Below are 134,418 nucleotides of genomic sequence, written 5' to 3'. Positions count from 1 at the left end.
CCTGGCTATTGTCATCTCATGTCTATGAGCACAGCAAAGTTACTGGGAAGATAATGGGTGGAAGATTTCCTCTCAGAGAGATAGCATACCAAGCTGTCCATTGCCTAAGGAAAATGTATGGGATGCCTGGCACATAGGAAGATGTCATTAAGCTTAAAATTGCAATGGAGATGTTTTCTTTTATGTGTTTGGGAGGACTTTATTCCTAATATGTCCACTATTGAACATTGAGTACAGCTGCTGACTGGTAAAGGTGTAAGGCAAGTAGGTGGTGCTGAGCTGAGTGCGGTGTTGGAGTGTTCCTGAGCAGGCCTGGCTTTTGCCCCAGGAAGGGAGTGCTGTGCAGCAAAGCTCCCTGCGCTGCCAGACTGAACTATTGATGCACCTGTAGCTTGGGTGGTTGGCTTGCCCTTGGATTTTGTGCTGTGAAACAGTAAAGAGGCAGGCTTTTTTGGTTCTTTGCAGGAGATCTCTCTCAAGTGAATCTTTTTTTGGTTTTGCTGAACGTTTGGAGTGACTGTTCTGTACCACCTATCAGGTGTGAGAAGCTCCTTGGCACATCTGTGTTCAAGAGCGCATAACTGCCATACAGTGGAGATGACGATGACGTCTCAAAAGGCTTGTTTGTATGAAGGAGCATTGAGCACATTAACTTACTGATGGTTTTTGCCTCTTAGAATCACTTTCATGTGGCTGACCTTCCACTTGCCAAGGAGCCTCAGGTAATTTATGGTCCGTAGCAGCTCGTGCACCAAGACTTCCTCTGGTACCTATGGGGATGAGGGTTTCTTACTGACTTCACTGCTTTGGCTACTTTCCAAATTCAAGAGGGAAATGAAGATGACCAGCTATGTAAGTTTAGCTGCAATATTGTGGCTTCCTGTCTGTAGGGTAAAAGCATTGTGGATTGTAGTAAAACCTTTAAATATAATAAATACCATCTAAATGACTGTACTTGAGGTAGATTTGCCCAGAGATACTACAGTCAGCCGGAATGAGCTGGCTTTAAAAATGTCAAACACAGCCATTATGCCTTGAACACAAAACTTAGGTAATTCTGTTGCAGGAATTGAACACCAATGTAATTTTCTCTACAGTTTTGGGTTTGTTTTACAGGTACAGAATAGACATAGACATACCATTGCACTTTATTTTCTGTTCTGTCTCCTGGTGTTGGTTAGCAAACCTGGAGGGAGAATATGTCTGCTTCTGTAAGGACACAATTTTAGAACAGTCAGAACAGAAATTTCTCAGCTGAAGAGAAGAACGGAAGAGGTGATGTGTTACCAGAAACTGATTCTTACTCCTCTAGTGGAATAGATTTATTTTGTGCTACCTTTTTGTGATTCTGGATTTTTAGTGTAGGTGAATTTCAATGGGAAAAGCAAAGCCAAATCCTTTCTGAGAGAAAAAGAGATAATTTGTGTATCTTGTATATTCCAAGATACTTTGAGCCTGCTGCATCTGCTCACTTTTGGAAGCTTTTCTTCTTAAAAAGATATGCTGCAGACTGCTAAATCCAACAATATGAAACCATGTCGGATTGTGTGGTTTGAGATGTGCGTGTTCACTTCAGTTTTTAGGAGAAGCTGTGACTTTGGTCTTCTGCTGAGTTAAAAGACAGTAACAGTTAAAATTATTTTCTTTCTGAGAAATTTTTTGCTATTAGCCTATAGCAAAAATGAAAACGCTCAAGTTGATTTTTTGTCCAATTTGTATTTTCAGAGTTTTCTTGAGATAGAATCTGAGATATTTCTGAAGAATCTAACAAGAAAAAAATGGAGTTTAAGTACTTACTTCTACTGTTATTCTTGTGGTTATGTCACAGCTATTTTATGTATGTCTTCCTCTTTTCTCTTTCTTTCTTGTGCCCTATAGGGTTGTTTGCCCATGTAAGGTAAATGTTTTCAGCTGTTATAGCTAAGTCAGGAGGTGAGGCCCTTACTACAATTCAGGTTTATAATTAAAGCAGTTACTAGTGCAGTGGGTGAAAATGAAATCTGTTTTTAGCAGAGTCTGTAGCTCTGAACAGTAGCAGGAACAGTGTCAGGTCCAGCTTTTCAAAATCTCATGAGGAGTTTATCTTCACAGTACTAGGCTGAGGTGTTGGATAGGCCTGCTCTTTGGGACAGATGTTGATTGGCACTGTGAAATAAGAGAGATGCAGGAGAAAATATTTATATCTACCTGATCTACTAAGAAACCTTAATTATTTAAAGAAAGTTGCTGATTGTATTTGCCCTGAAACATCCCATTCTTTCTTGTCTTTTATCTTGCCATCCACGTGCTCTGTACAACACCAAGCATCAGCCCTAGGACTCCCTTTATGATACTTGCAGAGTGTTAAATGTTAACAGTCACAAAGGTTTAGGTTTTGACATAAGTCAGTTGCTAAGCCTTTCATGAATGCATCATGTAAAATGTCATTGCTGTTTGGGGGTGTATTAAAGGGGAAAATCCGGGCTCTGACACAAATGGCACAGTGATGCTGTAATCACGTGACAGAGGTGGAACCGAAACTTCTTGGGAGAATGAGGGGAAGAGAAACTCAATTTGTAGTTTGTGATGGTGACTAAGAATTTCAATGCAAGAGCTGCTTAGAGAGTCCTTCTGTCACCCAGGCATATTTCCACCAGTCAGGTGATCTGGTTGGTGCTTATCTTCACCTTGTTTCTTTTAGAGGTGAGGTTTGTATGATCATACTTTTCTGTCATATATCTTCTTCTGTTCCCTCCCACTGTTCTTAAATTACCCAGTGATTTCAGCTATGTTTACTCTGAGGGGCCCTGGTACAAGCTCACAATTTATCTTTCTGTTTGGCTGGCTGCCTAATAAATAAAGGCTTTCCTTTTCCCACCTACCACTTTTGGGACTCAGAGAAAGGGTAGAGCATGCTGGGGGTGGGAGGAGGAAGGAAAGATGTCAGAGATAGTGATGGAATATTATGTGAGGGTCTGTCAGCATTGCTGGGGCTGACATGGGATGGTGTGTACATTCTTTAAGCGGGAAGGAACAGGTGACTTCAACAAGCGAAGTTCTCTACTAATCCTTGGTGTCACACACGTGACTGGGTTCTTCCATGGTGGCAGCAGGTAGCTGCCCCCTAGACACAGTGCCTGTGTAAGTATTCTTGTGCATAAGGTGTCTGCCTCCGCAGCAAGGGCAGCCTTTCTCTTCAGCTTCTTTTTCTCCTTGTCCCATTTGCGTTTTCCACCCCTCCACTGTCATTTCCCTTTTAGATGTGCTTGTGGCAACCATGTAGGCTGAGCAAGCGAAGCACTGCAGTCTGTACAGATGGTTGTCTGTCTTACTCCTCCTCCTGCTGACACTGCTGTCAGCACACACACCTTCCAGTGCACAGGCATACGGGAAGGGAAGCATCTATCTCTGTGTTAGACTTGTCTCTTTAAACTGTATGCACAGAAGGTTGCATGTCAAGAAGACCAGGGAGCAGAAAGATCTGTGAACACCACCACAAGCACCACTGAACTTCTCAGTGTCACTTCAGACTCCTTTATAACACCTCACAAATGAATGAACAGTTTTTATGCTATGTGATGGTTGTACCTAAGTTAGAAAAATTTTCCTTACAAAAAAAAGTTCCTGCTGAAGTATTTATAAAGAACAGTTTTTAAGCAAAACCTGCTAGGCAATTTTCCATTTCCAGTATTTGATGAAAACCCAAGTTATTCGGAGAAAGGATGAGCCTTTCCATATGAAAAACTTAATTTTAAAATATACTCCATCCTTTTGTTTCAAAAAAACCTTACTGGTCTGGCAACCAGTGCTGAAGTAAATCCTGTAACGCATCCAAGGGGCACGTTTTTTCAAGTGAGATGATGAAATTCTGCTGCACTGCTGCTGAAGGTCAAATGGAAAAGCTGGTTAAAATTACGACTTCCAGAGAAAGCCAGTGATGGAAGAGGTTGTGTTTGAATTGAAAAAGGCCTGAGAAGGCTGCATACTGAAGCCATGTCTTACAGGGATTCCCACTATACCTGGACCCTTTGATCATGTCACCTTCCTTCAGGCTGCACCTCACTGGCATTCTGAAGATGGGATTTTTATGTTGAGATGCAAAAAAAAATATTTTTTCTTATTTTTGGCACTCTACAGTGAGAAAAATGGTCATGTTTTCTCTCCCTTCCTGCTAAGAAAAAAAGGGGAGTCAAAAAGTCAAATAATGCATGCTTTCTTGCATTATCATTACTAGCCATGCAAAACAATGCCTCTGGCTGATCCTATCATTCTGCAGGATTTTTGAAGGAAGATAAAAAGTCAGATTTTCATATTTTGTTTTCAGTTTCTCAGGAAAATTAATTATCTATTGAATTAGGTTTTTTTTTTCCTTGTTAATGCTGTACTTGGTTGAAGACATACTCCCAGTGGCAGAAATGCTTTTTCATTAGTTTTTTTGCATGGACACCAATTAATCATCATAATAAGCTATATTCTTCTGTGGGCTTTTTTTTTCTCCTGAAATATTACTCAGCAATATCCTCTTCACTAGGTTTTTAAAAGTCAGTCAGCTCCTGAGATCAATTATTAAAAAATCCAAAATCAAGGCTCTGCAGCAGACCTGTTTGTTATTTCTGTGGCCATTGATGCTGTATCTGTCTGAAAAGGATATGTAGAAAATAACTGAAGAAAGTTATACCAAGTGCTGCAGAACACCAGTCTCCATCTAGTGAAAGGCAAGAAGCCTGGGTGATGTGTTCCATTTTTGGTGTAACTACCACCCAGAGGCTCAGCGAATGAGTAATTTTTTTTTCAAACAAAGCATTGAACAAAGCAGCTTCAAATCCATCTTTGTAATCCATCAAAATTTTCTGGTACTTTCAAGCTGTTTATAGAAGCCACCTTAGATTTGGAGGTGGTAAAAATGAAAACAGAGTCACAATCAAAACTTCAAAATTTAAAATGTTAGGTTCAAAATTGGATATCGCATTTTTGAAGCAGTCTTTGTGTTCAAAAAAAAAAAAATCTGGGAGCCCTCTCCTTGTCATAAACTGTTTAAATCATTAGAAGATTGTACAAACCTAAGAGAACCATGCATGTCTGGGTAGGAAATATGTCTTCACTCTTTCAAGTAGGCATGATCTGCATTTTGGGGTTGTGTGTTTTCATGCTTATTCTTTCTTCAGTGCTTATACTGGAACTAAGAGAATTTTTTGTTAAATGGCCTTTACTGCTATGCAAATTTGACTGATAACGTGGGGATAGCAACATGGGGAAATGAAAAAAGGAAATTTAATGTCAAATTTTTTGGTTCTTTTTAGACTTTTCCCTTGTCAGTCTTGAGCCAACAGAGTGGGCATTGTCTGACCTCTGGTTTGAAGTAACTTCCCAAATCAGAGAACCATAAATTAAAAGCATTGATTCCTGACTTGATTTTCTATACCAACTCCTCAGCTGCATCATCCAGCTTTTGATAGGGAGCAGATAGAAAAAGCAAACGCAATGAGTTTTTTCAAAGTTTGTTTGGCTTTTTACTGTTACTGTTATTGCCTAGCATGTCTCCATCCTGAAACAGGGCCAGAGGGAGAAGGGTTCAGAGGAGGGTTCACTGCTTAAAAAGCACAAGTAAGATCTATGCTTAGATCCACCTTTGATGGGAGTTCCCCATCTGCCCTTCTAAACAGCTTTATTTTTGATAAATTTACCCTAACAAATGCTTATCTTGGCAAGTGAGTGGTGAATAGTCATACTCTAATATATGTGCTTTTGCATCATAAATTAGTATGCAATAGTGCAAGCAATAATTTACAATTAAAAAAAACTGAGGACCAGGCTTGCAGGTGTATTATGGAGTTACTGAAAGAAATCCTTTGATGTCAAGCTGTCTGCTTTATCATGTAATTTTTTTTCAAGGTAATGTATTTCAGAGGCTTTCGTTTCATAGTTTCACCATGCCAATGCTAATTGCACAGTTCTGTCGCCTCTTGTATGAACAACAGCAGTGACAGTGGGACACGTGGCCTTAGCTTTTACCAATTAAAAATTAAAAAAATTAAAGAAGTTTTGCCAGGAAGCCAGCAGAGAATGATTCTGCTCAGAAGGTTCTGTCTTCTTGGAAAAAAAACAACATTTCTGTGTTAAAGTCCTTTCAGCTTTCTTGATTTCTGAGTACTTCAAAAAGCATCCAGATCTGATTAAGTGAATGTATTTTCTCATCAAGCCTGGGGTTTGCCTCTTGTCTTTGCTCCACCTGACAGGTGTCATCTTATCTTGGGCTTGAGCCGTTAGAGGCTGGCCCGGGAGCTGGGGCTGCGAGGTTGTTCTCCAGTGCTGTGGGTGGCTGTGAGCAGAGATACTGCTCCTTGGCTGCCTGTGTGCAGAGAACAGCCTCCTATCTGGGAAGCTGGAAAGCTCTTGATAGCATTGCATGAAAAATATTTGTGGGACAGTGCCAGTAGAACCTTATTCCCTTTATTTTAGAGCTCATGTTCAAAATCTTTTTTATTATTTATCTTTTCAAGTCGGTGGCCAGCCTCCTATCCCTCAGCCTTCGTAGTAGAAGGAGAAGCAATAACAATAAAATATAAAGTAAATACAAAGCAGACCAAAGACTGAAGATGAGAGGGAGGAAAAAGCCTCATGACTTCTCCTCTGAAGTCAACATTTTAACAAGAGAAAGAGCCTAGGGGTCCCTCCTCCCTCCTACTTTGGGTAGCAGGCATTTCTCAGCTTGCCCTGTCTGTGCGGCAGCCACAGGAATAGGCAAAATCTGTGACTGTAAACGCACCAGGAGTGCTGCCCTCCTAGATTCAGCCAGTCCCATGTGCCCTTGAATTTGACAATTGAATTTTCAGTCTGCTCATTCATAGTAGAACTGAATGACAGAAGAAAAAGCCTGCATGAACTACCTTGAACAGAGGAGCTCACCGGTCTCTGGTTTTCACATGCTGAGAGATGCGGTGCCATTCAGCCGGGCTAAAGTTGTATCCTGGGAGAAGCTTTTGAGCCCCATATTCATAGCTTTGAAGGTCATAAAAGCACAGCAACAGGAAGCTGTGACTGTTAACATTTAGCACTGCCATTCCATGCTACTTTAAAATGTGTTGTTTTAGTTCTGGGGTGTCATCTGGTCAGGTTATCGGTTCAGTTAGGGGAATGGGATGCTGATGGTTCACCATCCTTTAAAATAAGCTCTGTACCATAAATGCTTTCTTGTTATTCTCAAAATTGGTTTCCATGGTAACTCTGTCGCTGGAACAATCTTTCCGTTGATGAAAAGGAGGAAAATCATTTCCTTTTTAGGCATTCTCTGCTCAGTAAAATTCCCTTTTTGCTTGAACCCTGTTTGCCTCTGGGGAATCAGGATTCTTATCTCCATTCACCTCCACCAAGTGTGCTCAAGATTTCACCCCTACCATTTCCTTCTTCCACTCCTGTCTGCCTTTCGAGTTTAAATCATTACTTTTGCTTCAGAGATAAAAATGTGTGACGTTTGTGCTCCAGAATTCCTTGGCATGTGGCTTCTATCTTAACCTTCTGGCCAAAGCTTCTTGAATTGCACCTGATTTTTATGAAAACAGAATAACTTTGCTGGAGTGCTCTCCGCAGCAGGTCTGGAAGGCTGTGTAATGCAGGATGCTGCTGGATATCGAGCTTCTCACCTTTCCCATTTTATTGCTGACTTGTTTTTACAGCTTGGCCTCAGGATGCCTTTCAGCCAGAGCACTGGATGCCAAGGCAGAGCCCAGTGATCTGTGCTACAGTGTGGAGCTTCTCTTGAGGAAAACCAGTGATTGCTCAGAGATCAGTCACACAGAGACTGCAAACAAGTCTTGAACTCTGCATGTGTTGTAATCTCTTGCTGCAGAAACAGCTGTCGGTGTTGAAACAAGACACAAGAGACAGCTTTAGCTTTAGCTCGCTGTGGGGAAAAGTAGCCTCTCTGCAGCATCAGGTGGCTTTGAGACTGAACAACTTTTGTGGAAAATGTGCTTCAGTCAAATGCCAACTAAAGTATAGTTGCATTGCAGCCTGGCCTATGGAAGGGACCAGCCTGAACATATCTTTCCATGAACACCATAAACAAGTCTTGCTATTTTTTTTTCTTGAAACTAATTACATTTTATTTACACCTATATCTTAGCTGCAAACTTAGGTAAAGATCTTATCCCACAGTGCACTTTCTCAACTGAAGCTTTCCTGGCATGCTTTAAGCACAATACAGCATCTTTTGCTCCTGTCCCCCAGGCAGGTTATTGAGCATTTTTCAACGTCTGCCTGGACATCCCTGGGGGTTCAGAGTATAGCTGTGCTAAATGCCATGGGAGGCATTTGGACATCTGTGTCTCTTTACAGCTTTTCAGGAGAACAAGTTCTACTGAAATCACTGGGAGCCTAAAAATCTATGTAAGTTTGTCTCAGGTCTCTTCCCTACCAGATGGATTAAAATAGATAAGGGAGATTTTGTGAGGGGGTTTTTCCCATTTTTCTGTTGTTAAGGACAGCAGGATTGTAAATCATGCTTTTCTGCTGGAGCAATTGAGCCTGGTTCTGAATACAGCAGAAATAGGCAAACTAGATGAATTTTGATCATTTTGCTTACTACTGTTTCTAGGACCCAAAATGTATTGGACAGGATTTGACATCTCAACAGCAGTAGATTTTTTTTTTTCAGAATAACTGTTTTTGGAGCTGACAGTAGTGTTGTGTCCTTTTCCAGTTTGAGAATCAGTCTCATCCACATTTCATGCTCTTGAAAGATGGATGCATAATCTTCAGTTACTAAAAGCAGAAATTGAAATAAACCAGATTTCAAGTTTAATCCATTATGCTTTTCCCCATGTTTTCTTGATTGGAATGGGAGTGTTTCCTAGGAGACTTAGAGGTGAGTTTGCATTCTTTTCCTTGAGAAAGTTGCATGAAGCATCCTCTGTTTTCACATGCTTGTCATGCTAAGTATAATAAAGAAAATCTTTTGAATTTTTCCCAAATGGGTAGAATTGGATGCTTAGATAAAGCTAAGGATATATTTGGATAAAGGAAGATAGCCTAGCTCTCCAGCTGAAGACTGATGAGTTGGCATAAAAACTAGATGAGTCCTGTTGTGGGTTGAATTAGAGTATGTCCATGCAAACTCCTAACCTCTGGTCCTTTGGGCTGTGAATTGTGGGGAATATAAGATTCTAGCTTTTTACTTCATGTTTTTCTGGTTACTTGCACAAAAAAAATGGACCTTTCAGAAATATCAGCCTGTCCTCCTTGCTTGTATGTCAGAATAGAAATATATAAATAATTTCAGAACATTTTCTTCTATGACTTTTCTTTTTGTGTGTTTTTTTTTTCTGTTGGTAAGGTGATTACTTAGTGAATGCATTTAATTGATTTTGTCTGTGGCCGTACAATTATGGATGAACAAATCCAAGCAGTGAGGCACCAAATCAGAAGTTTGCATTGAGTAGTGATCTGTTTCTTGATATGCTCAATTAAGACCAAATAAAATATGCCAACAGACAATGTAATTCCTTTAAAGAGTATTTCTAGCTTGAGTGGTAACATGCTTTTACATCTATATGATTTACTGTCCCACTCTGTCTGTGTAATCCTCTAGTTCATGCTCTTTACACATGGCAGTTACCAGACCACAAATGTATTTTCAGGCTGAACCTTTCACCCTTTTTTTGCTGTAGGAAAAACAGTTGCATCCCTCCTTTTGGTGTTTCAGGGAATCATGATAGTGATTAAATTGCCTCTGGAGATTCCTATACTACCAGTTTCTAGCACATCTGTAAAAGAATATTCTTAGCATCAGTTCTACATAATTATTCCAGGTATTTAACCTAATTGTGAACCAGGGAAAAAAAAGTCAGTTGGTAAGGTTTTGGGGTTTTTATCATACTGCTGAGTATGTGCTCCTGGATATATTGTAAATGCCGGTTCACCGACAAGGGGAGAGAATGATGCATCTGATTCTATGTTTTTAGAAAGCTAAATTATTACTTTATTATACTATATTATATTAAAGAATACTATACTTTATTATACTAAAAAATACAGAAAAGGTACTTACTAAATGTTAAAAAGATAATCATAAAAACTCGTAACTCTTTCTAGAGTCCCAACACAGCTTGGCCCTAATTGGCCAATGAGTCAAAACAACTCACTCCAGAGTCTAGTCAAACAATCACCTCTGAGTAAACAATCTCTAAACACATTCCACACGAGCACAACACAAGAAAAATGAAATAAGAATTGTTTTCTTTTTCTCTGAATCTTCTTTTGCTGCCTTTCAGCTTCCCAGGAAAAAAACCCTGGGCGAAAGAATTTTTTTCAAAAAATGTGAATGCCACACCTGGACATTAAGAGCTTGGAGTCTGAGAATAAGGTACTAGGGTTACCCCCTGTGTTTGCAGTAGCTTGACCTGGGAATGGGGGTTGATGAACCACCCCTCCACAGCAGGAGGCACCCAAAGGGAGAACATCGGCAGGTGCTGGCACTGTGGGGTATTTGGGCTTCTCCTCATGTCAGATATGGGGCTCTGTGTGGTGGTGCAGGCTGCTGGAGTAGTGCTGGATAATGCCTGTGGGGAGTTAAACCATCCACTGGGATTCTCTCCTGGTTTCATTCTTCTGGCACTTAAATAAAACTGCTAAACCGAGCAATATTAGAGGTGGGCAAGGAAATTCCCTGTCCCACAGGCTCCAACACACAGCTCTAACAAGCCTGCACTGTATTTCTGGCTGTACTTATTTTGAATTTGCTGCTCAATTTTAATGACTGAATAGATTTCAAAGTTGGAACAAATCTGCAAGTGACAGGGCCCTCAAGGTGCCCCAGAGCTTCAGCAGCAGTGCTCATCCGTGCCCTCTCACTTGCCAGCTTGCTCCCAGGTGGCCCAGGGGCAGGGGAGAGGGGGGACATGGCACCCACCAGCAGGGACTTGAGACCCGCTGGGACCTGCAATGGGAGCGTGTGCCGTGCATTGGCAGGGCAGGAGTGCAGACAGCTGCAGGAGGCTGGCCCTTCACCAGGCAGCCTCCATATGTACATCTTTCTCACACTTCTCCAAAAATTAATACACTGAAAAGTAGTTTAGCTGCAGGGATGCACTGTAAATTTCCTTAGTTTAAATGAACTGGTGCAGGGACTATATCCCCAGCTGGGGTTAAACAAGGCATGTATTGTTGCCTGCCTTTTTACATCTGGGAATAAGCTAGTTGCTTGTTAACAGTACCTAGCAAGTGGGAGAAGAAAAAGTGGCCTTAAACCTGACTCTGGCAAGGAGAAAAATCAAATGGAAAATATGCATTTTTAATACGCCACTGGGTGAGTATATAATAGCAGAACAACATTCGTTGTAACCTGATATCCCTCAGGAATGAGGGAAAAGCTGACTGCTTGCTCCACTGAGCCAAAAAAATAAGAAAACATGTAAGTGCAAGTGTGCAGTCAGCAGCATAAGGAATAATGCTTCAGAAAGCTGAGAGCAAAGCTGGAGTTCTGAATGTTAAAAGGCTAACAGTTTTACATAGAAACACAACTTATTATTGGTAACTTCTTTGTAGGGCTGTCTTCAGTGACCTAAAGAAAGTCCATATCCTTGTGCATTTATCCAGCCACCAGACAGCTGTTACGGCAGAATCTAAGGAAATACTTCATGTTAGCCATCTTCTGATTTCTTGCTGGAAACTAAACAGATTTTGGATGTTAAAATGTAATTCATTACAATTGCCAAAACGTATTTCCTAGGGCAGATGTGGTGTTTTCAGAGGTCTGGTGTTTTATCAAGGCCTGTAGAGGAGCAGCATAGTTGCATTTCATTTGAATGTTACTCAGCATATGCAATAGGCTTGGAAAAGCAACCCTGCATGGCCTTCAGGCACCTGGCAGAGTACAGTTTTGGCACAGCAGGCAGAGGAGGAGGCATCCAGCTCCTGTGGCTGATGATGTGCACGGGTTCTCATCCAGACTGTGCTGGCGCTGTACTGCTTCCTGTCCAGCTGTGAGTGCCATGCCACTGGGAATAGCTGGTGAGCAAAGGGCCACGGCCCTTGGGATGTCAGCACAGCAGCTGAATGCTTACACATCCCTGGGGAAAGGGCAGAGCCGCTGTGAGGTGAAGACCTGTGCATTGAAAATATGCTCCCCTAATGAACAGAAAGTTCCTGCAGTTATCTGGAAGGAGGCTGTACAAGTGTCATTTTCGAAAGACAATGATAGAAATTACAGTTGCAGGGAATTGCAGATGTTCTGTGAAAAGAAACGAACAAGCCTAAAATTGCTCCCTGGGAAATAAAATAAGTCTTCAAAATGTCCAGATCTCCTGATTTTTCTGCAGCACTTTTCTAGGCAGCATTCAAAAGTGGATTAGAAAGTTGTAAATATCTAGGCTGATTCCTGGCTATAGGAATTAGAGAGAAAAATTATTCTTTCAGCTCTTCCCCGGACAGCCTGGGCCTCTCTTCTCTCCAAGGTGCTCTGGGGTCTGCCATGTGACAAGGGCTTCTGCAGAGGCTACTTCAGCAGCCAGACTATTTCAGGTGAGGGGAGTTATGTGGCTCCTGTCCCAGCATTGCCTCTCTACCCTTGCTGAGCTGTCTGTGGGTACCACTCAGGGTTCATGTCCATTTTGTGCCTTGGAGGAAAGCTTGTCTGTAACTGGGCACCCATGCCTGCTACCCCTTAAGAAGCATCCCACATTTACACATGATGTTTGACTTCAGTGGTGATGGAGCTGTGCTCCTGGAGAGGACTTCAGTACCCTGGGCAGAAGTGCCATGAGATGCTCCACTCCTGCCTAGGACTTTACTGCTCTGCGGTGTAGGTATCCAGAAAGGACTGTTCATGCTGTGGGTTGGGTATGGGAACCATCAGCTTTCTTCTCCTCATGTAGTTTGAGTTGTACTGCTCTAAGTACCCTGTCACCTATGCCACTGCTGCCCATGTAGCCTGGATGCAAGGCAGTGCTTCTCCTCATTCCACTTTAAAACCACCTCTGACATGAATGCTGTTAAATGCCAGCGCTTTGAGGGGGTCAGGAAGGCTTTGTAATAGCACCCCTTGTCCTCAGGGAGGGATTTTTTTTCTCCTTTGTTACACTGTGGCTTTTCTTTTCCCTAAAGGAGGAAAGAGCTAGGCGCTGGAGGAGAGCACTTAGTGACAAACTGGTGGCTGCAGCCACACAAGTTTTCAGCGGATAGGTAGGTGAGCAGAAAAGTCAGGCCATGCCCAGAGGTGATCCCTCCTCTTGGCAACTCTCATACAGCAGGCAGGGAACCTGGCTCCAGTTGGAGAGCCTGATCTGCATGTGCATCTTGATGCCCTGGCACTGAGCTGGGCAGCAACCAGATCCCTGGATTCTTTGGGCATGTTAAAAAAAAGGTGGCCTTATGTCTGTGGCATGAAAAATCCCTGGTACTTCACAGACTGTGCACATTACGTTGTTTTGGGTTACCTAAATTTCCCTCTCAGTTTTGGATGGAAGTGAAACTCTTACGTGCTGTCAAAACTAGCGGGGGGTGGTGGAGGGGGGAGGATAATTTTGCACGGCAACATCTTTTTTTCAAACAGATTATTCAATCAAGTAACTGCAACTCACAGGTTTCCAATTGCTCCCCTAACTGCCCTCTGGCCGGGACCATGAAAGAAATAAACACATTCAACTTCTTTTTGTGAAAGGAGAACATCTGTGACCCATTACCATTGAATCCTGGGCTGCACAGGCAGTCTTGGAAGCACAGCTCTGGCAAATTTGCCATTCACTTCTCCAGGAGTTTGGCATTGCTGTTCTCTTACATTTCATCAGCATGTTTATTTTTGTTATAGTAACACTTCAGGACTTCAAAAAAGAGCTACAGCAATATTTTACTGTGTTTTAGTAAGCTTCTAACAGTACTGTTTCCAATTTGGGTGTATTTTGAAACGTGCTTTACTTTTGGGCTATGTTTTCTCAATGTCATCAGTGCATCTTCCTCCCTCAAGAGCATCTGCACACATGTGCAAGTGCTGCATTCCTGACAGCTGTGCTTTTTTTCTGACATGCTGTGGTACTAAACTGATTCGGGTTGCTTTACACTTTATCCAGGCTTCACCCCTTTCAGCTCAAATTTCCCATGCCCATTATCTGCCTCCAACTAGTTTATGTTCATTATTTTCAATTGCAGTGAAAAATGGCTCCACTGGGCTGAGGACTGAGGTTAAATAAGACTACATTTTACCCCCATTAAAACCTTCTACAGCTATTGAAATTGAAAATTGGGCACATGGTCACTCTGCCATGGCTCATGCCATGTCCTTTTCCAGCCCATCGAGCTTTGCCTGCAGCTGTGCCCCAGTGAAGTACTGTGGTCTTAGGAATGAGATGCAGCCTGTGAGACACGACGTGGCTCTCCGAGTGCTGCTGAGGTGTGCCCAGCCATTACTGAACAGCATTTGTCATGCTGTGAAATCCTATTTTACTGTTTTATTTCTAAACCTGCTCAGGCACCATGGCTTTTTTACAAAGCTGGTATTTATTACACCTGTTTGCTACAGACTGTCCTTTCAATCTACTTATGGGCATCCTGTAGCTGACTTGATCCACAAGGTGCTGTTTTTACATGGATCATTGCTATTTTTGTGGGTGTCTCCCTCTCCTCGTCATTTTTCCTGATGATCAAGAGCACCTTTCCCAGCAGGCAGGGAAGCCAGACAAGGCAAGAATGGAGACTTCATGCCACTGCAGCCCAAGAATACCTGTAACCTTCACCACCTGAGTGAGGTGGCATGGGTAGGGTGGATGCTTATTTTTGGGATTCAAGAGCATCTTTTCCTCTCGCCTTGATATGTTACCAATGCAGTTTCTCACTGTGGTTATACAAACTGCATGCCCTTGCCTAGAAATGGTGACAAGCAGGGTTGTATAATGAAAAATGAATGCCTGTTGAGGAAACCACAGTTTTACTGATGCTTGTTTTACTGCTCTTTCCCTTAGCTTGTAGGTAGTGTGGTTCTGCATTAAACGCTGCCTTTTGAACAGTCCAGGGATGTGCAAACACCTAGACCAAAAGCTGGACATCTTGTGGAAGCATGGCTGCTGCATCCTGCCTTGTTTTTGTTGTGTGCACTCTGGCTGTTGTTTTCTTTTTATTTGTAACAGCTTAGAAACGCAAATATCAATGGCTTAGAAATCATTCCAGAATGAGAGAATAAATATGCACAGGTAAAAATCTCAAAGGCAGAAAAAAATTTAGAATGCTTTTCTTCCCTTTAGTCCAGGCGTGACCTTCAGTGGTAGAAACTCAATGTGCACCCCAGATTTTCTGTTCCCCCTCCTCTTTTGTGCCTAGGTACTGCCAGGCTCTCAGAGCAGCGTGTCATGTTTTCTACATGATGCCATCACTTCAAACCGTGCAGTGAACTCATGGGTTTAGGGAGTCCAGCGTCATTGTCTCTGAAGCTTTCAAAGCTTCGCTTTAGTTTTAAATGCCTCTTTAAGCACAGACAATGCTCCAGCAGGCTTGCTGAAACTAAATGAAGCTTATAAAGCTTTGAACGCTATTGTAACATGGTGGGTCCCGCAGGAGACTGCAAAATCCTGCTGTGTGCAAGGATCCACCACGCTTTCAAGTGGATGCAGTGTATGTGCTGAAAAATGTAGGCAGAGCAGGGCAAGGAAAGGACAGAGCACATCAGCATATTTTTTTAATTATCTAGCATTTGATTGATACCACAATGGTAGCATTGCTTTTTAAAATAAAAATATTTACTCTCCTTTCTTCTTCAGTACACAGAGGAGTTTGGAAGATATATATAAATAAAAAAATAAATAAATAGATATATGTAAACTTGAGATTACAGAGCAAGCTTTTTTTTTTTTAATAGATCACTTAATCATACTACTTTTCTTGTCAATATTTCAGAAGTTGCACCATTAAAATAACTTAATATTGTCCTATGTTGGCTTCTGTGTGATCATATAGATGCTTCTTTTACCATGCAGATTTTTTCAGTCAAAAATGCATGAGAAGAGGGAAAATGAAAAAAAGTAGGCCAGGTAAGCACCCTATTTTTCTGTCTGTGTTCAATCACAGCCTAGAAAGTCAAAGCGAGCTGGCAAAAATTCTGCTTAGAAACAAGATGTTTGTTATCCACAGTAATGAGTGCGGTGTCATTAACAGCTTATTGGGGCAGTGCCGCTGCCTGCTCGCTTTCCCGTCCTCAAAGAGGCGATGGATGGGCTGCTGACCCAGATCGGACGCGTAAGACGAGAGCGATTCCTCCCTGACAAGCCCCAGCAGAGACAACTGGTCATTAATTGTAAAAATTCTGCCAGCGTGTGGTTTTAGAAACAATTTGTACTTCTTTAATTACGCTGCCAGGGCAGGCTTTGTCCCAGACGCTCTTATCAGGCTGAATTAGTCTTTAAAAGAATTAGGCTCAGCCCAGCTCGAGCTGCACTCACAATCTTCGCGAAGAATCTTCGCTAGGAATGGGGGGCGGGGGGAGCGTGCAGCGGTGGAGCGCATGACAGTAATTGTCACCAGAAGGAAGAGAGAAACTCTTGTTCCCGTCCTGTTTTATTATTCTAATGATGCAGAGGGGCCCCGGCAGAGATCGCAGCCCCGCTCTGCTGGGAGTTACACAAACATTGAGATGGAGGGAGAGTGCCTGCTCCCAGAACGCCGGCTGGCTAAGCGAGGCGGCGGGGCCAATGCCAGGGAGCAAAGGGAGGGCTGCTTATCTTCAGCTGTCCTGCGGGCAACCGAGCAGACTTTTATGGCTGTACCCTGCCAGGTCCTCTCTCGCTAATTTTTTTTCCCCCTCCCTGTGCATTCACCCATGAGCTGGTCTTTGGGAAGCACATAGGTGTGTGCTCAGGTTTGAAGGACCTGGCTGTCCTTGCGCGGGACTGAGCCCTTGGTGGACGGTCTGGTCGCCCAGCAGCGGGTTTTTGGAGAAAGGCTGCCCTTCGGGGAGGAACGAGCTAGCTGGGCGAGGAGATGACCCGAGGCAAGGCATTATCACCTCTCAATCTCTCTTTGGGATTTGTAGCCTTATCAGGGGGAACTGCCCAGTGCTGCACTTGCTGATAGGGCTGGCCCCGGGGGTGGGGATGTGTAGCCACGGGGCTGATAAAGAGGAGCTTGGCACGGGAGGGAGGCCACTGGGGAGGAGGACAGGCCCTGAGCTCCACTGCAGCCTGATGCAGACCCCAGGATGGGTATATCAGCTCATGCCAGTGGGGCTTGTCCCTGCTAGTTTCCTTGCTGGGGATGGCAAGGTGAAGGAACACTCCAGAGTGAGCTGACCACTTTCTTGGGGCTTTTAAAAGAAAAATATACCACCTTCAGTGCATACTGTCTCTCAAACTGCACCTAATTGAAATACCTAAGTATGCTCAACTTATGTGGAGCATTGACTGCATATGGTGCAATACATGGCTGCAGATTATATGATTGCATACTATAAAGTCTTCTGCTGGGCTCAGTTCCCCCAGAAATTAATTTTACTTAGTGTTTCTGTAAAGTCTCACATCTTTTTTGAAAGGCAAGTAACTATTCCCATGCTGCAAGTAATGGGGATTTGTAATGGCATTTAGGGCTGGATTAATTTCTGTGTGCTTTATAATTTGCAGAAGTTTACAGCAGTATTTCCAGACTGCTGTAGGTAAAACTCATCTCCTTTTCCTTGTAGTTCAAGGGCAAGACAAACAGTAAAAATAAATATTTCAGCAGCATATCCTACTCCTGAAAAAATAAGTAAAAGGTTTTAAAGTATGACAGCGCAGGGATTTGTTTTGCATGAATACTAAGTATGTCTACAGCCTGAAAAAAAATCTTCTTTAGCTGGAAAACAGCATCATCAATAGGTCTGTGAGCTTTGAAGAGCACTGTCATGTTTGCAGATAGCAGGGGTGCTGCACCAGGTTCACAAGCTGGACCATGCCCCTCCAGTGCATCATCCAACAAGTTCCTCATCCAAATGTTTTAGCAGTTGTTTTCTTTGCCCAGTGAGTGGGGTGAATGCATTTGCTCCATATTAGTCAGTATTTTCTGAGGAATAGAAAAGTACCATGGTAGCCCATCAAAGAGGGCTGGCAGGGACTTGCCAGGCAGCCTTTGTTTCCCCTTTCACACCGAGCTCCTTCTCACCCATGGGTCTGCAGTCAGACTAGAGGAGTGAGGTTGCTCTAAATAAAATGGAGCATTTCCCTGTATATGGAATCAGGTACATCTCATCTCATCTCATCTCACACATGAGGAACAGTCTCGGGCATATTTTGCTGGTAAAGGGATGCACAGAGGCACAAAAGCAGCAATGTAATTAGGATGGCCTGCTCCCATCTGATGCCTGTTACACAATAAGTATCTCCCCATGTGATCGCAACATCTGCATCGCGGCCCTGATTTCCTCCCTGTCCTGCTCATTGCATCTGAGTGTCTAGGAGTTCCCCTTTAAACCCCTACCTATGTCCAGTCAGACCCCTTCCTGCAGGCACTGAAAATGGAGTTGACTTTCAGACAGGCAAAAAATCATCAGCTCGTGCTGGCACAACATTTTAAAAACTCATCAAGAAAAAGCTAGTAGGTTAAAATAATATTAGTCTACAGCTCTAATGGGTACTCCGACTGGAACCAGTTGCAGAAGTGGTGGGAAATGTTCCCTACTGAATGCACAGCATCTTCATGGTGCCAGGCAGCCCCTGGGAGGGGTTGTCATATAAGGTTTATGCCATTAGAACTCTCTTTTTCTCTAAAGCAGGTATTCAGGCACCTGTCCAAGCATAGACATGTTTGCCAACACAGAATCATCCAACCATTCCTATTTTGAAAGGCTGTGTTTCCCTGCAAGCCCTGAGGTGTTTTGGGGCACAGGTGGAGGGGTGCCGCAGTGTTCCTCTGCCCATATGTGGGAAAGCCCAGGCAATGAGATTAAAGACACAGGGGGACAGCATGGCAAACAAAAGAGCTGTCTAACCATTAGGGAGCAGGAAAAAGAGGAAGGAGAAGACAGAAAGAGGAGGATATGGGCAGGAGACAAGGCTGCATTGCTGGCTATACTTTGGTGGTTGTCCAACATCAAATGCCAAAGTCTTCTCCTTTAGGAAGGGAGTGGGCACTTCTTTTGCGGAGACCCACCTGCATCTCCAGTCAAACCTGAATAGCCTCTGGGTGGGAAAAGCTATTCCAAGCACTGAGCAGAAAGGGCATTGGGCAGGCAACCCACTGCCACTGGGGACCAAGGTCCCAAATGTCCTCATGTGTTGTCTCAGTGCAGGGCTAAAAATGGTTTTTGTCATTTCTTTGGCTTTATTTATGAGCTTTTGCTGACCGAGTCCCATGCTGCCAGTGTTTGTGTGAGTTACTATGTGTGATTGGTAAGGGGAGAACCAGATGCAATCTGGGCCCTGCGCAAACCTTGTTAGCAGAGTATTTATTTTTCTCCTTGAGGTTTGCAGAACTAGTTTAACAACCATTTTTTCCTGTAATTAAGGCATCTGAGGGGGCTTTTTTTTTTTCTTTTTTTTTTTTTAGCAGAAGGGACTATTTTAAGCATTTAAAAATGCAATTAGAGGGGTATGTTACAACTGTGTGACCCTCACAACTATCTCTGGGCTCTGTTCTACACTCTGCAAACACCGTGTAATTCCTTGAGAGATCCAACAGGCACCTGAAGAGTTGCTTAAGACCAAAATGCTGTTGCTTAAGAACAGCAGCAGCGACCCGCAACATACAGTGCTGCCAAGCAGCCAAGGAACACAGAGGCAGATTAACCGGATTGGTGGCACTGGAAGAGGCTGCCCTCTCTAGAGACCTTCAAAACCCATCTGGAGTAATTCCTGTGTCACCTGCTCCAGATGACCCTGCCTTGGCAGGGGGTCGACTCGATGATGTGCAGAGATTCCTTCCGGTCCTAACGATCCTGTGTGATGTGCAATAGGACCACCAGATCGGGGAGACTTTGATTGCCTTCCCCCCTACCACGCGCCCCCGCCTTCCTCGCTGCGCTCTCCCCTCCCCCTTCGCGCGGCCTCCTGGTTTCTTCCCTTCGCACTTTTCATGCTTTTTTTGTTTCTAAAAATCACCGGGGAGCCCCGGGCCCCGGCGCGGTGACATCCCACACGGGCGTAAGCGGGCGGGATGTAGGGCAGCTCGCGGTCCGACCGCACGGCCGAGCTACACAAAACCGATCCGGCTTTCCCACAACGCCTCCCTCCTGCTTTGCGGGGGACTCGGCTCGGGCGCCTGCGGGAGCGGCGCGGCCGCCGGGCCATGTGCGCGGCTGGGGCGGGGCGGGCGCAGCCGCGCTGCGGGCGGGGGCGGTGCCCGGTGCCCGCGGAGCCGCCCCCGCCGCCGCCCGCCCCGCCCCAGCCGCAGCTCGGCGCGGCGCGGCTCGGCATGGCGGGGCTGCGCTTCCCGCAGCACGGCGGCTACTGCCGCGCGGCCGCGGCCATGAACCTCCTGCTCGGCGTCTTCCACGTCCTCCTGCCCTGCTTTCGGCCCGGGGAGGCGCAGGGACAAGGTGAGAGCACCGGCGGGGCACAGCGGGGCGGGGATGCCGGCACTGCCCGCTCCGGGCTTGAGAGCGGAGCCGCCGCCCCCGTCGCCGTCCCTCGGGCGGCTGCCGCGGTGGCAGCCCGGGGACACAAAGGGAGCCGGGACGAGGCTCACCTCTTCCCCCGACTCCAGTTCCCTTCCTCCCGGCCCCGCGGCACCCGCCGGGCCACGCGTCTCTGCCGGCCCGCCGCGGCGCGGGGAGCCCCGGGCCGCCGCCTGCGGGCTCCGGCCGCCCGCCCCCTGCCCATCCGCGTTTTCTCTCTCTGCCCCCGCAGCCATCGAGCCCATCCCCGGCGTGGTGGAGCTGTGGCAAGCCGAGGAGGGGGAGCTCCTGCTGCCCGCCCAGGTGAGGGGGCGCGGGGGGTGGGGGCGGCGGAGGGCCCGGGGCCGTTGCGGGGGTGTGCGGGCGCGCTGGGCCCGGGGGGCGGGCGCGGGGCCGGCGGGGCGGGGGCGGCCTCGCCCGCTGCTGTCACGGCGCAGCCCCAGCCCCGCGGCCCCCCCAGCCTGCGCCAGCGGCGTGGTTGTTGGGCTTCGTTTATTTTCTGTTTGGGGTCTCTCCCCCCCGCCTCCCCCCCGTTTATTTATTTATTTATTTTAAACGAGTGCATGTGTGGTCGGAACGCACTAAACGTGCCTGTCGTGAATATGCATATATTTATATCTCAGGCCTGCTCAGGTGAAGCCATTTTTCCCCCCTCAAATGACACATCGTTTATGGTGCCGTTCCTCTCATTCTAGCGCATTTTTTTTTGTCTTGTTTAGCCGCTTTCGTTGGGCAGTAACAAGATGTGATAAATTCTGTGTTGGCGAGGGGAACCAATATGGTACAATGCCCGCGGCTGGTGAGCGAGGAGGGGCGCTGGAACCGAGGTCTGGAGTTTATGGCATTTGAGGCAGTTATTTAACTCACACTGATGGACTCTGCCATATGGTGAGCTCGGCCTTCTAGACTTCGAGGCACCAGGCTCATAAACGGGAAGAAGCAGTCCTTAGGGACATCATCTTATATGAGGGGCAAAAGCGGGTGATTTATTTGTCTTAAGCCCATATATCATTCTCTGTTTAGTGCTCAGCCACTGACACCCATTAATGTAAGGAAAAATAGCAAAAGTGCTGTTTCTTAGCTAGCTAACAATTGATGCTGCTTCCCAGGACCCAGCATTTTGTACTGTGGTGTTACAAAAGTGTTATCTATTGTATGTCCAAATAATTTTATAAGATACATTTGTTGTGTTGTTGAGATTTTGCCTGTTGCAGATGTGGTTGTAGCTAAGGGGAGGTGGGGAGGAGTAGAGTTGCTGTGCAGAGATGCTTGAGGAGCTCAGCCTTTTGCATCTGCGTTCTTTACAGTGAAGATATTAAGATGCATTAGATGTGGAACTGTGTAATGTAGTCATTTATAGTTGCTTCTCATAGCGAAGCTGCAATTGAGTGATGATGACGTGATGTTTACTTCCTGAGGAGATTAGGTCCTATTGGAAAACACTTTGTTTTTGAGCATCCTCATAAAAATATGCTTTAGCTTGGCTAAAGAAAAGCCAGGCATGAATGACCCATGAATTTGGCATAGTTGAGCATATGGTCTTGCTCAGTTCTTGCAGCAGTGGAGACAAAGCTGAGGCTGCTGTTTCTTCATCATTTCTGTAAAGGCTATGTTAGGTATGCAGGAAAGAAAGAAGTCTTCTGGCTTCAGTTCTGACAGAGTGAGAAGTAAATTGCAATAGGCTTGCTGATTTAAGAGGTTAAAAGTCAGATGAGCTGGTCTCTGAGTAGTAGTGGTGCATTGACTGGTTTGCATGGGTTTTCCCCTCTGAGCTTGAGGACTGCAGCAGCATCTGATGCATGAGTGACTACTCAAGCTGAACAAAACGACTGGCTTCCTCAAACAGGTTTTAAGACCAAAATTTGGTTACAGGCCTGACCTTGATGCTTGCTCTTTTGTTTCCATGTGGACTTGGGCTTTACCCAGCCCTTGTTGGGCTTTGGCCCTGTGGCCACATTTGAAACCACCTTTTCCATTTGTGGTGGTGAAGAGGAAAAGAGGCTTCTCTAAGTCCCTGCGGATATGGTGAGGGACCCTTTCAGCACCAGTTTTATGGAGTGGTGGCACTGATGTGCCGTGGCTGGTCATGGCTTTTCCCTGGGTGCCCAAAGAGTCGAGGATTGCCCATCCAGCCATAGTCCTCTGGTGTTTGTGAGGTCCTAAAGACATGTCAGCATTGTTGCCCTCCTGGGTGACTGCTGGGATGGTGAGGGGCATCAGTGGAGAAGCCAGCATCGGTTCCTGAGATGCGGAAAGTCGCTACATCTGTTAACATCTGACTGCCCTTTGTTAGAGAGATGCTCAAACGTGCAAGAGGTTTACTGCTTGTTGATCACATTTCACTTTAAAAAAATGGTCTGACCTACTGCTACTACAGGGAGGTTTTCCATGTTCTCTTTCTTGCAAGAATAGAATTTCTTGGTTAAACCCTTGATGAGGGTTGTTTGCCCAGTGTTGATGTATCACAGCAGTGGTGATGTGATGGTGAGGGTGTAGTAACAGGAAGAACCTCTGTGCTTTTGAGTGGTTAATGAATGTTGTCTGGTAGGAAATATCCAAGAGTTGCTTCATTCACATGTTTGAAGATGTATCTTGATGAGGAGTCCCTCTTCGGGAAGAGGATTGTTCTGGCCCCTTGATTTTGGTGTTCCTGCTTATTTTTGGAGGGACTGTGGCACCAATGAGGATTTCCCTTGCAGAAGTGAAAAATCCAGGGAAGGAACTGTGCATATTCCTCTGCCAAAGCACCTCTGTCCAACTGCTCTCAGCAGGAAAATGGATTAGGTTGCCCTGTCTGCCAGCCCTTTAGCCTTTTTCTGGCGGGTTACCAATGCTGTCTGATGGATGTTTTTCTCTTTCTGTCATGGCTTTACACTATTATCTTATTTTCCATGCATCATCAACTGCCTGCCTGTGACAGAGCAGTTTTGAGCATTCCTTGCTGCCTGCAGAATTTGAGGATGAAAGTTGGGTGGATTGCTAACCCATTCAGCCATCCGGTTGCCTGCACATGCTTTTGTTCCAGGACTGTGTAGCGAATAAAGACATCACATTAAGGGGTGAGGGAGGGGAAACAAAGTGTTTTAATATTTGTAGTTGCTTTCTAGGCCTTTCACAGCATCGCTTTGTCTACGTGAACTGCATGAATTTGCATGCTGGAGCGCAGCCGCCCAGGGCCCCCATGCCTCCACCCCGCTTGGTTGTTCTACCTTCTGTTTCCTCTTGCTTCCCTTTCATTGTTTGTGCTTCTCGTGTGCCCCCTCCCAGCTTCCCTCTTACACAAATTTGTGCTTTTCCTTTTTTCTCCTCCCCTAGTGCTTGTGGGCTTTTGATTCCAGCTTCCTCTGAAGCATGCAGAGCTGTTTGGGGATGGCTCACCTACTGCTCTTGCTCCGCAGCCGAGCCCGAAGGGTGCCCGGAGCGCTGCAGTTGGTGACGGTGTGCGTGGGCTCGTGCGCCGGTGCTGAGGGGGAGCTGGCTGTATCTAGCCTGCTGACTGTCTTCCACTGGTCTGCTGCTTCCTCCAGCATTTCAATGTTTCTTCCTGGATTCCCTTTTTAGCTCTGAGACCAGCTGGTTTTTCCCAGTCGGATGCGGTGGCTGTATTCCCTTGTGCCCGTTTCTTCTTTCTTGTTGAAGGTGGTGTGAAGTGTGGGGTAACCACGGGGCACCCACTGACCTGCTCCTTACTCTTAACCTCCCTTTTATAGCAAATGCCCTGGGATGGGCAGCTGGATTTTTCTTTGAAAACCAGTGGAATTTTGACATGGAAAATCTTGAGTGTGAGAGACTTGATTAGAGCAGTTGTGGTTTTTATAGACCCCTTATAATTTTGTGCTTTTGCATGTTTGTTTGCAACTTGTTAATACATAATCAAGTAAAATGTTTGAGAGAAAAGCTCCTTTATGTGAGACTTGACACCCAAGCCATTCACCACTAAAGGCTGAAAAAGCTCCAGATATTTACAGCCAGGTTGTAGCACTTCAGTGCAAAACTGAAAGGCAGTTAGTTATGTTTTAAACATAGCATACACATACAAGTGTAGGAAAGAAACACAAATAACAATTGTTGTTCGTGGCCTCCACCACTTAAAAGAGGTATCAGAGAGTCGTAGTTGTGTGTTTCTGTCTGTCAGAAACCATGTAGGTGGTTACTGGGAGCATCTGAAGGCAGGGGGAGGCAGCTTGGGTATCTGCAGAGCGCTTTTCCCTTCAGTTCGGAGGGAGGGACTACCTTAAAATGACGTAATGAAGGTTAAGTTGTAGTTCTTGTTATCACAACTGAAAATGACAGTAGGTCATCAAAGTCAGTGTGTACCAAACTTTATTTTGGTGTCAGTGCAGTGCTTGACTGATGTGACGGGTTTTCTACTGTTCCTGTGTGTCGCATGTAGGAGATGAGCAAAATGTTTCCTTTGAGGAACACCTTGAGAATGTTTCAGTTTGGTTGCATATTCTAAGGAGATTACAATAACTTGTTTCACTTCACTGTGACATTGTGTCAGGTGCTTGAATTTTAGAGAAAGATACAGCAGTATTTACTGTATCATGGTTGTTATAGACACTGGACAAATACAGAGCTGCTGCCTGAGTTTTCATAAAAAGGCTCTGCTCAGGTCTGAAAGATTTTTTTTTTTCTTTTCCCAAGTAGTAGTAGCTTGTCTTCGGTTTCTGTTCTTCAGTGCAGCTCAGGGGCTAATCAGGTTAATTGTTCTACTGATTTGGAAAGCTGATGAAGACCTTGATCTTTCATATATTCATCAGAGATACGCGGCACTGCAGTGTGTCATTAACGAGCCCATCGGCTGAGCACAAATTAGATGTACAGAGTCACCTACTTCAAAGCAGGGTTTGTCTGAAGACGCACAATTTGTGTGAAAGTCTGAGACAGGCTTGGAGTGGGAATTGTGTTCCTCTTTGGGCTTTTAAAAGGCTTCTCCAGACTCCCAGCTGAGCTTCTGGATGGTGCTGATAGGACTTGGGGCTGGATGGCCATGCAGATTATGCAGTAGCTGTCAGCTCAGGCCCTTGAGACTTGTGTGACACAAGGGGGGCGCTTTCAGGGGCTTTCCAACACGAGATAAGCACCTGCCCTATATTCAGCATAGCGTTAGGAAGAAGGGAACTTTTTTCTTCTCATAGGTAGACTGTTGGGAACTGCATTTTAACTTTCAGGAGGTCTTGCCTTCTTTCCCCCTGTAGTCTCTTGTAGTTTGAGAATACTATTTTGGTTTTTTTTTTGTTGCACAGTTGAGATGTGCTGTGGCTGCACTGTAGATTGGGAAGTTTGCTTCATTGTTGCTTGGTGAAAAGTGAAGAGGAGAAATGGTAAGGTGGCTAGTGTTAAGGGTGAGCACAGTGTAATGACACAGACCCAGTTTTCTGATGCCTGGCAGATGCTAAGCCATTTAAAAGAGGAACTAAGCCATTTAAAATGAGGATAGCCTGCTATCTGGCTGTGGATAAGGAGTCCTCTAGTTCTGCTTGGTATTGTACTGAGGTCCTAGAAGTACAGAAGGAGCTTGGAGAAGCTGGAAAACGTGATGGGTTTGTATCATGCCATCCTGGTGAAGTCTAGCAGCAAGACTTTGCAAGGTCTCTAGGAGGAGATGGCTGGGACTTCATGGGGGCCAGGTCTTGGGACCTCTAGGTAGATCTGAGCTGAAGAGCTTTGTTGTGTCCTGCAGATCCTGGACAATTAGCATGGTGTCTCCAACCTCTGGGCAGACGTACAGAACGGTTGTCAAGTCCTCAAATTAACTTGTACTTCCCTGTCAATCTTGTTCCAGATTTGGTTGTGTTGTGGTGGCGGCTGTGCTGCTTCCCTTGTATCAGCTGCTTGTGACAAATGATGGAAGTTCAGATGTGTCTGGTAGCTTTTGGCAAGATCTATATTAGTGTTATCCATAAGGTCATTATTTTAGACACAATAATTACTAGCGTTAATGTTAACATTAAGCATATTTGCTGCCATACTGTGGTTGTTGTTTTTCCTCACTTCATGAAGCTCAGGTCTTCAGAAATCCTGCTGCCTGTCCCATTCAGTAGGCAGGTAGGACTACCTGATCTGCTTAAGCATCTGAAGCCTATAGAAAGATGTTTTGTGTTTACAGGTGGGTTTTTTTTTTTCAGTATGCAGTGAAAATAGGTAAAGTCAAAGCTGCTGGCTTGGGGCCTGTTCCGTGATATGCGTACCATGGGAAACATGTAGGAGGGGTGGTGGAAAGTACAGCCTTTTAATTTTAAAAGATTTTTTCCCCTTACCTTTTCATTGCTAAGGTCTCTAGTTTGTGTCTTGTAGAACCATCACCTGCAGAAGCAGAAGCTGGGAAAGCTCACCAGCTGTTCCTGGCTGGATGACTGTCACCTCCTCCTGAAAAATGTTAATTGCCCTAAAGCTGTCCCTGGTTTCATCAGCAGGGGTTGAGTGGCTGTAACACATTTCATTTTGAGTTGTACCTAAAGCTTTCCTGGAGATCTTGGCCAGTTAAGAGTAGCTACCTCCTTGTTTTAAATGGATTTCCTGCAGGGAGCTCATTGAACCAACACTTGAGTTCATTTCTGTAGACAGCTCAAAGTGGTTTGTGGTGAACTGCAAGCTGACACAATTCAGCTGCATGTCTTGAAAATTACCTGAGTACAGCAACTGAGCTAAGATGATGTGTTCAGAGCTTCTGCTCTCTCTGCTTTCTGTACATGCTGCTACTCAGTAATAAGATCTCGGTTTGGGACCGCATGGTGCCTGTTGGAATGTGGTACTTTGCCTTTGCTTTTGGCATTGACAGGTGATCTGCATTTCAAGGCACTCTGCATCCTATTTCCCCAGGTACTGGCTATTGAAATTTACTGATGGGGCAGAAAATTTGGAAGTAGAGGAAGTAGTCTTTCTGTAGTTTGAGGGCAATTGTTGGCTTTAGATTGGAATTCTGTGTGTGAGAGGATTTTGTACAGATGCACTTGCATAAATGGAAAATGAATCTGTTCAGTCAGCATTTGGAAGAAGCAGCAGAGTAGCCAGGTTAAGTCACCGTTTATCTTTTGCAAGATGAGCTGAAACCTCAGATGGGATGTTGATCAACCACCTTACCTGACTCGTAAAGGAGTTACAGGAATTTTAGATTTCTGAATTTGTTTTGCTAACAAGTCACATGAAAATCCATCTTTGATGGAGTTAAAGTGGTTCGTATGTCCAGTGCAGCATGTTGCAGTTCTGAGATTCTTACACAGTGTTTTCTCTTTGTCAGGCTGATTCGGAGGAGGATGTGGAAGAGCACCCACAAGAGCAAAGGTAAGCTAAACTCAAATGGAATCAAGAGTATTGAAGTTCATTTTGGTTTTTGCTTTAGGAAATACCAAAGTGTAATTGGGCAGACTACTAAAACATTACTTTTTTTCTCCTGCATGTTAAACAGTTTTTTATTACTTGTGGCTTACAATTTTCTCAACTTAATGCTAATATTGATTTATTAGCAAAACCAAAAAACCTGTGCTCAGTGTATGCAAGTACAAAATGCCTTCTTGCATCTCTTTCTCCTAATCCTGTCTCTAAGATGAATTTGCTTCTCATTGCTTTCACACAAAAAATTAAATGTTTATTAATTGTTCTGTTGTATATTTTGTAATTACTTTTTTAAGGCAAGGGACAGTTGCCCATTACAAAATTTGTAAATCTAAGTAGTCTTGGAGCGTTAATTTGCACCAAGGCAAGGAAAGAGGTGAGGGAGATTTAAAGCCAAAGGTTTATTAATGTCCTGCTATGGAACAATAAATGTTCTGCCCTTATGTCTTGAAATCAGATACATAATGAAGCTCTTCAAAACTATAGCCACAACTCTGTGGTTTCTGTTAATATCAGGCCTTCTGTTTTGAATGGTTGGGTAAATAGCATCGCAGATTATTTTTTTAATACGCATTTTGTTTCCTCCGAGCGTCCAGGTTAAAATGCTTGGACATCTACCAGTGAAACACTTCCTTCCTTTGGTATGTGTTAATGGTTACAGCTTTCAGTGCCATGCCAGCCAGAAGGATCACAAGACTTAAAATAAACATGGGGAACAGCACCGTTTTCTGATGGCAGCAGTTAGCCACAAATGCTTTTCTCATTTATCTCCAGTCTTTGCCCTTAGCTTAGTTCTGAGAGCAAATAGATCTGATAACACACAAACCTTGGGAGCTGGCAGAAGGAGTGAGCCTGGGGAGTGGGAATGGGATGATTATGATGGGTCTGTCCTGCACTGCAACACTTCTTCACATGGCTTTTCCCCTTGCTGTCCCATTGGGAGCCTTCTCATCTGAACCCAGCATCGCATTAAGGCTCCTGTGCCTCATCTCCGTGGGAATTACAAAGATGGTTTGGAAACAGGATGTGAGAATTACTGCGGCTGCTGACAGCTGGTGCTGATTACTTGTGCTTGCCTAAGTGCCCCAATTCCTACCTGCAGAGGGGATTTTTTTTTTGTCTCCTCTTGTGAAAAGAAGGGTAAACTACTGAAAGCTGCATTTCCCTGCACAAATACAGAAGTTTCTAATTTTTTGCATCTGGGAGCTATTATGTTTTGGATGCAGAATTTTTACTGTGTAACTTTATTACCTGCCTGCTTTCTTTATTGAGAGGTAGTCAGAAGGCACCAGTCTCTAGTGCTGTGCTTAAGATTGTTTCTGATTGTTTCCTTATTAGTTAGAGAGATATAATTTAGGTGGAAAAAAATTCTCTTCTTGCCTGTTTTTCTCTGGAGGTGGATGGGATAATTGGCTACTATGGCAATAATAGAAATATTATTGAAAATAATTAGTTCTTGAGACTCAGAGAGGAAAAAGTTATTTGACTGGGATTTTTTTTAGGTCATTCAGGTGCTTAATTTTTTTTCTATTAATTATTTGTTTTCAAAAATGAATTTGCTTTTTGGGAGTAAAGTTTGTAGAGGTTCACTTGCTTGGTGGAAACATCCTTCTATTGTCATACTGAAATGCTTCAGGAAACTTGCCTGAACAGATCCTGGCTTGTGTGCATCTTCTAAACTATTTTGGTTTGCTGCTGTATGTAAACACATACATAGACCTATGTGTGCTCTACATACTGAAGGAGTGTTGTAGTGTAGATGTCATGAAGAGCCAGTAAAGGTACATTGGAAAGATTAGAATTTCTTAATTTATTTCTGGATTAATTTTCATTCCTGTAGCTTACATTACTGTATGGTGAAATCATGGGGATTTCCTTTTCCTGTAGCAGCAAAACCTGAAGCTTGCAGCATCTTCACCTCATTGTCTGACTGTGTGCCCTGGGGAAATCAGCTGAAGCTACTGTAATTTGATGTGAAGCCCCAAGAAGCAAAGCACCTTAATGTAGGGGATAAGCAGAAGTTAAAGGAGATAGAGAAATCAGAAATTTCCCCAGAGATGAGGGAAATAGAGAGAGTTCATCATCTTGGGGCATAAAGGAGAAAGTCTCTTTCCAAAACATTGTTTTATTCAGTTTTTAATTCTAGGTTAGTGGGCTCCTTGGGAGCTTGCTAACCTACTTTGAAAAAAACAAACACAACAAAAGCAGTAGAGTATCAACAGTCAAATTTTAACTGACTTCCTGTGCATGTGCATCATAAGATCTTCCTTTTGGGGTGGTCTTCTTGGTTTGCTGCTCTTCTGGCAAGTGCACAAGAGAGATGGATGTGGTCTTATAGTTTCTGCCTTAGGTTTAGCTTTAATAAATAGAGAAATTTGCATGGAGGTAAAAGACATTGTCAAAATAGTAATTTTTGTGAAGAGCTATTTCAGAGGTGAATGAGAAATGGTTGATTAGGTCCGTAGGTTTGCAGCTGCCCTGAGTGAGGAGATCATTATCAATGCCTTAATTTCCACCCTACAATTCCTGCTATTTTGATTGTTTGGATGCTTCCACAGGTTGCTTCATGCTGTTTTGTGTCTCTCTGGATCAGATTCTGAAATAAGAAATGCAGCACAGTAGACACTGGAGTACTGCTTCAGGCCACAGACTTTAAGAGAATTGAAATCGTGTATTTGGACTAGCCTATTAAAGAGTTTCCAGTTTTCCTAAAAACCTTTTCTTACATTTGAAAGCCAGGAGTAAAAAGATGCCTTTCATAACAGTCGATGACAGATGTTAACAAGAAAAGGTTTTGTTGTTGTGTTTGGAGGGTTTTTGATTTTTTTTGGTTTTTTTTTTTATTTTTTTAATTTTTTTTTTGGTTTTGTTTTTGGAGGGTTTATTTGGTTGTTTTTTTTTTTTTTTGGGGGGGAGGGGATTTTTTTGTACTCCTGCTCCTTCATCCTGGTGATTTTGGTTGCCACAAATGGCTGTTAAAATTTTTGAAGGTTTTGGTTCTTGCTAAAGCAGCATAATGAGTCAGGACTCAAGGGAATGGCCTGAAGTTGTGTCAGGAGGATTAGGCTGGATATTAGAAAAAAGGATTTTCAGCTTTTCTTGTTGGGCACTGGAACAGCTCCCCAGGGAAGTGGTCAGAGCTTCAAGCCTGGCAGAGTTCCAGAAGTGTTTGGACAGTGCCCTCAGGCACCTGGTGTGACTCTTGGGCATGGTTCTGAGCAGGGCCAGGAGTTGGACTTCATTATCCTTGTGGGTGCCTTCCAACTCAGGATATTCTGTGATTCTGTGATATGCAGAAGTCTGGCACAAAGAAAGAGACAGTACTGTCAGGTGATATGCACAAATGATGCTATCAAAATTTTTAGCTTTCTACTTCAAGGAAGTTCAAAGAAAATGTAATTTCATTTGTATGACATTATTAGTACTTGAGTTTTGAGGACTTCTGGAGAAAGGTCTTTGAGGATGCAGTTTTGCAGCTGGCACATTTGCACCCGAAAAAACTGCTGTACTCAAGTGAAGCATGCATTCTTAATATGTGATGCACAATGATTGACTGTGAAAAGGGAAATCCATAAAATACTAGAAGTATGGAACAAAATTAACCAGGAAGAGGACATTTTCCAGCCTTTTCATATGGCAGGGCATACTTTGCTTAGAGTAGATGGGTATCAATTGCTAGGAAAATTCCAAGTGTGATGCATTTGGCTCAGTCAGGCATTTCTGTTGAACCTTTGCCTTTGATCTCTGGAGAGCATTTGACCCTGTGGGCTGGAGCTGCTTGGGCCAGGAGATGGTATCGGCTCCCAGTGGGCTCCTGCTAGGGTGTCAGTGCAGCCTGGGAGTGACAGCTGATGCCCAGCACTTTGACCTCTTCTGATTGCTTGGTGGAATTACTCCTAATCCTGTTGTTTTTGCTGTGTCTGTGAAACAGTGCTCCAGATGTGGAGGAGAAATTGAAGGTAGAGGTAGCAAGGGAGCAGCTTACTAGCTGCTTGAGAGAGAGCAAAGCAGTCGAGGTGCACAGACTGCAGAATTGCTAGGGGGTTTAGGGAATACTTAAGAGATGGAGTTACAGCGTTTGCTTCAGGAAGAATCCGGAGTGGCAGTGGGAGAATGAGCCCCCTGCGCATTGCAAGGCTGTACATTGCAATTCCTCCCTGGCCACAGCTTCGTCTCTAGTCAAGAGGCACAAATGAGCTCTGGCGCTGTAGATGGAGTATTAAGACACTTCAGAGGTGACTCATCTTTCCAAAAAGCCTGTGGTCTTAGTGCCATAATTTTTGACAGTCCCAAGTAGAAAGTAGTGGCATGGGACTAGTGGTATGCCTGTGTACCAGATAACGAGCTTGGGTGGTGGCTATGGCAGGAAAAAAAAAGATTGAAAAATAGGTTAGGATCAACCAGATTTTCTTTTTCCTTCTGCTTTTTTTTACTGAAATGAATAAAAATTGATTTTATGCCAGCAGAAATGTCCCAGAATATTAAAAAAAATGTTTATGTTGTATTTATTTTTAAATATCTTTTATTAAAGTCAAAGGGAGTATGCATCGAGAAAGTGTTTCAAAATGAAAAGTTGAAAAGTAGTTCTGGGAGTGTCAGTGAGTGCTTAAGCTGTCTGAAAGGAACCATCTTAATATTTTCAACCTAAGCTTATATGGAGTACTCATGATCATTTAGATTGTCATTATACTTACCTCAAAAGTAAATCTAACTACATGAAGACTTTTCCTAGAATATATGCTTGGTCTTAACTTGTAATAGTTATATGTATAAGCTGCTTTTATTAAGATTTTAGTGTTTTAAAAAAGTTTTGCTTTGCAAAACAAGAAAAATCCGTGTGTGTATTAAAAAAGAAAAGGCTGAGTTTCTTGGGAAAAAGCTTATTAGTCCCATTACTGTACTTGCATAAGGTAGCAATTTCTGCAGTATGCATAGAACGTATGTTTTTAGTGGTTAGCACTAAAACCTTCTTCAATATTGGCCAACTTTTGTTTTTAATTGATAATCATGGCTGTTGTGCCCCACTTCCACTTTGTCTAGATCATCAAGGGACTACTAATTTTAAGTTTTACTGGATGCCTAAAGAAATGAAATTTACATAATCCTTAGAAGTAAGGGAGGAGAAGTAAGATGGACACACCCACCTATAACACTTGGGTGAAAATCCCTAAGGAAACACCTGTAGGGAACACAGGATATTGTGAAACTGGACTAAAAGCATCTTACTGAAAAGAATTGCAAGAGGTCAATGAAATGTAGATGAAGAAACAGATAGTTCCTTCCAAAGTAATCAGTATTACTCTTCCTCTCCTTCCTTATGCTTCTGCCAGGCACAGCTAGGGTGGCAGGCTGAACTCCTGCTGCTTTAATTGTTTATCTCTTTTATGTGGCAGTTGATTCACTGATGAACTTTGCCTTGCTGAACTTTGTATTAGATGCTGTTAGGAACAGCTCTTCCCCTGTGTGCATTGCTTCTTCCAAAATACCAGTCCTTTTACAAAATTACGTTGCTTGCCTGATGGTACAGGGGGTAAAAAATGTGTTTTGTTTTTTTCCCCGGGACATTGCATGGCAGTGCTGTGTTATAACAAATTGTTTCAGCTATTGTTTGTTTCTTTATTTCTAAATTGTTTTCAGACATTTAATAAATGAGAAGTTCCCAGGCCAGCTGTACGGTGTTTCGTACCAAACTGAGGAGGTGACCCTGTGGCTTTCTGTGATCATGAGATAATGGCAAATTACAGTCTTGCACTTGTTTGCAAAGGCATGTCAAACTTCTGTCCTCAGTGTAGGTCCTACTTGACCTTGATGGAAATACTTTGAAGGTGATGTGTGGCCATATTTAATTACTCTTAGACTTGCTGTTGCAGTCCCACTCATCATCAAAATCTTGTCTGTTTCCATTGAACAAACTCTGCTGGAATGTGTATATTTCTCTCATTTTCGTGCACTCTCTTGGGCTGGAGGATGTTCACGGTTGGACCAGAGACTCTTTGATCTGTGTCAGCTCGTATGCTACCTAAAATGGACTTTCTCATCTGTGGGTGACAACTTGGCTTTGAGAAATGAAGGCAGTCTTGGTATGGTAGTTGCCAGTTGGCACTTCTGCGTTCATATGGCTCATGGGGTGTTGAAAAGGCTTCTATGGAAACACTAGTTCCTATACTGGTAAAAATAGCAGGCTGGGGCTGTGAGGTCATTGTGTGCAAAGGGATTAGTGTGTATGGAGAAATTGTGTTTGTGGATATGTGCTACTGGAGGAAACTTTCTCACGTGTAATGATCTGTTTTAAAAGGACAAATAAACTATGCTTTACATTTTGGTGCCCTAAATAGTTATTTCTTTGTCTTCCTCTGTTAATAATGTCTTCACTTTCTGTTCTCTGTATCTTCTGCAGATCTCTTGCATACTGTCTTACGGCATCTCTACTTTTTTTTAACTTCTGTCTCGGTCATGCCTGAAATGGTTGTAGTTTCTGTACTGCCAGAGGAAGAGGATGTCTTGCACTCTGTGGCCTGGTGCTCTCCTCTGCCTTGTGCAGCCCTACAAGTTCTCTGGATTGGAAGAACTTGTTTTATTGCCAGGTTAACATTTACTTGTGATCATTCTCTGGTTGGTTTCCCTGTTGCTATCTGGCAGCATCAGCTGAAAATGTGCACGGAAGTTCTCCCTCAGTGTCTGCAGCCTGTTGTGTGGGACGGGTGCCCTGCGGGGTGTCATCTCTGTTCTGCTTGTCTCACATTGTTCCCAGGGAGCCCCACCTGTGCTGATGTGGCACTGGTCCGGACCTTGTGGCATCTTTTTGCTCTTTCCTCAGTCCTTCAGACCTGCCTCTTCCTGCCCCTGCCTTTTGGCCAGGCTGGGAGTGGGTGGTTGTGTGGTGGTACCTGTGCCAAGGCTGACCCTGCTCCCTTTCCTGCAGTGCAGGAGGAGCTGGGGAGGAGCCCAGCCAGATCTGCTGTTCTGCTCACTGTTGGTGAGATAGATGAGCAGGCCAGTCCTCAAAAGTGTGGGGCTGACACGGACAGCCTCTTGTGTGTTAGGAGTCAGTGGAGTCAGTGCTGTGAGGTAGGAGTTGGATGAAGCATTTGCAGTGGGATGATGGATAGCCTGGGGGACAGCTCCTGGGTTTTGGGTGGATGGTGTGGCGAGTCACACAGTGGCAGCACTGTGTGAACAGTTGCTGGCTGGTGCGCACACGTGTACGTCATTTGTTGTGCGTGTTTGTTTTTTTCTTTTTTTGACACTTCGTAAGCTCCCCGTAGCCTGTGCTTTGGGACAGAGCCCACCCAGAATGCATGCCCTTTAGAGTTAGGACAAGCCTGGTCTGAGCAGGTGGGACAAGGGCATATGGTGTCTTATTTCCCATTGTGTTTGGTCCAGTACTGGCCGCAGAGCTGTGCGAGAGCAGGGACAGATCTCGTGGCACAGCCTGTTGGTGCAGTCATTCAGCAAACACATGGGGAAGGTGAGCTTTTAATGCCAGGCCAGTCGCGTGCTGCGTGGGCTCTGCCAGTCTGCTTGGGAACATGGCATTTTTCTTGTTAAACTTAACCTGCCTTGTTTTGAAAAAGGGGATGTTGGGACACATTTTGTGTGTTTAGAGGAGAGGGAAAGAAAAGCAAAAGTAAACAGCTGCTATGGCATGTTTGTTCATGTTCGTTTGTAAACTTTGTGTCACCATAGCCTGTACTTGCTGCTTCTGTAATATAAGTAGTTCAGAATAGGAACTTTCTTCTTATGCTTCTACTTTTACATTTTAATACACTGGTAATGGATTTCAGATGTCTGTTAATCTCAGGCTAATCCTTCTGATTTGTGGGCAGTGTGCCACAAAGGATTTAGCTTTTGGTCTGTGTGTTTATTATTAATAAATTATTTTCACCTCCATAATAGCTGTTTCTTAGTTGCCTATAAGAGGACTTAATTTGCAGTAATTTTACCATTTTGCAGTTCAACAACAGACATCTGGAATCGTAGACCAGTGTCAGCAGTCTGAAAGTTGACACAATGTAAGAATTTAGCTTCACTGTTTTTCCACTCTTGCAGATTGGCAAATTGTGACAAAATAGAAGAAAGCCTAAATAACAGTTTGCTCACTTGTAGGAATTTGTGTGCAGTCTGCTTCTGAATGACCAACCCCAGTACTCTCGTTTGATTATTATAGGCAGGGCATGAAGGGTCCTGAAATCTATCTAATGGAGTGTAATAAAGAGCTATAGGCACACCTGTTACCTGACTCTCATCTTCGTAGATACTCAAAGGTGACACAAACCAAGCTTTAATGACTCACATATTTTCATTTGACGAGGAAAGGTCCTCTAGGAAAGCTGTGCCCATGCCCTAGCAGTCAGTGGCTCTGACTGCATGACTTGTGGGCAAGTAGGTGAAGGAGCCTTTTCAGTAGTTTAGGTGTTTGCCATAATACAGTGATAGTTAGTTAGTTATAAATAGTTATAAGTTTAAAAAACATCTTAGTTACATTGTCTTAGACATCATTCTTTATCCACTTTCTTCAGTATGTGCTTTGGGAAGAGGCTTTTCCTTTTTGGTGGTTATTGCAAAATGACCAACTCCCTTCTTTATCAGGAGAAAGGCCCTGTCCACTTCAGGGAGGGGTGCAGTATATATCAAATATTATGCTTGCATGTGACGATGGTGTGTATTAACTCTTTTGCAGAGTTCTGAGTACTCACCGTAAATATTTGCTTTGTATTTGTAGAAGAGTTTGCTTTCATCAAATAAGCTAGTCACCTGGGAGAAACATGTGATCATTATGAATAACTTAGGTGTCTGCGTGTTGTCTCAGGAGTCCACCATTCTATGTTATGTCCAGGCTGCCAACTGAGATAAGGAGGATATAGGGCAAAGCTGGTGATGTTAATTGTCACCTTATTTTCTTCTCCACCTCCTGGCCCCAAAGTGGTGTACAAATAAAGCTGAGGGGTTGTTTTTTTGGTTTTTTTTTTTTTTTTGTATGTTGTCTTGTAACTTTTAGATATAACAATGGAAATATAATTAGACAAGGATAGCTCAGGATATTTTGTGTATGTGTACAAAACAGACTTTCTGAAGAACAATTTGACTTTATATAAACATGGGAATTTCTCACACACAGAAGCAGCTTTTTTTTTCTCAGAATTATGAAGAAAAGAAGAAGGAAAAATAATTTCTTAGAGGAAGGTGAGAAGTAGGCCTCTGTTCTTATTTTTATTAAGTTCTCATCTTCTATGTCTGCCTCAAGATGTTGCAGAGCTCTAGCTAGTTGTTTACCATCTGACCCACCTGAATACCAGAACTCTACAGATGGCAAAATCAAGAAATTTGAAGTGCAGAATAATGCTTTTAGTTGCTGCCTGAGAAAAACCAACTTCAGCTTTAAAACTTTGCGAAGACATATGAAGGAGCTGTAAAGACTTGGAAATAATAATAAGAAAGATGGTGTATCTTGTTCAGTGCTGTCAAAAGTATGGGCTGTGTTGACTCTGATTCTTGGTTGTGTTGTTTTGGAGTTGGATTTTATGAGAAAGAAATAGTTCTGTTTAAAATGTTTGTTTGTAACAGCATGTTCTGTGAGGAAATAGGAGAAATGCAGAAAACAACTCAATATTTATTAAGCCTAAAACTGGTTTTTTTGGCCAATGTGATGGTGCCAAAAGCAGTAACGTAGTTGCACTTGCATTATGAAAGAGCTTGCTTCCTTTGCAGTACTAAGATTTGAAGCTGGTCTGGCCTTTGGAGACACTTGCACATCAATAGCATGATAATTTGACACACATGAAAATGCTTGGGAAGACTTTCAGAAGCCTGAGTTGAGTTCTAAAAACGTGTGTGTGTGTATTTGTGTGTGTGTGTGTATGAAAAAACAGTGACCTTAAGCCCAAATTGTTCTGGCATAGGTTTTTGCAAACTCTTTTGCATGTATAAATCATTACATACTGCTTTTGAGTTTTTAAAATTGCTATTCATTATTTTAATGTTTCTCTCTGGGTCCTGTTTATTTTCTTTGAGACAGTGAAGCATAATTCTGTTGTTACATACATATGCACCTCTCAAAACAAAAAGTTAACTTTGAATTAAATAGGGAGTCTCAGCTTTACAAAGCAGTTAGAGATAAATGATGACTATCTGCCTTGTTGGTAGCACATTTACATTTATCTCACAAGGAGAATTTTCCAGCTTTTTAAAATCATGTGAATGCTCATATCTGATCTAGTAGAAAGTTAGTAAGCTCTCTTTTTTTACTGTTCTTTGTTGTACTCTGAGACCCCTGAATTCTGCCATACTCCTACAGTTTCCCCTCCTGAATTAATGGAGGGCTTGATTGAAAAGCTTTTGCGAGTTCCAGGAGAGGATCCAAAAGGGAATTGTTATAGAGACTCTGATTTCTAGGAGTTCTAGGGGCTGGCTTTGAGTCACTGCAAGTGTTCCTGTTGACTCCTGCATACTTCTTTCAGAGCTGACAGGGCTGTCAAGCAGTGAATCCAAACGTTAATACTTAACACTTTTTAAAGGTTTTTGGTGCACTGAGGTCTGACCTTTCTTGTGAAGCTGCTTCAATTATTTCTGTGATTTCTGGTTATTATCAAAAGCAAATTGAAAAGAAAAGATCATCTAGTATCCTGCTTCCTGCTGGTGTTCTTTTTCTGGTGACCGTTTCCAAAGAGTTCCTCCATGGGGAGCATGTGGGATTGGTGACATGAGGCAACTCTTTGCAGTCCTTCAGCTGCAGGTATTTGTTTCTTATCAGTGTGAGGACAGGAACCGGCTCAGCAGCCATGCGTGAGACAAAATTCGGTTCATACATGTATGTGCGCTTTAATGCCAACTCCTGGCATTTGTTGGAGCAATGTGTTGTGCTGCCAGTTGGGAATACACTTGGAACAAAGTGGGGCTTTGGAGACTTGTTTGACTCTGAGCCAGCAGTCTCAGTACGATGTGTTTAGCACTGGAGAGAGAAAAAACAGATGCATGCTTGTTTTTTTATTATTTGTGAGGAGGATCCTTTGAATGGCTTCCAAGGTCTTGAGGTTCCTGCATGTTGTGCTGCCTTTTAACTCCATGGCTGTAGCGCACTTGGACGAGAGGTGCAGTTTACACAAGCAATTGAAATTGCACGTGCACTGGATTTTTTAGGCTCTCAGACTTCCTCATCACTTGTGTCAGTGCGTCAGAGTGCACCATGTTCTCAAGGCTTTTCTGGGTGGGAATATGTAAAAGCTGTCAATTACTCCTCTGTTCCAGGCCATGGGCTTTATAAACAGGTGTGGTCTGTGGGGACATTTCCCTCCTTTAACACCCATCATTTTCACTTACACATTAGTGTTAGCTGTTGTCATTGCACAACACAGCTGAATCCTGGGAGAGTTGAATGATAAAAAGCTAAACTAGTTGAATTCTACTGAATTATCTGTTATCTGACAATATAGTTGATTAATTTTCTTGGAGGATAAATCGCAGTGATTCATTAGTAAAACAGTTGGTTACGTTTGGTAGAAAATAAAAACTGTAATTTTATAGTTTAAAGTAATTACTTGACTACTGCTTGGAGTATGAAGATGTGCATTGCATGAAACGTCACAGTTGTAGGTACTAGGTTTCATCCTGAAAGATTTGGTTGCCTTTGCAGTAGTTAATAATGCAGAAATTATTATGTGAAGTTGTTTGCTCTCTGCTTAAAGAGTAGGGACAATCTAACAAGGATTATTAAAAGGGTTCAAAATTGAAATATTAAAGGTTTGTTTTTTTACCTTAGAACTCTACCAAAGTTATTAACAAGTGACTGTCATCATGCACTGAGCTGGTGAGCTGGACACTCGCGGTTTTGGTGCAGTCTGGGCATCGAGCGCCAGGTCCTGGCTGAAGTAATGCCAGAGCAGGTCAGCTCCTGCACCACGCAGTAGTCTCAAATGCTGAGCATTTTGGAGTAGTGATGCTGTCACTGTACATGAGTGCTGCCCAGTGTGATGATTACACTGGTGTCCTGATATTAAATCTCTGGGTGGAGGGGCAGTGGGTTTTTGCTGTGGAATGTGGCAGGAGGAGAGGGGTGGTTTTGTTTCCCCTCATTAAGTTCCCACTGTCTGGCTAGGTGCCTGCCAGACACCTAGTGTTTGTCTTGCAGCAAACTGCACTGTGAGGTTGCACTGAGTGCAGTTTGTTCCCCTTTTCATCCCCTCTGGAGGATCAGTTTGTGTTCTTTGGGGGCAGAGGCTGTGGCTGCACCTTGGGTCCCACCGGACTTTCTGCTGCAGAAACAAAAGGCACTTTGCAACCACCAGACCTTTCTCTGGGAGTGCTGCTTGCAGATCACATCTGCTTTGTTGCCCAGGGCTCTCCTCTTTAGACTGATGCCTCTTCCCGAAGCTCAGAGCAGTGTGTTGGGTAAGACAAACTCAGCTGAAACAGGATGCCACCATCCATGCATGGTTGCCTGGCTGTGGGGAGAGAGGCTGGGCAGCCAGCAAAGTTGCACGTGGCACTGGAAACAGCTCGGATGTGATGCTGAACATGCCTGGGCTAGAATTTGGCAGCAGGGGAAGGACGGGGTGTAATTGCCGGAAAGGCAAAGGCAGGGGCAGAGTATGGTAACAAGTGAAAAAACGCTAGAGATCGTGAGCAGAACAAAGAAAGGCAAAAAGCCGTGCCCTGATAAAAACACTAAGTGAACAAAGATACTGGTAGGTAGGGAACAAATGAGAGCTTGCTCATTTCAAGTGATTGGCAAAACTGATAAGGGACAACAGCAGATTTCAATCTTAACAATGAAGGGAAAGATACACAATAACAAAAGGGAAGTGAAATGAGAGAAAGGAGGGAGTGACTGATTCATAGCTGCTTGCACCTCGGGTAACCACCACCTCCGTTCACGTCAAATGATTTTAAGGGTCTCTGCAAAACAGAATGAAGTCTCTTTCTCTTGACTGTGGCTGGCAGATGTGTGCAACCGTCCCGCTGCACACTCACTTGGTGTCAGCTATTATGCAGTCAGCGAGTCAGACCTCACTAGTGACATTGTAGGTCACCTCTCAGATTTTGCCTACATAAATTTAAATTGCATTGTCCTATCGATTGCAGTTGCGGGTTAGCGTTTAAAAGTTAAGGTGTCTGCGCATCAATAAATGTATGACAGTAAAGACCTGAACACAGAGATGATAAATACATTAACCATGTATTAGAAAAAATTGTGTAATTTCTGGTTTGTGGTTTTTTTTTTTAATGAAACTGAAAGAACAAGAAGCACTGTGCTGCCCTTGGCAAGTGAGCAGCCCTGTAATATATTGTAGAGTAAGTTTTGCAGTTCCTTACTGTGTTGTGGATTTAACATGCCTGCTCAGTTTTTGTGCCTGCCTGCTGGTGCTGTGGGCCATGTACATCTCTGGTTTGTGTCTAAATCTTGATTCCTGGCAACTGAAGAAGGGTAGAGAGCTGAAGGGCCTGTACTTGACCGACTCCTTGACCCGTGCTTTACGTGCTTTGTTGCTATTAACTGCCTTTCTTCAATAGCTATTGTCTGATTTCTGTCTTGGTGTGTTCTGTCTTTTATTCGAGGCCTTTGCTGCACGCCTGCTGCCTGCAGCTCGCGAGGTGCCTGCTGCCTGCTTAGGTATTTCTGTGGCCTGTCGCTGACCCAGTTTCTGCAGCGTTTAAACTGCCCTTTTGAAAAGGGGACATTTCTGGCCTTTGTGAGCGTTCTCAGTGTTGCTGGGATAATGTGGCTGATCCCACAGATGCGGGTAGTCGCTTTAAAACAAACACACACCCCTGCCCTGGTCCCCATGCTTTCAGTCTTGCTTGGATTTTTTTTCTCTCCTTGTAAATAAAAACAATTATTCATGCTTTGTGGTCATTGAAGCGATGGGCTGTGTTTTGTTGTTTCTGAAACAATTACTGAAACGTTTACTGTGCAGGGAGGGCAGGGCAGTGCCCAGCCATATAGAGTGTACGCTTCCAGATTTCAAGATGAGAACCTTTGCCTTTATACCCAAGCTGAGGAAGCTTGTTTGGGACTTGAAAAACTTCAGTTTGTCCCATGTCATCCGTGACTTTCCCATGCTGCCTGACTTGGAGGTTAAGTCATTCTGGATGTGCGTACTGGTTTGGGGACAGTGACACTTGGCTTGAGCGCTCAGATCTCCTTTATTTTCCCTTTACCCACTGAAAGCTTGCAAGCTGTGGAAGGGTAAGATCAGGTGTCAAAAATGTGACTTTGTGGTAACTGCAAATCCATATTACCTGCTGATGGCTATGGTTTGGGGCAGCACCTTAAGTTTCTGTATTTCCTCTGTGTTTTTGCCATATTGTGCCAAAAGCCACATCTTCCATTTTGACATGATTGAAGATCTGCCTCACAAAGCTATGTTGCTCCTTTTTTAGTGTAAATTTTTACCATGAGTGACAGAAGAAGCCTCTTCAGAGGCTGGACACACTTTGCTGATCTTTGTCTTGCTCTTGTATGTCCATCCACGTATCCAAATGCTCCCATAAGAAGGGGCAAAGTGCTGCGTGTGAGTCCTGCTCCTTGGTCCACTTCAGCTGCCCCTCTGCCGATGAGAAGCCCTTCTGGCTTCAGTGGGACTTTGTGTGGGTTCCCATGCAGGACCATGGCATTAATCTGCTTGTCTTGAAGAGCAAGAAGCGTTGAGAGATGTATGGCCACGACCACTTAAATACACCTCTGAGTTGCAGAGGGATCTTTACCATGGCTGGAGGAGCTTTTCCTCTTGTGGGCAGCTTGAGAAACCCCATGTTTCTTCTGCATGCAGAAGCAAAGTGCATCCCTTATTGCACTGGAAGCAGATGTCTGGTTAAAGGCTTGTCAAGAAACTAAAAATAGCTTTAGTGATGCTTTGCCTTTGGTTTCACAGGTGAACATTTCCACTTGGTGAACTCTGATTAGCCTCTTAGCTTTGAAATAACAGAGGAAATGCAAGAGTCATGGGGAGGTAGAGTTTTAATATTGTACTTGATTGCAAGTACCTTTTTTAAGCAGGTATAAAATAATCAAAAGCTGACTTCCTGCTGTTTTTTTCTGCTAATTTTCCTCATTTTCCTTTCCTCACAGCTATCCTGCTGAAGTAAGCAAATGTTAACTTGTGGACTTTAGGTGCCCCTTGCTGGAATTCAGAGCCATAACATACCTGAGGTTTCTTTGGTGGTAGACATTTTGTTAATAAACCTGTGAAGCAGCCTATGTTTCATATGGTTCTGTGTTGTAAAATAGCAGAATGCTGCAGCATTTTGTACATCAGAATAAATTGGCTGAGAGCATGTGCTGTGCATTGGCTTCAACAGATCCCAGATGTTTTGTGAGGACCCGGTGGTTTCTGTGATAAGTGTTGCAACTACTAATCCTGGTAATGCCAATTTTTTTGTTGCTGTTTTTTTGCCAGTTTAAATTTTCTGGTATAAATTTTTTCATATCTGAGTGTTTCCTTTTACAACACAATCTAGTGAACCATAAATACACAATAGTACTTAGGAGTAGGTCACAAACACACGGTGAGCATGCTTGTTTTTAATAATAGCACTAAGTCATGGAGCTGTCTTTCCATTTTGCACACCACAACCCAGAGTGATGAGTGACACAAGACAGGAGAGCTCAGCAAGCTGCCCTTTTCAAATGGGGCAGCCAGGGAAATTTTGCAGGCTGTCTGCAGTGGTGTCCTGTCACCTTGGGGGTTTACTGGCTTTAGGTGAAAAAGTAGCAATGATCTGAGGGTGTGGAGGATTTCCCTTTCTTTGTCTGACTGCAGGAGGGGATGTAGTTTGAAGTATAACCAGAGTTCTGTATGGGAAGCTAGAAGAGAAAAGCTCTTTGTTTGAGAGTAGGTTTATATGACTGTGCTATTAAAGCATAGAGATGATGAAAATGCACAGTGCTGTCAGTTAATAAATGCCAGTGAACAATAAAAATAGTCTGCATTTTTTTATCGTTATTTTTAAGAGGTTCTTCATAAGGTTCTGTATTTTGTGTCCTATATTAAAAAAATTCCACACATCACATGTGGCGTAGATTCAGTGAATTAGTGCACCAGAACAGAGAGCTTCGGCAAAGGATGCCGAAACATTCGGAGCGGGCCTAAAGAGGATGTAACACATCCCAGCTGGGAGGGGTGGAAAACAAGAACAAGAGAGTGATGCTCCTGTGAGATAGTGTTGGTGGTTTGGGGTTGAAGCTACTTTTTCACTGTTGGTATTTGGCTAGTGACTTTGACTTTTCATCCTGAAGATTGGTAGTGGCCCCTGGGGTGTGGGGGAGCAGCTTAGTTTCCTTGCTGTGCATAGGATGTCTGTGTGACCACAGCTTCCCCCTGCAGCACCACACTTACAGTACCTTTAAGAAAAGTGTAGCCTTGCTTCTTCTCCATATATTTTTATTTGCATCATATTTTCACATTCATATAGTACAGCTTGTGAAAATGCTTTTCAATTACATGAGAAACTGTGTAATTTTTAGGAAACTCATGTAGTTTAAATTTGTGGTAACAAATTTGAAGCATTTGGAGATGCTTCAGAAAGTCTTGTGTGAAGTTCCCTCTGCTAGAGGAGATAATTAAATTTTTAATAAATTTGGCAATCAATAGTAGCAGTAACTTCTGTCCTTATAAAACTGAAACATAGCCCTGAGAAAGCTGGTCTTGGTCTATTACTCAAGCAAGTGGTTTGGTAAAAGGATTTTGCAAGTGGTGCATGGTTTTAAGGTTTTGAGGGACTTCCCCAGCATGTAATCAGTTTGTAAAAATAAATTACTGCCAATGCAGTGAAACTGTATATTGGAGTGTTTGCTTTTTTTGCACTTGTAGCATTTGAGGCTGCCTGTTAAAGTGCTGTGGAGATAATTTCTACAGTTTTTCATACTGAGCTCATTTTGGTTGTCTGTCTTCATATGCTGGCTTCAACAAGGCATAGTATTGAATGCTCATGGGTAAATTACTATTCTTAAAGGTTGATGCTCAAAGATTACACTTTGTTTTTAAAAATTTGGATGGAAATTCACAAAAAAGGAAAAAATGTAAAGTCCAGATTGATGTTTTCCACTACTGGGTATTTTTATAGCTTTGAGAAGTGATCTTAGTGACTTTTTTGTAACTTCTTTTCAGGGAAACTGGTATCAGGCAAACTGTCCAGATCAACAGGACTAAATTAAAAGCAGAAGTTACTGCTTTTTAAAGTCCTAGGTCTGATTTTTCTTGTATTTGCTTAGTTTCCTTTTTAGTTAGCATTCTTCTTTTCTTTTCCCGGGGAGGGGCAAGGCACGGGGAAGGATAGTGGGATTTTTGGCACTTAATGGGTTCAGTGTAAAGGTTTCCTATGGGCTGTTGAGATCCATCAGGCAAACACATGCTGTCCTGCAGGCCTTTCATTATAAAAAAGAAACTAAAAGGCTTGGATTAATGTAGAAACAGCAAAAGGCAGCTCCCATAGGAAGATTATCACTCTTAATTACTGTAGGAAGATTATCACTCTTAATTATTAAGCAGGTCAAGCTTATCAATGACCACAGAGCTCTTTTATGCATTTTGCTGAACTGCTGTAACTTAAAGTGGTTTCTGTCAAGATAGAAATTTTTGGCTGTGCCTGATGTAGAAAAAGGAAATGGTTGGGTGCAGTGAAATTTGACAAGAATGTGACTTCCTATTGCTGTGAGCTTTGCAGCCCCACAGTGCTTCCTGTCGATGTGTCCTGCTTTTCTCAAGGCAGGAGCCAGATTCTCAGAGCTGGAGGAAAACTAGATTCCCTGGCATGTGGAAGTGAAACACTTGAAGGAGGAAGGGTTGCTACTTACTTGACAGAAGCTGGCCCTTTGCTCTTCAGCTTGGGAAGAGTTTGATGAAATGAGTTTTTATTTTTACTGTTAGAAACAGAATTGCAGTTGGTGTGTTTAAAAAGGTGAGGTCTTGCTGAGGTCACTTGGATCTCTTCCTTCTTTACTGGTAATTGTTCTGTAGGCACGCTGCAGGAAAAGCAAATAGATTCATTGTTACTTTTGTGGGAGTTAATTTAATTGAGGCAGGTGTGATAGAATTTGTTTCTTCTGAAATACCTGCCTCTTGTTTTGTTCCCTTTGTTGTTATGTTAATACAGGACTGTGCTTAAAAACTGCCCTTCCCTCTAAAATTTTCTGCTGTCATTTTGCCATTGCAGTAACAGAAATAAAGGCTTTGCTACCTAGTAAGTAAAAATAATTGTGTTCTTCTTAGGTAAAAGGCAGGTGGGTTTGTGGCCTATCTTCAGACTTTTTAAAGGTTCTTTTATCCTGTGTCTTTCATGGGGCTGTCCTGTGAATTTTGACTGCTTTCAATAAAAGGCTTTGAAAACTGTGGGTAGGGAACAGTCATTTAAATTTCCTGGTATTTCAGCTCAAGGCTTACATTAGTGCTTTGGTTTTACCCAGAGAAGGCAGCATGGTGACACCGTGGAAGCCTTTTCTCTAGGTATTTCCCCACGTACCCCTTTCTCTAAGGGTCGTGTTTTCAAAGTGTCTGAAAAAGGCTCTGCACAGCACATCTCACTTGCAAATGTTTTATTTTCAGTTCAGAGATGCTGGGCAGGATTGTGGCTGGAGGACTTGATCTTTCAGAGGTGTGGAGACTCGTAGCTTCTCTTGTAGGGGTTTTGAGTCGTGAGAGTTGGGCAGCATTCTTCAAAAAGCAGCCATTTCTGTACATGGATTAAATAGGCCAGGGTGCTTTAGCTTTGTCTGCCTTTATTCATTCTAGTTAATCGAGCAAGATGGGCAAAAATTAACATCTCAGCAATTATTTGTGATCTGAGTGGCAGTTTTTGAAGAACAAACCTGTGTTATGTAGACAGTCTAAAAATTCCAAGGGTTTTTTTTGAGGGTTTGGCAGCTAGAGGGTAAGCAAATTACGCACAAAAAAGTGAATTTGGCTAAAAATTTTTGATGTTTAAAAATGAAAAAAAATAGCATGAGCTGCCTTTGTGATTTTTTGATTTATTTTGCAAACCGATGGGCTAGAAGCAGTCTTCAAAGAGACATGAAAATGCAATGTTTTCTTAAAACCCCACTAGTCCAGGACCTTGTAAAGGCAAAATGTCAAGAATACCAAGGCTCCTGATGGGGCCAAAACTGCATGTGTGTGTTGGGCAAGTGGCTCTTTTAATTTTTCTTTTTTTAAGAAAAGAGTAAATTGTATTGTTTCTGCAATTTTAGTTTTAATGGAGGATTACTGATTTCTTTGAAAAAGATAAATTGTAAAGAAGCTTAACAAAGAGAAAGGCAAGGTAAGTTTTATTTGAGAGCAGTTATCAAAGTTTGCCTCATGAAATATTGCAGAAGGTAAAGGCAGTTGTTGAATTATATGAAGCCAAAAATAAAATGAAGGTAGGTGTTCTGTCTGGCAGGATATTTGGGATTTGCTGGCAGCAGTAGAGGTGCTTCCGAGGAAGATGTGTTTGATGTGCATTTTGAGCTAGTGGGCCCTGGACAGTCATTCAAAACAAGTAACTTAGTTACTGTCTGTCCAAGATGCCTAAAATGTACATGGTCCCCCTGGAACATCTCTAGAGAGTGCTGGTTGTTGCCTGAAATTTGGGTGAGCAAAGGATTTCAAAGAAGCAGTTTCAGAAAATAATTTCAAATGAATTAAAGTAATTGTGAATTAATGTCTTAATTTACTACAGATTTCAGTTATTTCAGAAGTTGGGGACTGATTTATGGAGAGAGTAATTCCATTTTGCTCTTAATCATGCTTTATTGTGCTGCTCCTGCTACTAAAATGCAAACCACAGGCACAGCTGGGGAAGAAAGCCTTTTCACCAAGATTTCACTGTAGCACTTTGTCCCTCACTGATCATCATCTCCCCTAGATTTCTTTATGAGTCTTAATCTCAGTTTTATTGTGGTCTGCATTTAACTTCTTTGGAGTTGGTTGTGAGAGTTTGGTTGTGAGGGTAGAGAGAAAAGCCAGGTTTTTGTTTTAATCTGTGTCCTTCCATTTGCACCCATTGAGAAATGAGGCTTTAAAGCCTATCGGGTGAGATACTCTGAAGTTTGATCATTGCGGTTTTTGTTGTTGTTTTGTACTGAACGAAACTGAAGCACTACTGGCTTAGGTAAATGCTGTGCAAATGGTTTGTGTCAGTGCTATTGCAGAACTTGGTAGAAAAGGGGAGGACCACAGGCAGTGAGAGAAGCTTGCCCAGGAAGGTGAGCTGCGGCCATGGAAACACCAGGGCTAGAGTATGGAGCAGAGCATGTTGCTGGAGCACAGCAATGCATGAGGGACCAGGTGGAAGTAACAGAATGGTTTCTGCTTTACACAGGTTAGGTTTGCCTACCCCTTTACTTCACTGCCTTTGTAAATAAGTCATCAGCTCATTGAAACTTTTGTGGGCAGGTCTTAGCTATATGCTGCTTTTCCAACTTCAGTAGTTTAAGAAATAAAGAAGAAAGAAAACATTGATAGACTTGCTTTCCTCCTTAAATTACGACTTAAATGATGGGATTTGTTTTTAGAGAGCTTGTCTCATCCATTTCACTGGTTTCTTCTGGTTGAGCTGCCCTTGCCTATTTTCTTGTAGCCCAAACATGCAAAACAGCAGGTAGGCATGCACATGTTAGTTGCTGGGTAACACTGTTTTGGCCTTTCCTGCTTTCCACAGTCTGGGGTTCAGTCCTTGATGTAGGTAGTATGCTTCAGAGGAAATAAATACAACCATCCTTTTTACAGAATTATAGAATGGATCAGAAGGGACCTCAGTCTAGCTCAAATACCCCTGCCATGGCAGGGACACTTTCACTAGACTGGATTGCTCAGAGCCCCTGTCCAATCTGGCCTTGAACACTTCCAGAGATGGGGCACCCACAACTTCTCCTGGGAGATGTGTTGCAGTGCCTCATTACCATCTCAGTTTAAAAAAAAAAAAAAATCTTCCAGAAGAAGCACAGCTCTCTGGTAAAGCATGTAAGTGAATTCCTAATGATCCTAATGATGGGTTACAAATCCCAAGCATTCAGAAGCAGTGAGTCAATCCTCCCTCCCTTCCCTAAAAAATGTGGTGCTAAAAATACGGGAGCCTTTGGGACCTCTAGGTTTCCAGTGTTCAAAATTGTCCTTTGTGTTCTTTTACATTTTCGTAATTCTTTAAAAAGTAAAAAAAATCAAGGAAGACTGAATGATTCACATATTGTCACAGGTTGGTACAGGGCTTCAGGAGAAGTCCCCTAAGTCTCTGGAGCTGAGGTGGCAAGTGTGACTGCTCTTCTCCAGGTGCCTAAGCCCCACAGGAGCACTCCATGTATAGCTTGCATATGAGCGGTGCAGGGTTATTGCAAGCTGGACAATTTCCTAGTTTCTGAGGACTCTTTCTGTCTCTAGGAAGGAAGTTCAGGTTACAAAAAAAAAATAAAATCATAATTTAAAACGGTTCCTGTTTCTGGTTTTGGCAGAGTTGCCTTGATAGTAAACTCAGATTTTAGTTTTGTATTTCCAAACAATTTAATGATCTATTTCAAAGGCATTGTTTGTCTTTCAGGAGCTTCTGCTTTTACTGCCTTTGGTAAAGGAGAAGTTGAGAGAAGGACTAGGGATATGATGGACCAAAGCTTTGTATTAGCTCTGTATAAGACTTTGATTCAGCTGCTTTTTTCATTTCTATATCTATTACCCTATAATTACCTGTTTTCATTTGTCAGAATAATTTCTTTGCATCAACTGCAATCAGCATGATTAAAACTATCTGGGTTTGGTTGTTTTCCTATGTGTTCCATTATGTGTTTTCTTTATCAGGTGTAGTTTAGAGGAATTAATGTAAAATTAGTCAGTAAATGAGAGTTTTTATTTAATTTTCTCTATTTCAGTTTGCATAAAGAATGTACTTTCCTGTACAATACACACATGCTTTCATATCTCAAAACCTCATCTTGTGGGTTCATTAACATCACTGCACTGGTGATGCAAAGTGTTAAAATGCTCAACATAAGTAAAATTTTACTTCTATCAATATACTGAGAAATAAAACAGTACTGCCTGAACAGATACACTCAAAAAGGACCTCTTGTATGTTCAAGAATACAGTCCTTTTTGTCTGCTGCTTCAAAGAAACCCTGAAGCCATAAAGAAAAAGACCTGACAATAAAATGCCTTTCCCTGACTTGCTTTTTTCTGCATTTGCTGTGAACAAAGCATACAAAAAGGAAGGAAGAAGAAAGGGAACCAAGTAGCATTTGTGATTATTTTCAACTACAGATGTTGCTATCTGAATCCTCGGATAATATGGATGCTAAGATAGGATGAAGTAATCAATTCAAATGAAGAATTAAAGATACAAGGAAGACATAAAAGAGCTAATAGAAGAAAAAGCAACATTGGGATAAATGTCCTTCCAGGAAATGTCCTTCACTTCTGGTCAAATGCAGCTTATTCTGCAGATTGAGTGTTTTATGTGTATAATCAGATGAATTAACGCAATTAAAAATTTCATTAAAAAAAAAGGCAAAACAAAGAAAAATACCCAATGCAATCTCCAGCAGTTTATTCAGGATGAATCTGCTCTTTTGTTTGGATTTTTAGGAGAAATATTTCTCTTGTAATTTTGACCAGTGAAGTAGGAACAAATCTCCTGTGAAAAGAGACCTGTTTCTGTTGGACTTGGGGGGGAAGCATAACGCTTTTGCTTATTTCAAACAAATGTTTGTAATATACATTGCATAAAAATATTAGGGTTTGGGACTGTAAATACTGACCTGGTTGTTTACCTATATTTACTTAATACATCACAGCCTAACAGACCTGAAGGAAGCAAGGGCAAAGCAATATCAATGCTGTATTTAACAGGGCTCTCAGCATCCCTGTATTAGAATCTCTCTTCGTTAGTCCCACACCAACAGGACACCAAAACGTTCTTTCCTGAAGCAGGAAACATTGTGAAAGGCTGGAACTTCTCCATGTTCATGCACCTCTCGGGCTTCTTAGTGGAGGGAATATGGTAGCTTAACATTTTACAGCTCATGCACCTTTTAAAAAAAATAAAAATTGCGCCCTAGAGTTACGTGTTCCTCTGCTTGCACAAGTGATTAATGGTGCTTGCATTCCTCTATCCTGCTCTTCTCCCCTGGTGTCACCCGTCTTCCTTACCCTATGTCCCCTCCAGCCCACTTTTTTCAGCTCCACATCAATCTTTCTCCCCAGTAGGCACTCCTGATGGTTGTGTGCACACTCAGGATTTGTCTCTCTCTCCTGGGTGTTTTCTGCACGTGAGGATGATGAGCTGAAGTTTTCATGGGCTCACCCTCACCTTTCCTGCCAGAACCTGTCCCCAGGTCCTGCTGGTGCTCTGGGTGACTATGTGGTGCCCTCCCCAATTTTTCTTTTTTTTCCTTGAAATGGATGGTATAGGGTTTCAGGGTTTTAAATATATTGTGTGGATGGGAGGGAAGAAAGGACATTGAACTGTTGGACTGGGATGTGTTAACAGCACCATTTAAACTAGGACTTTGATGCATACTGAGTGTTCAAAGTAATTGCCAAGAATTTCCTCCCCCTCTTCTATTTCTTTCTCCTCCAGTTCACTTGTGCTTAAAAGTATCCTCTGAAATGTTGAAATTGAACTGCTCTATCAAAATCTGCAATTCAGAAGATGCTGTTCAACTGGTCTGCTGAAAAAAGAGCCATGCCATGCCATGGAGCATGGGGACCACCTTTGTTAGATGGCATGCTTAATGGGATGCTAGCAGATTTTAAAAGCTTTGAAAGAGTAAAACCTGGAAATCAGGCCTTTTCTGTTGTGAAAAGGCCTGTTTCTCCACATCTGTTGTTTCAAGACTTCCATTCTTATGCAGATATTTCTATCTTTCCCAAGCCTGTGACATTCTCATGAAAGGATCGATGTACTTTTTTGGACACGTCATCTGTAGCTAAAAGAGCAATTTTGGGCATAATTTGAGGTGAATCTATTGGTGAGATGTTCTTAGAGAAAAAAAGTAGGTTTTTTTTTTGTTAGAAGTGACTTCAAATTTTATATGTCTAAGTAAATTGCCTTGGTGTTTATTTCAGTGTCAGATTCCCCACAGAGATCTGAATTATATTTGGAGCATGGGGATGCAGAATGGTGTTCTGCCAGCTTCTGCAGCTTCCAGCTGCCTTTTGGAGACAGAAACTGGAGAAGTGCACGTATAATGTAGATGGGCCTGTCTCTTTCTCTGTATAGTGGTGTACTTCAAAGCATGTCTTGGTTGTTCGATTGTCATGAGCAGAATGTTCTCCTGCCCGTTCCCATTATTCCAACCTGTTATCTTTTCCCCTGAGGGGAAAAAAAAAAAACAACCCAAAGCAGTGGTAGTTCTCTTTCCACCAGTTCTGTTGTTGGAGGAACTCAGCTCTCAGGTTATGTTTTGGCACTGCTTTGGGGCCACGGGTAAGTGGTGTAGATGCCCTGGAGCTGGGTGATGGGCATGGTGCCACAGGAATGTGGCTGTTCTGCTTTCAGGGCCAGGCTGGAGCTTGAAGTGATTTGGCAGCTTTTGTGGGGTGCAAAGCAGAAGCTGGATGTCTTGTAATCGTGGGACCCTTCCTGGTCAAGCGGTGTGCAGGGATGCTCCAAAGTTATCTCCATGCTCAGGAGCCTGCTTGGAACCTGCACAGGTCATTAACTGAGTCTTGGCTTCAGCCACGCAAGGTCCAGGCTGCTGTCTCCAGAAGGCATAAATGGCATTCCTGGGATCCTCCTGCTGCTACTCTTACAGGGCTTTTCCCATTTTTTGACTAGTAGAGGGTTGGGTGAACGCAAGCACATTTATAAGAGCCAGTGCTACAGCACGGCCATGTTCACCTAGACCAAATTAAATGCAGTCTTCTACCTCCACTGCTGAATTTGCACCCAGCTGGTGCATTTGGTACTTATTGCAAAGAGCAGGAATTAAGAGGAAAAGAGCTGCTAGAATTCCTCAGAAGAGGAGACCTACTGCCAATTACATGAATTGGCAGAGAGAAGCACTCAACTTCTTGCTGTTGTCAGGAAAGATTTTTCTGGCGAGAAAAGGTATTTCAGCAGTACCTGTAAGATGTTGAAACTTAAGCAGTGATGAGGTTCAAGGTCATACTGTAGTGCATTAACCAGAGGCTTAACTTTTATTCTGCTGTTTATGTGTATGCATACAGTAAAAGGATCTGAGGACCTTTAAGAAACATGTCTTCCTCAAATATCTGTGGCTTTTACTACAGTAGTAATTTTAATTTGTATGTGTTACAACAGTACTCAGACTTAACTTCTGGGTATCTACCTGAGGCTGATTTTTGGAAGGGGAAGAAAGTGCTGTTTGCTGCAGTGTTTCTAGGAATGGAGCAAGAGTGGGCTGCTGCAGAGATGAGGTGGTTTGGAAGGATGCTGTCACTAGCAGCTCCTCAGGAATGCTACTTGGATATATTGCATTCTGCCTGCTACAGTAGTGAGAGAATTCTCTCCATCCTATGATTCTATGTTTTTATAAAAGTTGTGGGTTTTCATAATAATAAGTATTATTTTCCCTGACTGGTAATAAATTATGATGTCTGCTGCTTTGGAATATAACAGCAGGATTATGTACACAGTAAGAGATATTAAAGGTGTAATGTCACAGAACTACATTTTAAAATTGGGAACCAATTGACTGTACCACCACAAATTATGCAAAGCAGCTGGATACCTAATGACACCACAGTCCATCTCTCCTTTCTTTGACTCATCCTTGCTAGGATGCTTATTAGCATCATCCCGTAAAGATTAAACTCGTTCTGGCTATTTAACATGCAGACTGCTTCTGGGGAAGCTTTTAACAGAGTGGCGCTGGGTATGCAGATAAAATAAACAAATGCTGGGCTTGTTTTTTACCACTGTGTTTTTTGGGACTTGTGGAAGACAAGTTTTAACTGAGAAAACGGTGAAGATATTGTGGACTTTCTATGTTACAGGGTATTGAGTAATGTTGAAATAAGCTAAAAATGCCCTAGAACTGATAGGAACTTTACTGTGACTTTTTGTAGGGCAAAGGAAAGATGATGATGTATGTGCTTCACAGTATTTTTTATTCTATTCTGCATAGAAGAAGCAAGCTGGCTTTTACATTGCAGCCACAGCTGTATAAGCACTTCTTTTGATCTCTGCTTTTGCCCAAGCTGCTCTTTACTTCTCTACCTCACATCTCTCAGGTGTGCTCATGCCAGTGCTTGCACAGATATTTAATTAGCAAGTAATCTGCTCCATGCTGACGTAGTTTTCATTTCTCAGTACTCTTCCCAGCTGTTTACCCTCTGCAGTCCACTGCGCAGCCCCATAAACGGGTGTGCCAGCATGACTGTGGAGACCTGTGCAAGGAAGGAAGCTTCAGAACAGAAAGAGTTAAGAGCCTGCAATGTATCTTCCTTCCCTGCAGATTGTAGCATCATGCCCACTAAATATTAATTGTGGCTTCTTTTCCCTTCTTTTCAGCTTCTCAGCAAAAATGCCTCCAAATGGGAAGGCCTTACATTTTCACCCATCAGTTCTGCATTTTGGAATGCAGTGAGTATCTTACCTGATTGTTAATTTGGTTAATAATGAAGTGTGGAGGAGCAGCTACACTGGGCTCCGTTTGGGTAAAAAGCATTAGCTGGGATCATGCCATCATCTGAAAAATAGAGAAGTAGTAAGTAATTGCCACAGAGCTGGAAGTGCATTTATTGCCTTGCAGTGTTTTGTAAGTTAAAATCAACATAGTTCTGAGAAGGAGGAAAAGCTAATAGGGAATAGAATACATTCTGGGTGTACACTTCAGGTGATTCTGCATGTATGTCAAGCAATTGCTTCATGCTGGTTGTTCATTTTTGAAAGATTGCCTTTGTAGTGGAGGAAGGGCTTGTTGTTTCCTTTAAATTCTGATAACAAAATCCAGAGTCCCAAGCAAAACATACTGGTAGAATTAATGAGGTTTTTCTTAAGTCTCTTTTAAGAAAACTTTAAAAATTGTTCTTAAGTGATAATGAGCCTTTGATCTATCAGTAACCAAAAAGAAACACAGTCTCCGTGTGAGTTAAAGGAATATTTCAGAGGATGCACTGGAGGAATGTCTAAGATGTTGGGGTTTAGGGTGTACTAGCTAAAGCAAAAGCCTCAAGAAAATAATTGCTTTAGCTGACAAAACAAGACTTCAGTTATTTAAACCTTTTTATCCAAAACTTTGTACTTTGTAAGGGTTATTTTTTTCTTTAACTCCTAGTTACTCCAGTGAGTTTTGGCCAAGTGTACCTGGCATCCCAGTGTTACATATTTGCCTTTGTATACTAAAGGCAAAATATGTTTAGTGTGTTTCCAAATTAATTACAAGTAGGTAATTGTTGCAGATGAGTATGTTTTAGGGTGATTTGTGTTGTTTCTTTCATGCATTGCTTGTGCTTATAAAGTGAATAATTTATTTCTCTTTTTTTTCCCCCCTGCTTTAGGTTACTGGGGTTACCCAGAGCTAAAATGCTGCATGCCTACAACCCTAGTAGAGATAGAGATGTTGTAGTCAATTCAGTGTTTACAGCTACTAGACAGTTTCATGTGTCTCCTGCTCATAGCCGGGTGAGTGTTGATGTACTTTTGGAAAGTATGTAATGGCCAAGTGCCAAGCCTTCCTGCTTCCTTTGGCACAAGCACTTCATTCTGTGTTTTTGTGCTTTTTTGTAGGACCTCCAACTCTTTTTCTGTTTTGCTAGTGGTTTTTTTGTTCACTTCTACTTAGACTTGTTTGGGAGAAGCCATCCAAAACCTACAGTAGGAAATGTGTTTGACAGTAACAGAGGAGAAGAATTTTTCGTGTTAGAGAGGCTGTTTAAAATCACATTCCGCTTTAAGCAGCGTTATGCAGTAATCCACAGGCATGTGGGTGTTCTACAGCCCCGAATTTTCAGTCTTTTGAATGGTCTTGCATATTCGTCAGAAAAACCTGCAGTGAAATGTTTTATGTATTTTGTATTGCAGTTATGGGCATAATTGCCTTTATGATCTAAGACCATTATTTTAACTCTGATTTTTTAAACAATATAATGCATGTTAAGAATGAATTGCTGTGATCTCAGTTGGATGGAGCCCAGTTTTTATCCTCCACTGATGTGCAAAGGGGTTTTATTATGTTTTCATCTGATTTTCCATCAGCTTTTACTGTAGCTGAATGGGTATTACTGTGCAGACATAAATGTCAATGTTCTTCCAGCCAGACTGTCTAATTACTGAGAGTGTTGCCTAAGTTCAGCTTGGCTCGTTTGCCTGTGTATCACAGGGGCACTGATTCACTTTGCAATAGCCATCTCTCCCTGTGTGGGGAAGAATTTCTGTGCGCTCACAGGCTGTCCGTGCTGCATGGTTATTAATATCTTATCCAAAAAGAAGCCTTGGCTGGTGAGGCCCCATGCTAGCTGAGAAACTCCAGCCATAACTTGGCAAGCTGCTGTGTGATCTCAGCTCTTCGTAGTAAGAGTTGAGCCTTGTGCACAGATGAAACTTCTCAGTGCTGAGGTTCTGCTTAGTGGGATTTACAGACGGGGGTGTACATGTGGAAGCGTCCTCTGTGACTGAGTGGGGAGTGTGTGATCACTGGCACCAAGCAAGCAAGCTTCTTTGTGGTCTCTGCAGGTGATTCCAGCGATGGGAAAGATGTCTTTCAGAGTACTCTTCCTGCCCACAGAAGAAGGCAGTATTGAAAGCTCATTATTTATAAATACCTCATCTCATGGAGTTCTTTCATATCAGGTAACTGCTCTTATTTTTCATATCATGGAACTACTCTTATTTTTAGCTTGGGTTTTGGATTTTCTTATGTTTTAGAAATTGGTTTTCATCATTTTAGGGACTTTAAAAGTTCATTGAATTCCTGATACAGATCAGGTGGGGTAATGTTACCAATTTATCCCTTTTACCAGATCGTGCTAGTGTCATGGTCACATACATGTATATGGTTAAACTCACTGCTGTTAGTGGGGCTAGTTGTGGTAGTAAAACCAAGTGTATTTCTATGTGTGTACTTAAAAGATCATGGTCTAATTAGTTTCATATATTAATGTAGTCTAGACTGCACTGTGCTGGAATGCATTTGTTGGGAAAAACCCACTAGGAAATATTTTAGGTGGTTTTCAGCTACTCTGCAGGATTTTTATGTAAACACATTGGGGATGTAGCACAGGGTTAGAGGTTTAGGCCCATAAAACATGAAAGTTGAAGTAATGGTTATGCTTTAAAGCTGTCTGTTTTCTGAATAACTGGTGAATTTAAGCAGGTCATTAGCTTTTAACAATTTTTAAAAGGGACACTATATACTCCAAATTCTTGGCTTTTATTATTTTGATGAAGAAAAATCTTAACTCTGAATGTAGTGATTTAAAAAGAGTGGCAGCTTTAATCAATCATCAAACTATTTCATTCTTATACTTTGATCTTGTGCTGGAAAACAAAGCTCCTTAAATAAAAGTTTAGGTCAGTTCAGTTGAAATATGTGGGATTTTAATACAAATGTTGCATTTATCTAGTATTGATTAGAGGTAATGCCACATTTGGCAGGAACATATCATCAAGGATGAGGAAAAAGTGCATTATAGAGTGATTGACCTTATCTTTTTGACATCTCACCCTTCCCTGTGCCCTTAATTTATTGCCCAGTCAGCCTAGCCTTTTATCAACAAGTTGCAAGGAAGCAGTTTTCAGTGCCACCTCAAAATCAGTTTGTTCCCTGTTGGAGGGCTGCAAAAATCAGTAGCAGGCTGGTTTTCATGGACATTCTCACCAGCCACCTGAGACAGAGGAAGTAGCTGTCCATGTTTTCAGCTCACATTAGGTTTAAGAGTTTCAAAAGGAGGCATGACTTGAGTGTTTGATTTAGTGCTTTTGTAGAGCCCTAAAGCCTTGAAACATCTGATGTTTCTAATGCATTTGTTTGAGAGTATGTTCAGAAGAATCACCCAAATGGAGACAAGGCACCTTGTATTATAAATACCTCCATTAAGGGGAAAAAAAAAGCGCATATTCCCTTTTTTTTGGTGTTTTCTATCTGTAGTCAGAGATACTCAGTGAGCATAGAATGCATTTTGTTATCCTCTTAATTAAAAATACCTAGATTTTTCCTCTTAAAAAACAATAAATCTTTGCATACAAGTGAAAACCCAAAGTAATTTTAGTTAGCCTCTGATGATACCCTGCCTCCTTGATCCCTCTTGGCTCCACACCCCTCAGTTATTGTGCATCTCATTGTCAATAAACTAATCTTGGTGGCGCAAAAGATAAATGCAGTAGAGGCATCCAAATTACAAATCCAGTAGTGTTCTAAAAACTGCAGTCTTTAAAAACCAAAATAATGAGAAAATATTTTACTCAATTTTTAAGGCAGAGCCATTGAATTCAATATTCAGTGGGACTTAGTAACAAAGTTTTCTCAGAAAATACTGCTTTCCTAAATGGTGATGGGTGTATTGTAATTGCCTGGAGAATAGTAGGAGAATGTAGATACTTTGTTTTTGATATAACCTGATGGTCTGCTGGTGAGTGCTTTGTTGTGTCTTTGTAATAGTGCCTGAATGAGTGACGATTCTTAAGTGCCATTTATGTCTATGATAACTTTCTACATTGGAACTTTATGTTTATTGTCTTTTATTTTTTATTGAATTTAATTTTTTAAATTGAATTTAATGTGAAAAACTGATCTGGTTTTTGGGAAGATGGTTGTTATTAGCAATATAGTTTTGGAAGCTGCTGTTATAACTGAAATTCTAGATGTTGATGTGATGACATTTTTTTAATACCAGGTTTTTGGAACAGGAAGTCTGATGTCTTCTCCAGAGGAACCTAAAGTGCAGCTAGCAAATGCCTACTTACTGCTTCCACACATTCAGAACATCCAGGCATCACACACACTGGTACAGTATACATTTCAAGGGGAGAAACTTAAGTCTGTTTAACCACAAAAGATTTTTGACCTCAGGTTGTGAGGATGCAAGGAACATTAGCAGAAAATCTGAGTACCAGTGACTGCAGGAGAGAGATTGCAAGATGCAGGTTTACTGAGATCAGCTGCTTTTATGAGTCTTTGGCATTTAAACTATTCACACTTGCTCTTCTTTATGCCCCTGTGGTGGGGTGCCTTCTCATTTGTGCTGGCAAAACTATCTGTGAGGCTCTGCTCTGACTGAACTGGAGAATTGATCTGCCCTAAACAAAAAATTAAACTTTATACCATAGCACTGAGAAGGGCGGGAAGCTGTGTTGGTTTGCTCTGCTTTTTACTTCTGGCCAGTTCCCCATGCGAGTTTATAGCAGGGCTGCACTAACAATTAGCCACAGTTAAAAAGCATGGCATGCTGCATGGATGAGACTGGGAGCTGGGAGTCAGGCTGCAGCATCCCCTCCTGCCCCTGTCAGTGCTGAAGACACCAGCTTTGCTTACCACATCTTCACAAGGAGCTCTGGAGAACACAGCAAGCTGACTTTATGAGGCATAAATACTGGAGTTGAAAGAAGTTTAATGATTTGTGTCATTTGGTTGCAGTTGCAGATACTTTCATAGTCTTCCAGTCCATACAGAACCTCTCAAGTGAATAACTAATTTGAAAAACTGATCTTTCTGATTTCCTGTTGTAATATACACGGACATAGTTTTTCCAAAAACATACTTAGAATGCCTTAGCGCATAACAAAATGTAATACTTTATCTAAACGTAAGCTGTGTTAATTGCCTTTGTGATGCCTTCTGTTCTACCCGAGAAAAATTATCAGCATAGATTGTATTCTTCAATCTGCTATGTATATGTTAGGCCAATCTTACCTCTATCCAGTGTTAATGCACAATTTCCTTCTCTCCCTTTCTTTTCCTCCATACCAGTCTCTTCCCTGTAGTCACACAGTTGCGCTTGCTTGTGGACATACAAAGGCAGACTCTTGGAAAGGAAGCAAAAATCTTCAGGTTTTGTAATGTGGGGTGCTAGAAGTACAACTGAGAAGAGTTTTTTTGATGCTGTTAATGTCTGCATCTTCATATCTACCTCAATGGGTTGTTGTCAGGTAGAATGTGAAAGTTGCATACATGCTTTTTTACAGTTCATTCTGAACTCCTGAGTGGAGAAGCTTTGGGGTACTTTTGACATTTTCCTCACTGTAGAGTGACAAACATTATCCCATGTTTTATTTGTATGGAGTACAAGTTTGAGGTCATGTTTAGCAGTGCAGCATGACGCTAATCTTGTAGGACATGAGGTGGGAGAGAGTGTTGACTCAATTTTCCAGGCTCTGGGTGTAGCTTTTCTGTGCTGTATTATAATTAAGGTAACACTCTTCACTGCATGTTATCAATTTGAGCAGCAGTGGGATGGGCTCCTCAGCTGTTGAAGATGATAGACATGATCTAAATATTGGAGAGGAGTTTATGGTTTGAGTTTGGGTTCCTCTCAGAAGAATGTTTCTCTACTGCTAGCTGTACTCTCCAGAAGTGCTGTCTTCAATTCATCTTCCTTACGTTCTGATCCATTAAAAAAATGGTATCATTCTGTTTTGTCCAGTTTATATTTTAAACTCAGAAGATGTAGAAGGAAGAGAGGTTGATGAGGTTTGAGTGACTATACAAGGGCAGACTGAAGGATACATAACTATTACACATAGAATGGAGTCTTGTAGTGAAAAAGCATTTAAAACAAACCAGTCATACTCACTTAGCTGTGCACATTTCTTTTCCCCTTTTTATTTTTAACTGACATAAAATATGTATTTTAATAAATTTAGGATAGCATACACCTCATTTGCACATCCCTTTTCACCTTGGGATAATTGAGTTCTAAACTTTGGTGACAGCTTTTAGTTTGAAACACACAAGGTGTCCTTACCTCTGAAGTCCACTGATACTGCTTGGAAACCTCAGACAGAGAGCTTCACGCTGTGTGTCTATTTTTTGCCTTCTGTTTTAAAGGTGGTTGTGTTTAAATTGTTCAGTAATACTGGCATCCTTGGTCATCAAGGCCAAAAAATCTTTGACATCATTTAGTCCCATCATGTGCTCAATAAAGTGACTTACCAGAATTGCTGGAGGCTTTGTTACCCCAAATACTTACTCTTACTACGTTGATGGTTGGAAACCTACACCTGACTTCCAATTTAAATTGCTTTGTGGCCATTTTATATATTGAGATGCACATTTCATTTATGTAACTCTTCCTGCTTCTGACATTTATACTCAGAAGCATTTGTAGGTGGCATCAGAACTTTCAGCTTTGACTTTGCCAAGCTGAAGTGTCCATGCTCTGTAGTATCTTTGGTAATTTCTTCACCAAATTGACCACCTCTTTTGTAGCTTCTTCAATTAGAAAAAAATTTTTTGAAGGTCAAGGCCAGAACTGTAAATAGGGATATGGGTAAAATGCTGCCACTGTAGGCTATTTGTGTTGGAAATATAACATATACCTGGGGATTATAGATGGAAGTTTATGGTAGTGTTTCCATTGGAAATACAATATGCGACAGGTTTGTGTTTGAATTTTTTGTTGAAAATGAACTCCCATGGATTTTTGTGTGTTGTTTTTATCTTTCAGTGGGCAAAGCACAAAGGCCTTTCTTTTTTCTTCTTCATTCCCGCATGTTTTAAAGCAGAAACTTTTGTGCTTAATAAGAAAAGAAATAAACAAACTTGTCTTTCTTATTGTTGAATGTCTCCATCTTTCTGTTACCCTTTTCAATGTTTCAGCTTTTGAAGGGTTGGGATTGGCATGCTCTGCCTGTGCTCCTGCATCCCAGGATTTCTGAGTTCATGGCTCACTTGTTGGGAGGAAAGAAGAGCGGTGTCCCACACTGTGAATTCGTTGTACGTCCACGTGGCCACTCAGCAGTGGCTAGTTACCACTAAGCTGTAACAGATGGTGGAGCCCATATAGGTCATCTTTGTTTACCCAGCTTCTGGGTGTAGTCTTTGCTATAGTTGCCTGGTTTTTGGCATTGTTTAGTATTTGGACAGCACTGAAAGGGCAGCTACATCACTGCCTCGCTGTGTTCAGGATGGTGGAAATGTCAGAGGAGGAGTGGCATAGGAGTGGCATGCAGGGTGGAGGGTCTTATCGTAGGAGACACAGATACCACTTTGCTGACTTCCCAGAGGAGTTCAAAGTTTATGAACTGACAGCTTGGGAAATACTGCAAGTACTAGCAGAAATGTAACACTCCTGAAGCTATGTTTTGCTCTGGTGGGCAGAGGATCATAGAAGCAAACGTGTCCAAGTGTGGTGCTTGGGTGTGGAGAGGGAAGGAAGGAAGACAGTAGAGCTTTCTTGGGGTACTATCCTGATAACTGCCTGCAAAAAACTGATGAAACTCAGCTGAATCATTATTACAGGGACAGCTTATTATTGCCATTCAGAGTGGAAATACCACTTTAGGGCCGGGGACTGTCCAGGACAAGAACTTTGAGGGGTCAGCCTACAGGAAGAAGAGGAGGCTTGTTCAGTGTTGTTCTTGTTCAATGATACTATAACCAAACTCCAGGAAGTGATTTGAGCTCTAAAGTCTTGGCAATGATGCAAGAATATATCCAAAAATCTTTAAGAGAATTTGTGTGGCTTCTGTCAGTTGTCTTTGCTCAGATAGGATTTGTGGGTGCTGAGTGTGTGTCTGCATTCAAGTATGTATGCCCGAGTGCCTAATACAAAATAGAGGCACCCAGTAAGTAAGTGGCAGTGCTTTGCAGAGCTCTCTCTGAGATTTCCCTGCTGTGCCTCTCCTTTTCAATTTGCCTCTGGTACAAACACTGGCTGCATAACTCAGCTCTCTGCTGTGATTCATTAGCAGTGATGTTTACAGTATAAACGGAGTGATTGCACTGCTGGGAGATGGTCCTGGATTTGTCTGGTTGGAAACTCTGCCTCTGACAGTATTTCCTCCCCAGATGCATTATCTTCTCTTTGGGGTTAACTCAGAGCCATCCTGCTGGTGCTGTAAGATACTGGGCATGTCAGTTATGCATTATTGTCTGCCTTAGAGAAATGCAAATCCGTTTCCTGTTCTGAAGATAGCCTCACAAAGAAATAAAAATTTCCCCTAGAAAACAGATCAACAGCAAATACACCCCAGTAACATTTTCCCCCTCTATACATTTGAAGTTTCAGTTTTAAGGACAGGAGTTCCCATGTTAGACTATGCCAGGTCAAGAAAAACAGAGGCTGGAAAAATATGATATAGCTGTTTTTTTTTAATAGGGATGTGGGGTCTTAAGTTACTTTAAATGACAGTGACATTGAATAAGGGCTAACAAATCGTTATTTTAGGACCATGAAAGCAGTAGTGCTTTTTGAAGAAGCACTGAAAAGGGAACTCTAAGCATCATCATTTTATCTGATCGGAAAATGACCTCCGAAGTTGTAATCTTACTGCCTTGTTAAAACTCCACTGGCAGCCATGTGCTTTTTTTTTTCCTTGCTCTCACAATTTGATACAGACAAAAAAATCTGTAAAAAAAGAAAAGACTTGGCAGGGGTTTGCGTCCCCCAGAAAGCTGTGCTGGGGACAGTGCTTGAGTTGCCACTAACCACCTTTACAGGGGCTACGTCGCCCTCTTGTGTGAAGCCTCAGTCATTTTGGTATGAAATCCTGTTGAATTAGGAATGCAAATATTGGCTTCCTTTTGGCAGTGCTTTTATAAAACTGGACCTCACGAAATGCCATGTATGTGATAAATCTCTCTACTCACGTGCCCCTGCCTGTCCTATTTTTCCTGTACTAAAAAGTTATTAAATAAGGTGCTAGATACCTTCAAAAGTTTCCTCAGTTTTGCTTTTCAGCATCAAATTATTGAAATTGTTTAAAGTCAGTTTCATCAACACCTTCAAAAACCTGAACTTGCAGATACCCTACTCAGATGTATCAGTATCACAAGAGAAACAGCAGGTGGGGATTCTACATTAGCCTCAAAATTAGCATGATATTTGGCTGTAAGAAAGGCACTGATAGAGTGACAGAGATTCTGATTCTGGCTTTTTTTGGGTTTTTTTGTTTGTTTGGTTGGTTTTTTTGTGTGTGTGTTTTTGTTCGGTTTTTCTTTTTTAATTTAATTGAGAATCGAGATATACTGGCTGTGCAGTTTGTGCCAGTAATTTGGCAGTGCAGATTTCCAGATAGCTCTCATGACCTATACTTGGCTTTGTCAATGCTGTCGTCCCATTAGATTTATGAGTGCTTTACAAGCTGGCACAGTCAATGTCATCTTTTCTTTTCTTTTCCCATTTTAGTGAATAAAAAGGCAAAACAAGTATTTTCTGTCTGTCCCATTTTGGCATGAAGCCTACGTATCAGACCACGTCCAAGAAGCATTATGTTCTTGGCCTAGATACTGTATGTCAGTATCCAATCAGCAAAGAAAATACACTGAAAACAAGGAAACAAGCTTTTATATTGCACACAAAGGCCCTGTTGAATACAGTTTTTTGGCATAAGAAAATTTGTAAGAGTTCTCATGCAGATGCTGTATAAATATTTAATAATCATATGTAATAATAGTTTGATAAGTAGGTAGATATTGATGGAGTTCTGAGAGTCAGAGATTGATTACTGGACTACTGCACAGAGTAATTGTATTCATTAAAAAAAATTCCTTGCATTGCTGTGTTACATATATGAGGAAGCAGTCCTATTATCTTTATAAATTATGGTATGTGAATTGGATTTATATAACATTTGAAGCAATGTGTTTGATGTTTTCTTCACTTTTGTTTCTTACAGACAGAAACTATGAATGCTAGTCTATTACGGGTTCACCTTGAATGCAGTTTACCTAATGACACATATCAGCTAGTTAAGGTATGTTTTATAATTATTTTATATCTATGTAAATCTTCTTATTTTAAGCCAAGCTTAGAGGGACACTTTCCACAGCTGTAGAAGTTTTAGCAAAAATGCGGCTTTCGGTGTCTCAGTTTAAAGAGGAATTGTGCCTTTACAAAACTGTATCCTCTGATACAAATTAAGTGTCACACATATCACACTAAAATCTTTAGGAGAGAAGGAGATTAAAAAAGATACCCACCACCACATAAACTTCACATAAAAACAAACCAAAACCACTCCAACAGGCTAAGCATTCTGATGTGTAGGTGTTGTACTGCTGACATGGGGCACAAAAATGATTAGATTACTGTAATTTCTTTTCTCCAGAAACTTTTCACAAGTGCCTGGTTCACAGTGAGAAGTGATCAGTGAGCTGAGAGGCTGAAGCCTGGGCTGTTTCTCAGGGGAGCATGAGGGCAGCCATGGTGCTGGGCAGAGCTGAGGAGGGGCTAGTGTGTTAGCAGAGATGCCCCTCCAAAAGCACTTGAGCCTTCAGGAGAGGAGGTTATTTCCTTGTCCTGGACGGTGCCACCCGGCTTCTCCTCCTGTCTCTCGGTGTCCTTACAGGGTGTGTGGGTGGGTGGGTGCTGCTCAGCGCCCACGCTGTGGGTGAGGTGCTGGCTCAGCCTCAGACCCGCGCTGTGGCCGGCAGCACCTCTTTCCCCAGAAGTGACGAGGCTCAGGCTCCATAGCTGTATTCCTGCGTGGAATACGTGTTGCACGTGGTGGCATTCCTGAGCTGCTTCCCCCGTTTGGTTCTTGCAGTGCATTGAGGTGCTCGAGGTGCACCTGAGCATTGGAGGCTGTGTGGAGTGCAGCTTTCTGCCCTTTGGTCTGAGCTTCCCTAGGGCACACCACGCCTGTGCTCCAGTCTCCATGGCAGCCCTTTCTCCTGCTCCTGGCAGCCATTTCAAGTGCTGAGGGTCTCTGATGCTGTGTGAGCTGTGAGCTGGCATCCCATCCTCAGGAGCTTCCCCACTCCTGCTGTACCTGCTTGCACCACTTGCGATTAGCTGGAAGTGTTTTGTTGCACTTCTGAGAGCACTTCCTGTGCCAGTTTTCTCCTCCTAGTCCTCCATCCTGAGCAAATTAGTCCTCCTGATAGGGCATCAGAGCCTGAATTTAGTGACCTTTGTGGTTTGATGCAGGACTAATTTATGTTGTTCACTGTTGGTTGTCTAGTTCTGTTTTGCTTTGTTGGCTTTAATTTTTTTTGTGAAATGGTGTCCGTGTCTTTGTAGTTGCTATGACTTAGCTGTGTTAACAGCAGCCACTACTTACAGATGGAAATAAGATCCTATTTGTATTTTTCTGAAGTATTCTAGCCAGACAACAGTGTTTTCTATTAAGAATTGTACATGTATGTTTGTTTTTTTAAAATTACTTCAGTGAGAAATGGAGACAAAAACACAGGATTTGGAAAAATTAACTATAAACAGACCAGTGAACATGAACTGTCTTCCTACCATTAAGACACATGCATCAGTCTGTTTATGGCACATTTTATTGAAGGCAGAGGATTTAACAAAGGAAACTGTTTTACAGTCCCTGAGGTGAGACTGACTAAGACAGTTTATGAATTTGCATTCTCTCAAGGTTCAGTGTCTTTTTTAGTTGTTTTTGTCTTTGTTTTTGCTATGCTCTCTGTACTTGCACTGTGTTTGGTTTCTGCTGAGATTTTAGCAAAGGTCCTAATTACTTTTGTTTTGCCAGCACTTTGGGGCTGGAAACCTTGTCTCTTAGATAATAACTTTGATTAATTTCTCAAAGTTCCTTAGTGTAATGAATTTTTTCTGTTCTGTCCCCCATCACACACACACCATATCCCTTTGTCTCACTCCAGAGCTGCTGTTTTATGTCCGATGACTCAATGCTGCTAGAAATGAGCTTAACAGTAAGAGTGGAAAATGCCCAGCAAGATTTAGTGGAGCACAGACAATACTTACTGGAGAATCTTTTTATAGTTTATGTAGCAATGGAAAGAACAAAGACCTCAGGTAAGTCCTAAATCTACCTGTTAAGTGCAATTCAACTTGGTTTTATACATAATTTGTAATTTGACATCCTAAATTGAATCAAATTCAGTGACAGCTTAATTTAACAAGGGAGGGAAACCAAGTAAGTTCAGTTAAACACAGCTTGCAGAGAATTTATGTTGGGCAGAGTTATCATAGGCAGTTTTCTTAATAAAGGTGACAATTCTCTTTCATTCTTTAGTCCCCCGTGCTTAAATAGTGTGGAAAGATGGCATGGTCCTTTGAAATCTACAACTGCCTTTCTGGTTTCCCGTTAATTAAATTGACCATAATGGGATTGTTGAGTGGTATGTACAGTACTGGGGACAGTGGCCATTATGGAAAGTAGGGTAATGAGGTAATACAGATGTGCACATAATTTGTTCTTGTAAGCTAGAATTCCACAGGCAAAACAATCAATATCTTGCAGTTTCTTCATGCTGCAAATCTTCTAAATCCAGGGGATTTAAAATTATTTATAGAGCCTTGCAGTCTATTAAAATAGCTTTTTTTTAGGCATTTCTGCCAGTTTTCCTTTCTGATTGGAGAAGAAGAAACTGCTTAAGAATCCAGATTAAAATAATATTTTTTAACATACTTGTTGAAATGGAACATGATCTTTTTGTCTTTCGAGAAATGCATTTCAAAATCTAGTCACAAAACAATAGATACAATATACACAAAACAATATCTATGAAATGTTCTGTTTCCCTCGTGCCTGTTCTGTGATGTGGTATTTCAAGAGCTGAAACTGAAATACCCACTGTAAACCTAGTTTCCCTGCCAGTGAGATGCCAGGGTTTTCTTATTTTGAGTTGTGGAGGTACATTTATTCTGATGCTGGTAGAAAATTGTTCCCATCTGTTCTGTCAAGGGTGCTCACTGTTAACAATTTCGATGGTTAAAGTACTAGAATTATCTTTTAGGGCTGTTTTCTGTTAAATGTAGTACAATTATAAGTCCTGTCTGTGCTAGAGGTTGGTCCTATAAGCCTTTTGGATTAGCTGTTGGTGGGAAGTTAGCACCTAGAGCGAGACAGCAGGTAGGCAGGGTCTGCACAGGGGAACTAACCAGCTGGGAAGGTGGCAGAGGAGTATGTGCTTTAAACAGCTGGGGTGTATGTGGAGCTCATAATCAATACCTTGAACCCTCTTTTGGAAGCTGGCACTTGCAGTCTTGCTTTCAAGCAGCTGAGCAGAGCACATGCATTATTAGAAATCGTGGCTGGTCAGGTGGGAGAATGTCCTTTCATGTCAGCCTGCATACACTGATTTAATACAAGTATAAACAAGGGCAGAAACTCAAGTTACCTTCCTTGTGGAAGGACTGTAGTATGATGGCCATCTCTTATTCTCTCCTGCTGCCCTTCTTTTGTTACTCTACGTCTTCCTACAGTCCTGTGGATGGGAACATAGTTTTGCCAGTGACTAAAGGTGGTTCCCCAACATAGCTGTACCAGGTTACCAGCAGGTGAAAGCTGTGATATCCCTGTCTCCTGTTGCTTTAGGCAATAGTTTGCTACCTACTGGGTGATAGGACCATTCCTGATTTGAGCCCAAAGTGCTGAATCTGGCTTTGCATGATTTCCTGGGAATGCTTGCATTTTAAAGCATTTTTACTCCTCTCTCAAATGTTTGCCAGCTCAAAATGTGAATAGTTCCTCCTTTTTACTAGGTATCTGTCACATAAAGATTTTAAAATTTAAATTGGGATTGCTTCTCCTGTGAGTGTCTGACAAAACAAGTGTTTCTGTCCTTGGTGATCTTACCTTGGTGTTTATTCCTTTGGACAGGTCATTCATCAGTAGATGTGTATATCATGCATTCTGGAAACAGCCTGGTGCATGTACAGGTAATTGTGGGCTTCAGGAAGTCATATTTTAGGGTGGTGAATTTGATTAGGGAATTAGCTTTCTCTAATAGCAGATTGATTTTGCTGGTGGCAAATGTCACCCTTCTAAGTTTTTAAAGTGTGCCCAAATGTCTAATAGATCCTTGAGATGACATGTTGTAGTTCAGTGATGGTTTTCTTTTTTTTTTTTAATATGTAAGAGCTGTTAACTTGAATAAAAATTCATGTGTTGATTTAGAAGATATGAGAAAATGGCAGATGGTGGCATGCAAATATGACAAGAAGATAGTCTAATACAGAAGCTGCAGCACTAATAAGGGTAGTACTGCTATAAAAATAATTTGTCTTGTCTTCTTGCAGGAAATACGGCAGTTGTCACAAAAAGACCCATCAGCTGTGGAGTTTGAGCCAGCACTGCTATCCTCATCGTCTACTAACTTCACAAAAGTTGCTTCTATTTCTTGTAAAGGTACAGGTTACACATACTTGGATATAATATGGTTAAATAGGATTTGATTGCTGAAAAAGGGGTAGTGTTTTTCAGCAGAGACCCTGAAAGATCTCAAAATCAACTTGTCTAGACTTTATTGAGAAAGAGGATGAATTCTTTTTGCTAATAGTTTCCACCCTTTTTGTGTATATGTGGTTCTTCTTATGCTGGTTAAAGGCTTTAAGCTTTACATACTTGAAAACGGGATAAAAAACAGTTACTGAAATGTTAGCTGATTTTACAATAAGCATAATTATTGAATATGCTTTTTCAACATCCTTTTATAGTTTATGGGGTTTTTTCCTGTTTCAAATATGTTTTCTAAAAGGCTATTGTGCTTGGGTGGTCATTTTCTATGACATTGCTTGGCAGGACCATTGAAGAGGCTTGCCTGAAACCAGACGTGTTTGTGGAAGAGCAGAGATTGGTGTTTAAGCATTCCTAACTCCAGCCTGCTTCCTGTTCTGACCACTAGACTGCAGTGTACAGATTTTAAACATTAATGAGAAAGGCTGCTTTCATAATGACATTGAGACATGTTTTTCTTAGGGAAAACATGGATGAAGAAGAAGAAAGGACTGTTATGTTAAGTGATTCTCTTTTTCAGAGGAATTTTTCATTTGTTAAAAGGAGGCAGCGTGCTCTGATTAGTAAGAATGCTATGCCAATGACAGGTGGTTAAAATTGCTAGGGTTGCTCTTCACAGGCTTATTGTGTGTGTATTTTTAAAGGTGTTTAGCATTCGTGAATACTTCTTAAGGCAAGGTTTGAAACCTCTGAAAAGATTGAGTTTTAGGACTCAAACAATTAGATACTTTACTCACCTGTGTGAGGATTGCAACAGCAAAGGTTCCCTTTTTTAGTGTTCTTGCAAATCTTCCCATGAAAATAATTTTGGATATGCTTCTGGCTGATGTATTCCATGTGTCTGCTCTTTCCCAGCTGCATCCTGTGACAGTGAAAGTCTTTATTCTGACAACAGCAAGAACTATCTTTTGAAAGGCACTACAACACTCAAAGCCTGTCTTTTCTGTCCTGTGATGGAAGGGTAGGTTGACAGTGGATTTTTGTTTGTTTGTTAATGTTCACTGATACTATACTGTACCTTACTTTTAAGAGATAAAAATCCTTTGTCACTCTGTGATTCCAAGGTCAGTGAAGAGGCTTCTTCCTATTGTTGCTGTGTCATTTGCCAAAATAGACCTGTCACATTTAAAGCAATAATTCTGTATTTTATCCCAAGAAGAATTTTAGGAGCCAGTAAAAAGATGTGCTTTAGCAGCTCATAGCATATAAATGTTGCTTAGTCTATGATAAAATTTCCAGCACCCTTGTTAATGCAACTCAGAAGCTGGATAGTCTTAGAAAAAATGTGAAGTCTTCTCTTGCTTCAGTCATCTTTTGCCAATTTCATCCAACTTGCTGTATCACAAAGCAACAGACAATGTTGTACTATAGCATAACAAGAGGGGTAGATACTTTGCGTGTCTCTTTTACATGGTTCTTGTGAATTTTTGCTCTCATATGTCATTATTCCCAAATAAATAACTTTGTTCTTCTCTGGGAAAAATTAGAAGAGCCTCATCATACAAGAATGCTATGTTATCTTCTCTTGTATAGACCACTTGTTGTGTACTCAAGGACAATAGCAGATGTATTTATATTTTTTATGTGTTTACTTATAGGTATTTTGATGTTGATCCTTCTGCAGCACTGTTTCATATAGAACCACATCATAATACTTCAGGATATTGGTCCATATGGTTTACAAACAATTTTTACTTCAGCATTGAATTGAATGAGGTCTTCATAGCCAGAGAAACAAAGAACATAGTAAAGGTAAGCTTTCTTTCTTCTTTGTACAATGTTTTGTATTTGATTTAAAGATATGGACCTTTGACATACAAAATAGGTTCTTTGAAGAAGTCAGTGTTCTTACAGCTGGTTGGAATCAGTTGAAAATAAAGGTTTATGTGCATCTGTAACTATTAGGTTACTGTCTCAAGAGGCATTATTCACTGTTCAGCTTACTTTTGTATTGTTTTATTGACAACTGTTCTTTCATTTGAGTTGCAGCTACAGATGCATCAAATTACAGACCGTTGCTCTGTTCTCAGAATTGTTGAATGTGTGTGTTTGTGCTCTCTAGGATTCAGCATTTCTTCATAGTGGAAGCTTTTAGTGCATAGATGAGCTTTAAAGCTGATAATTTACTGGCAGAACTGCTTGGTTCAAATCAGGCAAATCTGGTTTATGAATAAGCACATGATGTAGGCATCTAAATGGCTCTTCTTATGTTTTGATATTGAGATTTGCATAAGTGCACTGTATGGATCAGTATGAGCGCATATGGCCATGTACTAACAGCAAAAACACAAAAGACAAGGTGTGGGGTTTCACCCCCGGATTGTGGTGACCCCAAAAGATGGAAAAGTCCCTCCTCCAATTCGTGCCTTCGAAGAAAGACTCAGTAGTCTTCTGTTGTCTGTTCTCAAGGTAGTTTATTGTTGGTTATCTAAAAGATTCTTCTCCTGAACTGCTGTGGCCCGTTCAGCAGGTCAAAGGCACACTGCCCTCCCAGGGGGCTGGTGCCATCTTTTATATCATATATTACGTACTACATGTTTATACCTTTTCCTCAATACCTACTATCTATATTGAACAGTGACTTTCTACTCTAAACCAATCTGTGAGTGCCAACATCACTGAAGACATGGAGGCTAGGAAGGAGAAAGAAAGAGGACAGGGCACACCCAAATCCCTCCATCTTAGAATCTCTTGACCCCCATGTACAAAACTTGGACCCCTGCGTACAAGGCTTAAAACCCCCCTGTACAGCACTCAAAAATCCTTCCTTTCACTTCGTGATTACTTCTACTACAATACCTAACTTGTGTGTGTGGCTTGCAATTCTTTATACAGAGTTAGTAATTTGCTCCACGGGCTAAGATCAAAACCCCACGTGTGTCTTTGTCTGCATGCCAGGGTCTCAGAGCCCCCTGCCAGCGGCTCTGGCCATCCAGGGCACCCAGAGGAATGTCCTGGATTCCGACAACAAGGAAGTTTGCATTTTTCAAGGTACCACCTGCATCAGAAAGTGCTGTGCCAATTTTAATTCAGCTGTTGTTTGATTCTTTTCAGATTCTGAACTTTGCTGAACCTCTGACTCTACCTCCAGGCTGCTGGAATGTTTTTTCTTTGAAGCTCATCAGTGTGAAAGACACTGTAACGAATGCGCTCTCTAGTATTTGTTTGTCCACAAATGTGGGAGTGATGTTTGAAATACCTCTGCAGATATATTCGACTGTGTCCAAGGTATTGTGTTCAGCTGTGTGTGTTGAATTATTATGCGCTCCAAACCCAACTGCAGCAGTGTCTCTCTCAGGCCAGAAATCTGTTCTTAGTCCTGGAACAAAAGCTCAGTACCAGACCACTCTGTTAGACCATTCTGAAGATTGAGAGGTTATGTCCCCGGAGTTGAATAGCAATGGAGTTATAGTTCTCTTGGCAATTAATTCTCTTAATTCAAAATTCTTTTATTTGACTCTATGAAATTATGCACTGAGAAACTGAAATTTGTTCTTTTTGTTTTGTTTTTCCAGCAGGGAGATCTTAATTTTGAAGCAATTGCCCACTGTGATATTCAGTGCTACTTGGGAAAGTCTGATTCAGGTACGTTCATCTAAAGCTTTTTTTGGCATCTGACTGTAGTTTTATTGCAGAAAATTCATTTTATATAGCAGGACTTGTAATGAGAATATTGAGCTTGTTCAGGCAAGTACTTGGTTTTACATTTGTTTAAAAACATCCACTTTTCTGGGAGTATATGGCTGAGGGTACTGAGTACATGGCGTAACATTTCAGACATCTAATTCCATAGCATGTCCTAAGCTATTGTTCTGTCTTGAAACTTTTTTTTTTTTAATTTTAGTATTTAAGACTCTCCTATGAATTCTCATTGATGATGTATTGCCCTTTTCTTTCTTCATACATGTTTTCTTGAAGTAGAATGGTAAAACTGTCCACTAACTCAATGTTATTAGAAAATGCGCCCAGATCCTGGGAATTCTTTTATGAAAAACAAACAAAAAAAATTGACCAATATCTGCCTGTATCTAGAGTTAAATTTGAAGGCCTTCTCTTTATCTTTTTCCCACAGCAATAATTCCATAGATTTCAGCAAATATGATTTATCAGGCTTATAAAACAGCATCCTTAACACTGTATCATATCAAACAGAAATAAGGGGTCTCTTTTTTTCTGGAACTGAAGAATCTATCTCCAAATACTGTGATGCTGGGAGCTGTTTTAAGTACCTGGCTGGCATTTACCAAAATACAGCAATAGGTATAACATGGCATGATTCTGCCTAAAGAATGTTGAATCTGTTAAAAGCTGGTTCAGAATGGTGGTTTTTGTTCACTGTGCAGTGAGGAGTTTCAGAAGGCAGCTGGTATCGTAGGCTTTAAATATTTGAGCACTCTTCTGGAAATGTTTTCAAGATGATGTTTCCTAAAATGTATCTTTGTGTGAGGATATGAGGAAGGCAGTAGTAGTCAGTCAGATGTGAAAAGGAGAATTGAGGTGACATATAGAAACTTGACATATATGACATATATGTGACTTGAACACTTACTGAGACACTTGCATGCTAAGGTCCGTATCTAAGAAGAAAATGTTTGCTTTTTTGGTTTTTTTTAACCTCAATGAAGGAATATGGCTGATGCAACTGAATACTTGTTGCTTACTTTATTTTCATTCTAATAATACACATAATGAGATCTGTACTTACAGGTACAGATGTATTCTGCCTTCTGCTTTAGGATACTACTCTTTGTTAAACAGAAATGTGTAATGCATTAGCCTGAAAATACTCATCTAAAGAAATTTTAGTTGGATTATTTCAATAATCACCAATCTCAATTCATTACTTTAAACATTAAGGATTGTAAAATAAAGTACACGCACTTTCAAAATAAGTATTTTTTGTTTTCTTTCTAAAGAAGCTTGCTTTTCTAACCACTTTCTGCTGTGTGAAAATGCTTGAACCAATATGAGTGTAACTTTCTAAAATACACTAATCTTTAGACTGATGTAAAGTTTTGCAATTAATCTTAAGAAGAATTTGAGAAAATTATCAGCATCTAGAAAAGAAGTTGAAATCAAAATACTGTTTTTGCCAAACTGGGAATTGTTATGTTCCCTGCTGTGCTATGCTACTATATTTTTGTACCACTATCTAGCATATTATCTTGGTACTTTACTGCCATCAGTGGAGAGTACTGTGTAGACTACTGATGACATGGTTACTCTTCTGTGGCATCTGTTAGGAAAAGCAGCAGTAAAAAGGGCTTACTAAAGCACACTTAGCCTGTGCAATACCCATTCTCTTGTTTGCATGTATAGTTACTTTGGTTTTGCAGATGTATTTCTTTAAACAAATCTGATATGGAAAATAATATATATATACCCTTGCATATTCTCACTTTGAAGGGGAAAAGTGGGTTGCCTTTTTTGTTTTGGGTCTGGGTGCTTTGCAGACACTTATTACTTGTGTTCAAAAGTAGATTGATGGAAGGAGCAAGTATAATCTCTGTAAAATCTGAAAAATCTATTATCCTTTCAGCAAATCTGCTTTGGCAGAAGAGTCTCTCTCTGGACCGTTCTGCCTGGGACGTGGATTCTGAGCTTGCAAGTGACCTTTATGAAAGATGGCAAAAAATAAGACGTGGAGAAGCATGCAGGTCTGTACAGAATCTGTTGAGGTTCTTAATTCAAGCCAGTACAGTGTTGTAAGAAAGAATATTTCTGTTCTGAAGTATTCTTAATTAGAACAAAACATTCTGGACCATTTTCTACATATAAGTTAGTTCTCTTGAAGCACATGGAGTTTCAGAGCACCCCAGACACCCCCAGCTTTCATTTTTCAAGGCACTGCCAGCCACAAGTAAGCTTTTCAGCCTAGAATGTAAATAATATTCTGACTATAGTTATCTCACCAGGGCTACCTGGCATGAAAGCAGTCCAAGCATGTTTTACAAGCTCATTTATGGAGTTGTGTGAGTCCTTCATCATCAGGTTGCATAGCAGTCTTCTCAGAGTCTTTGAATGACTTTCAAGGTTTTTAGTTCCTGGCCTACATACACAGAAGTTAACTGTTTGGCTACAGCTTTATGGACTTTATTTTGTAGAGACCATTTCCAAGGAAAGATAAGTTGATGCAATTACAGGTCCTGGTAAATCATGTTCTTGTTGTAGTTCTTTGTTTGAAAGGAAAAAAAAAGCAACTAATTAAGTTTTCTGCTTTTGCCAATAAAGCAGGAGAAGTATTTTAGGATCGGCTCGCTTTACTCAGCAGAAGAACTCTGAGGAGGAATCCTTTGCCTTTTTCTTGCCACGGTTGACTACAGAGCCTGGCCTTACACTCAACTTTAATGCCACAGCTGTTAAAAGTAGTATGGTGAGGATGGTTGTTACTATGCTTTTTTCTGAGTTGTGTGTTTAACTTAAATAACAAAGTCTGTTGTTAACATTTGGTGCTGCTTAGCATTTTCCTACTGCTTATGGACTGTTGTTTTGATCTCAGTTAAGACACTAAATTTGTCTCCCTTTGGCTCTTTAATAAGTTTTCTAGCTTGCTAGTTGTAATACTTTAGTACAAGTAGAGGAGTAAAGCAGTGTAGATTTTAACCAACAATTTTTTGTAGCTGTTAAACTTTCCTTGCTTTCATTGTATAAGTTACATGCTTGTGGTAAAATAATTGAACATGGGACTTGGGATAGGGTGTGTTGAACATGGGACTGGGGTAGGGTGTGTTGTCATTAGTGGTGCATATAAGGCTGTACAGGATGGCCTTTCTCATGCCACTGTCTTGTTTAAAATATTTATGAGAGATACGACACTTCCACAGCAATGTATCTTCCAGCCACACTGACAGTTATTTCTTGTTTTTCAGATGTAGCTTTCTACTAACCTAGCCTAGGCCAGAACCAGTCATATGGAAATAGTTTTCATATGCACATACTGTGGATTACCTTAATATTCCATTTGTCCAATTTAATTGTTAGTCATTACTGAAATTTTTATAACCTGCTTGCATTCAGACTTCTCTAAGGAGGGGTGGCACCTCACTAACTTCACTTTCTTCTGTGCAAGAGCTTTGTTCACATCTGTCTGCATAAATCAAAATCCAAATGAAAGGGTTGTGTGGGGAGCGGGGGTGGTCTGTATTTTCATACACGTGGTTCAAAATGCACTCTTAGCTGATTTTGCAAATTCTGACATTGTGGTGACATGTCCTGCTGTTACAGGCAGCATGTATGATTATACTGCATTGACACAGAAGCCAGATTGAAATCCCTTGAAAATGCAGATTGTATTGCCAGTGCTGAATTATTTTACCAACCAGTTCTCAAATATGTAGTTTTTAACTCTTTCTTTTCCCCTCCAAACTATTTAGGTAAAATATTTCGTACTAAGAAACCCTTCATCCTTCCCAGTTACGTTGCAGCTTCTGCCTCTTTCTTACTACCCTGATCCCCAAGCTTCACTGAGTCTGCTGAAAAAATGGTAATAACTATCTCAGGATACTGTTTTCCCTTTTGAAAGATCTTATTTGCTATGCCTTATGATTGTTACTTCTTGGGTTTTATTTAGTTTTTTAAACTGTAACTTAGATGGGGATTATGTTCTGACCCGTTTTGGAAGACACAGCCATGTTTGGGGCAGCTCCCTGTGTGGTGCATGCTTTTGTTATGTACCTCATCACAGATAAAACACAAATTTAACATGTTTTAAGCAAGTTTGTGTCTGCCAGATATATGTTATAGTTGTTCATCTCTTAGTATCTGAGGCTTCATGCAAGCTGCCCAGGTGAGGTGAACAGCTTACAGAGTTGGGCTTGTGCATCTCCTCACAGTACTAGTTGGTATCTGTAGAGTTTGTAGACAGATCAGTGAAAAGAAGGTATCTGAACCATTCCACCAGGAAGAGTTTTCTTCTTAGCCTTTTCTTAGGTAATAACCCTGGTCAAAGAGGAAACAGGAACTGGAAAGAAAAATGCAGGTTCAGAGGGAGCAACCTCAGCATAAATGTTTAGGGTCAGCTAAGTAACTGTTTCTGCATTGTTTTAGATTTTCTGTTTTAGATTTGAGATGATCTCATGAGAAATCTAGAGGAGAGTTAGATGAACAATAAAGGGACCTGGTGAGTGAGCTGAAGTTCACCAAAATAAGCCCTGTCACACTTTGAAAAAATGTTATAGTTGGTAGGAGTGTGTGGTTAGAGACAGTGGGATTACTCCTGTGCTTAGGTGTAACTTGCTTATTTGGGGTCCTAGTCCCTGTGTAATTGCTTCCTTAACCTCATTCCTTTACATAGGTACATGCATGTGCATATATATGCCTGTGTGTATATATATATATATGCACATTAATAACTGCGTCTGTTTGCATACTAAATATGGTTTCCACATAGACTCTTTCTAGTGGTTTGCAATTACATTTTCTCTGTATTTGCACACTTTTGTTTCTGCAGATATTCTAAGTTCACCAGAAATCACATCCATTAACTGGTTCTTTTTGAGCTAATGTCGTAGACAGTTATGACAAACGAGTTTTCAGTTCAGTGGCTGGAGGTCCATTCGTCTATAACCTACATTTTATGTGTTGGTTTTATTATGTCAGTTTTTAATACCTAATGTCAAATGCTTATAATTTGCATTTGGACAAACAAATCAATTGCTTTAATCAATTGCTTTATAGGAATTTATCCCAAACAAATCATGAGCAGAAAGAGGGATATTTGAATAAATTATAAGAGATTTAATAATGATTATTTCTTAACAGTTATGCGAGCAGGAAGAGTTTTGGGCAATTTGTGTTTGTGTGGCTTAGAAATTCCATTTCTTGCCTGTTACCTTTTACAATATTGTACACTGACAGGCCTAAAATGCCCAGCCATTTGTCTGTTTTCCAAATGTGTGGAATCCTCATAAAACTGATTTGCAGCGTATTCTGTTGAAATGCAGACCCACATTTCCACCATATTTCACACTGCCAAAATGCAATTGTAAAACTAGTGACTATTTAAGAATAGATGCCAGCATGTAAAAATAAGTCAATGCAGTTCTGACAGGCTGAGTTTCAAGTGCTTAACTTTTTGTTTTGGTTTATTTAGGTTCGGCATAGATGTGCAAGCTATTAATTTCACAACCACCGAATTCAGGCTAATGGATGAATGTTCTCACAGGGTAAGATGGCTGATTTTGGTAGAAGTGGTCTGACACACTAGAGAAGGATTTTTCTAGCTATGCTGCTTCTGGGTTCTTCCCAAATGCAATTTAAAGCAGTTTCAATGTTCTCTTGATTCTTCGTCAGGTTTCTATCTTTGCAATCAATTATTTTCAGCATTTGAGTCAGTTTTGAATACAGCTGTAGGGAGGAAGTGCATGCATGCCTGCAAGTGTGTGGATGTGTTGTTGTGACTTCACCCTTGGCTCCAGGCTGACCATGAAGTGTCAGGCTGTGGAGTCAGTGATGTCAGGAGTGGGCTGGTTATCCTCTCAGTAGAGGGAAGTAGTGTTGGATAGTTCAGGGGATTTCTACAGCTCTGGATTCTGGTTTGGAATGTCATGTTCTCTCTGGTTCCCATTGCCTAATTTTTGCATGAGTGTGGTAACACTTGACCATGGCACACCAGTGCTGAGCTGTGCTTAAACTCTGAGATGTTGTGTCATGGATGAAAGAAAAAATGCTGTATCAGGGATGCTGGCATATTCTGGTGACCAGAGTACTATCCAGAATACCCAAATAATTTCTTCTTAAGACTTCTGGTTTGTACAAAAGCCCAGAATTAATGTATTTTCCTTGCTGTTTGGGCATGCTGCAATTTCATCTTTAATGTGCTGTGTAGATAAATGTTTCTGCGCATATGCTTTAAGATCTTAATGAAATATTTGTACCTTGTAAAAAGAAAAGAGTATGTTTGCTACGCTAATCAAAGCTGACCTTTCCTTTCTGGCAACAGTTGTAAGAGTTCTTGTAAAAGAGAGGAGACAGCAGTTCATAAATCCTAGCCTGTAGGCACACTCTGAGAAAGGGAAGGTAGCGTCGGGGTAGGAGTGAGCTTCCACAGTCCCACACACCATACTCTTGGCCAAATGGAAGAATAGATGTGGATCTTCACATCAATGTGTGCAGTACATGTTTTTCATTAGGTTTGAAGTGCTAGGGGGAACGTGCATGGTTAGGTAGATTTCCAGCACATATGAGACATATGTTAACCAAATCAATAGTTGTTAGTATTTAAATTTTTGCATTTGATGTAATTTTTCTAGTCAGTTTATGTGAAGTGAATTGTTAGGCTCATCTTTGTAGGGGTGACATGGGGAAGTTTTCAAATGCCATACATGGCTTGCTTTTAATAAATACTGATTATTAAATGCAGGTTCTTATAGGTTTTGTGTGTTATTTTTCATAAAATAGACTAAGAATAAAAAATATTTAACTCAAAAAGATCAGAAAAGTTGTTAGTACAACACCCATAAACTGGGAAACAACCAAGTGAGAGCCCATTTTGGAATCTTTATGGTTTTTTGGACTGCTGTAGGTATCTGATCACCCCTTTCTAAGAGGGGACCCCAGTTCTGGAAGAGCAAGTTATAGGGCTGTTTTCATTTTTCAAAGGCAGAAAGAATAAACAACAGTATTTAAAAAAATTTACATTATTTCCAGACTAAGTGAACTTCTGGTAGTTCTGGTTTTCAATTAATATAGTTGAGAATTCTGTTTGGCTTCTTTCCAGTGACTCAAATGATCAGCATATTTACCAGCAGTCCCTTTCTCACTTCAATCAAGTTGTAAGTCATGCACTGAGGGTATAATGGTTGCCACATTTCCCTGTGCAATCAATACACTTCAGTTCTTGTGTTGTGAAGTGTTTCAGGATTTCTTGAATATGAAGGACACTATACAATTTCATGTCCATCTGAGGAAATAAAAGCTGTTTTAAATAATGAAGTAATACATTCCTCATAATAAGTGCAGTAATATGAACTTTTGCTCAAATAAACAATCTTATCTGATGTTTTATGTTGTCAGAAGGAAAGACTTTGGTATAACAAGTTAGTTAGCAGTTTCTGCACCTTGCCAAAAATATTCTTTGTGGTGCTAAGGGATGATACAGTGCTTTCTTTATTGACATCTTTAAACACACAGGTTTTCTGTGAGTAAGAACTGCATTTTTTGTTTAACAGAATGCACATCAAGAGGACCTCATCAGCAAGAAATGCAGTTCTGAGATGCTTTGTTTAAGTTTACAGCCCCTGGAAACCAGAAAAGTTGGTGTAATTTTTACACCTCTTGACTACAAAAGAGTAGCTTCCCTTATTTTAATCAGGTAAGCCAAATTTTAGTTGTAAGTGAGAATCAAGCAGCTCAATGTAAAAAGGAATTTGTGAAGTCCGGCACATAGAGAAATGATCAAAATTTGAAAGTCAGAATACCTCTGGTTTAATAAAAATTGCTTAGAGTGTGTTTGTGCCTTATGTCTCAGTCATTAATTTTCTTGATATGTGGTCAGAGGGTTATAAAATGCATGTGACTGTACTGAGACCGTTTTGAGTTAAGAGGGAAACACATTGTGTGGCTTTGTTGTTTTCAACCTGACTTAATGATAGGAGTTATGGATCCAGTGAGTCTTTTATGCAGCCAAACTTTGGTTACCTTTGGAGGAAGAGGGAATTTATTGAATGAAGAAGCAACCATTTTTACTAGGTGGCACAGTTGTTATCTAGTGGCACTGGTCGCTAAACTCGTTCCTTCACTGTGTGAAATTCACAAGTGGCTGGTTCTGGAGTGATCCTGTCTCTGGTTAGGGGAAACCTGTCTAGGTTTTGCCACTGATTCTGTTCTGAAACACTGTTATCTTGGTTTGGTACCTAGACAGCAAAGCCATGATTTTGCAAACCTAATTTGTGCTTTAGTGGCTGATTGCTTGATTTTTGTTTTATGGCAGAAACAACTTAACTGTTCTGGATGTGGTCAATGTAGAAGGCTTTGGAGCCAAAGAATTGCTTAAAGTAGGGGGAAGACTCCCTGGTGCAGGAGGATCCCTTCGATTTAAGGTGCCAGAAGCGACATTAATGGACTGCAGACGACGTGAGTAAGGAGACACAGGTCTCTGGTTGTGCAGCTGGCTGCTTTGCTCTGCACTGGAACTGATACAGAACATTAATGTTACAGAAACAGAATGGTAAAAGCTGAAGAGCTTGGCCATGACAAGTGTAGATTCTGTTTTGTCAAACCTCTGACTGAAAATAGTTAAAAGTTTTAGAAATACACTACTGCAGAATAGTCTGTATTAGATCTTGGTCACTTATGGGGTTTTTTTTATTCAATTGTAAGTAAAAATAGGAATTTATTTATGAATGTAAGAAAATCATTTCATGCACTGTTAACTAATTGCTCTCTTTTTTTCCTTTAAGAACTGAAAGACAGCAAGCAAATTCTATCCATTACGAAGAACTTCAAAGTAGAGAATATTGGGCCTCTTCCTATAACAATTTCATCAATGAAAATCAATGGTTACAGCTGCCAAGGATATGGATTTGAAGTGTTAGACTGTCGGGAATTTTTCCTAGCTCAAAACTCATCACGAGAAATCAGCATTGTGTAAGCACTGACAAATTTGTTGACAAAATAACTGAAGTGGAAATTTGAAATAATTAATTTCAGAAACAGACACTCCAATGGCATACCACACACAAAATTTTGAATAGAAATTTAGTAAGAATTTCCCTCAGGATAACACTAACGAACGGATTATATAATACTGGTTCTTTGTATGACCCATTATTTTTAAAAAGCAGCATACATGCTTTTATCAGTGCATTATGAAGTAATAAATTAAGACAAAAAAGTTGCCACAATTTTTTATTTGCTTGTTACTCTCTAAGCTTGTTCCAAGTAGCCTGACCACAATCTAGTCATGTTTTCCCAACATTGCACATAGTCTAAAACTTATTCTTTTAAAACTATCCTTGAGTGAAAGATACTACTGTGACTTAAGCAAAAGAAAAGTTAATGTTACTGTAGTAAAGTAATTGTGGTTTCCCATGCAACAGATTTCACTTCTACTGATTGGAAAGGCAGGTTATACCTTCTAGCAATCAAGTTAAATACTGAGATGGGTCAGGGAAGTAGAAGAGGAGACAAATCTGCTGTTTCTTCTGCTTTCAACTTTCTGTTGCCAGTATCTTTCCAGCTTTGCACCCTAGTACCTGGCCCTTTCTGAAATCATGCTGGCTGTATGCTGGACAGCTGTGCTTTTGTTGATTAACCTGAGTTGATTATGTTTATTTCCTTGATAAAAGGAAAATATGTCACAGTAATAAGAGTATTGTGAAAAGTCACAATAAACCCACATATTTTGCCGATTTAAGATGACCCAATGCCACCTGCACGGTTTAAGCAGATAGTGGACAATTTATTTAACTGTGCTTTAAAAAATATTATTAAATTATATTTTAAAATATAACTCAACATTTATTATTAGATGAATAAATTAATAATTCATATTAATAACAAGACAATATTTTAGTAATTTTAAGAAGACTATTAAATTATTGGTAAATATTATTAAATTATGTGGTTTTATTTATTATTGTTGTTCCTGTTGTCATCATTGTATTATTTGTATTTTTGTTATCAGTGTGACTTCAGAAAGTAAAATTCAGCCCAACAGTGAATAAAAAAGTAACACCACCTCTGTTTTTCCTGACAGATTCACTCCTGACTTTACATCTTCGTGGGTAATTCGTGAGCTCACACTGGTGACTGCTGCTGATTTGGAGTTCCACTTCACGCTCAACGTGACCCTCCCTCACCATCTGTTACCGCTGTGTGCGGATGTGGTGCCAGGACCCAGCTGGGAAGAGTCTTTCTGGAGGCTCACTGTCCTCTTTGTAAGGTAAGGCTTTCCTCACAGCAGCACCCCAGAGCTCCTACAAGATGCAGTGCGTGCGAATGCCGTGGTGATAACACACATGTGCTGATGCATCCCTAACTGAGGTTCCCATGCACACTGTGCTGCTGCTTGCACAGTTTGGACACTGGAAACAGTCAGAACACAAATGAATTAACAGCAGTTATCTGGTTCTAGATGCAACAGAAGAAGACTACAGGGATCTGAAAAACTAGGAATTTTTCATTCTGTTTTCCTGCTGACAAAATTTACACTGCCTGATTGAGAAGGTGGTTTGATGAATTAGATTTTTGTTTTGATCCATATATGTTTGCTGCAATTAATACACCGTGGAGAGAGAGGATATTTTGCATCTACATTTGTAGTTCAGAAGTATGATGGCTTTTGTAGCTCATTTTATGCCAGCATTTTCTCTAGGAAAAGAAAGAGACAGTATTTAATAAATACCAAAATAATGACAATGACTGTCATAAATGAGCAGTGGGCTGATAGGTCATATTATGATATGATGTCTTACATCATAATATGATATGATGTAAGACTACAACACAGTTACTTCTAAATTACCTTCAAGGATTATCTCTTTTAGAATGAACTTTTTCTTTGTTCATTTTTTTTCTTTTCAAGTTCATGACTGAGTTAATTTATCGAGCTAATAACTAGTAAGGCCTATAAGGAAAAAAATGAAAAGGAAATATTATTACAACTGTCATTTTTGAGGCTGTATTTTAAGGTATTGTCTGTCTTTTTACTTAGAATTTACTAAAAAAATATTTGAGAAGTGTATCTTGTTATAAGCTTTTTAACTCTTTCACTGAATATTCCTGAAAGTTGTAGACACCAGTATGTATTGTTTTCTTTGGCAGTTTGTCCCTCCTTGGAGTGATTCTGATAGCCTTCCAGCAAGCTCAGTATATTCTAGCAGAGTTCATGAAATCAAGACAGAGGCCAAATCCTAGTGCTTCACCACAGCAGAACAGCAACTCTGTTGACGTAATCAGCTCTGATTCCTACAAGTAAAATACTTTTTTTTTTCTTCTTTTCTACCCTGTTTATTGTGGAGTGGTGCTTTCTGTGTGATTCTCACTGATACTGCTGTGTGCTAGTTTAAAAGAGACAGTGTTCCAAGCAGCCTTTTTTTAGAGAACTTCCACCTCAAACCAGGAGGAATGGAGGAACTCAGGGGTTTATTCATCTTGAATATTGCCAGTAATACATAAGGTAAAAATTGTGTGATGAAAGTAAAGGATACACCAGGTGTGGCAGCCATGGAAAGAATGGAAAACACATTGATGGTTCTCAGTCTGACCTCTTGAGTGGTCAGTCAGGCACTTATTCACTGAAGCATGTAAGTGTGTTGGAAGTCTGAGCAAATACTTAGAGTGTTGCTCAATTCTCCCTGAAATCAGAATGTGCTTCGCTGGTATGGTAAATTAAAGACCTAAAGCAATTTCATGGCTTGTGAATATGCCCCCCTTCCTTTTCTTACAACAATATCTCATAAAACAATTCTTGATGGCTTTGTAAAGGAAAACAAATCCCTTTTTTTTTTTTTCCCCAGGGGAAGCTGCAAGACATTTATGGATTCCTATAGTTCCTCAGATAAAGGTAAAGGGAAGGGCTTCCTGTCTGTAGGCACTTCTTCCAGCCGAAGTCAGAGTGCGGCAAAGAGAAGTCCTGCGACCTACAGCCACTCTCAGAAGAAACACAAATGTTCAGTTTACTACAGTAAGCAGAAACCAAACACAGCAGCTGGCAGTGCCATTGCAGCTGCTGATGAGAAACAGAATCAGATTGCAGAGAACCAAGTCTCAGCGCCAAAAGAGGACATTTGCACTGATGATGTCAGTGAGAACTGGGTAACTCTGAAATATGCAAATAGCATAAATGTTAACAAGAATTTAACTCTTCCAGAAGACTTTCTGGGTAAAGAAGAAAGTACACTGAAAAATACAGTTCTCATTAAAAATACTTCTTCAGAGTGTGATCTGAAGGAAGATCTTCAAACATGTATGTTTCCTAAGGAAACTAACCTTAAAACTTCAGAAAATCTAGCTGAGCTCAAAGAACAGGAGTTCTGTTCTGTGAAGATGTCCAAGAAGCTGCCTGAAAGTCACTTGTCCAGAAATTCACCTCAACAACAGCCAGAACTGCAAGAAATAAGGAAAATTAGTGGTAATTTTTTCTCAAATTCTATCAGTCTAAATTACTACGTGAATTCTTCTGATAAGTTCACTGTGATCAGGATTTTGTCTTTTGTGTGGGACAAGGGAATGTGGTGTTTCTTATGTGTTCACTGTGATTTGTCTGTTTACATTCCTGAGGAAGCAGCTTACATTTAAAGTTGTTTTATAAATCATAAATTTGCTTGGTTTACAAATTTCAAGCTTGTTGCCATAGCATTTTAACTGCTAAAATATTTGATGTCATAGATCTGCTTATAAGACACAAATTGCCCTTGTCAGTTATTCAGAAGGATCCCAGTTTGCTATTTTCAGGTCCACTGAAAATACAGTGGTTGTCTCACCAAGCAAGCACATTCAGAAGCAAATATTCAGAACTCCTCAGATAAAACCATCCAAAATAAGAAAAACCTGACATCAGGATAATGTAAACTTCTATTGTGTAGGAATCTGCAAATCAGTGTTTTCCATAGTAGTTGCATGGCTGTATTTTTTATCTTGTTTTTCTTTTCTTGAAACTGTGGGGCTAAGCTGCCTGGAAAGTCTTACCTCTTAGCTTCACAGTTCAAAATTTTAAGAACAGCAGAAGAACACCTAGGAGAAATCAAAAGCGGGATAGAAGAATGTATCCCCTGGAAGCTTGGCTTTACTGAGGCACTTGGCAAAGTAATTGAATGGTGAAAACTAGCATTTGCTGTAGCTGTGGCAGTTTATTTAGGGAGTGAGCCATCAGAGAGGGATTTCAGGCCCTGCTGTCTTGTGTAGTTGCTACTGTGGGCTCGTTGCTTCTTGTGTTGTTACCTGTGAGCTATAGCAGGTACAAGTGTGTAATCTCAGGTGAAGGCAAGATATTTTCACTCATTCTTACAAGGTATTTTGAGATTCTTCATATGCTCCTAAAATGCACTGTTGCTTATTCTTTGCTTTGAATTAGGAGATCATTCAGTATATTCAGTAGTAAAGCACTTAAGGTTATCTCCCTTGTTGTCTGTTAGCACTTGTGGCTCTCTACACTATCAGGCATGTGATATTTCTGTGTTTTAAGACATTTAGTAGGATATATTAAGTCTAAAAATTACCATGTTGCAGTGTTTGTATCTTGATTATAGTTACAGACCTGGTTTTGTGCAAACAGGGAGTTCAGGACCTTGACTCACATGCTGGAGAGCAACAGCGTTCTTTAGAACGCTGCTCTGGCAGTCTCGCTTGCCTGGTGTTTGATTCACATGTGCTCCTTTTGCAATCCTCACGGCTGCCTGCTCCAGAGGGGAGCCGGTATCTGACTCAGAGCTGGGATGTTGTAGTTGGTTGGCAGGAAACTGTAAAAATGTTTGGGTGTGCCTTTCCCAGTTGAGAAGGCCAGTTCAGTTCAGTAAGTGATGCCATTTCCCACACTGAGCAGCTGAGAGCCTCTGTGGCAGATCACTGTGGATGTAGTGCAGGTCTCTGAGATACCTGGAACTCATCAGAGGCAAAATGAATTCTGTCCTGGCCCAGGCAGAGGAATGTGAGAAGCTCAGCTAGTTGTTGAGACAGACTTCCTCTTGAAGCTTTCGTCTTTTGGACTCTTAGATCAAAATAGTTCTTCTTCCTCACAAGCCTCTCAAGTAAAAGAACTTCTGGTGTGGAACCCGTACTAAAGAAAGGATGACTTCCCTTTGTCTTCATAGTGAATGCAGAGGACAATTCCGAGGTATCAAGCACCAAGTAAAGGCTGTCCTTTCTCCCCACTCAGCTTGCAGGGTTTTTTACTCTTTGTTTTTTAACCCAGTGTTCTCTAGCTTCAATTTCTACCTTACAAACCCATGGCTGAGCCCCAAGTAGCTCATATTCAGATGAGATGAGCAGGACTTGTGTAATCTGTGCAGGCACTGGGAGTGGTGTGCTCATGACCATGAACCAGCACAAAGCTACTTTTTGCAACTGCTGTAAGAATTTTTACACTGCATTAGCTTTTGGTTTAAAAATTTTCCAGTATCATCAGCCTAGACATTAGTCTCCTATGTTTTGGAAAGCAACACAAGGCTGTTTTTAAAGAAAGGTGCATGGTTATGACCGAGAGCCCCTTCTCTTCCCATGCAAACAGTTGTTATTGTTTAATTGTAGGGAATAGCCAGCAAGTGCCTCTCAGGAATGAAACAGAAAACTGCGAGACTTCAAAAAAGCAGATCAACCTAAAGCCTTCCACAGAGAAAAAGATTAGTAAGGGAACCAAGGAAGAGACTCCATGCTGTGCAAAAGAGGAGATTACTTCTTCTGAGGTTGGTATTGTGATCTTTCTCCTTTTCAAATTTGAAATTATCTTTTTATAGTTTATGTACATATATACACATATAGGTATGTATGTGTATGTAGGGACTATTTTGTAGAGTCACAGATCTGAAATGCTGTAAATCAGATGAATGAGGAAGAGTGCAGATGTGCTGTCCCACATCCGTTTGGTATTAGTGGTGCTTTTTTGGAATGGTGAACAGTTTGGGTAAAAATCAAAACAGCCATATATATCACAGCCAGAGGTTGTTAGTGTCAGAGCAGGCACAAGCATACTGGAATCTAATGCCAACTGTCAGCCACACTAATGATGTGGGAACATTCTCTGCAGGGGAGGTGGGCATATTGGCCTTCACTTGCAGACCTGATCTCCAAATCCAGGGCTTTGCATCAGAAAGTCGCATTTGAGAGTACAGCAGGCAGAAGCCCTTTAGCAGATTATGCAGTTGCTGAGAAGTATTATTCTTCACCCCTGGTTTCTGAGTATGATAAACACATCAGACTGTACCTTTGGTGCAGGCAGCATAAAACACTAAAAGAACTTCATCAGGCAATTAGTAAACCTGAGAATCTGGATTATGTTTGTATTCTGTCTACTGGATATAAATCCCATGGCAAAATGGTGTAAGGAAGAATTGCTTACATTGTTTGGGGAATATGTGAGAAAAGACATGGTCTCCTCTTGCTTTGGGAATTGTTGTTACAAACTTCTTTGCCCGAGTGGCTGATGGTGCTCAGTTTGTTTCTTGCATTTCTTGAAATGACTAGTATTTGCTGGTAACTTACTCCATAATTTCCTCAGCTGTAATTCAAATGAATGCCTTCCCCCACTGCCCCCAGTTGCTGAGGAAAGGGAGGATTTATTGCTGCTGAACTTGCACACCAGCTGATCATAAATCTGGCAGATGTTTTTTGTTTTTAGCACATTGGGAATTTTATTGACTGCTTTACTTTTTCTCCCTCCATTTTTTTTCCCCTGAAAGTCAGAGCTAGATGCTGTGAAAGGGAAAATGCTAAGTTTGGGAATTCAGAAATTTCTCTCTCATCATCTCTTGCTGTCTTGATGGACAGAGTCTTGGAAAGGCTGGTTAAATTGATGGTGCTGGAAAGAGGATGTGCTGTGGAAAGCCACTAAATCATGGAGTAAATATGCATTTTGGTCAGGTCATTTTGTCCAGAGAAATTTAGCTAGAAAAATCCAGTGGAATTCATTGACTAAGTTAAGTTCATTTTATAATGTCTCAGCTTGTATTTTTGCCTTTAGCAAGAAGATGCGTATAGAAAGAAGAAGACTCAGGATAAAAAGGAAGGAAATGTACCAAATATGAATTGGAATAGAAATAGAACATCTAGGAAAAATAAAAAGAAGAATGTAAATATATCCACAAGGTATGTATTGCCTCACCAAATCATGAAGAAACCCAGAGTTACTGTAATGTTTCTGCGGGTTTTGCATAATACATTAGGCAGGACTACTTTATCTATTTAAGTAAACACACATTAATCTTGTCCTGAGCATTTACTTTTAGGAATGTGCACTACTAAATATCATCAGCAAAACAAAAAATTTTAAAATATTCCATGTGTAAATCTACATGTAGATAGATGCAGCCCATTCTGCATAGCAGTGGTAGCTCTCTGTTAGAGTCTGGAATGTGCTGTCTCTGAAGTTCAGCTTCCTTCCCCTTGTGTATTGTGTGGAGAAGTTCTAGTCATGTATCCTCTTCACTGAAAAAAGGAAAATGAAATTGTTGAAATGTTTCCACCTTCAGGAGAGTCATCTGCTATATTGAGTAACTGGGGGCATGTTGTCCTCTACCAATTTTTGAAGAGAAATGTGTAGAAATGAGAGAGTGGCTTGCATTTTTGCTGTAATGATTAAAACAACTACAGCAGCACTTAGATTGTAAAGAATATTGAGTGAGCACTGTGCAAAGTTACTTCTTTTCCCTCTGAGGATTGTGTTAATGCATTTTAAATTCAGTTGTAAATTACTTTTAATTATTTTTCTCAGTATATTTTAAATTTAAGTTGTTTGGATTATTAAAAAATACTAGTTACAAACTGCTTTTAGAATAGAAACATTTCTGAGGAGAAAATCCTACTCCTTCCCCTCCCCCAGCCCTTTGAATTAAGGTCACAATCCTACAAAGCCTTCACAGACTTAATTTTTATTGCGAGTGCTTCTATTGAGGTCAGTGGACTTTAAAAGGAGATTGTAAATCTGAAAGGGCTGTTATAACTCATCGTACACAAATTTCTGTTCATTTTGTGAGAAGTCAGTACAAGTGTAAATCTTTGCTGGATGCACACCTTTGTAGATAGGAAGGATAAAAAACAAGCAGTGAAATACTGAAGTTTAGTGTCTGTTCCTTCAACCTTCAGCAGTTGTTGCTTTCTGAGTTAAGATGGAACTTTCCATTTCTGCAGAAATTTGACAGCTGACTTTTAATCATTTTTCCTTAGTACTCTCTGATTATGGTATTGGATGCAGACATTTCATTTCACCTTTACTAGCAAAAAATGAAGATTGCTTCAGATTGGGATTCTACTCTAGCTATAATTGTGCCAGTGAAATGAACACAGGGCACATTTTTCTTTGCATCTAGGTCTTTATACACTGCTAAACTGTGCTTCTCACTGCAACATCTGATTGCCTTCTGCCAAATGCATTAGATAATGGAGTTAAATATGCACATGTCATTTTGCCTCTCCCCCTGAAAAGTCTGTGTGGTAGGATATTGCCTTTTGGGAACGGTTTTTTAAGTTTCTGTAAAGTTGGGGAATAAGACTCCCAGACCTACTGCTTCCCCTGCATTTTGCCTTGATAGCTGTGTGAGTTCATGTGTTTAATGCCTGGAAAGAAAAAATGCAGATGAAATGTAAAATGCAAACATGTTTTTTTTTGGGTGTGGTTCTATTAGGGTCCCTGAGCAGAGTGAGTTGAAGCATATGTGTGGTGAATTTGAAAGGCCGGATCTGAGAGCGAATATTGGAATAAGAGCCTGGTGTCCTCAGAATAATGGGGAAAATTGTAAAGCAGACCAAAAAGCTGGGAGCTTGTCCATACAGGGAGAAACAGGTATGTAGTTTTAATTGTCTTAAAATGGGGAAAGAAACACAATGTGAATTTTGTGGCAGTAGAGCATTCCTTACTTGAGAGACCTGTGCTTTTCTCCCTTTTGAACCCTGACGTGAAGATGACAGGACTGGTATGAGCAGTGCCTGAAATAATAGCTGCTCACTTCTGAAGGGCTCTGCATGCTTCTCCATGGGCTTGGTTCATGGTGCAGACCAGAAAATTAATCAGTCTGAAGCAATGATCCATCAGTTCTTGGTGAAGGAAAGACAGACTAGTAGTCTGGTTTTGTGTTCAGAAGAAAGCTTGGGTACCTGCTTCCTGCCTTTCCATTAGGATTTTAATAATCTGTTCTCCTTGACTTCAAGGAAGAGGAGATCTGAAGAAAGTTATCAATTTCTATGGGATTGTCCTTTGCATCTCTGATGAGATAATAAGAAAAGAGAATCTATCACTTATGAATTCATTACTTGCAGCATTTTGTCGTCGCTCTTTGTATGCATGTTCCTACAGCCAGGATATGTTTCATGTTTGAAGTATATATTCAAAGGACAGTATGCACTTCCTCTTTCAACCTATTACCTATAGCAGCACTGTATCCTCACTTGCATTGATTTTACTGGGATGTCATGTAGGTCAGAAGCTCCTTGTGTTACGGGCTGGTTTAGTTACTGAAGCTATCAGTAAATATTATTTCCTCCCTCATCAGCAAATTCAGAGAATCCATGTAAATTCATGATTGAGATTACTTTTCCCTGACATTTCATAAATGTTGTGTTGGTTTTTTGATTGTGGTTTTTTTTTTTGTTTGTTTTTTGCAACTTTTCTAGAAAACTTTTATCAGAGGTCCAAAAAGAAGTGTTTGGAGAAGTTTTGTTCTGATTCAAGCTCAGATTGTGGAAGTTCGTCAGGAAGCGTTCGTGCAAGTCGTGGGAGCTGGGGTAGCTGGAGCAGTACCAGCAGTTCAGATGGAGATAAAAAGCCAATGATTACTACCAGGCATTTTCTTCCATCCAGTAAGTTTTGCAAACAGCACCTCTTCACAGTAGTGCACAGAGTTTTAGCCTTCCTGCTGATTAGAAAGGCCTACCATGGCATGGCGCACATGACTTGTCTTTTGTAGAGCGCCTCTTAGACACACAAAGAGGGATGTAAAGAGCTTGGTACTTCACAAGAAGTACCACATATTTCATGGAGATGAAGATCACTGTCAGGCTTCTCAATAAGCAATATGTACAGTTAGTTGTCATGGAAGGATTGGGAAACTGAGAGTCACTCAGAATAGCCAAAGCAATTTCTGCCTTCGAATTTGTTTCATCACATTATTTGGGTTTTTTTAAACATTAAAACTATTTAAGTAATGCACAAATGAGGAATGTGTGAAAGCTGTTCAGATCTGAGGAGCTGGGTTTGGATAGGTGTATTTGAGGTGTAAATAGCCAGAACACCTGAGACACTTGACTAGTATGAGAAATGGGAGCTGTGCTTCATTACTGCAATTCTTGAATACTTGAATATCACTAAAGTAGTTGAAAGTCATTGCCATAATTGTCCAGAGGGATGTGGCACTAGAAGTAAATTTTAAAGTGCTGAAGTGACACCAGCAAACCCAGCTTTGGGTACCTGCAAAAAGATGGTCTGAGTGATTTAAAAATATGCAGAAACTTCATGTGTATTTGTGTATGTATAAAACTTTACATTTCTTAATGATAGTGTGTGATCTCTCTGAACCTGTGATCTAATAGATAACAAATCATGTGTATATGACTTTCTGTTTGTTCAAATGGTAATGCCTCTTAAGAAAAAAGAAAATAAGTAATTCTAAATTCAGACTTAATTTGATAGTAACAAGGAACCTCTCCTTCAAGACTGTGGTAATCACTTCTAAATCATAAAACACATGTTAAGACTATGGACCTAGGTAGCATGTCTTGAAATTGATGCAGTTAGTGATAATCTAGTGTGAGAGAAAACTTGATTAACACCATTGATGATTCTGTTTGTGTGTATGTATATTCTGTGCATACTTCTTTTTTAAGGATCTTTGATTTTCACAGTCATTCTTTTCTTTAGGAGAGAATATTTCACAAAATGATTTTCCATCTGAAACTCCTATCACTCTAAATCTGTCTCATAACATCTGCAATACCAGGTAAAAAAATTGAATCTACACCTGTAAGGCATTAAAGAAACAACACCAACTTGAAGTCTTGTCTCAGTTTGATAAATAATACCTGTTGGCGCCTGTTATCTTGTAATTTTTTATGATTGTACTTACTAGTTGGAAGAATCTTCTTCAGTACATGGAAAGATATAAACAAAATTGATTATGCTGCATAAGTACAATAAAAGCTTCCAAATGGAAAAAAATGGAAATTTGTTTTCCACTTTCACTTCTTCCAGATCCAAGCAACTTACTACATTTCCATTACTGCTTAGTTGTATTTTTGTAAAAAAGGTGGGAATAAGACTTTCAAGTTGATGCTATTCTTTTAATGGGAGTAATGTTCTCCTAGGATATACAGCATGAAAATTGATTCCTCTCTCCCCCACATTCTTTTCTCCCTCTTTACTGTAGTAGAGATCGCATCTACAAGTTTTATTACTGTGAATCCTCATTTAACTTCTCATTCACCAATCTCTGTTTTCACTAGGAGAAATACTCCAATCCTTTTCCTTTGGGTTCTGGTGCTTGAAAATGTTTTCTTTTATTCATTTTGACTGGTTCCTTTGATGGGTTGGTTTTGATAAATACCAAATTCATGCTCATGTGTCTCTGTGTGTCTTCATGGACAGAAAAGTAAACTTACCTGAAAGTTGTTCAAACATTGTAAGAGGTCCTACTGATCTTCATGAACTACAACTTGTTTTCCAGTTTTAGAGAACAGCTGTTGAATTAATTTGCAATAGGTTGATACTTGGATAATAAAAATGGGGTAATTAAGGTGTATTAATTTTATTTATTTTGCATGTGTGATAAGTAGCTGGCTTTTAATTGGAAAAAGCTTTTAAAAATTGCACAGTGGTAATTTTGAAATAGGAAAAATCAGGACAGTGGAAAAGCAATAGCAGTTGTTAGAATGTCATTAGAATGCTTTCTACATCTCTGTATATTTCCTTTGAAATAGTTTGGATTATGAGATTTAAGAAATTAAATTTTCTTTTCATTCAGCAGAGACATGAACAGCATCCCCCAATATCCTGAAACCTTATGTCCCAATTTCACTGACATAGCTGCAGATCCTGACAAAAATAAAGGTCAGTATTAAGCTGTTTTTCTCACACTTTGCCAAGCAGTTTTAGTGATGTTGCTAATAACACATGCACCAACTTGACAGACGCATTGTTACTAGAACTTGACTTGCTTCTAAGCAAGTTAGGTGCAAAGTTAGCAAATGAAGGCTTAAAACCTTGACAGTTTTTGCTTATAACCTTGATCATTTTTCCTGCATCTTCTCTGTGTCAAGATAGCATTTAGCTTTCAACTCATGTTCTAGGTATTCTTTCTTTTTTTCATCTTCTTGCTATGCACAGATTAATGTCCAGAAGCAATGCAGCTGGGACATCAAGAGCACTGCTTGCTGTGTTAAAGTGGCACCAAATCAAACATGACCATTTTTCTCTCTAAATATCCACAGCTGGGACTTGCTCTCTTTGAAAGCAATGAGTGAGGTTGTGTAGCACTGTTAAAATTCTTGAGTTTTCATTGTTTGTATCTCAGAGGGAAGTAATATTAGCTTTTTGAGTGGGATTCGTAAAGGCATCATGCTACATGGTGAGGTAGAGTTTGAAAGCTGGTCAGGACATGTGGTTCTTTGGGCAGCAGCACTCCCTGCCCTTCTGCTGTACGTTTAACCTGTCTGATAGGATACAAGTGCTGATTAACCTTCTTCCGTGGTAGCAATATTAATATGTATCATGTGAAATAATGAAATTGAGCCAACGTTGCAAGCATTCTCTCATGGAAATTACTTATTTGGATTTTTTCTTTTCTCCAGCTGCCAGTTCTCATAGAGTTGATAGGAACCAAATATCTGTGGGCAGTCAGGACACGCAATCCATGAAGAGCAACACAATGAATATCTGTGCTAGGGGCTAAATACAGCATTTAATGGGTTCACAAATTGTCTGGTTGGGAATGGCTGCAGTCTGTTAGAAACCTGATCCTGTTCCTGCTGCATTTGTGTAGTTGGACTTCAGAAGTGGTTTGTGACTAAGGGGTGGGCACAAGGAGGCCAGTGGAGATTGCATCCCTGCTGTCTCCTGCTGTGTGGGAGTGTGCCACCTAGGCACTGGCAGCTGAACACTTAAGCACCCTCAGTAGGAATTTCTTGCCCTGTTTTGTTGAATTCTGCTTTCTCGGTTCAAGTCTTACATATATCTTTTTTAAAAAGTAGAAGTTTTGAGATGTGTTTAAAGATGGGCCTTCATAACAAAAAAAAAAATTGCTTAGTAACTGGATTTTTTCTCTAGCAGACAGTCCTTATTGGGGAATTGAGAATAAAGTGTCAGTGTGACACAATCTGCGGAGTGTCTTTCCTGTTACTCTGCATTTCATTCCTCTTTCCTTTTTTAGGTCTTTACCCAACAGGAGACTTGTGGCCTGCCCAGCCAGTCTGCATGACAAACAGTTTGAATTACAACCTTGAGAATAATATACCATGCATGATCCAAGAAACCCCCTCTGTCCACAACAGGCAAGTTATGGTTTGTGTAAAAACTAGAGATAATGCTTTGTTCAGGCTTCTATAATGCAGAGGACTGTACTTTACTCATAATTTTTGTAAAGACAGAATAATAGTTAAAATAAAAGTCCTTCTGCCACTTGAGTCTTAGTTCTAGTTGTTACTGCTCTTCCATGAGTACATTGTGATTAATTTTACTAATACAAATTCACTGCTATCCCTGTTCATGTATCGATATTCTATAACTTTTTTCAAGTTTATTTAAATACTTTTGGAAAGCTGTTAAATACTTTCACTTGTTTTGCAGGCAGAGGGCTTGGCTTTGAAATCTGTTGCCCTCTTGCTAAATGCATAGCTTGTGTATGCCACATGGTGTGTTATGCAGTGTGTACTTGTGTTAAGTGGCAGGAACAGACATTGTTATGAAGACAAATATTCCAGTATAAAGGTGGTTTAGGGATACAAGTTGATATGTTTCAGGCTCTGTCTATATTTGGGTTCATCTTCCTGTAGTAATGAACTTAATTCTTTTATTTTACACTGCTCACACAGCAAATTTTAGTAATGAAAGATGTGCCACAAACTAGAGAGCAGAAATACTCTGCCACCACACAGCAGTGAAATATGGCCAGTTCTTCAAGTTGTATCCTGTCATCCAAAATGACAGGAGAAGGGCCTGGGGGTCCTGGTGCACAACAAGCTGTCCCTGAGCCAGCAGTGTCCTTGTGGCCAGGAAGGTCAGTGGTACCCTGGGGTGCATCAGGAAGAGCAATGCCAGCAGGGCAAGGGAGGTGATCCTGCCCCTCTGTTCAACCCTGGTGAGGCCACATCTGGAGTGGGTTCCAGTTCTGGACTCCACAGTCAGTGCAACAGAGATCAGGAGCTCCTGGAGCACATACAGAGAAAAACTGGGCAGAACCTGATGTACAGGAAGTTCCACCTGAGCATGAGGAAGAACTTCTTTACTTCAGGTGCAGTGACCACACACCAGAATGGATGGTCCAGAGGGGTTGTGGAGTCTCTCTCACTGGAGATATTCAAGAGCCCTCTGGACACAGTCCTGTGCCATGTGCTCTGGGATGGCCCTGCTTGACCAGGGAGGCTGGATCATATGACCCCCTGTGGTCCCTTCCAGCCTTACCCATTCTGTGACTGCTTTCATACACCTATCTCAATTTGGACTTCATATGCAAAAAATACATGCACATCCATGCAATTATGTATTGATATTTAGTAGTGATAACTTCAGATAGTTATTCATATTGGCTGAATAGTAAAATTGAAGTAGGGCAGCTTCTTATGAAATCCTTTTCTATGCCTGCCTTGTGCAGACTGGATCCAGAGTTGGACTACTTCAAACTTGTTGCATAGCAGGGCCTATTTTGCTACTGACATGTCTTGAGGAATTACTTTTGAAAAAATCTTCTTGAAATTCTGAAATTATTTTAATAAAGTAGTATAGCCCCTAGAAATCTATGTGTAGCTTAGAAAATTCACTGTTTAACAGGACTTGAGCACATTTGGTTGGGAAAATAGAAATCTCGATTTTAATTGCTATTCTCAAGGATTCAAATGTATTATGTCTTCTTCTGCCATCTCAAGTCACATAATCCATGATTGTGGGGAAGAAGTACAGTTCTTTTCTTTTTCCAGGGAAGAAAGTTGAACCCAGCTAGGCATTGCAGGACTCTGGTAGCATCATTACAAGTTGTTCATTTTCCCAGAGGAAAAAGAGCTCTGTGAGAGAGATTGCTGTGATTATGTCATGGTGCAGGGTAGATCCTGGCAGAATTGACAAGTGGAATGTGAAAAGCCTCATGTTCAGTTGCCGGCATTTTGCATCCAAGAGCTTTACAATAAATAAGTATTTCTAAGTAATTTTCAGAAGTCCTGCAAATTGTTTCTGACTGCAGATTTTTTTTTTTTCTTGAGACAGCTTCATTGACTGGAATGCAGCTTGTGACAGCCAGTTTTCCAACATGTATTGTCCACTGGAGATGAATGAATATGGTGCTTTCCCAGAAGGTAAGATGAAATAAAGCTTATTAATTATCACAGAGCATGGTTGTTTTCCTCTCACCTTTTATAGAACAAAAGGCTGAGCTGGTCTATACATGGGGGTTCATTGCTTTCAAACTCTATGTTTTCCAGCTGAGTGTTCTGTAGTAATACACAATGACTGCATGTGGTGGATGAGAAGACTGGCCTTTGTATAGAGCCTGAAAAGGCAGTATGCAGGACTTCCAGAGGGAATTGAGAGAAATGCTTGTGCTTACAGTATTACACATATCTTTTTGCACAATCTTCTTTGTTTCCCCTCTGGCAGGCTTCAGCCTTCCAGTGTGTGAAATACAAGGCCTCTTGTGACCAATTATCTTTCCAGGCTAGAGTTTCTTGGCTTGGGAAGCACACTGGCAGCAATCTAGAATTCTTTAGCATTACCTACCTAAGTACTAATGAAAGGTCAGACTGCAGTATCCCAGGCAGCATGCTGATCCCTTGGGTGCTTAGAGCTGAGACATGTTGGCGGTGAGGCCTGGGGAGGTTCTGCCATGCACGTTCTGTCTAATAAAGACTGTTCTCCAGTAGAGGGACTGCCAAGTCTTTATCCTGTCCTCCTGATAACAATTTGTTAGTGGGTCTCTAATACAGAGTGGTAGTCCTGTTGACAGAAATCGATACACTTCGCTGCTGTGCTACCCTGGCGCTGCATGGAGTCACTGAAGGATTAGGTCAGTCCCAGCCTGGCTCAGTCTCAAGAAGATTCAGCATTCCTCCACAGAAATGTTAGTAGTGTTTTATATTGCAAAAGCCTTAGTTTGTCTTCCTGATTTTATAAATTGCAGAAAACATGAACTACCCCAGTGGCTTCCCAGGTACTGCAGCAATGCAGAATACAGCCTTCATTGACCAGAACTGTCCCTCCACCTGGAATGCTCCTCCCAACATGCCACCTGCCTGGGAGCCTGCCAGTTATGTCAACTCCACAGTGAGTATTGTCTCTGTGAGGCACGGCCTTTGTGTGCTCCTTTAAAGCCTTCCTTGTGTATTCCTCTCTTTTCCCTACCTGTTGCTTGCTTGTTCTTCAGTAATCTTCTAAGTAGCCTGATGTGTGTGTTTAATGCTGGCGTTGCTAGCCGGGTTTTTCCAGCTGTTTGTCAAGGATGTTACTCACCTTGTCTGCAAAATTTTGAGATGATCCTTTTTCCTGCAAATTGACTAAAATCAGCTCACATATGGAAAAATATTTATGGCTTATGTAGACTACTGACATTTTTTTCTCTCAAAATCAATGTGTCCAGTTGAGGCTAAAACCCAGAAAGTGCAGACAGAAAAACCCAGAGAGATTTGAAAAATGAAGAGCTGAATGGACAGCTGCTCTCAGTGACTTTGACAGGGTTGTTTTGGGGGTTTTTTTGGGAGGAAATTCAAGTGATTTAAGCTGGATTTGTGCAGATTTCAGATCCTGACTTTGACCTGTTGTACTCCAGACATAAACTCCATGTTTATGTCATCCCATAGTGCAGTGTAGTAATTTCAGTTCAAGGTGGTCTTTAATTGTAACTATCTTCTCTTCTGCTCATATTTCAAAATCCTCTATTTTAGGTTTTTTTTACTATAGGTTTATTTTGAATGAAACTAACTAATAAACCAAGAAAAAAATTTCAACTGTAAAAATTAAAATTCTTCTATGTTAAAAAGTAGCAAAACTGGTAGAAGACTTTTTCCTAAAATAAACATATATTTTATTTCATATTTTATTCAGGAATGCCAGGAAACACAGAAGGTAGAGATTGGAAAATGCATTAGATAATTTAGTTCATTTCCCTGGCGAGCTTTTCTCCACAATACATTTCAATGTTTCATTCAGTTTTAAAAGTCCCAAGACTTCCATGACCTTCGCTGAGAGACTTCCTTGCAGACTAATACATCTTGCCCTGCAGGAGGTTCTTTATAAGCTTTCAAAATTTTCTAACTAAATTCCCTAGCTCCCAATTACAGTCTCATTTTTCACACTGAATATCCCTTTCTGCTCCCAGCATGCACAGTCTTTCTGGACTGACGCATACTTCAACCCTTTTCTTGTCATTTCTAGGCGTCCTCCTCTTTTGATTTTAACTCTCAAAGTATGCATGGTGATCTTTGTGTGTCTTCCACTTCTCCTCTATCTTCCTCAACAGTCTGACCAGAACTGAGCAGTATATTGTTGTTAGAGTAATATCTGTGCTGTGCAGGGAGGAGCTCACGTGACTTCATTCAGTGGAGGACCTTTAAGCACACACACACACATTCATGCTGCTGTAATATTTTTGGCAGCCATATTTCTTTGTAAACTCCTCTGTAATTTTCTACTTGTGGATTTCTTACATTTCTGCATAAATTCTGCTTCCTCTCTCCCATTTAGTACTTAGCATTTCCAGATTTTCTTTGGCAAATGCTCCGTGTTGCAGTTTCCCATGCTGGTTTTATCTTGCTCTGCAGCCCTACCTCTCCAGCACCCGAAGCTTGTCTCCAATGTCTGGACTTTTTGGTTCCATCTGGGCACCTCAGAGTGATGTCTATGAAAGCTGCTGCCCCGTCAGTGCCACGACTCAACATTCAACCCATGTGGAGAACCAGGCAGTTATGTGTAAGCAGGAATACTATCCGAGGTTTAACCCTTTCCGTGCCTACATGAACTTGGACATATGGACTACAGCAGCCAATCGAAATGCAAATTTCCCACTTTCGAGGGACTCGGGTTATTGTGGAAACGTGTGAAAGGAATTTGATTTAAAAATGTGAATAAAGATGCTTGCAATTTTGATTACTAGAGTAAGCTGGTTGCTGAATAGATTACATTGTTGGTGAATATTTTGGCACTTTTATATTGAAAATAAATTTTTTTTACTGAAGTCTGAGCATTCAGTGCATTTTAAAAAGCACAGCATATTCAGGGTGCTGTTATTGTCAGGTGAAGGCTATAAATTTAAAATTCAAATTTTTTATCCTCATTAAGGACAGTATTAGTTCTTAAGAGCATCCATGAACCTGTACTGCACATGTTTCTTCTGAAGTTTACATTCTGTGGTATAAACTAGGAGTGGTTTAGCAGTTGTAGGTACAAACTTACACTCATAAGTAATAGCATCTGTACCAAATAGTAACTGGGGATCTACCTGTTGATGCAGATCAAAGAGTTTCCAAATGGTGCCAGTTCTAGTGCTGATACAGTTGTTAGTGAGTGCAGACTTCTGGCAGCAGGAAAAAGGCTGAATTGTGGCTTGTTTATCTGGCTTCAAATTGCAAGCTGTCACTTGGACAATGTTAAGCTTGTGTAGTGTGGGTGAGTGGGCATTTCTTCCAGAACTTTTCTTGTGAGTGACTCCTGGCATTTTGTGTTGTGTTTAGCCTTCACGTTGCAGTAGCATTTTCAGTGCATTTTATTGCACTTGTTTGAAATGCCAAAGCTTGAAGTGAAAGAAATGTTTCTTTTGAGAGCAGAGTTTACACCACTCTCCCAAACAGAATGATATTGTGCTGGCTCATGTTAGGAGACTAAAACTGTGTAGCTGAGGAAGTGCTGCCACCCATGCCAGGACTCAGTCTATCATGCAAGATGTCTCTGCTTCCCCTTGCTGTAGAGCCTTTTCTCTGCACGGCAGAGTGTGTCTGGACATCAAAAGGAGGCAGAGACATCCCTTAGGTTCAGAGATGTCCTTGGCACAAGAGCACTTGTCAGGCCTGAAGAGAGAGTGAAAGTGGATCCAGCAGCAGTCTCGTACAACTGCTTAAAGAAGAGCCATAGAGACGGCAGAACCAAATTCTGTTGTGGTGGCCACAGGCATTACGGCAAGTGGCTGTGGTCATGGATTGCCACATGGGAGGTTGAACATGAGGAAGAATGATGTCCCTTGTAGGGTGATGCTGCAGGAGAACAGGTACCTGAACAGGTGAGCAGATCTCTGCTTCATGTTCATGGCATGGCTGAATGAAGCCACATGTGACCTGCTGTACTGGAGGTGGCAGTCCTTTTCCTTGTGGGAGGTCACACTGGAGACCATCAGGGTCCAGACACTATTTCGAGGATTCTGTGAGTCTTGAGCAAGTTCTGTACTTTTTGCTACTTAATTTCATCTTGCCTTTTGCTCACAGAATGACTGGAAGACAAGAGCTCTGTTTGACAGTAAGAAATCAAGGCTTTTTTTATTTGTTTTTATTCAAAGACAGAGCAGAAAAGGCACTGCAAAATAGTTCACAGCCTGCATGCAAGGCTACTCAATCATCTGAGCTCTCAGACCTAAATTCTGGCCCTGCTAATGTCTCTCATTGCTGAGCTATCAGACCAGCTCCTTTATCTTGCTGGTTTCATCCAGAAATGCCATGCCAGGGCTTGAAATCTTTTAGCCAAAACAGCACACTTCCGCAAAAGGTTTGTTTCAATAAATCAGCAGTTCCTGCAAAATAAGCTTTGTTGAAAGTTACTCTGCCAGCTATGCCTTCACGAGTGTTTAGGTTAGCTCAGAAGGTGGCCAGGGACTGGTTGGGAAACTCAAAAGCTCCTACACCTCAAAAGCTCCTTTACCTGCTTTAATTGCTCGTGTGGGAGGTGCTCCAAAGCCTTCCTTTGGTTTCAATGTCAGAAAAATGGGATCGTCACTGAATGCTTCTCTGAACTGTGGTGTTTTAATTGCTTGATCAGGAATTAGCACCGGGGGTCTATGGCTGCTTTCCATGATGTGTTGTGCTGGGCAGGAATCTGTTTGACTTGAGTGTAATCGTAATTGCTTGTGATTCTGAAGGGAAGTTCACGTGTTCCTATGAACTTTGATGCTCCTGAAAATGGTACTAAGCCATGAGAAGTAGTCGCAACCACTGACATGCTTTCTGTGCACCTCTTGCCTATGGTAAGAGACTTCAGGAGGAATAGAGTGGGCGTATAAACCCAATAAATACAATTTTTTTAAAAAAAAGTGATCCTTTGGTTTGAAATGGAATGAACTTCTTTATTCCCTGGATAATATTGCTTGTTGTATAGCATGCATGGATTTTGGATAAAAAGGCACAGGAGAGAGGAGAGGACATGAAATGATGTGCTTAGCTGTCTTAGTTTATTCTGTTAATTCCATTCTGTGTCTCAAGAATATCCTTATTTTCTGTGCACTGAAGAGAGGCTTTTCCTCAAGTTCCAGTGTAAGGACATGGATTTCTTATATCTCCAACAAGCTGTAACAACAACCTCAAAACCCCACAGAGTTATGATAGGCACTGAGTCCCTGTTGTAAGTAAAGTGTATGTTCTAAACAGAGTCAATCACTGGAAAAGAGAGGAAAAATTATGCAGTAAACCAAGCAAAGGCACTGGAGAATTCAAGGAGAGCAAAACTAGATAGAAATGTTTGGAAAAGAAGACCTGTGTGAAAAATTCGATCAGACTTGTTAAAAGTGCCAACAAAAGACAAGGGGAAAGAGCCACAAAGAGCTTGAGAAATATTGCTAAGGAAGGAAACAATAATTCCCTTTAATCAAACCAGAACAGATCAAGAAATTATTCCCCCAGGAGCTGCGTAGTATTAAGCAAAGTTTTTCATATAACTTTTCATAACAATAACTAAGGAATGTAACAATCTCATTAAGGTTACTGGAAATAATTGCTGCCATCAGGAGACATCTGTAGCTTAATTAGCAATCCACTTGAATGCAAGTGGGTTTGGGCTCAGTTAAAAATCATTCCTCCCACAGTAAAGGGAAAGATGAAATAAGTAATTGCTTTGTACCAAAGTGATTATAATTGTGCTGGAGTGAAGTGGAGAGGCTGCTCTAAAGATATCTCATTGTCATGAGCAAAGTAATTTCTAACTTCTTGCTTTGTGCCTATAGCAGCGTTGGGAGCCTCGTTGATCTCTCTGAAACTGGTACTGTTTTAAGAGACATCAGCAAAAGTTGTTCTTAGTTAACCGAAGAAATGCTTAAAATTGGAAAGGGAATACCAAAATACCAGTATAAAAGTGCAGTAGCTTGCACAGTTCACTAGTAGGGCTGATGATGGAGTGGGGGAAAATCCCTGTGGGTGCAGTTCCAAGCATTCAGTATTGTCTTCTGCCACCATGTGAGCACTACATAGTCTCTGGGAATTCACTGTTTTCCCAAGAAAACTGGGAATAAGTGACAGCCACCCCTGCTTTCTGCTCCCAGCAGGTTTGTGGCTTCTTATATGTGTATTGAGAACTAGGGATACCACATTATCACTGTCCTTGATTTTCACAGGCTATATTGGCCAAGCCTGTCTGGTTGGGCCAGTATTTCCATTATGGAGCCAGAGAATATTTCTGGCACATTTCCTGGAGGTCTGTTGGTACTGAGAGGCGGCATGGACAAAGCCAGAATCTATGGCAGGGTATTCTCCTGCCCCAGCCTTGCCAGGCTGCAGCAAGCCCCTCACAGAGTTTCACTGTAGAGCTGCAGGAAGGGGAGCATCCAATGCAGCTTCCCTGTAGGAGAGGGCAGTGCTCTGCTGGGACCCTGTTTGTTGTTAGGTGGGGCTGGTACAGTGCTGAGCTTGCTCCTGCAGGGAAGGATTTGGAGAGCCCAGCAGCGTGGCTGCCACCGGTCCTGGTTTGAACTCCATGGGAGCAGCAGATGGGCGAGGCCGAGCTGCAAGTGCCACCTGCGGGGGGACAGGGCTGTCCCCAAGGCAGGCCCACATGGGGAGCACCGTCATTGCTTGCTCATCTGAATTTGTCACAGGTATGGTGGCAGTTGGCAGATCTGTCCTACAGCTCCTGCAGCTGGACCTGGGCATGCCGGACTGTTCCAGCTACTCGAAGGAGCAAGGACCAGCACTGGCAGAATGAGCCTAAGGGCTCTGAGGGCAGGTGAGAGATCTGATTGCTGGGAGGCAGATGAGCTCACTGGAGAGCTGTTAATTTAATCTTCTGAAGAGAGCGGAAGGGGAGGAAGCAAGGGAGGTTTCCACTAGAGCTGGCAATGCCTGCAGCTCCACCACCCAACTTCTTTCTGCCTCTGGAGAAGCCTTGGTGACTCCTGGGAAGTCATGGCCTTCACAGCACCACAGGTTCCACCAGAGCTGTCCTACCAGGTGAGCTCCTGGCTGATATTTACAGTGGTAGGTTGGGTGTTGCTTTTTGGCACTTGTTTTCTTCCCTTTCATTCCTGTGAAACACCCATTGTTTATTTTTCTTAGTCACTGGGTCACCTCCACCTGCTTTTGCCCTTTTCACATACTTGCTTTTCTTTCACCAATTACTGGAAAATGTGGACAGTGGCACTTCCCTGTCACCATGGGCGTGTTTTGCTTCTGCCTTTGATTGCCCTGTCCTGTTGTTGAGTCTCTCTGACCACTTCTATGGAGAAAAAAAGCTCAGGACAGCATTTATCACGTCCTATTTTCAACACACTTGGGTGGAGTGAAGGCTCACTGTCTCCCCAGGACTGCTGTGCTGCCTGACCCTACTCTGTCCCTGTGCAATGCAACACTCACCCTGCCTTTCTGGCAGAGGTTGGTGTCCCAGCAGGAGAAGGAGGTCCCTGGTGTTGCTTGTGGCAGTTGCCCGGTCCTGCGCAGGAAGAGGCTTTGCTGGGCAAGTCCCAGCAATGCTTCCTCTGCAAGCTGAGGGTGTGCAGGAGTGGAAGACAGTGGGTGAGCTCTGCTCTGCCCCATTGTGAGTGAGTGACAGAACAAAGCATGGGAGAGGATTTGTTGTCCCAGCCCTACAAGGTGGTCTTGCAACTGAGGTCCTGGGGGCTTGCACCCACCTCTGCAGTTCATTACTGATGTGTGGACATAGGCACTCCTGGCCTGCTGCAAACTGAATCTTGCTGTTCCTTCCTCCATCTCTCGAGTGGGTTTCTCTGCAAATCTGTCTGCATCAGTTTGACAAAAACACCTCCTTTGGATCTGTGGGCCACACACTGTACAGCTCACTTTTTCTGCTCTGCTTAATTTCCTACTGAGTTCTTTAGCAACAACAACAGCACAATCCCTCAAACCTCTTCTACCCCTGGGGTTGCTCTGAAGGATTTTCCCCCTGGTTGTATGTGGATGTTACTCCCTGGGCTATTTGGGCTTTTAGCAGCCTTGTTTAGAGGTGATGGAGGTCTGGGTGATTCCACATGGCCCCCTGCCCCTCTCTGCAGATTTTATTGCTTGGAGGCTGCCAGCAACCTGCACACGCAGGGACCATGCTGGCTTGGAATGCAGGACCTACCCAGTGTACAAACTAGTGCCAGATGAACTCCTCTGGCTGTTGTGCACTAGCTTCTCATCTAGCATGATTAGTCACTGTCAGCTAAATTGCCAGCAGCCAGGCTTGGCTTGCAACTGAGCACACGTGTACGTGTCTCTTGGAAGGACAATGTCACCCTCATGAGTGACCAAAAAGGCCCCATCCTCTTCAGTAAATTCAGCTCTTGTGCAGGGATTTTGAGAAGGCAACAGATCATACCCATGACTGTCCCTGCCATGCTCTGGGTTATGACTGCTGTACCCATGGGCTGAAAGGATGTGCTAGATCTCTTCTCCGACCACTCTGGAAAAATGCTCCATTTGCTAGGAGCCATTTGGTTTTAATTTTGACTGGATGTACAGTTTGTGAAGGAAGCTAATGCTTTCACATGTCTTTGCTAGCCCAGATCTGTAGGGAGCCTATGCCTGGACCCTGCTACAGCTCTCAGAGACAACAACATGGAAGGTGAGCTGCCATCCCTGGGCTGGGCATCAGCAGGTGCTATTTCAGTATTAGAAATAATACTCAATAACAGTGCAGAGCTATTTCAAAAGTGGAAATAACCTCCTTCTCATGCAATGCTGGGGTGCTCAGCAGTGCACAGTGCCTTACAAGAAACCTGCTACCATGGCTGGTTCTGATTTAGTGAGAAAAATATTTCACTTCATTCACTGAACACGGTCTTATTAGATGAAAGGTGATTTGCAGTGTGGTGTAGGAAATGCTGAACAGTGCAATCCAGATGTTGAAGACGATAAGGGACGCTTGCAGAAGTGTCAGGAAATGCTGTACCATTCCCACCACTCTCCTCAGACCTGTGAGTCAGTGGAGCTCTTTGCTGTCTTATCAGCTGCATTCATATAAGAAAGGCATGTGAAAGGCATACCAGCAGTGTTCCTCAAGCTGCTTGCAGGCAGGCTGGCTCATTCTGCCTCCGGCCCATCTCATGATGGCACAGGTACGTCCTGGACAGGGCACATGGCACTTGTGAGGGAACAGAAAATTATCTCATTGCTGCCCTGTTTCCAAAGCAGAATGGGGAGCCCTTGCTCCTCCTTGGCTTCCCCCACACTTCTCAGTCACACAAGCCACAGTCTGTGGCGTGACTGGCTTCTGGAGCTCAGTAGCAGTTTCGTATTGATCAGCTCTTTCCAGAGCTGCCTGCAGGTCGATCAGTCCCTCTGCAGACAAGCAAGCAACTGTTAACCAGAGGAGATGCCAGCCCTGCTTCTGTTGGTAAAAGCCTCTGCTTAATCCCTGATTGTCTTCCTCCTTTGGTTATTAGCCTTCAATTAGGCACCTTCCAGTCTCTCTTGTTGGCTAAGGACATGGGGCATTCACTGTGTTTGATTTCCGGCTCTCCCTGTTAGCCCTGTGTACAGTTCATGCTTTTGCCAAATCACTTGGCATACCAAGTTTCAGTTTTCCCATCTGTATTGTCCTTGGCATGCACTGCACTTTCCAGGGCTGCTAGAAATCAGACTATAGGTGTCTTTTGCTTAATCAAGGTTCAGCTAGCTGTCTGATTTTCCCACACCGGCCCTCTGGTGAACACAGATGTGGTTGAGCAATTTTCTCCTGACACTTTGCTATCACTTTCACCACTCACACATCACACCAAGTGCAGCTGGTCTCCCTCTCCCAGCTTGCAGGGTTTGCTTTTGCTTTTGATTGCAGTCTGGAGCATCACAGCTTGGCGTGCCTGGGCCTGAGCCATCTGTGGCTTGCAGGGTGGGATACTCCTGATGGTAAGAAGAAACCTGGGACACAAAGACCTGATGGAAATGCCCAGGGGTGGACAGCCTGCTAAGCTCACAGTGACACACCTTCCTGTATGTAAGTACTTCTGCCTTCTGAGTGAAGTTCACAGGCAAGAGTATGAGTTTCTCTTGTAGTAGCTGAACTTCATGACCCAGTTTGATATCCCACAGCAATGTGCAACTGGTGATTGCCCTCAATTCACAATAGCATTAAGGAGAGATAGCTTTGTGCCTTTTATAGATGAACTGCATATGTGTGGTGGAGGGTTTGTTTGGATTTGTTTTAAGGAAGGAATCTTTCTTTTTACTTGAAAAGTTTTTAATAACAATTGTGTTTAAGTGCTGATAAATTACAGTTAGTTGAGGACCAAATAATGGCTGATACAAATGCTTCACAATCCTTAAGTGAATATGAAATATTTAATTTTTTTATTAGTTTCCTTAGTAAAATGTAAGCCTGGATGCATCTTCCAGAATGGCTGATATGACTGATGCTCAGTAAGCTGCAGGTTTGATTTTGGTTGCAAGAACTTCATATGCAATTTCCTGTAATAGAGAAACCTGAAATCTAACCAAGACAGTATTATTCTTTCTAAAGAGTTGATCTGAGGGATGAGTTAAAGGACATGGCCTTTGTTCTGTCCTTGTCCTTGCTTCCTCTTGTCTGAATAGTCATATATCAATTGAACAGCCCCATCAGTGAACCCATCAAGCAGAAGTTCAGCTGTCTTGGGCAGACCATCACTTATAGTTCATATAGAGAGTTTGTTAGACAAGTCCTCAAAAAACTAAGTATTGATTTCTATGAATAAAAATAGGAAACAGATGGCATCAATTCCAAATGGTGAAGTGGTTTTTAACTAGTTCAGTAACTAACGTTCTCAAATGCCTACAAAATATTACAGTTTTATCTTAGCAAAGATCAAAATAACAACTTTAAAGCACTTGCGAGGCATACACACCCATGTGTTCCAATAGATGACAGACTGAATGAATCCTTTCAGTGATGGGACTGAACTTGCCAATTTCAAATTCCCCCCTGTACTCCTGCAGTGAATAATGCCTAATGACTGCTCTGGTTGGGTTTTTTTATTATTATTTTTATGACTACTACGTGGACCCAATGTTGCCTCAAACATGCTGCAGGTATTAAGAGAAGTCTGCAAGTCTGGGATCTGAGAGAGAGCCTGGTAAGAAAGCATTTCCTGAGAGGAAGGAGTAGGAAGCCTCTGGAGCCTCTCTGATCTCCTTAAGTGTCTGAGTATGTTAGCATCTACTGCTGTTTAGATCAGTCTGCTTACTCATGAGTATCTGTATTAGTTCCTAGAAGAATAAAGGCAAAAGGCAGCCCATAGCACGCCCAACATAGATTTGCACAACCAGGCTCTGCACTGGAGCACAGTCTCTCAGACAGGTTGTATGCATGATGAGTAAGATAACTGAACCCATGGGAACTGCAGCACTGCCTAGCAGCAGGTGGAAATGCTGTGTGCCGGCTGCTACAAACTCCAAAAACTAGCCTCAGCTGTCCAATTTATTCTGAAAACTGTTTTCCAGTTGTACAATTATTCTGATGGCAGAGGAGGCCATTTGTCACAAGCTGGAATAAACCTTTTGGAGTCCACACTGTGTGGAGTTACAGTTGAGCTAATGCTTGCCCTTGTGCAAGATGCTGACTTTGATTAGTTTGTCTGCACAACAGCTGCTTCTGTTTTCTGAGCAAGAGCTGCACACTAGTTTACAGTCTGTCTCTCTCTGGTGCCTTGCTGAGAGCCAAACCCTGTGCCAGGGGAGGGAAATGCTGCTGTGTGTGCCAGGACTCTTGGCCCCTTTTACCTTACTGAAACTTGCCTTCCCAGGACATAGGCCTCTCTTTTGTTTCCCTGGTTTGTGTGTTATGTGAATGGTTGTTTTTAAAAAGTCTAACCTTTTACTTAGCCTGATTGAAAAGTGTATTTTTGGCAGTGGAGATGGAAATATAAGCACACTTGAGAAATCTCTGGATCTGGTAATGGGACCTTTCCCCTGCACTCACCATCAAAACAGCCTGGAGTTGAGTTTCCAGAAGCTCTATATATGAAGCTAAATGTCAATGTCACCTCAAAAAATTATGCAAAAAGCCTGTAGCAGGGATATTTTTCCTTGAATTTCATCTTCCCCATTAGACTTTATGTATCTCCTGAAACAAAAAGAGAAGGAAAGAATGTCAGCTCTCTTTTGGTAGGTAGGTGTAGGTTATAGTAGATATCAGCAAGTCACAGTTAGTGACATTGGTGTAGAGCTTTAAGAATCAGAAAGCAGTCCTACCACAAGCAATAGAGAGACTTGGTCAAAATTTGAGATCCTGCTGCCTGTTTAGACACATAAGCATTTAGCATTTAGTTCTTGGATGTCCCATATTCAACTGACAGTGGTATCTGGACACCCTGGAGTTTGAATATCATAATTCCTCTTGGATTTCTGTGTCTGCTTCTGAGTATGCTCAGGATGTCTCAGCACAGCTGGTGCTCTGACAATGTCATCCATCTCTGACAGTATCCTGTGGTTAAGCGCTCACTCACATCTTCTTCGCTCACATTTTCTGCAAGGTTTAATCCAGTTCCTAATCACCTGGCTCCTTCAGAAAGCTTGTCCAGAAGAATCACCTCCTTCTGTTCTGTGTCTCAGCTGTAGCAGCATTTACAGATGTTTATGGCGCACATAAAAAAATTTCCCTCTCTCTGCTATGGAACTGGAGCAGTCATGGTGTATCTTCCCTGAATTTCTTTATTGTCCTGCTTTTTTGCAGGAAAAGGAGCACTGGTGACAGCTTGTCTCGGTGATTTCCTCCTGCCATAGACCTCTTGAACAGAAGGTTACAGCTTCCCAGAGCCAGGCAAAGCCAGTCCCTCTGTGTGCAGGAGCAGTCTTGTCCTGCCACCTGCAAATGTGTCAGATACATTGGATGTATGCAATTGTAGCTCTCAGCTGCTTCCCCACGGGTGGGGACAGGGAATTAGAGGATCTTGTTGCCCTTCTGACTTTCCACCCTGGAAGGCCTCGCTCCCAGACAGGCAGCCCTGCAGTGCTTCAGTAGGTTCACTGATTTTCCTTTTAAATGCGTTAAGAGTTCATCTGATTGCAGAGTACCTGCACTGCTAAAGGTGTGGCTTTATCTGCAAAGTTGTTTTCTTACACACCAGAAGTCATAGGAAAAAGCGAAGGTTGGAGGGGAAGGAGAATCCCTGGCTGAACTCTGGAGTGGGAAGTGCAAGCTTTTTAGGACAAACCAGCTCTGAGGCACCATGGTGAGCTTCCCACTTCCCCATGCCTCCAGGGCAACTGGATGAGGCTCTTGTTCTGCCTGTGATTTCCAAAGGCTTGCTGAGCCAGCCCTAATGTGGCTGCACGAGACCAGCAGCTTCCCCATCCCTTCCTTCCTTCCCTGCTAGAGTTGTCCTTCACTCCTGAAAGGCTCCCAGGCAGGTTTTACTCCTCTTTGGATGGCAAGAATTTGGCCTGAGTAAGGCAGATCCTTGGAAAGACAAAGCAAGGTCTATTAATCATCATCCATTTCTTTATTTATTTTGGGTATTTCCTGGTTTCGGTGTTGTACAATGTTTACCAAAGACGAGCAGCCAAAGTAAACCACACGAATGAAAAATTGCAAATGAAAGAGCCAGCCGCACGGCACAGCTGGTCCCACGTCTCCAAGGGCTTCAGTCGTTGCAGATTAGGTGCACACTTGGCATTCTGCTGCAAATATGCCTGCAAGGAATCATCCTGGAACAAACCTCCCTCCATGCACAGCAACTGACAGAAAGCTGAGGCAGGTCTGGAAAGACTCTCTAGCAAGGGAGGGGATTAATGTGCCTGCTTGTTAACTCTGGCAGAGTGTGCAGTCGTCATTGTGCCAGCAGAGTCAGGGAGAGCAATTGGAGAGGGATTATTTTATGATTGGTGGCATTCTTGGGGATGGGGCATTTATTTGGGGCCTTCCTGCAAAGAGTAAAAAGCAGAGGGGAGCACAAAGCAGCTCCTTTCACAGATGGCAGACTGTTTCGACGTGAGGAGCCAAAACGGATGGAAACGTTCCCTTCTCCCTTAATCCAGTTGCAGACCTGACTCAACCTGACTGAGTTTTTGGTATCAATGTTGTCTTGTTACTCAGTGAGAAGTTATGAGCTCACAGATTTCTTGTCCAGCAAACCAGCTTGCCAGCTCCTTGCTGAGTTCCCCCTGAAAAGAAAGGGCTGCCCAGCCTGGAGGCAGGATTTCTCCACCTGCAGGAACAGGGAACAAGCCAAACTCATTCACAGGCTGTGCTTCATCATGAGAAGTATGAGAAATACTTTTTTTACAGAAAAATTTAGACCACTGAACAGTAGGGGAGAAAAGTCCAGCCAACCTTTACTTTATCCATCCCTTCTCCTATTACTCATTGCATTTCTGTTAGTGACTCTTGAAAAATTCTGTTCAGCTGGAAGGCCTTGCAAATATCAGACAGGACACTGTCAGAGGCAAACATGGAGGCACCAGGAGATCACCAAGAAAGATGCCTCTCAACAGAGGGTTGTACATCTCAGTATGTTCTGCCTGGCCTTTCAGTCCCAGATGTGAGCTGGGAACAAAGAGTTCAAGGAATGAGCCCCAGAGAAATAAAGTACTCCAAAGAACAGATTTTAGAGAAATTTGTTGACACTATTAATCATGGAACATTCAGGAAATTAATTTTAAATTATGTCATAAAAATAGCACATGAAAGAAGTGTAAATGTAACATAATTTCTATAAATAGAAAAGAATATTTATGCTGACACTAGTGTAAGTTACAAGCTGAAAACAAACCAGGTGGCCAGTCTGTTGGGCAGACATTGGATAATAAGACCCAAAGAAACAAAGATCTTCTTGTGCCCCACAGGTGCAAACTTCACGGTGAGTTAAGCGTTGAAGGACTTTAATCGGAATTGATCCAAGGTAGGAGAGTGCATCTAATTTGACGTTCTTTCCCATGGTAAAGCAGATGTAAGGTACACAAATTCTATTAGCTTATGGCTATCTCTCATCCAGCTTATTCTGGTCCTGTAGTTCAGAGCTATGTAGATCTAGCTATGGAGCTATGTGGTTTCAGCTGTGGAGATGCAATTTGGTTGTTGTTTGCTGGTTTTTTACCAATATTTTCTCTGATTCCTCTTCCTTTGACAACCCTTCTGTCCAAAAGCTGTGAAATGCAGAAAAAATTACTTGAAAGCATGAGTTACCATGCTTTCCATACTTACTGAGATATACACAAGTCTTTTTGGCATTGCTACAACCCTCATTTGCGTTGCCACAGCACTGCCATGCTCTTCCTGTCACAATCATGTAACTTACTCAGGATATTGGAGAAACATTCAACTCAAAGCTTGTAAATATAGGTACTTCACAGCAGTAGAAAACACTTTGGTTTTAAGGTTGATCATCTGGTATGGTGTGTGTTTCTTTCTGTAGATACTGTAATAGAGACAAAAAGGCATCTGGAAGCACAGGCACAAGTTACATGGTCTTTTCTGAATCTGCCATTACTAAGCTGGTACTGTTACAGTCAAGAAAACTTACAGAAGAGCAAGAAATGCAATCTGAGGATAGTTTAGAAGGAATGATTAAAATAGCTAAATGTGTACTTGAAAATCAGCTTGGACTGTCTGTTTTCCATCATGTTCAAATTCAGAAAGTCAGAGAATGGTCTAATATTGGAAATAACTTATTATTTGAAGATGGTTTGGTGGCCCTATGAGAAACCAAACACACATTTAAAATACTTTCTGACATCTTTTTATGATCAGGCTTTTCATTTTCAGTAAAAATTATGTTTTCATGCATGTTTACAACTCAGATGAAGTCAAGCTTCTAAAAAGTTTGTTTAAAAATTATACAATTGCAAAAGAGGGCAATAGAAACAATCCCTGCAAGGGACTCACAAAACATGTTGTTTTTTTCAGTGAGTGAAAAACCCTAGGAAGTAGTACCTTGTATATTTTCGTATTTTTAAGAAATGTGGCATACTGATAGGCTATAAATCCAGAAAAGTAGATACACTGAAGAAAGAACTTCTGAGGTCTTGAATAGCTCAGAAAAAAAAATAAAATTTGGAATTGCCTAGTTTTTTCTTTCTGAAATCCACTGTCATGTCTAAAATATTTCATGTTATCAGATACAGAGGGAGTCAGCAGCTGAATGCAAAGCCTGAACTACCTGTGCAAAATACATCCTGGCATTATCTTTTTTGGAACAAATACAAAAATCTTGATATTTTTATGGTACATGATAATGATCTGCTTCATTTCCTGCTCAGATTCTTGCCCAACTGTTAAAAACAATTTTTTTCTATTGTATAACAAGCAGTTAAATATGTATCTCTGCATCCCAGCAAAGTGCTTTCCACCTCCATATAGGAAACAAACTCTAACTGGTTCTGCAATGACTTGGTCCCATTCCCAGGAATGTTTCCCTTCCATTAAAAAAAACCCAAGAAACAAAATCCCCAAAACAAAACGGGAAAAAGAAAACACTTTTTCCAGCCTATTAGCACTAGTTAGGCATAAGCACAAAATATGTCCATGCATTCCTCTGGACCTTCCTACACTGGAATGCACCAACAAGCATGTCCCTTTGCCCAGCCTCTCTTGAAGGAGCTTTTACTTGGAGCTGAGCAAAGCTTTTTTTCCTCCCTGTGGGAAATTCTGGTGCCAGGATGTTAAACCCTAACTTCCTCACAACAGCCTGCCAGTAATGGCACCCGGTGCACCCGGTGGGCACCCGGTGGGCTGTGACAGGGTATTTTCTCTCCTGGTGAGATGAAATGAAGCAGAAGCTGTCCAAACAGCGAGCATAAGAGATCCCATTCCTCTCTGTTCCCGACCCTGCCCTCCTGGTATTGCAACTTGTGCTAGGAGCCCATAGGCAGAAGTGTTTCTGGCTCTCTCCAAAATCCTGCAAAATCTTTGTTTGGAAACAGGAATGGCACCTCTTCTTTTAAAAACTGGAAATATGGCTTCCAAAAAAATATGGCTTCCAAAAACTGGAAATACGGTGTCCAAACACCATTCTGGGAAGCCCATTAGATGACCTCTAGGTCAAACAGCCTAGGATACAGCAAAGCAAACTGAACAACACAAAAGAGTGAGATAGATGTAGAGCAAAGAAAAAAGTTAGCTCAAAACACTGTGTGAGTGGTCCTTCAGAGCGCTACACAGAAGTCTTTCCTGAAGACCTCTAAAAAAGCTTAAGAACCAGCTTTGTACATTGGTCATGTTGTACCAATCAACATTATGAAAATTGCAGAAAATATTATTTACAGATTATGCCTCTTTTTAGGGGATGGATCTCTGGCAACAGCAAGCTGGAAGCCTACCTGCCCAAGTAAATTTGGGTTGAACTCTGAGCTCCCCGTACCATGTGAGTTGTCTCAGAGTTCTCATCGTGGAGTAACAAATCTGTGTGGTGATAACAGGATTTTGTGTGTTTGTCACAGTGGTCTTCACAATAGGGTGTCAAAACTTGCCTTTTTTTTCCACTGTGTATTACAGGAAAATATGTATTTACTGTATATCCTAGTATTCCTTGTAAGAAACAAGTTTTTTCACTGTACCTAAAGGGCAAGGTAGGAAAGGAACTGTGTTGTCCAGCTTTGCCTTGCATGTAGGCTGTTTCCTGTTGAAGACTTCCTTGGGAGTCAAGAACTCACCAGAAATTTTTTGGAAGAAATTACATGTTTTCTCTTGTTGAGTCATACTGTTATAACTACTCGAGAAAAATGAAACTTTCCATAAGCTTTAGTGTCTTAGCGTGCAAACTTCCTTGCAAGATGCTTCTCAGTTAAGGTAGAAAATCAGTGTTTGACTGACTGAAAGCCGTCAGGAAGGATATGACAAAAATAAATCCACTACTCTGCTTCCTTGGCAGAGGCAGTGCTGTAGGCTGGCTGCTGAATGACTAACCAGTTATATCATTATCATGCTCTGCCACAACTGCAGGGTAAGGATTGCCCAGAAGAAAAACAAAGGTAATTGGGTCCTTTGCATTTAAACTTCCAGTCTGAAGATCTAACCAGGGGATTAAGCAGCTGATATGGAACACAACAAAGTTAAAAAGGTTTACTTTTCGTTATCGTGTACCTTTTTGTTGTAGCTTGAAGATGAATACCTGAAGCTCTGCAAGACAGATTAAAGCACAGGCACCAGCAGTGCACGCAAAGAATCTGTTCCCAGGACCATGAAAGGATGCCAAGCCATTCTGCTTTCAATTACATGAGAAATTGAAATAGAATTGGAATAGAATTGAAAAGTACTTCCTGCTCCAAAGACTGCAAGGACAGATTTGACTTTCGGCTTTTCCTTGCCATCGTTTTCTGAGGGCACTTGGGTAAGAGCATCCCAGGTTCAGCCTGCCTGACACTGCCGCAGCCAAGCTGACATACTGGCAGATCCTATTACCAGTGGTAAGTATGAGGAAGCAGTTTTGTGCTGTTTACAAAGATTTGGAAAGTGTGCTTTCTGCTTTCATCACAGGCTGGTCAATAGTTTCATTCCTCCCTCCCTTTTCTACTGCTTCTGCTTTTTCTTTGAGGCAGGGATCTGGGACGTGGGTTAGGTCCCTTCTGCACTGCTCACTTGGCCTTTCTCAGCAGAAAAGCAACAGGCAGCTCTCAATGTGGACACTGATATAGAGAAGGAAAGAGAGGAAGGAGGCGGGGCAGGGGAATGCAGGATCCTTCCGTGTGAGACTGGGAACGGGAAGTTCTTAAAGAGTGCATCATGTTTGGGTACTGCTTGTGCTGCTGTTGGATAAACGGGAACATTTAAAGCAAGACAGCTTCAAACATTATTACCACATCTCTATCTGATCCCCATCTACTGCTGGTGAAGGCTCGTGCGGTGTCTCTGCTTGGAACATCTGCAGTTACAAAAGCACAGCTTTGTTGCAGAGCAATGTGCTTCTCTTAGGAAAATGTAGTGTAGGTGAAGGCATGTGACTTGTTTTAAACAGTATTAAAGAGGAAGGTTAATCATAGCTTAAACTTGGAAGAGGAGAGAAAGCACGTTTGTTCAATGCTAAACATGCAGTTACTCTGGAGGAAAACCAGTTGAAGAGTATTCTCATCTTAAAAGACAGCAGCTTTCTCCTACTTTAGAGTCTTTGATTTCAAAAGAAGTTGTTTTGAGCCATGCTGCACCTCAATTTGGAAGCTAATGCTCTGGGAGGCAGGTGGCTGCTATCTTGTCTGTGTGTGTGGGGCAGCTTGTGGAGAGCATTTTTGCACATCCTCAAACCTTCCTGAGTATGGATAATGTGATAACCCTGACAATCGCCCACATTTCTTGGCATTTTAAGCAGCTTGCTGAACTGGACTGCTTGGTATGTGAACTGTGGCATAGTCACACCAGTTCTCTCTTTCTGAGAGAAACCAGAAACCTGGCCAGCATAGATCCATCTGTGATGAGAGCTGGCTGAGCCTGGATGTTAGGAGAAAGTGGCTTCTTCTGAAAAAACATCTGATATGTACCTCAATTCTCCACAAATGTGTGGTGATGAAGCTGTAACAGATAGAAGAGAGTGCCCATTTCACACTGAATTATGTACATGGTCTTCTTCTCCAAAACTCTTCCCAAATTAACTAAATTTTTACTGTATCAGAGAGGTGCAGTTTTGAAGACAAAAATATACAGTAACAAGTCTCATTGAACCCAGAGTTAATATTTTGAAAACGGAAGTCTTCCCTATTGAAGAGCAAGAACCATTTCAGATGCTAGAGGGAAGAGGTGGCTTTGGGGAAGTTGATGACATCCTTTTACTAAAAGACTATTTTCCTTCTCCTGTCTGCCCCACAGCTGCTTTGCCCTCATTTTACTGGGTGCTTTATGCTTATCAGCTATCCTCTGTAGTAGACAGAAAATACAAGGGTATCTCAGTCTTCCAATTTCTTTTTCTCTTAACCTAATGTGCAATGCTATTGTCAGTGCAGTGTGACTGAACGTTGCCATGAGGTGCATTTGGGCTCTCTGTGGGCTTTGCCACCCTTGATCACACAGATGCTGCTGTGGGCCCTCTGACAAGTGGAAGGAATCAGTCCATCTGTCTGCTCTCAGGCAGGTACTTCTTGGTGCAAGAGGGCGGCAAAAGGTGACAATTTTTGAACACAGAAAAGAAATGGTAACTGCAATAGGAATGTTAGTGTTTGAATTTAACGGACTTGCCTTTCAGAGCTGGTAGGATGACTCCCTGCCCCTTTGTGCAAACAGCATACTTGGCTATTTGACCAACCATGTATTACTTCAGTCAGGTTAAAATGAATGCCATCCAGCCTCCTCTCTCAAAATTGCCTTTGATGTTTACAGAGAGATACTTTGCTTCAGACTGTGTCTTGTGCTTCAGACAGAATATCATTCCTGTTATTCATTTTCTGTTGACATCATATGACTGTAATGTCCTAGGAAATTAAAGGATGCTGAGTGTTTCTGTAGTACTCTCCTTGACTAAACAATTTGACTCCAAGACTTAATACATGCATCACTTTTTATATTGATAATATTTTAAAGAACTTACGTAAGTTGGTTGTGCTGCGATGTTCTGTTTCTCAGCACAGTGAACAACCCTCAGTGCCTACCAGACAAAAGGTGTTGAACACAGAGATACAGGGAGGTTAATGCAGTTCTGCCTGGGAACTATTTCTGCACTTAATGGGGAGGAAGGGATTGTGAAAGAATGACTTGCGCAAAATGATTGCATCAGCCAATGGGAGTTGACTGACAAAAAGAAGAGACTGACAGTTAATTTTATCTTTCAAAGAAGAGAGTTCAACTACAATATGTTCTCATTTTTTGTGTCCCAAATCAGCAGCAACGGTAGAATTGGTTGAAATGTGAGTTTGAAGGGTGAGCCATACGTGCTGGACAATCCTGGACTCTTCAGAAGCCATGGTTTCCACAGGGGAGCCACCACTAGAGAGAAGAGACGCAAACTGCTACGATTCACTGGCTGCATAGTTAAAGGACACTGGGAAACTGGGAACATGAAGTTTTGTTTGAAGAGAACAATATTTTGAGGCTGAAATATTTTCTCACTTCGAGACTGTCACCTCATCAGACCTGCCAAAAATTTCCAGCTTTTGTTGTGCTTGCAGGTATGAGGTGACCATTCAGATGCCTTGACCAGCACACGAGGAGACTGACACACAGCATGCAGTACACTAGGTAAGTACTTAACCTCTGCTTATTCAGGGTTTACTGGTAGTGTTCATCTGCACTACTGGAACTGTTTGCATTTCAAACCTGGTGAAGTGTTTTTTGGCGCCTGTGGCAGGAAACACAGCCCTTCTTTACATTAAAATCAGTATTGTTCTAATTACATCCACTGTTTATAGGGTGACAGTAACATCTATATCCCATCTATTACTGGTGTTGTTTTACAGAAAAGTCTGATAGCCTTCATTTCATATCAGGTTGTTCTGCCTTTCCAGTAAGGAATGTGAATTGCTTACACAGTGTGCAAAAGGGTGTGGCAAGAGCTCTGCTTTTAGAGGCCCTGAGGCTGGTGAGACTCCATGCAGGGGACCCCTGATCTCTTCTGGGAAAGTTTGTGCTGTTGGAAAACTCAAGCCCTCTGGAAGGGCTGAGAGGGAGAGCAGGCTCTGTTTGGGCTTCTGCCTGCCATGTAGCCATACAGAATGGGCAGACTGATGCTGCACAGGCTTGAGCGTTTGTAATCACAGAATCACAAAATCATTTTGGTTTAAAAAGGCCCTTAAGACCATTGAGTCAAACCATTAACCAAATACTGCCAAGCCTACCACTAAACTATGTCCCTAAGCACCATGTCTGCATGTCTTTTAAGTACCTCCAGGAATGGTAACTCCACCACTTCCCTGGGCAGTCTGTGCCAGTGCTTGACCGCCCTTTCTGTGATTTTTTTTCCTAACATTCAGTCTAAACTTCCCTTGGTGCGACTTGAAGCTGTTTCCACTTTTCCTATCGCTTGTTACCTGGGAGGAGAGACTGACCCCCACTCACTACACTGACCCCCACTGACTACAGACTCATTTCAGGCAGTTGTAGAGAGTGATAAAGTCCTCTCTGAGCCTCCATTTTCTCCAGGCTAAACAACTATAGCTCCCACAGCTGGTTCTCTTAAGACTTATAGTCTAGACTCTTTCCCAGCTCCATTGCTCTGCTCTGCACAGGCTCCAGTGCCTCAATGTCCTTATTGAAGTGAGAGGCCCAAAACTGAACACAGGATTTGAGGTGTGACTTCACCAGTGCTGAGTACATGGGGACAATCACTGCCCTGGTCCTGTTAGTCACACTATTGCTGATACAGGCCAGGATGCCATTGGCCTTCTTGGTCACCTGGACATATACTGGATCATATTCAGCTGCCTGTTGACCAGTGCTTCCAGATCCTTTTCTTCTGGGCAGCTTTCCAGCCACTTTGACCCCAGCATTTAGTGCTGCATGGGGTTGTTGTGACCCAAGTGCAGCACATGGTACTTCATTCTGATGAGTCTCATCCAATTGGCCTTAGGCCATGGATCCATCCAATCCAGATCCCTCTGTTGAGCCTCCTTGCCCTACAGCAGATCAACACTCTCACCCAACTTGGTGTTATCTGCAAACTGAGTATGCACTCGATCCCCTCATTCAGATCACTGATGATCTAACCATCTTCCCCGATTTGGAGCCGAAACATCCAGCTGTAGCTTCTTTGCTGAGAGGAAGCATAATGTGAGAGATGAAAGAGGTGAGAGCCATAGCCAATGTGCCTATAGAAAAGCAAGATACTAAGAATGGTCCTTTAGGGCTCTTGACAAGTGATATGGCTGTACTCCAGGGATGAGCAACACATCATGGTTGCAGGGCTGAGAAGATCAAGTAGGAGAGGAAGACTGACATCAGAGGATACCATTTAAAAAAAAAAATTTAATCTGAGATTACTAAAAAAATAGTGCAGGATTTAAAGAGTTTTCAGCTGCTGTTCAAAATTAAAATTTGACTCTACCTTCTCTTTTTTTCTGTTTCCTACAGCAAAATGTCCATTCAAGCAAAACAAATATCAAGAACTACACACACCTGGCAAGTGTTGGCCATCTACATGGTCTTAGCTGCAAGCCTCTCCGAGCAGCTAACACTGAAGCAGGCTTGTCCTTCATGCGATGCCAGTCAGCTTTGCAACTGCTTCTCCATGGCCTTGGAATTCATTCCCCCTGGGCTTACTTCCAAAATCACAGTGTTAAACCTGACCCACAACAAGATAAAGCACATCCAATCCCAGGACCTGCAGCAGGCTGTGAACCTGAGAGTCCTGCTGCTGCAGTCCAACAAAATCAGCTCGATAGATGAGGATGCATTTCAGTTCCTGGAAAAACTGGAGCTCTTGGACTTATCAAATAACAGCTTGGCTCACCTGTCCCCGGTGTGGTTTGGGCACCTTTTTTCACTCCAGCATCTCCATCTTCAAGGCAATTCCTACAGAGACCTGGGGCAGAGCTCCCCCTTTTCTAGCCTGAGGAACCTGAGCTCTCTCTACCTGGGCAACCCGCAGTTCTCTGTGATAAGGCAAGGGAACTTTGAGGGCATTGAGCTTCTGCACAAGTTGTGGATTGATGGTAGCAATCTCAGTCAGTATGAGCAGGGAAGTTTGAAATCAATTAAGCAGATCAATCACATGATCATAAACCTAAGAAATAGTAACATATTCTCAGAAATTGTTAGGGACCTTGTGCACTCTGTCACTTGGCTGGAAGTGACAGAAATCAAATTACCGGTTGAAAAAAAAAGCTTGGTGCAGAATTCTACACGTCCTTTTAGGATACAAAAACTTACATTTAAAGAAGCTTTCTGCACAGACCAAACTATTAGCCGAACAATAGTGTCACTGAAGGAAATCACCTCTTTAAAAGAGTTAGAGGCAATTAATTGTGTGCTTGAGGGGCAGGGAATATGGAACACTAAAGAAATTGCAAGGAGTGGGCAAAGTTTTGTTGAAACCATAACAATTATAAAGGCAATGATTCAGAATTTTCATTTGTTTTTTGACCTGCAAGGCATGGAGTCACAAATAAACAAACTAAAAAGACTCACTATTGCAAGCTCTAATGTTTTCATGGTACCATGCAATCTTGCAAGACATTTTTCATCACTTCTCTATCTGGACTTTCATGATAATTTGCTTGTAAATAAGCGTTTAGATGAGACAATCTGTGAACATTCCTGGCCTTCATTGCAAACTCTAAATCTAAGTCAGAACTCTCTAAAATCTCTGAAAGAGACTGCAGAGTATACATCTCGTCTACCAAAATTGAGTAATCTTGATATTAGCCAAAATAATTTTGGTGAGATTCCAGATGCGTGTGAATGGCCAAAACTCCTGAAATATTTAAACCTGTCCAGCACTCAAATTCCTAAAGTAACAACCTGCATTCCTCAAACGCTAGAGGTTTTGGATGTCAGTGGAAACAACCTGAAGGAGTTTGGACTGCAGCTCCCATTTCTGAAAGAGCTGTACCTCACAAGAAACCAGCTGAAGACGCTGCCAGGTGCCGCACCCATCCCAAGCTTAGTGTCCTTGTCCGTCAGAAGAAACAAGCTGAACAGTTTCTTCAAGGAGGAGTTGGAGTCCTTCAGGAGAATGGAGCTGCTGGATGCCAGTGACAACAACTTCATCTGCTCCTGTGAGTTCCTCTCCTTCATCCACCACGAGGCCGGGCTAACCCAAGTGCTGGTGGGGTGGCCGGACCAGTACGTGTGTGACTCTCCGCTGGCGGTGAGAGGGGCGCAGGTTGGCTCTGTGCACCTCTCCCTGATGGAGTGCCACAGGTCCCTGGTGGTGTCGTTGATCTGCGTCCTGGTGTTCCTGGTCATCCTGCTGCTGGTGGCCGTCGGCTACAAGTACCACGTGGTCTGGTACCTGCGGATGACATGGGCCTGGCTGCAAGCCAAGCGGAAGCCCAAGCGCGCCCCGCCGAAGGACGTCTGCTACGACGCTTTTGTCTCCTACAGCGAGAACGACTCCGACTGGGTGGAGAACACCATGGTGCGGGAGCTGGAGCAGGCCTGCCCTCCCTTCCGGCTCTGCCTGCACAAGCGGGACTTTGTGCCGGGGAAGTGGATCGTGGACAACATCATCGACTCCATTGAGAAGAGCCGCAAAACGCTCTTTGTGCTGTCCGAGCACTTTGTGCAGAGCGAGTGGTGCAAGTACGAGCTGGACTTCTCGCATTTCCGCCTCTTTGATGAGAACAACGATGCGGCGATTCTCATCCTCCTGGAGCCCATCCAGAGCAAAGCCATTCCCAAGAGGTTCTGCAAGCTGCGGAAGGTCATGAACACAAAGACCTACCTGGAGTGGCCTGCTGGTGAAGAGCAGCAGCAGATGTTTTGGGAAAACTTGAAAGGTGCCTTGAAGTCATAGAATTCAGCAGTCCTGATTTCAACATATTTCCACAAAAGGCTGTATATCACTTTCTTGCTGCTAAGAATCTTCTCTTTCTTATTTTTCTGCATAACTGCGACTGGCTTTGTTTTATATAGAGATAATTGTCATTTTAGCAGCTGGAAAAGACCTGTTTTAGACTTTTCAGTGATTAGACGCTCTGGTCTTTAAAAGTCCCTGCCAATAACCATGACATTTGGAAACCGTGTTGGACTTGTTATACTTTTCTAAGTACATTTTGCTGAGTGCGGGGTGTTTCTGTACTTTTTACTCTTGTTACCACTATCCCCAACTGGTCTCTAACAATGCCATTGTAATTTTCAAATGACATTAAAAGCCATGGTCTTCAATTAATATTTCCCTGTGTCCATTTCTTCCTGGGAATGCTTGTTTTTCTCTTCATTATCACCTCCACTTTCCTTTCTACCTACCCGCAGAAATACCTGAAGCCTTCTAATTTTGGATGTTACACTGTGTTTCTAATGTGTGGGCTAGATGGTGTTGCAGACTGGCTCAGTTTTAAGTTTTGCTCTTCTACTTTGCAGAGCATATTCATGTAATCACAGGGCCATGCAAGTCTGACAGCTCTGCTTACCTTCCTTTGTAGTCGGTGAAGAAAATCACAGGGATAAGAGGCAGTTCATCTCTCTACTTCAGTGTGAGGTATCTCCTGGAATTACCATATTGCTCTCCACTGATTACAAAGGGAGTCTAGACAAGCAGGTAGATACACATGTTTACATTAAGGTAGTCAGTCCCACTCTGAGTGTTTGGATTTCTTGTGTTTTAGAGTTTCTTATGGGAACCTGAAAATGTCTCTGAGGCGATTAAGTTAGGTTTCTCTAACTCAACATTTTCATGTTCCCTGTTGCTTGTTTTGCTGGAGTTTAAGTACAGGAAAATCTAGATCTTGATTAAATTTTAGACATGCAATTATTTTGTGGTGAAATACTAAAGCCTTGGCATATGGGCTAAGTATTTGAAAAATAGCAAAATTTGTGTGTATTTTCTGTTGCTATATTTATACGTCTTCATGTATATATGTGTGTGTATGTGCTTTTATAAATGTGTATCTATTCACACTTCTGTGTCTTTATGTGTACATGTGTTTATGTGAGATAATTTCTGTAGGTGCAGCCTGCAAACACCACTTTCAGTTCTGTTTTCCTGTTACAATGTTATCTCCAGGTCTACAAAGTCTGCTACGAAGCAATCTTCCTGTTAACTCTCCTGGAGACATATAGCTCATGGTTTAATCAAGGCTGAATTCCAGGTAGCAGCTGATGAGTGAATCATCCAAAAGCAAACACTGAGCACTGATAAAACAAATTAGGAGAAATATATGCCTAGAGGTAAGAAGGGAAATAAATCTTGCCAGTCATTACAAAGAGAAGGTCAAAGAGAGATGTGGGAGAAGCCTTAGTTTTCACACAGTGCACTCTTACCATAGTGCCAGACTTTTGTATGTTGGCTCATTTAAAAGGGCTGATAGTGTAACTGCTCTTATGCCAATCAGATCAGCCAGGTGGGAATTCCCCTGCTTATATTGTCAAGGTTGAGAGGTGAAGTGGAAACGGAACAGCAGCGTGAGAGGAAGCTGGGCAGAGAATGATCAGCAAGAGAGAGACGAAACACAACATAGGTTAACTGGCATGCAGGCACTGGAGCTGCAGGTGGCATCTCTGGGAATCTTTTCGTCACAGAGGTGAGTTTTCAGGTAGATGAAGGCCGGACATGCGGGGAAAGACAGTGGAGTTGCAATGCCAGAGCAAGAAGCAAACAGGGAGCCCTGGGAAGAGGCAACTTAATCTCTGCCATCAATACTCCTCTTCAAGAGGGATTTAGGGTGCTCAGGGCTGCCGAGGAGGAATGTGGGGTGGGGAGGGATTTCTGGCTGACAGCAAAAGTAGAGCAGGAAGGTGCAATCCCAGGCGTCTGGCAGGGATGCATGGCAGGCAAAGGAAGGTTCTCCTGGAGAGATGTGACATGCTGTTGAGACCAATGTCCTCTGGGAAACGGGAGAGAAGAAAGCAGCAAATGAGGAGGAGACAAATTGGGTCAGACTGTGCCATTTCACAGCTTCCTCGTAGGAGGTTGTCTTGTCTTATTTGTCCTATTTGTATGTTGTCTCCCCTGGGTGTTGATACCAACTGCCCAAGGAAGGCTGGGAGTAAAGGTGGGGTGCCTTGGTTTCAGGAATTCAGCGAGGAAAGAGCTCACTGAACAATGGCCTCGGGACATCAGTGGTCTCCTCACCTAACTCTGACCTGCTGCACATCTTCTGTGCTGGAAACAAGCAGAGGCATGGCCGTGTGTGTGCGGATGTGTGGCTGTGCATACGTGCTGTTAGGGCAGTGCTGGGGGCTGAGAACTAGGACACGCATAACCCACACATCGCCAGGTGGAGAGCAGCAGCCTTCCCCAGTCTGCTTGTGGTTTGGCCTCTTCACCAACCAGTGGCTCTCCCTCTGCAGGCTCCATAGCACTGCTCAAATTTACCTGCCCACATGTAGCTGGCTAGTGCTCCCCAAGCTAGAATCAATTTGCACACCATTGGCCTGCTTTATTTTAGGTCTTACACTAACCTTCCCCATTTGTAAGCGTTTATAGAACCCCATTCTGCTGTCAGCCATGGTTTTGTTTAAGAATATATGTGTATTTCCTCAAATACTTCTACTCAGGTGGGCCAGGGAAAATAAGCTTGAGCATGTCTGATGGCTTGGACCCTTTTTCCATAACTCAGAAACATTTTGAATGCCTGGCTCATCACAGCACCTTATGGTATAAGGGCATCTGTGCAAGTTTATATATTTTTAGTTGCATTTCAGTTTCATTTTCTTACTGTGGCTTTTTAATTCCCAGCACTACAGGGAGAAGTGATTTCTTGATAGGGCAATGATATCATGGACAGGGGCTGTTTGTCTGAGTGGCTGTGCAGAGGCCGGAAATGACCTTGTAAATCAGGGTCTCAAGCAGAATCATTAGACAGGAATCAGAAGGGGAAGAGAACGGCTGAAAGTGAATGAGGGTGGGAATGGGATTCCTCTGAGTGTCTGTTCAGATTACAGAGGAGCAAAAAAACTGGAAAGTCAGTATTCTGAATCACCAAATGCAGTTAAGTCCTGCAGTACCTGGATAGTTTCTGGCTGGTAAGGTGGACAGCTATTACGCTCTGCTGATATTTTCTGTGCAGTACCTGCCCAGTTCCCTCATGTGCTGCCAATTTTCCACCTAAAAATAACCTGCCTATAAACAGCTTTTGACTTATCAGGTTTCCTGGTTGCTTCATTTTCTAAAAGTAAGTATTTTGATGACAACTGTAAAAAAAACCACCTAAATCTGTTGCTAGTGAAACTCACGCTACTCCTAGATTTACTCATTTAACCTGCAGCCCTGCATTATCCAGTTACTCTTGGGAGACCAAAAATCCCTGCAAAAGAGCTTCATCTGGACAGCAGATGAGTCTAACTACAGACCACAATTTTTTGTTTAGGATGCATAAGGCCAAATACCTAGGTATCTAAACTGAGATACCCCATTTTAAGGTAATTGGATAATTTCTCTTGGAGTCATCACATCTTAATCTGGGTGTCCAGGACACACTATATTAATTGCTCCTAAAAGATGTTCTTTCTCTCCATTGACTCTGGAGGACATGGTGGATGACCAGTTCAGCTGTGGGCATCTAAAGACAGGGAAGAGAACCTTGTCCTTCAAGATCCAAAGCTCTATATCAGAGCCAGACAGAGGTAAAAGGAAAGTAACACAAGGGGTCAAAATGTTTATAGTCCTGCAGGTGAGAAGAGATAGAATGACTGAAAAAATTATCCATAACTTTTCCTCCCCTCCCCATATGCCCAAACCATCTCAGTCAATTTTACTGCTTTTGGATAATCTTAAGCAGTTATGACTAAAAATAATGCAGCTGGAAGGGTGGAACTTCTCTATATTAACGTGTATACGTGGGTCAGCTACTGTAAAACAAATCAGAATATTAATTCAGAGTCGATCTTCTGCATAGAATCTCAGTGGGATGACTGAGGGAGAAAGCAGTTTTCAAGGAGCCAATCTAACTTGACTAACCTGATAGAGAGCCCACAATGATTTTGTGAACTCATTGATTGTCCTCTTTGGGGATTGTTCACTCTTTCCACCCTCAATAAGATACCTACTGAAGTAGGTGGGGTTTGTGGCAGGCTGGAGAAAATGACATTTTAAAAATGCTCTTTTATCCTTGTCACAAAAGGTTATATTTCAATATGCAATAAAGGTTTTAAAGGGAAAAGACCTCTCTTAGGCTTCAAAAATTATTTTTTCAGCTCCTTAGAATGATAGAGGAACTAAAGGCATCCTGTTGAGAGTAAACACAAGCTGGATATTGCAGGAAGCTCTGTAAAAACAAACAAAAAAAATGATATGCCAAATCAGAATTATGAAAACTGTGAGAGGAAAGTGGAGTGACACAGAATCACAGAATCCACATCTGTGTGGCTTCTCTTGAATCATTCCAGTCCAGAAGACCAGAAACAGGCTGTGGGGCTGGAAAAAGCTGTCTAGTCCAGTCAGCTGATTGGATCTGAGCCCCTGGCTCTTCCTTGTGGCTTGGCCTGATCTCCTCTCTGCCACAGGTTCCCAAAACAGAAAAAGGTATTGGCAGAAGAGAAAGATGTGGCAGTAAAAAGGAAGAGCTGAGGCAGTAGGCAGCAATGGTCAGTTTTGCAAGCTTAAATTTCATTAGCAAGTATCAGACTGATAGCAACATGAGAATCATCTAGGCAAGTGTTTGTTTCCCTGCTCACAGGACATTTACAATCAGAGTAGGAAAAGGCAGATAAAATGAAAATTGGATTGAAACAAATGCATTTCTTTTCTCCCTATTGTTAGAACAGAGATTAGACATATGCTTGAAGTAAGTATTAAACCTGAATGCTACTATCGACTGTAAGATGCTGACTCTTCTTGATGTAACCAGGATTTGAAATATATACAGGAGACTCCCAGTGGTAAAAAAATGAATATACAAAATATTATTCACAGATTCAAAAGAAAAGGAACTGAGGTGAGATTGAAGTATGAAGGCTACTTACTAAACAGTAGGAGGATCAGAGTAGTAAATGAATCTGTTTCAACTCTGAACTGTGTTAAAACCAAATATTTTAACAGCATCTTGAACACAACAGAACAGCAAAACTTATATTTTAGATTTATCCAAAATGTAGCTTCTCCAAAACAAACTACGCATCTTATAATTGCTCTGACTGTGTTTCATATTTTAGGCAATATAATGACAGCACACACCTGGCAAGTGTTGGCCATCTACATGATCTTAGCTGCAAGCCTCTCCGAGCAACTAACACTGAAGCAGGCTTGTCCTTCATGCGATGCCAGTCAGCTTTGCAACTGCTCCTGCATGGGCTTGGAATTCATTCCGCCTGGGCTTACACCCAAAATCACGGTGTTAAACTTGGCCCACAACAAGATAAAGCACATCCAATCCCAGGACCTGCAGCAGGCTGTGAACCTGAGAGTCCTGCTGCTGCAGTCCAACGAAATCAGCTCGATAGATGAGGATGCATTTCAGTCCCTGGGAAAACTGGAGCTCTTGGACTTATCAAATAACAGCTTGGCTCACCTGTCCCCGGTGTGGTTTGGGCACCTTTTTTCACTCCAGCATCTCCATCTTCAAGGCAATTCCTACAGAGACCTGGGGCAGAGCTCCCCCTTTTCTAGCCTGAGGAACCTGAGTTCTCTCTACCTGGGCAACCCGCAGTTCTCTGTGATAAGGCAAGGGAACTTTGAGGGCATTGAGCTTCTGCACAAGTTGTGGATTGATGGTAGCAATCTCAGTCAGTATGAGCAGGGAAGTTTGAAATCAATTAAGCAAATCAATCACATGATCGTAAATATAAGAAGTATTAATACATTCTCAGAAATTGTTAGGGACCTTGTGCACTCTGTCACTTGGCTGGAAGTGAGAAGAATAGCATTCAGTAGCGTTGCAGAAATGCAAGTATTGAGAGTCATGTCTTCATCTTTTGCAAAGAAAATTTCTTTTAGACAGACTTTACTAACAGATGCTACTGTACCTGAGATTGTCAGCATTTTAGAAGACATGCCAAAATTAGTGGAGCTGGAGCTGGTAGAATGTAGACTCTTGGGAACTGGACAGTGGAAAATGGAATTTCAAGCAAAGAAATCACAGACACTTAGAGTTTTCACAATAAAGAAATTATCTATAGAAGAATTTTATTTGTTTACAGATCTTCAGGCTGTGGAAGGTCTACTATCTCTTTTTACAAGAGTCACAGTTCAAAACACCAAGGTTTTTTTGGTACCATGTAAAATTTCCCAACATCTTCGGTCATTAGTATATCTTGACCTTAGTGCAAATTTGCTTGGAGACCTGAGTTTAGAACATTCAGCCTGCCAGGGTGCTTGGCCATCACTACAAACTCTAAATTTAAGTCAGAATTCACTGAGTGACTTAGAAATGACAAGTAAAAGTTTATCTCATCTAGGAAACCTAATTGATTTAGACATTAGCCAAAATAATTTTGGTGAGATTCCAGATGCGTGTGAATGGCCAAAACTCCTGAAATATTTAAACCTGTCCAGCACTCAAATTCCTAAAGTAACAACCTGCATTCCTCAAACGCTAGAGGTTTTGGATGTCAGTGGAAACAACCTGAAGGAGTTTGGACTGCAGCTCCCATTTCTGAAAGAGCTGTACCTCACAAGAAACCAGCTGAAGATGCTGCCAGGTGCCGCACCCATCCCAAACTTGGTGTCCTTGTCCGTCAGAAGAAACAAGCTGAACAGTTTCTCCAAGGAGGAGTTGGAGTCCTTCAGGAGAATGGAGCTGCTGGATGCCAGTGACAACAACTTCATCTGCTCCTGTGAGTTCCTCTCCTTCATCCACCACGAGGCCGGGCTAACCCAAGTGCTGGTGGGGTGGCCGGACCAGTACGTGTGTGACTCTCCGCTGGCGGTGAGAGGGGCGCAGGTTGGCTCTGTGCACCTCTCCCTGATGGAGTGCCACAGGTCCCTGGTGGTGTCGTTGATCTGCGTCCTGGTGTTCCTGGTCATCCTGCTGCTGGTGGCCGTCGGCTACAAGTACCACGTGGTCTGGTACCTGCGGATGACATGGGCCTGGCTGCAAGCCAAGCGGAAGCCCAAGCGCGCCCCGCCGAAGGACGTCTGCTACGACGCTTTTGTCTCCTACAGCGAGAACGACTCCGACTGGGTGGAGAACACCATGGTGCGGGAGCTGGAGCAGGCCTGCCCTCCCTTCCGGCTCTGCCTGCACAAGCGGGACTTTGTGCCGGGGAAGTGGATCGTGGACAACATCATCGACTCCATTGAGAAGAGCCGCAAAACGCTCTTTGTGCTGTCCGAGCACTTTGTGCAGAGCGAGTGGTGCAAGTACGAGCTGGACTTCTCGCATTTCCGCCTCTTTGATGAGAACAACGATGCGGCGATTCTCATCCTCCTGGAGCCCATCCAGAGCAAAGCCATTCCCAAGAGGTTCTGCAAGCTGCGGAAGATCATGAACACAAAGACCTACCTGGAGTGGCCTCTCGAAGAAGAGCAGCAGCAGATGTTTTGGTTTAATTTGAAAATAGCTCTACGGTCCTAGACAGGGACATTAAGAAATAAATATGTAGTGAATTTACTCTGGATTTGTTTCCCTTGCCGGTTTGTTCCATCACTTATCTGTATCTGAAGAACAGAAAGCTGGGCTACTGCAAATTCTAACACTTGCTATGAGATAACTACTTTTTGTAGCTAATGTTCTGAATAGCTGTACAGATTTGGGCTAGAAGTGAGTTACTTTTCTTCATAGCTCCTCTGTGGTGCTGTGGTTTGTATTTGTGCCCAAAACAGTCTCTATAAAACAGTGGCTTTTTAGTTATAGCTCAGCAGTGCTTGCACAGCATCAAGGTATTTTCTGTTTCTCACACCATCCTGACAGCAAGCAGGTAGGGGGTACATCATAATTTGGGAGGGGACACAGTGAGGACAGCTGATACCAGCTGTCCAAAAGGATATCCCGTACATAACGTCATGACCCATGACAAGATAATCAGCACTAAAAGTTGTGGGAAAGAAAGAGTAAAGGAGGATATTTGGAGTTACCATATTTGCCTTCCCAAGTAAAAGTTCTGCGTCATGGAGTCCTGCTTTCATGGCAATGGCTGAACATTTGCCTGTTGATGGAAAGTAGTAAATTAATTCTTTCTTCTGCTTTGCTTGTGAGCACATCTTTTACTTTACCTATTGAATGGCCTTAATCTCAACTCCCAAGTTTTCTCACTTTTACCCTTCAGATTTTCTCCCCTGTTCCACTGGGGGGAGAGTGGATGTGTGGTGCTGAGCTGCCTTCTGAGGTTAAACAAGAGTAGTTATCTACACATGCTAAGCAGCAATATGAGCAAAAGCTGTTTCATTTAAATATTTAATGATGAAAAGTTGTTTAGATATACAGCTATGTAGTTTATACGTCTTTGCAAAAGTTTCAGGAGAGAACCTGCCTAGCCAAGGGTTTTTCTGCATTCTTTGTATAAACCACTTCTCATCAAATGCTATAAAAATCAGTTTTTGCAGCAAATAATTTTGCCCTAGCTCTCCTAGTCAGTGAATCTAAGGATTGATTCTCTGTATTTCATTGTCACAGAAAATAAAATGCCCAGATCTCCTGAAAATCATGGCTGCAAGGCATAATGTAGAAATATCCTTTCTCACTGCAGTTCTGTCTGTTGAAGCTTTTTGTTTCTATAATTTCCTTTATGAATGACATCTGTGGAGGATGAATGCTGTCTAATTTCATTGTACTATATGTTGCCATAGATGCTTCAGAGTAGGGTTCAAATATTCTTCTGACTTGTACAAGTGGAGTTTAAGCTGCTTTCAGCTACAGTGTGGGAAATACAAAAATAGTCCTTGAATCTAACAACATGTTCCTCTATGTTCAGCAACCTTAACATACGCATGAAAAGAGTGTTTCCTACCTTTTGCTCTCTCTGTAAATGTAGTCCACAAAACTAGAGTGGGTGGAGAACATCCCACATAGGACATTGTGTTTGCTGTCAGGTGGGATAGTGTCTTCTTGAGAAGGTTACTGGGACGAGGGTCCTAATTGAAAAATTGAACAAATGGAAGACTGGCACCAGACCCATCCTTCAGAGCTGATGTAAAATGAAAGTGATGTCTTTGTGATGTTTTTCTTGCAGCCATAGAAAATTTTGGGTGAACCTTAATAGCTTGATTCTGAGAGGCCGGAAGGACTATGAACTTCTGGATTGGTTCAGGACTTAGGTGTAGCTTAGGACATTTCCAGGCACATGTAGAAGCAGGTCTTAAAAACTTTCAAATGGAAACACGGACACAGTTGTCTGTAACTGTGATGAGACCATGTCCAAGTTAATGTTTTTATTGCTGTTTTGATCTTGGGCATCTAATGTGGTACAGAAACCCTGTTCAAACACCTCACTGTAACTGAGTTGATTGCATTGGAAGTTTCCTCTCACAGCTGGTTACTTTTGTGTTACTGCTTTTAGCAAGTCCTCTGCACAACCAAAGTGGCAGTGAGAGCAAAGTATCCCTGTTCTTTGCTAGCCATTGAGAAGGATGAGGATGCACTTGCTTCCACTACACCCACAAGCAGGCAACTTTGACAGCACAATGAAAATTACCAGCTTATCTACATGCATTTTTGCATTTATGAATGCAGGCATAACACATAATAAGAATTACTAACTTTGTTACTTCAACTAAACAAAAAAAAGTAACCTTCTTTCTATGTAATCTTGAATACATTGCTCTTTCTTTCATTTATTTTGGGTTTTTTAAGTGCATCATTTCCTGTTTTTAGCATCTAAACCTTTTTTTTCACCTACAGATGGCTTCATACAATATCTGCGTTATTCTTATATATATTTATTAAAGTGTAAGTTAAGTAATGTATCTCTGATTTCTAATGACAATGTAGAGATTCTTAAAATACTGATCATGTTACATCTGAATTCAGAAGCTACTTCTGCTATCTATTTCTTCATTCTGGGAAATCTATTTTTTTTTCACGATTCTAGCACACCAGAATTCCACTGATTACTATTTTTTCTAGTCTTTTAAAATTAAGTACAGAATATGCAAATTATTGTAGGCAGGTAAATGTCCAACACTTTTAATTCTCACCAAAAATCTACATCCTATTCTAGAACCAGTAAGTAATGCCTTGGATGATGCCTGTAACAATCGACTGCCAAACCACCAGATAGCAGAGACAGCCCAGAAGTTGTCCATAAAATATTTGGGTGTTCCCACACAATCTGTTCATAAAGAAACTGGAAAGAAAATGCAACAATAGGTAAATCTTGGTATTTTTCTTAGTCAGAGTCAAAGATACAGTATTGGGTTAAATTTTTGAAATAACTTTTTTTTTTTTTTATGCTCATAATTTACTTCCTTAGCACCCATAATTTACTTTCTTTTTTTTTTTTTAATAGAAGTAATGTTAAAATTAAGTATCCTATGGTTAAAATAGGCTCCAAGAAAATAAGCCAAACTTTGCTTTCCCTCAAGCAATTTTCTACAGAAAACTACAGCAGCAGAGCTTCAACTATTTTTTTAATTGCTAAAAGAAAAATCTTGTTTGCTAACTACTTGTTCGCTAACTAACTAAAAGGGAAAAGTGTATTACATAACTTAAAAGTTCTGAAAGCGCATTACATAATTTTTTTAAAAATTTTGTTAAAAAACAAAATCCACTGCATGGTCTTTATAAAATTATGATTTATATTCTTTAAAGTGTTCCTCTCATTATAAAAATTAATTTGGGATGTCTTGTAATCAAGAAGGAAAATATAAATGTACTTTTCTGTTCCTAGCTTGCTTGGGGTCTTAGATAAGGTAAAGGCAAACAAACCTATCATCTTCCCTAAATACAATTTTTCCTTAATAATTAAGGTTTTCAATTCATTTAATGTGGCCATTTCATCCCTCCACTGCAGATCAAAACAAGAATTAGTAAGTAATCAGGCTATGGTTTAGAAAATCCAAATGAAAAGCACACTTGTTACAGAGAGGGTATGGGTTGCTGAACAACCCCTTCAAATCAGCTTTCTCAGGGCAGTCTGGGTGAGTTTGGTTCTTGCCAACAATAGACCAGCTGTGGATGTAGGATTCATGAAACCCATTATCAGGTGTATCGATAAAGAATCTTTCAAACGCAAAAAAGACTCAGTGCTTACATCTGCAAATCTGGTCAAACCATCAGCAGATAATTTTAATGACTGAATGTGGACATTGTCTGGTTTTATAACCAAGCAGTTTCAAATTACTTAAAATATTTGGACTATTTGGAGTTATTGTAAAGCTGAATCCAACGTCCTGAACATCCAGACTGGTATTCATATTTTCCAGCTCACAAGAAGCCAGGATACTTTTATGAAGTGCAGAAGTGAGTGATTAGTAACATTGTTCCAGCACATATTCAATACTTTTCATTTTGAGTTTCTGGAATGCAAGATGTAGAGTTGTTTGGTATCCCTGGGTCACTGGCTCTTCTGCCAAGCTCTAGGGTACAGGACATTGGTTGAGAAGGGTTCCACATCTGCCTTTAAACCATCTGGCAAACAGCCCCAGGCACAGCTGGAGGAAATCCTCTGCAATACACGGGAGTGGAGCCTGAATTAGCAGACCTGGCTGATGGGTCAGCATGCCTGGTCTAATGTCCTGCCAGGCACACCCACAAAGGCTGTG

General features: G+C 41.7%; 3 protein-coding genes across 11 annotated transcripts; all 3 read left to right on the top strand.

Annotated features, from left to right (window-relative positions):
- Positions 1–20,288: 20,288 nt before the first annotated feature.
- On the top strand, positions 20,289–100,125 carry TMEM131L (transmembrane 131 like). Of its 8 annotated transcripts, none has more exons than XM_038134272.1 (35): positions 20,289–20,458; positions 20,769–20,839; positions 27,780–27,823; positions 54,305–54,376; positions 55,294–55,417; positions 56,468–56,584; positions 58,627–58,737; positions 64,568–64,645; positions 66,516–66,669; positions 68,480–68,538; positions 68,899–69,007; positions 69,971–70,076; positions 70,714–70,867; positions 72,170–72,343; positions 72,631–72,700; positions 74,655–74,772; positions 75,350–75,488; positions 76,489–76,598; positions 78,207–78,279; positions 80,284–80,426; positions 81,045–81,187; positions 81,514–81,700; positions 82,812–82,997; positions 83,879–84,028; positions 84,574–85,187; positions 87,302–87,456; positions 88,731–88,855; positions 90,391–90,548; positions 91,376–91,561; positions 92,619–92,697; positions 93,721–93,803; positions 95,122–95,242; positions 97,167–97,255; positions 98,077–98,219; positions 99,713–100,125. In XM_038134272.1, the coding sequence occupies exons 1-35, from the start codon at positions 20,335–20,337 to the stop codon at positions 99,989–99,991; spliced, it is 4,848 nt and encodes a 1,615-aa protein (XP_037990200.1). In that variant the 5' UTR covers positions 20,289–20,334; the 3' UTR covers positions 99,992–100,125. The 8 variants fall into 8 exon arrangements, with proteins under 8 accessions (XP_037990200.1, XP_037990193.1, XP_037990195.1 ...); XM_038134265.1 differs by having other exon boundaries at positions 93,718–93,803; XM_038134267.1 differs by having other exon boundaries at positions 75,347–75,488.
- Positions 100,126–100,271: 146 nt separating this feature from the next.
- On the top strand, positions 100,272–123,601 carry LOC119700034 (toll-like receptor 2 type-1). Of its 2 annotated transcripts, XM_038134273.1 has the most exons (7): positions 100,272–104,308; positions 107,186–107,291; positions 112,115–112,170; positions 114,550–114,630; positions 115,363–115,672; positions 117,192–118,424; positions 120,252–123,601. In XM_038134273.1, exons 6-7 carry the CDS (start codon positions 118,411–118,413, stop codon positions 122,635–122,637), a joined length of 2,400 nt encoding a protein of 799 aa, XP_037990201.1. In that variant the 5' UTR covers positions 100,272–104,308; positions 107,186–107,291; positions 112,115–112,170; positions 114,550–114,630; positions 115,363–115,672; positions 117,192–118,410; the 3' UTR covers positions 122,638–123,601. The 2 variants fall into 2 exon arrangements, with proteins under 2 accessions (XP_037990201.1, XP_037990202.1); XM_038134274.1 differs by lacking the exons at positions 100,272–104,308; positions 107,186–107,291; positions 112,115–112,170; positions 114,550–114,630 and adding an exon at positions 115,168–115,237.
- Positions 123,602–124,250: 649 nt separating this feature from the next.
- TLR2 (toll like receptor 2) lies at positions 124,251–130,331 on the top strand. The gene is made up of 2 exons (XM_038134275.1): positions 124,251–124,363; positions 127,935–130,331. Exon 2 carries the CDS (start codon positions 127,943–127,945, stop codon positions 130,292–130,294), a length of 2,352 nt encoding a protein of 783 aa, XP_037990203.1. The 5' UTR covers positions 124,251–124,363; positions 127,935–127,942; the 3' UTR covers positions 130,295–130,331.
- Positions 130,332–134,418: the final 4,087 nt, after the last annotated feature.

This window comes from Motacilla alba, chromosome 4 (assembly GCF_015832195.1).
Source record: "Motacilla alba alba isolate MOTALB_02 chromosome 4, Motacilla_alba_V1.0_pri, whole genome shotgun sequence".
NCBI lineage: Eukaryota > Metazoa > Chordata > Aves > Passeriformes > Motacillidae > Motacilla > Motacilla alba.
The sequence above is the reverse complement of the archived record's forward strand: the minus strand, read 5'-3'. Positions and strand labels throughout refer to the sequence as shown.

Excerpts from the sequence above, each read along its gene's own strand:
- TLR2 (XM_038134275.1), top strand. The coding sequence starts at position 127,943 with ATGACAGCACACACCTGGCAAGTGTTGGCCATCTACATGATCTTAGCT.
- TMEM131L (XM_038134264.1), top strand. The coding sequence starts at position 20,335 with ATGGCGGGGCTGCGCTTCCCGCAGCACGGCGGCTACTGCCGCGCGGCC. Across the intron at positions 72,701-74,654 it reads CTTGGGAAAGTCTGATTCAG|CAAATCTGCTTTGGCAGAAG; the intron begins GTACGTTCATCT and ends TTATCCTTTCAG. Across the intron at positions 80,427-81,044 it reads GCTTCCCTTATTTTAATCAG|AAACAACTTAACTGTTCTGG; the intron begins GTAAGCCAAATT and ends GTTTTATGGCAG.